This window comes from Vipera berus (genome assembly GCF_964194415.1).
Source record: "Vipera berus genome assembly, chromosome: 7".
NCBI classification, from domain to species: domain Eukaryota; kingdom Metazoa; phylum Chordata; class Lepidosauria; order Squamata; family Viperidae; genus Vipera; species Vipera berus.
The window spans coordinates 69119592-69234706 of record NC_138209.1 but is presented as its reverse complement, the minus strand read 5'-3'; the positions used below and the strand labels follow the sequence as shown (position 1 = coordinate 69234706).

The 115115-nt window shown below is 40.7% G+C and overlaps 3 protein-coding genes and 1 long non-coding RNA gene across 7 annotated transcripts; 3 read left to right on the top strand and 1 right to left on the bottom strand.

Annotated features, from left to right (window-relative positions):
• Nucleotides 1-4545: 4545 nt before the first annotated feature.
• SRD5A3 (steroid 5 alpha-reductase 3) lies at nucleotides 4546-16658 on the top strand. Of its 2 annotated transcripts, XM_081333251.1 has the most exons (5): nucleotides 4546-4781; nucleotides 7000-7166; nucleotides 9755-9949; nucleotides 13979-14101; nucleotides 16309-16658. In XM_081333251.1, the coding sequence occupies exons 1-5, from the start codon at nucleotides 4579-4581 to the stop codon at nucleotides 16566-16568; spliced, it is 948 nt and encodes a 315-aa protein (XP_081189377.1). In that variant the 5' UTR covers nucleotides 4546-4578; the 3' UTR covers nucleotides 16569-16658. The 2 variants fall into 2 exon arrangements, with proteins under 2 accessions (XP_081189377.1, XP_081189378.1); XM_081333252.1 differs by lacking the exon at nucleotides 9755-9949.
• A 4292-nt stretch (nucleotides 16659-20950) lies between these two features.
• Nucleotides 20951-35386, top strand: TMEM165 (transmembrane protein 165). Of its 3 annotated transcripts, none has more exons than XM_081332997.1 (6): nucleotides 20951-21254; nucleotides 28563-28788; nucleotides 29574-29749; nucleotides 30840-31022; nucleotides 32572-32677; nucleotides 34745-35386. In XM_081332997.1, the coding sequence occupies exons 1-6, from the start codon at nucleotides 21078-21080 to the stop codon at nucleotides 34819-34821; spliced, it is 945 nt and encodes a 314-aa protein (XP_081189123.1). In that variant the 5' UTR covers nucleotides 20951-21077; the 3' UTR covers nucleotides 34822-35386. The 3 variants fall into 3 exon arrangements, with proteins under 3 accessions (XP_081189123.1, XP_081189125.1, XP_081189124.1); XM_081332998.1 differs by lacking the exon at nucleotides 20951-21254 and adding an exon at nucleotides 27730-27862; XM_081332999.1 differs by lacking the exon at nucleotides 32572-32677 and having other exon boundaries at nucleotides 20952-21254.
• A 7920-nt stretch (nucleotides 35387-43306) lies between these two features.
• On the bottom strand, nucleotides 43307-107229 carry CLOCK (clock circadian regulator). The gene is made up of 23 exons (XM_081332985.1): nucleotides 107003-107229; nucleotides 86536-86779; nucleotides 85591-85719; nucleotides 82532-82623; nucleotides 81859-81918; nucleotides 79094-79242; nucleotides 72557-72648; nucleotides 71487-71576; nucleotides 68359-68479; nucleotides 65164-65277; nucleotides 62234-62352; nucleotides 61306-61388; nucleotides 60987-61093; nucleotides 60090-60237; nucleotides 59735-59810; nucleotides 59243-59384; nucleotides 58119-58219; nucleotides 57249-57338; nucleotides 55377-55535; nucleotides 52975-53181; nucleotides 51969-52174; nucleotides 49866-50166; nucleotides 43307-47812 (listed from the first exon to the last, which is right to left on the bottom strand). The coding sequence occupies exons 4-23, from the start codon at nucleotides 82576-82578 to the stop codon at nucleotides 47624-47626; spliced, it is 2601 nt and encodes an 866-aa protein (XP_081189111.1). The 5' UTR covers nucleotides 82579-82623; nucleotides 85591-85719; nucleotides 86536-86779; nucleotides 107003-107229; the 3' UTR covers nucleotides 43307-47623.
• Nucleotides 57039-59262, top strand: LOC308671050. Its single transcript, XR_014027136.1, has 3 exons — nucleotides 57039-57081; nucleotides 58312-58529; nucleotides 59163-59262. It is a non-coding gene; the product is annotated as an uncharacterized lncRNA (long non-coding RNA).
• Nucleotides 107230-115115: the final 7886 nt, after the last annotated feature.

Here is a 115115-nt window from a genome sequence, read left to right as displayed (position 1 = left end):
TGGCCCTTTTATGACTTGTGGACTTCAGCTCCCAGAATTCCTCAGCCAGACACACTGGCTGAGGAATTCTGGGAGTTGAAGTCCACAAGTCATAAAAGGGCCAAGTTTGAAGACCCCCTGATTTATCCCCTGCATTCATTCATTCATTCATTCGTTACTTGCCATCGAGCTGTCTTCGACTAATACAAACCACATAAATCTGCATCGTGGGCTCCCTAATTGCAAAAATGCCGTCCTACCTTTTATGTGAAAATAGAAAGAATAGAGAATAGAAATAGAAATTAGAATAGAATAGGAATAGAAATTAGAATAGAATCGGAACAGAATACTCTCCCAAGTATTTTGGAGAGTCAGGGAGAAATGCCAAATCATGCGTCTTGCTCTTTTTAAAATTACACAATGTTCGGTTAGCTTTTATTTCAAACGTGGCTCTTTATATCAGCCTATTTCAGAGAAAGATTTAAGTAGCCAGGTTTTCGTTTTGGGCAAAACAAGCCAATGATCTGCAATTTTGGGCTGCCTTTGCACAATTTCTTGAACTCGGATCTCCGTAGTCCACATTTCCTAAGAGAGATTATAAATTTTTAAAAAGACTAATTCTCATTCTCCCCACCCCCCACAAATTGGTTTGTGGTCCTGGGCTTCACATGCTGCCCAAGTTTGGACAAAGAGGCATTTAAAGTGAATTAATCTTTTTTTCTGGCATGTTAAAGCAGCCTAGTAAAAACAATGTTTTAGTTGTCTTATCCATTTTCTTTCACAAGTACATTTCACACGTTTTTTTAACATCTACATGAAGCAGCTGGAGAAGGCTATCCAAAGACACAGGGCTGGGTATCATCGTTATGCTGATCTTACTCTGCTGTATGTCTCATCTCTGGTCAATAGTGATGTGGTCAAGGTTGAAATTCAGTGTCTGGAGGCTGAGAGCGTCTGGATGGGAGAAAAACAAGCTCATCCATAGCGAAATTGAATGGCTGTGGGTTCTGGGATCGCTAGCTCCTGGGAGATTGTCCACCTTTGTGAAGGAGGCTGTGTTTGTCCCTGTTAGAACTGCACACAATTTCCAGGTCTCCGTACACTTGCACCAGCCTCAATGCACACGTGACAGCTATGGCCAGGTGGGCCTTTTCACAAATTCATCTTGTGCTCCAGCTGTGGCCATTCCTGGGTCAGAAAAACTTGCTCTCAATCCCTGATTCTTAATGATCTGCAGTATATTTAGATAGAGTTGCCCACGAAGACCCCTTGGAAGCCACAGCTGCTACAATACAACAATGTGGGAATGGGCATACTTTAGTAAGCCCATGCATCAGTACTACTGGTTACCGGTAGGCATCTGGTTGCAACTCAGGATGTTGGTTGTCATCTACAAAGCGCTTCATGGCACAAGGCTTGGATATTGGAGGAACTAGCTAGCTCTGATTATCTTTGCCTGCCCAACAAAATCAGTTAGGCTTGGCGCACTGCAGTTCCTATTACACCAGTGCCCTCTGGTGGGACCGAGGGAGTATCTCCAGTGAGATCTGGATGGTTTATCTCTGATGACCTATAAAAATAAATACGGGTGTGAAGTACAAATTTGGGGTCAGGTCAAAAAGCTCCTTACACAAATGTCTTCCCAGGCAGAAAGAAAATGTCAGCGATGTTTCATGTTTCACTTCAGATTTTTTTTTAAACTGTTACATAAAGGACTCACATCCTGTAGTAGGTGGCTGCTCTTCAGCTAGTTTTTTCTTGGGGTGCTAGTTGCTTTGGGCTGGATCACTGGGTAAGTAATCTAGCAGCGGCTTATGCTAAATATGGCTATTATGCAAATAAGCTATATATTATGTGAATCTGACCAGTATGCTTAGTTTATGATTCAGTTCTTGTTGTTGTTGTTGTTGTTGTTAGCTGCGAAGTCGTGTCCGACCCATCGCGACCCTATGGACAACATTCCTCCAGGCCTTTCTGTCCTCTACCATCTTCTGGAGTCCATTTAAGCTCACGCCTACTGCTTCAGTGACTCCATCCAGCCACCTCATTCTCTGTCGTCCCCTTCTTCTATTGCCCTCGATCTTTCCCAGCATTAGGCTTTTCTCCAGTGAGTCCTTCCTTCTCATTAGGTGGCCAAAGTATTTGAGTTTTAGCTTCAGGATCTGGCCTTCTAAAGAGCAGTCAGGATTGATCTCCTCTAGGACTGACCGGTTTGATCGCCTTGCAGTCCAAGGGACTCGCAGGAGTCTTCTCCAGCACCATAGTTCAAAGGCCTCAATTCTTTGGCGCTCAGCCTTTCTTATGGTCCAACTTTCACTGCCATACATTGCAACTGGGAAGACCATAGCCTTGATTCAGTTCTATATCTTTATTATATTTTGTGCCTTCAACTCAGTGTTGACTCCTGGCAGCCGAATCTTGTCCTGCATAGTTTGTTCATCGGTGTTGTGTCATGCATTCCTGAAATGGTTGTTTAGTCCCCTTAATGCCTTGGTGGAGCAGTGGGCTAATGCCTCCTTAAGTAACACCAGCTGCCTGCAATCAGTGCAGGTTCGCATCCCACCAGGCTCAAGGTTGACTCGGCCTTCCATCCTTCCGAGGTAGGTAAAATGAGGACCCAGATTGTTGGGGGCAATTAAGCTGACTTTGTAATAATGCCGCTTGGGGGGGGTGTGAAAAAGCCCTAATAAGCAGGCATATACATAGAATGAAGGCTACTGCTAAGTTTGTAAGCCGCCCTGAGTCTTCAGAGAAGGGCGGGATATAAATGGAATTAAAATAAATAAAAATAAATAATAATGTGCAGGTCTGTCACGTCTGCAAACCTCACGAAAAGCACCACCACCACCACAGGACACAGAAGAGCAATGCAATTCAAGATAGGCCAGGGGATGATCCGAAGATGCCTATCCGCTTCAGACCAGTTCAAATCGGCAGAAGTAAATGGGCTACTTCCGAGTCCTGAAGGAGCTCGCAGAATTGATCTTGAGAGACCCGGAACGTAATATTTCACTGTCCTTACACACCGAAACCACCAGAGGACTGGGAAAGAGCTGTGGTGCTGCAGATTATGGCCTCCTTTGACAAAATGCAGATACTTGGATGTATAAGTAGCATGTATTAAACTTCTAGCGTGTTTTTTCCCCTCCAATCTTCTATAGCCTAGAGCAGGGGTAGGCAACCTCGGCTCTTTTATGTATTGCGACACGTAATGTAGCAAGTTTGACACCCATGCTCTAGGCCATGGGTAGGCAACCTCGGCTCTTTTTGAGTCATAAAAGAGCCGAGGTTGCCTACCCATGGCCTAGAGCATGGGTGTCAAACTTGCCACATTACGTGTCGCAATACATCGCAACTCTTTTTGCATTTGCCAGCAATGGGGTGGGCGCGGCTTTGGTATGATGAAACCGGCCCACGGGCCAGCAGTTTGACACCCCTGGCCTAGAGCCTAGGCCAGGGGTAGGCAACCTTGGCTCTTTTATGACTCGTGGGCTTCAACTCCCAGAATTCCTGAGCCAGTATGGCTGGCACAGGAATTCTGGGAGTTGAAGTCCGCGAGTCATAATAGAGCCAAGGTTGCCTACCCGTCGGCTTTCTCCCATCCAAATAAACCATATCCAAGACTGCTTAGCTTTTCTGAGATTACTGTGCTCTGATCCTATTTACAACTATCTATTTGCAAATTCTGTTCAGCATCCAGAATCACCAAACCTTTATGTTTAGTGACGACCCTTTTTGCAGATTAGCAGGTCTGGAAATTATCACCGGATTGACCAAAGGGCATCTTATTCGTTCTTCTCCTTGCAGAAGGAATTGGTTTGAAGTTTTGTCCATCGTCCAGACTCCACGGGAGTCGCGAAGCCGATAAAATTTAAATAATACATAGAAGGCTTATACATAGAATGAAGGCTACTGCTAAGCTTGTAAGCCGCCCTGAGTCTTCGGAGAAGGGCGGGATATAAATGGAATTAAAATAAATAAATAAATAAAATAAACGCATCCGAAACACTAAAAAAAACCAGCCACCGGAGCCATTCCAGAACCAGCATCGCACACACAAATCTGCATCAAAATCGGACGGTCGGCGAAGCTCTGCAATTATTCTTGTCTTCGTTTCTCCTGGGCGCGCACTTTTTAAACAGCAAACCTTTCAAAACGCGTCAAATCGGGTACGGCAGGAGGTCGCGGGCTGTCCCGCTCTTGCACCACCGACGCCGCTTGCTTTTTTGCTCCGTCTCCGAAACCGCAAGGACGCAACCCATCGGAGGAAGGGCTCAAAAACGACCCGAAAAAGCACAAAAAGCACACAAATTGGGCACTTGGTCCAAAAGCCGCACCACCGAGTTCACGCCGGCACAGAGCGGTCGAGTTTAGAGGCGGTCTTACTCTCAGGTGGGTAGGACGGTCCTTGTCTTCCGGTTCTGATAGGGCCCCCGCAGCTCCACCCCTGTCCTTCCATTGGCTGGCGGAATGGACTCCCTGCTCCCCGCCCCGCCCCCCGCGACTGCTTCCTCAGATTGCTCTGGCATACGGTAATTGAGCGGGGAAGGGAGGGGGGCAAAATAAACGGCGAGTTCTGCGTCTGCGCAGTAGGGGGAAATGCTGGCTGCGGTGTGGCTGGCGTTGGCCGCTTGTTTCTTCGCCGCGCTGCTGGCTCTGCGAGCTCCGCCGCTGAAAGCCTCCCGCGGGGCTCTCTCGCTGAACCTCGTCGGGATCTTTCAAGACCTGATCCGTTACGGGAAGACCAAGGCAGCCCGTGGGCAGCGTCCTGCCCTTCTGCAGACCTTTGATGTTCCCAAGAGGTAAACCCAAACAGGTCGGCAGTTACTTAGGAGCGGAGTGCAATCAGAATAGAGCTGGGAGGGACCTTTGGAGGTCATCTAGTCCAACCCCCTCCTGCTCAAGCAGGAGACCCTGTACCGTTTCAGACAAGTCCAGTCTCTTCTTCAAAAATTCCAATGTTGGAGCATTCGCAAGGTCTGAAGGCAGGTTGTTCCACTGGTTAATTGTCCTCACTGTTAGGAAGTTTCTTCTCAGTCCTAGGTCGGGGGGGGGGGTAGGCAACCTTGGCTCTTTTATGACACGTGGACTTCAACTCCCAGAATTCCTGAGCTAGCATGGCTGGCTCAGGAATTCTGGGAGTTGAAGTCCACGCATCATTAAAGAGCCAAGGTTGCCTACCCCGTGTCCTAGGTTGCTTCTCTTCCTTCATTAGTTTCCATCCGTTGTTTCTTGTCTTGCCTTCAGGTGCTTTGGAGAATCAGTTGATCCTTTCTTCTTTCTGGCAGCCCCGCACATATTGGAATACTGCTATCACGTCACCTCTGGTCCTTCTTTTCTCTGGACCAGCCATACCAGTTCCTGCAACCGTTCTTCATATGTCTTCGTCTCTTAGCCCTTTAATCATCTTAGTTGCTCTTCTCTGCATTTTTCCCCCCAAAGTCTCAACATCTTTTTTGTAATGTGGTGACCAAAACTGGATGAAGCAGAAATAATAATAATAATAATAATAATAATAATAATAATAATAATAATAATAATAATAATAATAATAATAATAATAATAATAATAATAATAAAGTTGGAAGGGACCTTGGAGGTCATCTAGTCCAACCCCCTGCTCAGGCAGGAAACCTTATACCATTTCAGGCAAATGGCTGTGCAGTCTCTTCTTAAAAACCTCCAGTGTTGGAGCATTCACCACCTCTGGAGGCAGGTTGTTCCACTGGTTAATTGTTCTAACTGTCAGGAAGTTTCTCCTTAGTTCTAGGTTGCTTCTCTCCTTGACTAGTTTCCATCTGTTGCTTCTTGTCCTGCTTTCAGGTGCTTTGGAGAATAGCTTGACTCCCTCTTCTTTGGGGCAGCTCCTGAGATACTGGAGCACTGCTATCATGTCCCTCCTTGTCCTTCTCTTCATTAAACTACACATACCCAATTCCAGCAACCGTTCCCTATATGTTTTAGCCTCCAGCCCCCTAATCATCTTCCGGGCCACCGCTACGGGTCCTGTTCCATGCTGGGATTGGTATAAATCCGCATTCTGAAATGCATCCAAGCGTGAGCAGAATGGTTTTCCCGTCTGCCCACTCGCGTCTGATTTTCTAGGGTTTACTAACCCTTGCTCGGGTTAAGTTCTCCCTCTCCTGGAACAAAAAATGTTGGCCCCTCCAACACAAGAGTTAGGTTGGGAACTGGTACATTTGCTTAATTACTAACTCTAAAAGCAAACCAACAACACGGTAGTTCAATGCAGTGTGCAGACTAATCCTAAACTAGGGCTTTTCAACTTTTTCACCCATTGTACCACTTTTAGGATATGGCAACATCCGAGTACCACCAGTCGCCTAGCAAGGTGTCAAAAACCTGATGACCCCCCCAAAAAGAAAGAAAAAAGTGGTGAAGTACAGGTAGTCCTCGACTTACAACAGTTCGCTTAGTGATTGTTCGAAGTTACAATGGCAGTGAAAAAAGTGGCCCCCAAGCCACAGCTGAGCAAGACACCTGCCTGCCCGCCCGGCAGCGCTCTTCCTCCTGTCCAAGATTTTCATTGTTGTGAGCATTTCTGTTGAGGATTGGCAGCGGGGGTTTATTCCCCCTCTCTCTGCTGGGTGGTTGCAGCAGGTTTTGGTCACCTCACATGACCCTGGGACACTGTGACCGTCATAAATATGAATCAGTTGGCAAGCAACTGAATGTCAAGCACAGGACCCTGGAGATGCTGCAACATTCCAGCTGATCGGCGCTTCTTCTGAGCTCAGAAGTGCCAGGATCAGTGCCGAGCTCCAGCTGGAGCCTGGCACTGATCCTGGTGCTTCCACTGAGCCCTCACAGCCCTGCAGCTCCAGCCGTCTCTCGCTCAGGCTTGTGCGGTGCTGCCACCGGTTCAGCTCACTCCCCTCCCCCGCTACCACTTTTCTAGGATGGTCGCGTACCACCTGCCGGGTGCCCATGTACCACAGGTGGTACGCGTACCACTGGTTGAAAAGCCCTGTCCTAAACTGTCCCTGTTTCCTTCTACAGGTGGTTCTACCATTTTTATATTGTGTCCGTGACCTGGAATGGCTTCTTGCTACTGCTGTTTATGCAATGTGTGCTCTTCTCTCGGCCGTTTCCCTTTTGGATTCAGGATTTGCTCGACATTCTTGATGAGGCAAAGGCAGACAGGAGTGTCCACCACTTAGAAAATGGTATGAATTCTTTCAGATCTATGTCTATTATTTGGTGGAGGGGGGGTCCCAATATATTGTGGACTTTGCAGAATAGCTTCTCCACTAAAGCTGAAATTATTTATTTTGTGCATAAAATCGGTGGACAAGCACAATAATTTTCACTACAGATTTTTCAAATATATGTACCCCACCTTCAGTTGGGGTTGGGCAGGGGAAAAAGAATAGGGCTACAGGATATGGAGAGATCCAGAAAACTGAAGTAAAGAGTAGAAAAGAGGTATGATAGTAATAATAGTTATACTCAAAATAATACTGGAGGTTGAAAGGCACATTTTAGTGTATTTTAATATATTGGATACAGGTAGCGCTCAACAGTTCATTTAATGACCATTTGAAGTTACAACAGCACTGAAAACAGTGACTTATGACCATTTTTCACACTTATGACCCTTACAGCAGAGGTCTTCAAACTTGGCAACTTTAAGACTTGTGGACTTCAACTCCCAGAATTCCTCAGCCAGGGCTGAGGAATTCTGGGAATTGAAGTCCACAAGTCTTACAGTTGCCAAGTTTGAAGACCCCTGTGTTACAGCATCCCCATGGTCACAGGATCACAATTCAGACACTCGGCAACTGATTCATATTTATGACGGTTGCATATTTATGACAAGCAAAAGTAATGGGGAAGCCAGGTTCACTGAAAACAACCGTGCTACTAGCTTAACAACTGCAGTGATTCACTTAACAACAGTGTCAAGAAAGGTCGTAAAATGGGGCAAAATTCTCTTGACAAATGTCTGACTCACTTAGCAACAGAAATTTGGGGGCTCAGTTATGGCCATAAGTCGAGGACTACCTGTATTGAGCAGATGCCTTCCCCACAGCTCTGCTGAAAAGAATTGAGATATCTAAACCGGAGAAGCTTCCTAATCTCTTGACTCCTGTTTGAAAAAGCCAGGAGAGGTTTTGACAAATGCCAGAAGCTATGGGAACTTCTCAATTGTTGTTAATTGCGAAGTGGTGTCCGATCCATCGAGACCCCATGGACAACATTCCTCCAGGCCTTCCTGTCTTCTACCATCTTCTGGAGTCCATTTAAGCTCACAAAAAAATCAGTCTTGTCATCTCTTGTTTGACCACGTCCAGCTTTCCTTGATTCATGGATCTTACATTCCAGGTTCCTATGGAGAATAAATCTTTACAGCATCGGACTTTCCTTTCACCACCAGACACATTCACAGCTGAGCGTCCTTTCGGCTTTGGCCCAGTCGCTTCTTTCTGGCGCTACTAGTACTAGCCCTCTGCTCTTCCCCAGTAGCGTATTGGACGCCTTCCAACCTGAGGGGCTCATCTTCCAGCGTCATATCTTTTTGCCTTTTGGTACTCTCCAAAGGGTTTTCATGGCAAAGATAACTCGAGTGGGTTGCCATTTCCTTCTCCAGTGGATCACGTTTTGTCAGAACTCTCTGCTATGACCTGTCCGTCTTGGGTGGCCCTGCACGGCATAGCTCATAGCTTCGTTGAATTACGCAAGCCCCTTCGCCACGACAAGGCAGTAATCCGTAAAGGGGACCGTGTCAATATGCTCCCATTAACACGGCTAGGAAATAAGGTGCACTGCTTACCTGTGGGCCCTCCAGGTGGAATTCAAGATGCTGGTGGTCACCCATAAAAGCCTTCAGAGCACAGAGCTTGGAGAGTGTGAAGCCAGCTCTGCTTCTCTAACACAATTGGACAAATCACCATTGTCTCTCCAAGGGGGTCAGCAAGATTGGCATGATCTGGGTCCTATCAATTCATCCATGTCGACTGACAGGAGCCAGGACCTTCTTTTCACTATGTCTGTACTACAGCACCCGTCCTCTGGATTCAGATGGCCCTGACTCTGCTGGCATTCAGAAAGACCTCAAGGACCTGTTTTTTTTCTCCAGGCAGATAGCCAAGATGCTATGTGAGCCTGTTTTAATGCGTAACATGTGAGTGGCTTCTTCCGGTCTGGTATTTGTTTGTTTTTTTAATCGATGTCTGTCATATAAGTACAACCAAGCCCCAAATTTTTGTTGCTAAGTGAAACATTTGTTAAATGAATTTTGCCCCAGTTTGCAACTTTTCTTGCCACAGTTGTTAAGTGAATATCACTGTACTTGTAACGTAGTAACGCAGCTGTTAAATGAACATGCCTTCCCCATTGATCTAGCTTGTCAGAAGGTCGCAAAAGGGGATCACATGATCCCAGGACATTGCAACCGTCGCAAATATGAGCCAGTTGGGGATGCTGTAATGGTTGTTAAGTGTGAAAAACGGTCATCCGCCACTTTTTCAGTGATGTAAGTTTGAACAGTCACTAAACAAACAGTTGTAAGACGAGGGCTACCTGCATTTTGACATCCAAAGTCATTTGGAGCTTGACGTCTTTTATCTGAGGTGGAAAAAAATGTAGAGGCTGGTCCCATATTTTTTTTTCCCCACCAACAGAACTCTATATGTTAACATGGGTAATATCTCTGAGGATTTCTTGCCTATCTTGTGATTCGTTTGGGCTGAATTTGACACAACTAAGACAAGGAAGCGGTTGTTTATACACACTGTCTTTGTTGGATTTCTAGGTGCCGAATTCCTGTCAGCCTTCCTGGTCTGTTTTTTGGTCTGGGTAAATAGCTGTAGACGGCTAAAGGAATGTCTCCACATTAGCATCTATTCTGGAGGTGTCATTCATTTTGTACACTACTGCTTTGGCCTTTTTTACTATGTATTGGTGGGGTTCACAGTGTTGTGTCAAGTGCCAGCAAAGAGTAGAAAAGGTAAGCATCTTCTTTTGCACTCTTGCAATACACTGTAGGAGGAGGACTGGCAGAGCCAGGGGGAGGAGTAAAAAGAGGGGTTAGCCTAAAATTGTTAGGTAGCCAGAAATGAAGTAAGTTCATTTCTGAACTTACTTTGAGTAAGTTTTGAGTCCTGGTGGAGCAGTGGTTACAATGCAGTATTGCAGGTTAATTCTGCTGAGTGCCAGCAGTTTGATCCTTACCAGCTTAAGGTTGACTCAGCCTTCCATCCTTTCGAGTTTGGTAAAATGAGGGCCCCGATTGTTGGAGGCAATACAGGTGGTCCTCGACTTGCAACAGTTCATTTAATGACCATTCAAAGTTAAAACGGCACTGGAAAAGGACTTATATGACCATTTTTCACTTTTATGACAATTGCAGCTCCCCATGGTCACATGATCAAAATTCAGATGCTTGGCAACTGATTCATACTGATGACGATTCCAGGTATCCTGAGATCATGTGATCCCCCTTTTGCAAACTTCTGACAAGCAAAGTCAGTGGGGAAGCCGCATTCACTTCACAACCGGGCTACTAACTTAACAATTGGAGGGACTCACTTAAAAGCTGTGGCAAGGAAAGACGTAAACTGGGGCAAAATTCAACTTAGCAAATGTCTCACTTAGCAACAGAAATTTTGGGCTCCATTCTGGTCGTAAATTGAGGACTACCTCAATGCTGACTCTGTAAGCCGCTTAGCAAGAGCTGTAAAGCACTGTGAAGCAGTATATAAATCTAAGTGCTATTGTTATTGATTGTCATTACTCTTTTTTTAATGTTTTTAATGATTTTTCAATGTTACAATAGTATCTTTGAAAAGCAACATGGTGTCTGGGTTACAATAGTTCCATTTCATACAAATACATATTATTACAAATCTAATTAATATACTTGGATATAAGGATGCACTAAATGTTAAAGTGGAAGAAATTTTGGCTAATTTTCAATATGTGGAAATCATAATGAAAATAAGAATATTATATTGTACTACTAACTTATTGATATGGAAATCAGGTAGATAAGAAGTGTACTTATTTAAACCAGGTATTGGAGAGAATTGTGTAAAGGGAAGGGAGGTCACCCAGAAATATAAAAATGAGAAACTTCAAACATTTAACTTTAATATCAATGCAAAACTAAAGCTGGAAAAATATATAAGGTGTTAGATGTTTTAAAGATGGAATGTTAAAATATAACGTATACAAAAGTATTGACAAATGTAAGAAAACTACTAAATAACTGATGGATAACAATAAGAAGCATGTTAATTTAGATAAGAGATAATATGTATTTAAGGAAAAAAGAGAGGAAATACTGGTCACAATAAATTGGAGACTGGTAATGATTGTCATTACTCTTATTTAACTATAACCAGGTGCTGATCATGAGTTGAGAAAATTGCTCTGCATAGGCTTTCAGCAATAGTAGTCATTAAAATACCAATTGCAAGGAGGAGAAAGAAGAGGAGGACAATATAATATTCTTGTTTCTCATTTATAGTTTCCACATATTAAAAAATAACCAAAATTTCTTCATTTCAACATTTAATACATCCTCTCATGTCTCTACATCCAAGTATATTAGTTACATTCTATCATTTTAGCATATATACATCTTAACCCATATCATTTAAAGAACTTAATATTTCAATGTTAGTATTCATACATCTGTATTTTATTTTCATTTTATTTTTATTTTTTTAAGTTAGTATTTTTGTCTACTTATCAAAACAATCTCTCATAATCCCAATACAATCCTGTCTATTTTGGTATTATCTATTTCAGGCCTCTTAAAAATGTTCATATTTCTTTAATCTTATTCTTGCTTTCTTCCTTTGCCATGTCATTTTTCGCTTCTTTGCCTCAGGGTCATCAAAGCATTCTTGTGTTGCCATATCATATTGAAGTGGCCCTCCAGTCTCCACTCTTAAGGACCGAAGAGTCTGCCAACACCACCAAATCTTCTCATCATCTTCACCTCTTGACATAATTGTCCTGGTCTAAATAAATCTTTTTCCATCTGTTCTCCTTTACAATCTTCAAAAACCTGTTGAATATTTAATTCTTCTGCCAATGTATTTGACCGTTCAATCTCTTCTGTTAAGTTCTGTCCCAATAAAATACTAGTTGCAGTCACAGTTTGAGTTTGATTCATCGAGATGCTTTCTAATTCTTTTCCAAAAGCTCTTATTTCATCGCCAGCTGTAGAAAGGAACTGATAAGTTTGGTAAGATATTTCCCACATAGCATGGATTTGTTTTTGAAACTCTTCCATATTGAAGTTTCACATCTGGTGTTCAAGGTTACTCTTTATCTTGTTTTTCTTAAATATTTTCTTGGTTTTTTTTAAAGAGAAAGTCATATTGCAATTTCAAGTTTAGCCACTGGGTGTCCCCCAAGTACTTTGGAAATTCTTTTCTTTTAGTCCATTTCTTCAACTTTTTTTTAAAAAAACACTCCTGGGCTTGCTCCCCGCTTACTTGAAGGGAGGGTTGAATTTCCCCCTCCCTCTCCACAGGGGGGAAAGTACTTAGCAGCTTATTTAGGTGAAAAGAAGAAGATTAATGTATAAGAGAGGAATCTTACCCCCGTCTCTTCCACGCTGCTTTAAAGTTGCCTGATGGTAAGTTTGTCTTCGGCTGTCTACAGCCTAGTAACTGGCCATATTCCTATGGCCAGTCTTTCGTCCGCTGGTACAAAGGGAATGCAGGCACTAACGGGGGGGGTTGCGGCTCCCCCACATTTCTGCAAAAGCCCCTTCTGTCTGGTCACCCCTCCAGGGCGATACTTTGGTCCTTTTAGGACATCCCCCCCCAGCGATGCGAATCTGGACGTGGAAGATGAGAGCCGTCCTCCAGACGTCCATAACGGCTGACTTGGCAAACCGGAAGCCCTAGGTTCAGCATTGTTATGTCTAGCTAAACTCTCATGCACATTCCTCCCCCTAGCATCATCTGACTCTAAAAGCAAAAGAAGAAAATGGTTGCATCTCCATCTGTTGTCAATGCAAAAACATCCAATGTTAGCAGCGTTGACAGACGCTGCTATTGGTTTCTCTCGTTTGAAATTGTTCCACTGATAGCTAGTTCTGCAAGTTTTTCCAGATGCAGAAATGCCCAAAGCCATATCTAGGGCTACTGAATGCAAGATCAGATTTGCTACCATAGAACTATGGTCATTCGCTTCCAAATCATTCGGTGGAATCAGGCACAGCTTGAAATACGGCGTACGTGTCTCATGCCCTTCCATAGAAAACAGATCAAAGTTCCCTTGAAGCAGAAAATTATTGTGTCAGGAAAAGTATTACAGTCCATTTGCATGTTTTGGGATTGCACCCAAGGCATGTCTTATTATTGGTACCATCTTTGCTTTCTTTTTCCACAGTCGTTCCACTTCTATTTGCACGTCTTTTTATGTTGTCATTTTCACCAGCTCTTTCTCTTCTCTTCTGATGTCTCCATGGTCTGCAAAGTCCACTATTCAGACTTGAATTTTGTCTTTCTTATTGACAGTTGTTAAGTCTGGCCTGTTATGTGGCAGATGCCTGTTTGAATTCTAAAATCCCAGAGCATTTCTTCCATTTCTTCTCCTTTGTCTATTTTCCACCTGTTCCTGGCTTGCAGGCAAATGGTTTCTTGCAGATCTTCCAGTGCACCATTGTTGCACTTTGTCATGCCATTGTGGGTAGTCAATCTGCGCAATTTTCTTGCTGCAGTTAATCAGGTGATCCACTGTTTCTTCAGCTTCTTTGCAATCTCAGCATTTATTGTCTGTTGCTGTCTTCTGACTTCCGGCTTTATATACATTTTTTGTTGTTATATAGTGTTTCTGAATAGCATTTTAAAAATTCATGGATGATATTTTGCTTCACATGTGTTAAAATTCAGGGTGGTGTAGAATAAATAACAGTAATATCAGTTTACTATAGACCACATTGAAATCTAATTTAATAAAGCAGATGTTCAAAATATTTTAAATGAATAAATACATTCTGTTTCTCTCCATTTAGGCAAAGATCACTCACTGATAGTCTGCTGGTACCATGTTCTGGGACTTGTGATGTTCTGTTGGGCTTCTGTTCATCAACACAGATGCCATGTTATTCTTGCTAACCTTCGAAAAGATAAATCAGGTAAAAGAATTGCTATTACAGACAACATTTTTCAATTTTCCCCTGGTCAAATATATTAGCCTTGCTCTTATTGCAACCCTTTATTTATTGTTCAAAGAACATTGGTGATATTTAGGTAGAAAGCATTCAGAACAAACAACTTAGGTCTTTAAATCCAGATTAGGGATATTAGTGCTTCAAATGAAGAGCCTTGGTGGAGCAGTGGGCTAATGCCTCCTTAAGTAACACCAGCTGCCTGCAATTAGTGCAGGTTCGAGTCCCACCAGGCTCAAGGTTGACTCAGCCTTCCATCCTTCCGAGGTAGGTAAAATGAGGACCCAGATTGTTGGGGGCAATAAGCTGACTTTGTAATAATGCCGCTGGGGGGGGCGAAAGCCCTAATAAGCAGGCATATACATAGAATGAAGGCTATTGCTAAGCACATTGATTTGTGCTTCTTAGATTGTAAGCCGCCCTGAGTCTTCGGAGAAGGGCGGGATATAAATGGGATTTAAAAAAAATGCCAAGTCAAAAAGGTCCTTCAGAGTGAGTGGATATCTCCTTAAAACATTGGTTATTATTCTGAGATTGTATGGTAACAAACAATCCCAGGAAAAGTTGAGCTTGAGTTAATAACACGCCAACAATCATGAACCCATAGCACCTTCTTGAACTCTGTTGGTATTTCTTTTAACTCAAAACAGTATCTCCCTGTGCCTGAGTAGGTTCCATATGAGCCCAGAAGACACAGCTTCTCCTAAGAAGGCTCCAAGTATGGTACACTTATTTATTCCATCCAAACCATCTTTCTTGGCTTGGGTTCCAAAATGCTGCACATCCCTAATACATGAATATTCTGATCTTGTATGCAAAGAGCAGGGGTTCAATGTAAGGAACCAAACTTTTGTGCGATTGAGGATTGTTGAACCCAATCACTCCAAACTCTGCTGCCTTGTGGCCCTTCTTAGCATTTCCCCTCAAGGTGGAGACTTAGACTGAGGCTGAAAGAAGAGTGTTGTTGGGAGGCAAATGGTAGAAACACGTGTTTTGAATTGAGGGATTTCTTTCACTAGCATCCTGGTTTTGCTCTATGTCAAAGGCCACTTGGACAAGATCCAGTATTAGCAACAAAGGCCTAGGGCAGGGGTCTTCAAACTCGCCCCCTTTGTGACTTGTGGACTTCAACTCCCAGAATTCCTCAGCCAGCGTGCCAGGCTGAGGAATTCTGGGAGCTGAAGTCCACAAGTCATAAAAGGGCCGAGTTTGAAGACCCCTGGCCTAGGGAGTTTGGGTTGTAGCTAAAGGGTTACAGCAAATTTCATTCATTGGCTATGCTACCTGGGATGATCACTATTGATGTTGAGCACAATTTGAAGCCAGATGATGGCAAGATTAAGCTAAAATATCTACTTGGGAAAAATTTTTAAATGTAGTTATATAAACACAGCCTGTAACATGTGAGACAGGAACATATTTTGGATGTATCCAGAGACACAATTGTATAATCCAGGAAAACAGGTTCTTTGGCCTAGCTGGATGTCCTGTCACTCACATTAACCAAGGAGTAGAGAAAACTTGTTGCTGAAAAAAAAAATAATAATGAACAGATCTGATCAGAGTGAAGGTGATCCTTCCAACTGATCAAAAATAAGCACGTAGTTTTGTCTTGGAAAGCAAATACATTCACTTGTTGATTAGCAACCACCATGGTTAGTAACAATTCCCAAATACGGCGGTATTTATAAACAATTTATGAACAGGAATAAAGTCAGAATCAAACAAAATATTGACATTTCGGTATGTGCATTTATGACCGAATTTCCCGCAAACGACAGCAAAAGCCTTCGATGTGAAACTGATTAAGGTCTGGTCAGGTTCAGGCAGCAACTAAAAAAAGGGGGGGGAAATCAGGTCAGGCACATGACACTGTACAGAGAACTTTAACTGAATGATGGAGCAACAATTGAGGATCTTCACAGGATCCCTCCGTTGCTCTCTCAGACACATATTCACTTAGCAACTATTTTGCTGAATGACAAAGTCGCTGGACCAGATTACAGTCACTAAACGGAAAAAAGGTGTGGTTGAGAAAAGGGCCAAATAGAGGCAATGGATTTATTAAAGTTGCAGCCTGACTGCTTCCTCCCCCCGCCCCCCACGTCACTATCTAATTACACTACTAGTTCTGCTCACCTTTCTAAATTCAGCTATTTTTTATTTTATTTTAGGAAAGGTCTTCAGTTTGGACCATAGCATTCCTTTTGGTGACTGGTTTGAAATGGTATCCTGTCCTCATTATTTTGCAGAATTTCTCATATATACATCAAAGGCTGTCACTTTTGGATTTTATAATTTAACTTGGTGGCTAGTGGTGACATATGTCTTTTTTAATCAGGCACTAAGTGCTGTTTTGTGCCACGAATATTACTTAAACAAATTTAAGCACTATCCAAAATATCGGAAAGCATATGTACCCTTTATTTTTTAAACTTATTTATATTAAACGGAGTATGATTCTACATTTGAAGCAATTAAAAGATCTTGAGATCTTCTGGGATGAATTGATTATTATAATCAAATAAATTTTGTTGAAATTGAATTGCTGCTTATCGTTCTGTAGGTCATTTTCTAGACTCAGCTGTGTGTATGAAAACGTGCCCCTGTTCTATCGAGATAACCAGAGCACTTTTATGTAATATACTTAGAAGAAAGTTCAGTTGAGTTTAATATGCCTTATCCCAAAAAGAATGCTCCCTAAAATAATATCATAGCCATAGGCAATTACACTATATATGCTTGTTTGGCAAAAGGCCTCACTAATCGTGGGACTTGCTCCTGAGGAAACAGCAAAGAAATGCACTTTTAATTACCAAATACTGATGAAAGAGGGGTTGTTGGTTTTTTTCCTTTGCACAATTTTCTCGCTTTGGATGAGTATAAAGGTAAAGGTTCCCCCGCACATGCGTGCTAGTCGTTTCCGACTCTAGGGGCCGGTGCTCATCTCCGTTTCAAAGCCGAAGAGCCAGCGCTTGTCCGAGGACGTCTCCGTGGCTGGCATGACTAGACGCCAAAGGCGCACGGAACGCTGTTACCTTCCCACCGTAGTGGTCCCTATTTTCCTACTTACATTTTTTACGTGCTTTCGAACTGCTAGGTTGGCAGAAGCTGGGACGCGTAACAGGCACTCACTCTGTTACGTGGCACTCGGGATTCGACCCGCCAAACTGCCAACCTTCTGATCGACAAGCTCAGCGTCCTAACCCACTGAGCCACCGCGTCCGCTTAAAAGTAAAGCTTCCCTCACACATGCATGCTAGTCGTTTCTAACTCTAGGGGCCGGTGCTCATCTCCGCTTCAAAGCCGAAGAGCCAGCGCTTGTCCAAGGACGTCTCTGTGGTCATGTGGCCGGCATGACTAGACGCCAAAGGCGCACGGAACACTGTTACCTTCCCACCGTAGTGGTCCCTATTTTTCTACTTACATTTTTATAATATAGTATAGAACATTTTTATAATGTAGTATAATAATATATAATATATAATATAGTATTTTATAACATTTTTATAATATAGTATAGAACAGAACAAAAGAAGCTCTATAACGTTTGTCGGATTCACACAAGGTCTGCATGAATGATGAAATGAAACGTTCAAACTTGACTGGCTTGTACCTGTGCGATCGGAAATATGCAAAGCTTGGATGATCTCAAAAAAAAAACCTCAAGGCTGAACTTGTCTAGTATTTGCCTAGAAAAGCACCAGATAATTCCAGGATTCTAGAAAAGCCAGGCTAACCATTTAGAAGAAGGAAATGCAATAATAAGTCCAGGAGTGCAGGTCCTGGGGCAGATGACGCAATGTTATAATCTGCAATATTTCTGCTATAGAAATGCCAGGCTTCCTCCAACAAAGGACCACCAAATGTGTTGGCTTGAAGCTAGCTGGGAATACTGGAAGCATCAACCAACAAATCTGGAGGGGAGATTTGGGGGAAATTATCAATATAATCTCTCTTTCATAGCTACAATGGGAACCAGGTGCCTAAATTACCTGGAGATGGAAATTTTGCAGATGTATTCTCTGTAGTGCCTGTGGGTGGGTCAAGAACCAATGGGTGGAAGCTTACAGAGAGAGAGCAAAACTGAAAATGCATAACTTTATGACCACGGGAGCCACGAAGCAGTGGAACAATCATACGTGCTCCGTTCCTGGGGATTTTCAAGCCAAGGTTGGAGAGGTGTTTGACTGGGATGGTCTGATTATTTCCAAGATCCCCATTATGATGTCATGACACAAATCCTGATCTTTCATATGACACACAGGTATGCCAGTTCTACGGTTTATGTCACAACACTGTGTGCAATGCATATGCACAATGCATATTTCATTATCTGTGCCCCTCTACTGGAAGGAAGGAAGGAAGGCTAAACCTTCAGCAAGATGTTTCACAACTATTGCAGCTATCATTTGCTAAAATAGGGCTAAGTACGGATGTACTTATAAATGAGTATACAGAAAATACGGGTGCTTTAAGGAACTATTGTATATATTCTCAGATGAATCCATCCCCATATAAACTGAACTGGGGGAACCAGTTTTATATTTGGGCACTTAAACCTCTTGGCTTACACCTGGTAAGTAAAGAATTTGTAGGGCCCTTTTAGATGCTATCCAATGGATTGCATTTTTCTTATGTGTTGGCGTGATAAGGAACTGATTTCCTTAGAACTGAAACTTGGAATGAAGAACATGTTATTTTTCTTTTCAGAAAGGACCTACCCTTGTTGTTCCCATCCATTCTGTTAGCGAAGATTCTTCAGATAAAACTAACCTAGGATTTATCCATGCATTTGTGGCTGACTTGATGGGAAGCGTTGGAACACTTTTGTTTTGAATTTGAAATATTTTGCATTTCTTTAGGGGAGCCCCTTCTGACAATAGAAAATCACTGGAGCCCACACTTTTTTAGCAACAAAATCTTGAAGGTTTTGAATAGCTATGTGGCTTTGGGTTTTTTTAGATTAGCTTTGTTTTTTTTTTACTTGTATGTCACCTAAAGTCTGTATCATCTGAGCTCATCTTCCAGCGTCATCTCTTTGTCCTTTTGGTACTGTCCCATGGGGTTTTCACGGCAAAGATACTGGAGTGGGTTGCCATTTCCTTCTCCAGTGGATCACGTTTTGTCAGAACTCTCTGCTACGACCTGTCGGTCTTGGGTGGCCCTGCACGGCATAGCTCATAGCTTCATTGAATTACGCAAGCCCCTTCGCCACGACAAGGCAGTAATCCATGAAGGGGACCGTGTCAATATTGCAGATTTATGACCACAACTGAAGTCCAAATTTCTGTTGCTAAGTGAGAGAGTTAAATGAGTTTTGCCTCATTTTACCAGTTCTCTTGCTACAGTTGTTAAGTAAATAATAATAATAATAATAATAATAATAATAATAATAATAATAATAATAATAATAATAATAATAATATAAAGTTGGAAGGGACCTTGGAGGTCATTTAGTCCAACTCCCTGCTCAGGCAGGAAACCCTATACCATTTCAGGCAAATGGCTGTGCAGTCTCTTCTTAAAAACCTCCAGTGTTGTAGCATTCACCACCTCTGGAGGCAGGTTGTTCCACTGGTTAATTGTTCTAACTGTCAGGAAGTTTCTCCTTAGTTCTAGGTTGCTTCTCTCCTTGACTAGTTTCCATCCGTTGCTTTTTGTCCTGCTTTCAGGTGCTTTGGAGAATAGCTTGACTCCCTCTTCTTTGTGGCAGCCCCTGAGATATTGGAACACGGCTATCATGTCACCCCTCACCCTTCTCTTCATTAAACTACACATACCCAATTCCAGCAACCGTTCCCTATATGTTTTAGCCTCCAGCCCCCTAATCATCTTGGTTGCTCTTCTCTGTACCCTTTCTAGAGTCTTGACATCTTTTTTACATCGTGGTGACCAAAACTGGATGCAGTATTCCAGGTGTGGCCTTACCAAAGCATTGTAAAGTGGTATTAGTACTTCACGTGATCTTGATTGTATCCCTCTGTTAATGCAGCCTAGCACTGTGTTGGCTTTTTTGGCAGCTGCAGCACACAGCTGGCTCATATTGAAGTGATTGTCTACTAAGACTCTGAGATCCCTCTCACAGTTACTACTATTGAGCAAGGTACCACCCATACTATACCTGTGCATTTGATTTTTCCTGCCTAAATGTAGAACCTTACTTTTTTCACCATTGAATTTCATTTTGTTAGATAGCGCCCAGTGTTCGAGTCTGTCCAGATCCTCCTGTATCTTAAGCCTATCTTCTGGAGTATTGGCTATTCCTGCCAGCTTGGTGTCATCTGCAAATTTGATGAGTTCCCCATCTAACCCCTCATCCAAATCATTAATGAAGATATTGAAGAGCACTGGGCCCAGAACAGAGCCCTATAATAATAATAATAATAAAATCACTGCAGCTATTCAGTTAGTCACACAGCTGTTAAAATGAATTTGGCTTCCCCGTTTACTTTGCTCGTCAGAAGGTCACAAAAGGACTATAATTTTGGGCATCAGTTGCCTTGCCCGGATTATTGCAAATCCCACAACGTTCCCCTTTTTTCTCTCTTCCTTGCCAAGAAAAACTACAAGTGGGAGGGGCTTCGTCCTGCCAGAACAGCATCACGTGATTTCCTGGCTCGCTCACCCCCTCCGCAGGCCTCCTTAGTTCAGTTCCTTCCTCTTCGAAGACGGGGCAACCGAACATGATGGCTTGATTTAGTCTCCGACGCGAATCCTAGAGCGAGCGGGGAATTAACCAATCAAGTCAAGGGGATCGGGGGGTGAGGGCGGGACGTCGCCGAAAGCTTCGTGCTTGGCACGGACGGAAGGAGGAGACGAGAGGCTGGGTTTGGTTGCACGATCGGCCCGGAGGAAGCGGCCATGGCGGCGGGGCAGCGGCCACTCACTTCCGCCCGGGGCGGCCGCTCGTGAGGGAAAACGGCCGGGCTGAGGGAGGGGAATGGCGGCGGTCCCGTGGCTCTGGCCGCTGCTCTGGCTATTGCTGGCCGCGGCCTTGGCTGCCCCCGAGCAAGAAGTCGGCGGCGAGCGAGACTTCCCACCTCACCAGGAGCAGCAGAGGCCGCCGCCGCCTCACCAGCAGCCCGGGCTGCAAGGGCCGGAGCTGCCCCGGGCTGAGGTGAGCTGAGGGAGGGCGGGCGGAGAGCGGGAGAAATTTAAATTTATGTGCCTAAGCGAGACGTTATTATTATTATTTTTTTTGCTTTATTGATTTTTTTTTAAAAAAACGTCAGTCACGTAATAATTGGGTTAACAGTGCGTTTGCTAGGTTTACGTTTATTTATTTATTTTATTTTATTTTATTGGATTTGTATACCGCCCTATTCCCGTAAGACTCAGGGCGGTTTACAGGGCAGTTAAAACCATGAATACAAAAAATTAAAAACAAATAAAACAATTAAATTAAATTCAAGCCCCAAGAGTAAATCTAAAACCCAGTTAAATTAACAACCCCACAGTCTGGACCAAACAGATGAAGAGCCAAGTTTTCAGGTCCTGGCGAAATAAAGAGAAATCATTAACGGTTGGTTCCTATCATTCACGATCCCCATATTCAAACAAATACGTTTTCTCTTTTTTCGATATTCTTTCTGGTAGGTCCCATCATCTATATTCTTAATTTTTCACTTGTTAAGATTTTCCCTTTGACCCCTATCTTTCTTCATATGTTTTTGCTAAACCCGAAAGTTTTTCCATATATTTGGGGTTTTTTTTCCCCCCCAACCAATTATACAATTTATTCCAGATTTCATAATAAATCTGTTTGAGTTCTAAACGTCAACCTGGCCATTTCAGCACAGGATGAAATTTCATTTATTCCCTCTTCTTCTGAGGGTGTCTCCTTATCTTTCCATCTCCATTAGACAATTTATTCCAGATTTCATAATGGTTTCACTCTTATCCTGGAGTTCTAACGTTAACCTGTCCATTTCAGCACAGGATAAAATTTGATTTATTCCCTCTTCTTCTGAGGGTGTCTCCTTATCTTTCCATCTCCGTTAGACAATTTATTCCAGATTTCATAATTGTTTCACTCTTATCCTTGAGTCTAACATTAACCTGTCCATTTCAGCACAGGATAAAATTTGATTTATTCCCTCTTCTTCTGAAGGTGTCTCCTTATCTTTCCATCTCTGTGCAAAGACTAATCTTGCGGCTGTTAGCATGTGTAACAATAGGTATAGGGAATCCTTTATTGTATTTGTCCTCGGTAATGCCCAACAGAAAGAGTTCTGGCTTTAACTCGATATTCTGCATTAGTGTCTCTTCTAGCCACTGCTTTATCAAATGCCAACATTTTGGTGCTTTTGAGCATTTCTCGCCAGATTTGTTAAGTGAATCCCTGCAGTTGTTAAATGGGTGACAGGGTGGTTAAGTGTGAACCTGCTCTCCCCACTGACTGCTTGTCAGAAGGTCACAAGAGGGGATCAACATAACCCCGGGACACTGCAACCTTTATAAATATGTTAACCAGCTGTCAAGCATCTGAATGTAAATCACATGACCGTGGGGATGCTGCGATGCTCGTACGTGTGAAAAATGGTCCTATGGTAAGTCAAGGGCTACCTGAACACACTTTTTTCCCGCTCCACAAGTTTACTCTGCCGAGTTCTGTTTTCCCTTTGGTTGCACAGGTAGTCCTGGACTTACAACAGTTTAGTTTCTTTACTGACCGTTCCAAGTTACAGCATCCCTGAAAATGACGTGATTGTTTTTCACGCAACCGTCGCAGCATCCCCATGGTCGCCTGATCAAAATTCGGGTGCTTGGCAACTGACTCACATTTATGACGGTTGCAGCGGCCCAGGATCATTGATCCCCTTTTGCGACCTTCTGAACAGCAAAGTTAATGAGGAAGACGGGCTCGTTTTAGTCACTTGAACAATCGTGACGATTAAACAGCTGTGGCAAGAAAGGTTGTTAAAGGGGGCGAAGCTCACTTAACAAATGTTTCGCTTAGCAACGGAAATTTTGGGCTCAGTTGTCACAAGTCGACTAACTGTAATGGCCACATTTCATTTACTTAAAAGTCTCACCTCGTAGAAATCGTAGACACTGCAAAGAAGAGAGTCCTGTTGGATCTCGGAAAGGGGAGAAAAATCAGAAATCTGGTAGTGTATCCAACCAACAGCATTTTATTAAAAAGCCTCAGCTTTCCTGAGCTGTAAGCTCGCTACATGCTTAGCTCGTTTTAGTAATAATAAACCTTTATTTTAGTAATAATAAACCTTTATTGTCAAACTACAACATGTGTACATTGAGACTAGCTGAGCCTCCCCCCGTGCTCTCTCCCCCCAACACACAGTGACAACAAACCCTCCATCCTACCACACCATGTGAACCAACTACACCACACACCGGCCTCCCAAGTCAATTCTGCATAAGATTATGTCCCATTTAAAAGCCTAACAGCCCACGGATAAAAGCTATTTTTCAGCCTGTTGGTACGGCTGGCTATATTCCTATATCTCCTACCGGATGGTAGGAGAGTAAAGAGATACCGTCCAGGGTGTGAGTCATCCCTGAGAATCTTCCTCACTCTTCCAAGGCAGCGGGCCCTGGCGAGGTCATCCAGTGGTGTCAGGGAACAGCCTACAATGTCTTGTGCTGTGCTCACCACCCTCTGTAATACTTTCCTGTCATACTCATCTGATCAATGTGCTATTGGAGAGCTGCAGACAACAGTAGTATTAGTAATTTATGGTTCACGTCTTCCTAAAACAACTCCTTAAAAAAAATTTTTTTACACCTTTTCTATTGGAAGAACGTGATACAGTCCCGCTAGGTTACAGTTACACAATCTACTATGTAACTTGCCGTTATTACTTTAATTAGGTTGATTTGGAAATAGTGATGTTGGCAGATTGCACAGTCAGGTTAGCTCACATGTTAGAGATCATAGTGACCTTTCAGCAAGATCTTTTCAAGGTCTTGAAAAGTAACTACATTTTGGTGATTTGATTTGATTGTTGCAATTTGATAATGACAGTTCAAATCGTGTTGCAACAGAATGTGTTTTTTTTCCAAGTTAGGGTTAGAAAGTCTTGAACCTGCATGATAAGTTTCTGAGTGTGAAATAACAATAATTTGTCATTTTATGAATATGCCAGCCCGTTAGTGTAACCCAGGGCTCTTCAAACATGTCCCTTTTATGACTTGTGGACTTCAACTCCCGTATATCTAATTGTTTTGCTAAACAGGCTATAAATATACTGTTATGTATCAATTTTCTAATTCTTTCAATTGTGCTGAATTAAGCATCTTGTCATAATGCCTACATAGTGTTAATTGTTCAGCACTTCTTAGAACCCAATTTTGTATTCATAGTCAGATAGAAAACCTTTCTGTTCATTCTTGCATTCTTTAGTCAGAGATATTATGAGAAGTTCTAAACTATAAAAAAGTGACTACCCTCATATATCCTTGCTATAAATTATAAGTTGAGATTTACTATTACTTAAACAAATAACAAATTTTAATTTTAATATTGACTAGATAACCTATGACTCCTTGGCTTATCATTTCAGAGGTATTTCCTTACCAGATGCCTTCAACAATGGCAGAGCTTGTAATGTAATTGAAAAGTTCTTAAAAATTGGGGGACATGTTCAGAGATGCATCCACCTTAAAAGTAGCCAAGTAGAATTGTACAGCACAGACATCAAGAGTTGACCATAGGAAATATTTTATTACATTTTGTTTTGTCATAAAATACTTTATGATAATTGTTACCTTATAAACTGGTCTATAAAACTTGCCAAATTTCGGTTCCATGGGAGTCAAGGGTCCCAGACACATTCTGTAAATTCGCCCATTTGAGATATCTTGGTTGGAAAAGTTTTGCCCTATAATGGACCAAAAAAAAATACTGATTTTTTAGTCCCAGGATAATTTTTGTCTTCAAAAATAAAATGTGATTTGAAGTTTCATGCACTTTCATCCACAAGCTAGTATTTCATGATACTCCAGTTCTTCACCTTTACTGTTTGTTGACAAAGAGCAGACAAGGTGAAACATGTTGGATATATTTGTGTGATAAAATCAGCCTTTATTCCTGAATTGCTACAGCACCTGGTTGGAAAGATTTGAGACAAACAAGAACTAGCTTTCTTTGTGATCTAGCACAATATAACTATGTTTTTAATAAAAGAAAAACACTTAGATCAGGGGTGTCAAACTGCCGGACCGCGGGCTGGATGCAACATCCGGAAGCCACGTCCACCCCATTGCCGGAATGGCAAAGCCGTCCCGATACGTTGCGCGACGTCACGTGACGTCACGAGTTTGACATGTCTGACTTAGATTGTACAACTGCAAAAACCTATTTCACTTATTAAAAGTAGAACTTGCAGCTACTTTACTTTTCTTAGAATTTATTTCTAGAATAGTATTCTAGAAACTGGTGTTTTCTAGAATAATATTCTAAAAATACAATAGAATTGTAATCTCTGTGTTAGGATATGTCTTTAGCAGATATGCTCAAAAAGAACATTCAGGTAGCCCTCAGCTTACGACCATTTGTTTAGTGAACGTTCAAAATTAAAGTGGCACTGAAAAAAGTGACTTACGACCATTTTCCACAGTACCCTTGCAGCATCCCCATGGTCACGTGATCAAAATTCGGACACTTGTCAAATGGCATGTATTTATGACGGTTTCAGTGTCCTGGGGTCATGTCATCATTTTTTGCGATCTTCTGAGAAACAAAGTCAATGGGGAAGACAAATTCACTTAACAACCTTGTTAGTAACGCAACAACTGCATTGATGTACGTAATAGCTGTGGCAAGAAAGGTTGTGGCCAAAACTCACTTAACAACTGTCTTGCTTAGCAGTGGAAATTTTGGGCTCAATCGTGGTCATAAGTCAAGGACTATCTGTATACACTACCTTTAAGCAATGAAATGATAAAATAATTCGTAATTAGAAGGTCAGCAGATAGAAAAATAGTAGTATATTGAACTCAGTTCTGGTGACAGTTTAGAAACGATTTTGCATTAGAATTCCAGGTATCTGGGAAGAGTATTTGGCTTGAAATCCAAAGATCATTCTATTCATTCATTGGTCCAGTCTGCCATTGCTCTTTTTGAAGCAGTGTCTGGGAAAATGTGTTTTTGATTGGGGGATTTTATTTTATTTATTTATTATATTTATATACCGCCCTTTCCCGAAGGACTCAGGGCAGTTTACAGGGTGATTAAAACAAAAAATACAAAAGTTAAAAACAGTTAAAAAAATTATATCCGTCCCTGAACAAATAAAACCCCAGTTAAAATTAAAATTAAAATTAAAATTCTCAGATTTGACTGTGAAGCTTCTTTAAGGAGATACATCGAACGCCACTTGCTTAGTTCTCTTTATTTAAACAAGTTCATTTTATCAAACTGCTTTTTTGAAACCTTTACTGTCTTTCTTATATTCATTTGTGAAATTTTATATTTGATCTTTTATGCATTTGTAAAAAATAATGTTGCTTGTTATGGATGTTAATATTGTATTGTCACAAATCAAGTATTGTCTAGGACAGGTGATCATAATATTATAACAGCTAGAAATGGCCATTTAAGGCATATAAGTCCTGATCAGTATAGTACTGAAATTAAAGTCAATCTTGGCATATAGTTCCACTGATGAACTACTCTTACTGCTAGGAATTTTGTTTCTTGATTAAGTCCTGTATTTTGAGACAATATAGTTTGAAGAAATTCTGTGTGACATAGACTCAAGAACCTGAAAACAACTATTGTATTTGCTTTATGTATTTTTTTTGTCAAGACTACATATAGTTAATTCCTTCGAATATACCATCTTAATAAGGTATAGTTAATATGATGAATTAAAGATAAGTAGAAAATTGTTGGAGTGACTATAATTTATCGTTGAAGAAATGCAGATAAATGACAGCTATGGGCAAAGTGCCATAACAATAAAATGAAAAATAGAATGCCAATGAGTCAACATCTAAAGTTCAAATCATTTGCATATTTTTGTTTCAGCAGGGATAAATAAAAACCTCGATGAAACAGTTTGTGTTAAATACGCAGGAGAATATGTGATCATGAGATGATCATTTTATATTATGTTAAATTTGTATGCTTGCTTGCCTGACACTCTCCGCGACTTCGAGCAGCACACAGGTTTGTGCTTAGAGAAGTCTTAAAACACAAAACAACATTGTAAGAAGTACTCTTAAGTTTGTGGTTTCTAAGAGTTGATGATACCAACTTGAGGCTTATAATAAAACTTTCTAAATTTAAAGGTAGCCATTACTCAGATACCGTATATACTTGCGCATGAGCGCATCCACGGATAAAGTGACCCTCAAATTTTTAACAAAAGCACCATGAGAAAAACGTGCCACCTGTGGATATGTACTTTACCTGGGGGCTGCCCCTAACGTGCATTCGGAAGCTACATTTGGTGCAGAAAGTAGCAATCTGGGCGGTCTTTGGGCTCCGCATATTTCGCTGCTGCTCCGTGAGCCATATTGGCTGCTGTTTCGCTTCTGGGTGGAATTTGAGGTGTTGGTTATTACTTCCAGAGCCCCGTATGGGCTGGTCCAGTCTACTGGAGGAACTGTCACACCTCATCGGGATTGGCCGATCCCACCTGTTCTGGTAGAGCAGGCATGCTGAGAACCCGTTCAGCTGAGAAATTCTGGCAGACAGGCTCCAGGAGAAGAATCTTCTCTGCCATGGCCCCTGCCCTTTGGACCATACCCTCTGAGGTGGGATCCGCATTGACCCCCCTGACTGTCCTTAAGGGCCTGAAGACCAGACTTTGCCAGCAGGCCTAAGGTGCCAATGGTTGTGTGTGTGTGTGTGTTTGTGTGTGTGTGTATCATTCTGATGTGGTTAGAAGATTAAGAGACGACCCTATCTCCCCCCTGTGGTCTTCGTACTTTCTCCCCCCTTTTAATGGTTTAATAAAGAAATTATAATTTTTTAAATCTAAATTTTAACTGTGATTATCACAGTCTTGTCTTTTTAGTGTTTTTGGTTTTAATGTTTTATCAGCTGGCCAAAGTTGTCTCCAGATGAGATGGGTGGCATATAAAACCAATAAATAACATAACATAAAAAATAAAATAACACAAAATCAAATAAAAGCTTTCCCATATGGTATTTTGACATTCTGCTGATCCACGGATGTACGTATAAATGAGTGTATACAGAAAATACGGGTGCTTTAAGGAAGTATTGTATATATTCTCAGATGAGTCCATCCCCATATAAGCTGAACTGGGGGAACCAGTTTTATATTTGGGCACTTAAACCTCTTGGCTTACACCTGGTAAGTAAAGAATTTGTAGGGCCCTTTTAGACGCTCTCCAATGGATTGCATTTTTCTTATGTGTTGGCGTGATAAGGAACTGATTTCCTTAGAACTGAAACTTGGAATGAAGAACATGTTATTTTTCTTTTCAGAAAGGACCTACCCTTCTTGTTCCCGTCCATTCTGTTAGCGAAGATTCTTCAGATAAAACTAACCTAGGATTTATCCATGCATTTGTGGCTGCAATTTCTGTCATCATCGTTTCAGAACTGGGCGATAAAACTTTCTTCATTGCTGCTATTATGGCAATGCGTTACAATCGCTTAACAGTGTTGGCTGGTGCAATGCTGGCCTTAGGGCTGATGACGTGTCTATCTGGTTAGTGCTTTGTCTTCTATTTCCTGGTCTGAAAACGTTGGTATAATGTAATGTATGTGGGAGAGAATAGGGATATGTGAAACATTTCAGTTGTGAAAACGTCCGGTTTAAACTAGGTTGTTTAATTTTATCAGAAGTGGCCCAGCGCCATTCTGACTTGATCGGAAGCGTTGGAACACTTTTGTTTTGAATTTGAAATATTTTGCATTTCTTTAGGGGAGCCCCTTCTGACAATAGAAAATCACTGGAGCCCACACTTTTTTAGCGATAAAATCTTGAAGGCTTTGAATAGCTATGTGGCTTTTGGGGTTTTTTTTAGATTTGCTTTAATTGTCTTCTTTTTACTTGTACGTCACGTAAAGTCTGTATCATTTGAGCAATCTAAAAAATTTATGCAATAAAAAACCTACCCTCCCTATGGCCTATTCATAGAGTTATTGTAAATTGGGATTACTGCAAAATATCATGTAGGAATATTTTGACTATTATAAAGAGCCAAAATTCTTGTAATTTTGTCTTAATTTTTATAAAGTGATTTTTTTTCTTGGAAAAAATTATCTGGATTTCAGCTAGGTAGAAATGTGGGAAATAATATTGTATATTAATGTTATATTACTGCATTATTTGGGACATAATATTGTATGTAACAATATAGTAATGTACATTAATTCCAAGGGATTAATTAATATATAAGGACTTCCTGAATTTAAAACATTGCTTAGACAGTAGAAATAAACCAAGTCTGCTTCATGGAAAACCTAAACTATTTGCTTTTCTGTTTTTAGTTTTATTTGGTTATGCTACCACAGTAATTCCCAGAATATATACCTACTATGTGTCAACAGCGCTCTTTGCAATTTTTGGCATCCGAATGCTTCGAGAAGGCTTGAAAATGAGCGCAGATGAAGGTCAGGAAGAATTAGAGGAAGTTCAAGCAGAACTCAAAAAGAAAGATGAAGAAGTAAGTTAAAGTTTATAGCAATCTTTCCCAACTTTGGCGATTTTAAGATTCCTGGACTTCAACTCCCAGAATTCCCAAGCAGCATGCTTGGTTAGGTTGTTATTTGGTTAGTGCTTCTAAAATGATATTCTTAACAAGGACCTGTTTAATACTTAATGATATTAAGGCCGTGCAAAGAGCCAGATTGAAAAAGGAAAGATAAGTCAAAGGGCACCAATTCACTACTACCTCCTTAAAATCAAATGTGCATTGTGCCATGTTGGTCCAGAAAAAAAAAATCCCTACCAACAAATGAAACAAATCCCTACCAACATATGAAATTCTGGTTTCCTTGCACATTTGGAATCCCTTTTTCTCCCTTGAATCCAAATTGCTGCATAGGATCACTAAATCAAGGATGGGAAATGAATTACCAGATACCACTGAGTTACAACTCCAAGCACCCCTAGGTATCTAAACTAGTGCCAGGAGTTATTGGATCCTGTGGTTAGGTAACTTCAGGAGACCCACATATTTTTCCTCATAGGATTACCTGGATGGATGTCCAAAATTAGCAGTGGATCAGACTTATTAAGACACCCATTTATGGACATTTTTGTTAGTATTTTTTTATTGTCGATATGTGCCAATCTGTTACCATAAGATTCGATATGATATATTATTACTATAATGTTGTAGCAGTTCAGTGTCAGAATTGTTTCCATTTGTGATTTATTTCTGAAATCAGAATGGTAGACCAGAATTGCCATTCCATTTTAAAATCAGATTACCCCTTCCTTTGTAATCTTTGAATATTCTGTTTCCAACCAAGGATTGATTACAAAGGGAGAAATCTTTGTAGCCCGCAAAAACCTCAGGATGCAGCCACAGTTGCAAACCTAGATTAGTTGCAGCAACTGTCTGATTCCTGCGTTAATCACTCTTTGCGATGGAAGTATTAATTATTTAATTGGTAGTTTGTACCAATTTAGATTGGTACATTTTGCAGATTTACATGTTAAGTCTGATCACTGCCGTACATCGCTGGTGTTCAGTCTTTGGATCTGACTCTAGTTCCCCAAGTTTTCTAACAGCTGCTTCTTTTTCCTAGTTCCAGAGAATGAAACTCTTAAATGGGCCTGGAGATCTGGAAGCGGGTACGGGCCCTGCAATACCTCAGAAGAAGTGTCTGCATTTCATTTCTCCATTTTTTGTGCAAGCATTCACTTTAACATTCCTAGCTGAATGGGGTGACCGTTCTCAGTTGACCACCATCGTTCTGGCCGCAAGAGAGGTGAGATAATTGTATAAGAAATGATCAGAAGTTACAACAAAATGCTCAGGGACTAATTAAGTTATAGATAGATTGATATTTGAGCCTGAAGCAGGATAACAAATCATTTTCCCTCGGGACCTGTCCATTTTAAAAGGCATAGATACAATGCATGCTCCATGCAATGCACTCAATATAGTTGGCGTATCTGAGAAAGGATGTTCACTTGCTTATGTCTGGGCAGAGAAGTGATGGGACCTGCAGTCACGAGACTGCTTTAAAGCAGGGCTTTTCAACCTTTTCACCCATTGTACCACTTTTAGGATATGGCAACATCCGAGTACCACCAGTCGCCTGGTAAGGTGTCAAAAACTTGATGACCAAAAAAAAAGGAAAAAAGTGATGAAGTACAGGTAGTCCTCGACTTACAACAATTCACTTAGTGACTGTTCGAAGTTACAATGGCACTGAAAAAAGTGCCCCCCAAGCCACAGCCAAGCAAGACACCTGCCTGCCCACCCGGCCGCGCTCTTCCTCCTGTCCAAGATTTTCATTGTTGTGAGCATTTCTGTTGAGGATTGGCAGTGGGGTTGGGGTGTGTTTGGTTTTTATATCCCCCATCTGCTGGGTGGTTGCTTTGGTCACTTCACATGACCCTTGAACACTGTGACTGTCATAAATATGAATCAGTTGCCAAGCATCTGAATGTAAATCACAAGACCCTGGAGATGCTGCAACATTCCAGCTGATCGGTGCTTCTTCTGGGCTCAGCAGAAGTGCCAGGATCAGTGCCGAGCTCCAGCTGGAGCCTGGTACTGATCCTGGCGCTTCCGCTGAGCCCTGACAGCCCCAAAGAAGCACCGATCCTGGCGCTTCCGCTGAGCCCTGACAGCCCTGCCGCTCCAGCCGTCTCTCGCTCAGGCTTGTGCAATGCTGCCACCAGTTCAGCTCATTCCCCTCCTCCGCTACCACTTTTCTAGGATGGTCGCGTACCATGGGTGGTACCCGTACCACTGGTTGAAAAGCCCTGCTTTAGAGACCCATGTTGTTTTGATTTAATATTACGTATGTCAAATTGTTGCTTCCATGGAAGTTCCCATGCACAGTGGCATGGTGATGAATTGGGCCGAGGAGCAACTGTAATTCCATTTACATAGTAACCTCTGAAGATCTGGAAGTACATGTCTTGGTGTGTAATTAGTTGAGTTTCTTTGGTTGAACGTTCACACGTTTTTAATTCATTGCACTTTTATTCTCTCCAATTGGTTAAGGCATATTAAGGGGGGGAAATATGGTTTCCCTCCCGGTGCTGAGGTTAGCGTTTAAAACTGAGTAGCATTTTTTGTTTCTAGTTTTCTCATTTTTTAAAAAGTGGTTGTGGTACTTTCGGTTATCCCAGGAACGACGCTCCGGTGCATTCTCTCTGGCCATTAACTCAGGCTGGACGTGGCTGACGGCATTCTCTGTGTGGTTTTTATCTGTTTGTGGCCTTTGAAAGTATTAATGGACCCTTTGTAAGCAACTGCAGTAAAAGAAAAATCTGTGGCTTTTCAAATGCTTTTTTTCACAGAACCCCTATGGTGTGGCAGTGGGTGGAACAGTTGGGCATAGTTTGTGTACTGGCTTAGCCGTGATTGGAGGAAGAATGATAGCACAAAAAATCTCAGTTCGGACTGGTAAGTTCTTGGCAGGAAAAGAAAGCCTTCAAGTTGCAAAAGGGAAAATGAGATGTTTTCTAACCAAGAAGAGTGTCAAGTTTCCCGACGTATGAGCTTTTCAAGTGACTCTTGAGGCATTGTTTACCTGAAAAGTCCTTTATTTAGCCTAATACACCGGCAAATGCTTGCTCGAAGGAAGCTGGAATCTGAAATCTCCGCCCCCTTGCACAATATATTAAACACAAGTCTCCACCTTTCTATTTTTGTCGTGAATCACATTCTCCAATTAATTTGAAGAATCAGTTTCTCTTCCGTTAGACAACCCACCAAGTTCTTATCTTCTTTTTTCCTCCGACGGGCCTTGAGGTACAATCTTCCTCCTCCCAGCCATAATCCTAGGTCTTAAAGCAATACACCAGTTTAACATATGAAATAGCTGCTTCTTCCATCTCTTGTCAAGCAAGAACATTCGACTTCAGCAGCATTGACAAAGCGATTAAAAAGCCAGTTTGGTCTAGCGATGAAGGCGCCAGGCTTCAAAGCAGGAGAGTGTGACCTCTGATCCCTCCTTGGGCACGAAAGTCATCTGGATGGCTTTGGGCCAGTCACACTCAGCCTAACTAGCCTCACAGGCTTGTCGTTGTGGGGGAAATGGGAGGAAGGAGCGTTGGATATGAGTTTACTTATAAAATTAATCAAAGGGACCGCCTGGAAGCATTTTAAACTAAATTGATAGAAATTCCTGCCCCAGTTACTGTGACAAGTCAAGGACTATGTCAACGCTGCAAACATTGGATGTTTTTGCTCTGACAGTACAAGAGACAGCCTTCTTCTTTTAAACTGTGTGCTCTGATTAAAATGAAGGCTAACCCAGTATGGCGCGCTACAGATAGGAAGTGAAACGTGGCAGGTTAAACTACTTGTAGAACGTGATTGATGACGTGCAGTTAAGGGAGGGATTTGTGTATGATACGATTGTGTTCAGGCGAACTCAGATTCTGGCATCCATCCATGAGTGTCGATGCTTCGTTCTCATTATTATAGACTTTTAAGAAAAACAAGGCCTGAATGTTCTTTGATCTGTCGGAACCATGACAGACTATCTATAATGATACACTTTTAGCCTCCCTCTTTCCTCTGGAAAGATTAATATCACTGGCAATTCTGATCCATGGGACATAAACACCTGCTCACATGCTTCGGTTTAGGCATGCCCAAAGTGGCCAATGCATTAAAACCGAGCCACGTCTTACTGTTTTGTTTTTACTTAGTGGATAATTGGTTTAATAAAAGTGAAATTGGTCAAATCTGTCCATTTGCTATATGCTTTTTACGTTCATGCTGGTTATTTAGAATGGGAGTTGCTTAGATGGGGCGGGGAATTGTCTTTAATCAAACTGGCCATTCAGTGTGAACAGGCCTGAGCAAATACAGACCCATAATTGGTCACGAAACGTCCTATACTATAGTCTAATTTCCCAGTTGGTTCAAAATCAGTTTTTCAAATTTATTTGCTGAAAATGTTTTATTATTTAGTCTTTCCTGGCAGGAGTATAGAGCAGGCAAAAATGTCTTCCCCCCCCCATTTATTAATTGGTTGAAATTATACAACCACCCATATCACACACATGACTGGGTGGCTTACAGGATTAAAACACACACACACACACACAAACGCAAAAATAACCAGAATCATAACAAAAGACAAAACTTTAAAACTATAAAAGCAATTAAAACATTTAAAAAAAACATGAATGGAAAAAGTACATGTTTCCTCTGAAACTCCTCCAAAGAGATGAGGTCTTTTGTGGTTCAAATTTTGCCGAATTGCCCAAAAGTCATTTGATGTGGGTTATTTCTTACAGTATATAAACGCTAACTAAGCTTGCTATTTGTAACTTCTCGACTCTGACCATGTTGCAAATATATAGGATGAGTATCTTCATTGATTCGATGCCGGTAAGAAGTAGAAGCATGAAAGTAAATTCATAAATACAAAAAAAAAAGCCTTGTGAAATTTTGTCTTTTTATTAGGGTCTAACCACTCTGTCATTCCCCCCCCTTTTTTTTCTTTTCTTTTTACAGTGACAATCATAGGAGGCATTGTTTTCTTAGCATTCGCGTTCTCTGCACTATTTATAAGCCCAGGTGTTGGATTTTAGCAGGAGTATTTTTTCCCCCTTTTCCTTGGAATACAAGAATTAGAACCAGTGACTGCAATTTGGCTTCCTGTATATAATGTACAGCTACTTATTCAAACAAGCACTTGAAGGTGGGATGCTGTAATTTTTATAGTAACAATTAGTTTGATATGTTTTGTAGATACAGTCTCTGCTGGACAATAACATGATCTATATATTTGGGATATGAATAATGTACATTTGCTTACTTTACCGGCTCAGATAACCTGAAGTTCAGCTCCTGAAATTTTGCGGAGTTATTTTACTGGCAGATGTCCAAAAAAACACTGCTTGACAACCCCCTTTGATTTTATTTCTCAAATACATGGTTCCACAATCAGAAATGGAAGAGCTTTGCCAACAATTAAGTCATCTACTCAAAACAATGAACGTGTGGACTTGTGGAAAAATCAGGATACTTTGATACAGAACGTGCTAATTCAGAAACGGTCTCAAAATACACAATCCATCTAGATATTTACAGATCAGTTTTTGTATTTTACTGAACATTTGATGCATTTTCAGATTAAAATATTCTTAAAAGCGATCATTGTTTTCTTTTTTAGCAAATAAGATAATATGGGAGAGCATGGGTAACAACTAGGCATCTCCTATTACAGAATTGCAATTAAAATGAGTTCCGGTTTCATTCAGAGGGAAATAATGTGTATTGTTCAATATTTTATATTTTTAGTGGTTGCGCCCATTTCTTTTTACTCCAGTACCTTTGATGGACAAATATTTCATTGATTGCTGTTGTTTTTAATTTTAAGTCATGCTGCTTGTCAGTTATTGAAAACAATAATTTGACATTGATTCAGTTGCCATGCGTTGTTCTAAGCTGTGCCATGATTTCGCTTTAGTACCCTGTGTGGACTCAGCCATTTGGTACATAAGCTCTGGTCTTTAACTTGGTGTTATGCAAACCCAGTTAGATGTAATATTTAACAAATTGTTGGCTTAATGTAAACAGAGGATCTAGCCATCGTATCTCAGACACCAAGTTATGCTGCTAAATACGTTTTACATAAAGTATGGCATTGCAGCAATATGAGGCAACCTCTTCCCAAATTAAAGCTTTATTCCTAGTCAAACTAATACTGCAATATGAAGGCTGAGATAAGTTTGATCAAGTGGGAGAGTTCCAGACTCTCCTTTTTGTCCCTATGATGGGTTGTTGTTTTTTACCATGATCTAGAAATTCAGAAGCCATCCAAAGGAACCTGCGGTCCAAACCATTTCCCATGTTTATATTATGTGCCTGGTCTAGGAGAGAAATTAGATCAAGCTATTTGCTGGTCTAAAGCAATATCTTCCCATTTCTTGGAATGGACTTAGTTTCTTGAAAATAGTGAGTTCAGTTAACGCTGTACTTATTTTTGGTCTATCAGCAGGAATTTGGATTTGCCAATTGCTGTCACTGAGCTATATATTTGTCCATTTTGTAGCCAAAAGGGGAAAAAAAAGAAAGAAAAAGAATCCAGTTTGTAAAAGATGGGTATCAAGCTGGAAAGATTGCTTTAAAATAAACTCTTGTAAAGATGTTCTTTTTTACTGCTTTTATTATTATTATTTTATCTTTCCCAAGTGTGAGATTCTTGCAGTTAAGCTTACAGGTATAATTTGTGGATGATTTTTTAAAGAGGGGCTGACCTTCCTGGAGTAATAATCTGGTTTTTCACTGTTTTCCAGTATAAGTGCTATTCCTGAAAGAGGGGGGGGAAAAACCCCACTGTTTTTCAGGAGTTTAATCTTTTTTTATTGTCATTTTCCTGAGACTTTAAAAGCATTCTTCTGTCTGATGGCCTTCCCTACCGTGCAAACATGCCTCGTGCAGTGGTATTTGCTTCTGCGTCTGTATGTCACTATTTGTAGATCATCCCTTCCACGGGCTCTTCAATCTTTCCCCCCTTAAAGCTGACAGCATCTAGTGGAGTTGCAAAGTGTGTAAAACCTGAGGCCCACTCCACTGATATTATAGTCAGATGACCTGCACGCTCCCGCTGACTTGGGACAGTGAAGCCTACAGTCATGGGAGGAAAAGTACCAGCTGAGGCTCCTTTAATGACTACCTGGTGCTTTTTTTTTTTTTTTGCTGGTGATAACAGCTTGGTGCCATAGAGTCAACAGACTGTTCAGCACCCGGTACACGTGGGCAGATTGCATGCTTTTCTTGTCCCTTCACAGGACACATTTTCACGCTCCGCCTTTTGGTCTCAGCCCTTATTCTTGTCATTCCCTTCTAGAACCGCGACTGCTGATCTTCCTTCCCGTACAATATAATCATTGCGCACCTAGCTCTGTTGCAGAAAAAGCTACTTTCTGACTCCTTTCTCTGGATAGCTCGGCAAACGGACCGATGTTAAAAAAATCGGAAGTATACAGTACGGTTATCGATCAGGCTATGCAAGATTTTTTTAATTTTTTTTTTAAATGGAGCTGTATCGTTGCAGCGCCATGCACATATTCTTACACCGTTGAAAGAGAATAATTTAAGCGAATACGAGGGCAATTCGGAAATAAACCTCCGTTTGGTTCACTCGCAGATACAGAACTTTTATTATACACGTTAGAAAACTGCAACATTACATTAGGTGGTACCTTGCTCAATAGTAGCAACTGTGAGAAGGATCTCGGAGTCCTAACGGACAATCACTTTAAATATGAGCCAGCAGTGCGCTGCAGCTGCCAAAAAAGCCAACACAGTGCTAGGCTGCATTAACAGAGGGATAGAATCAAGGTCACGTGAAGTATTAATACCACTTTACAATGCCTTGGTAAGGCCACACTTGGAATACTGCATCCAGTTTTGGTCACGATGTAAAAAAGATGTTGAGACACAGAGAAGAGCAACAAAGATGATTAGGGGACTGGAGGCTAAAACATACAAGGAACGGTTGCTGGAATTGGGTGTGTGTAGTTTAATGAAGAGAAGGGTGAGGGGTGACATGATAGCAGTGTTCCAATATCTCAGGGGCTGCCACAAAGAAGAGGGAATCAAGCTATTCTCCAAAGCACCTGAAGGTAGGACATTGATTGTTGGCAACCGGTATTTGTTAGATGTGTGACTATAATGAGAATTTACAGAAAATACAGTAGGTTTCCTTGAAGATAGATTCATCCCTCCTAAAAAAACATGGCACATAGATTTATTTTCAAAGTATGAGACTCATTCTACCGTTGGGTCCATGACCTCACATTATTTTAACAGTGGCATGTCTAATGAAAATGGCAGTAAAGAAAAGCTTTTTAATTTAGAGATCAGTATGTTGTTTTCATGAATTAGAAAATCTCTTTTAGACTTCTTTCACATGAAAACCTCTAAATGCACAGCTGTAATGTTATGAACTTTCTTTAGCATACGGTATTTCACAAAGAAGGATGTGGGGATGGCCAGTGGGATATGTATAGAATTAAAGGACAAACTGTCAGAATCCATTTATATCACATTCATAAATGTATGTTTAAAACATTATCCCCCCCCCTGGATTCTGCCATCTCCCAAGGAAGGAGGAGCGGATGTGGATTCAGCCTGCCTTAGGTTATTTCAAAGACCAAGGTAAATCTTTTGAACTGGGGGAACAAAGGGGAGGGTTAGGGAAGAAGGCATCTGGCCTGTGTCTCCATTTGAATCTGTAAAGGAAGAAGGTAATAACCGTAAAGATCCGAAGTTCCCTTTTTCCCATGAAAGGGATGACACAAAGTAAATGATGGGGGGCTGACCAAATGGGGTTGAGGGAAGGGGGGTTGAACCGGGAACCCTTTATAAAGTTTCAATCTGTAAAGCAATGCCAGGTCCTGTCTTGTATTTCCACAACCAAACATGTCCTAGTAAAAATTCCTTTTGGACTAGAACTGACTCCAAGAGTTTTTGTTTTCCTAAGACGTGGTTTAGGGTGGGTGCTGACACAAATATTTGGCACAGACAACCCCCCCCCCAAAGTTACTTGTCAATGGGAAAGATTTGAATAAATTTAAATTTCTGTGACCTGTACTACTAGAACAATATGGTAGTTTTTGAGGTGAGGGGGGGAAAACCATGTTATGACAAAGATAGAGTGATTCAACATAGAATCGTAGGGTTGAAAGGGCCCAACCCCCTGCCCAAATCAGACCTTATTGCATCCCCAACAAATGGCTATCTAATCTCGAAGACCTCTGGTTGATGGACCACCCACAATTCTGGTGAGCAATCCTGTCCCATTGATTAATTGTTCTCACTGTCCAGAAATTTCTTAGTTCCAGATTGGATCTCTCTTTAATAAGCTTCCACCCGTTGCTTCTTGTCCTGCCCTCAGGGGCTTTGGAGATTTAGTTGATTCCCCTTATGACTGCTCCTCAAGTACTGGAGGACAGCTATCCTATCCACCCTCAGCCTTCTCTTTGACAGGGTGGATATACCTAGTTCCTTTAAGCATTCCTCATATGAGTTAGTCTCTAGCCCTCTTACCATCTCTGTTGGTCTTCTCTGCACTCTTTATAGGGTCATAACACCTTTTTCGTTTTGTGGTGACTAGAATTGGACCCTGTACTCCAAGGGTGCATCACTAGTACAGTACAGAGTGGTACTGTCACTTCCCATAATCTTGATGCCAACCTTGATGCTTGTGACCTCCCGTTTAGACTACTGCAACGCTCTCTACATGGGCCTGCCCTTAAGGACCACTCGGAGGCTTCAGCTGGTGTAGAATGCGGCCGCGCGAGTTGTGATGGGGGTTCCCCGATACTCCCATGTAACACCTCTACTCCGCGACCTGCACTGGCTTCCGGTTGCCCTCCGGGTGAGATTCAAGGTGCTGGTGATGACCTATAAAGCCCTAAATGGCTTGGGTCCGGGACATCTGGGGGAACACCTGCTGCCGGCATCAAGCTCCCTTCGTCCTGTGCGCTCCCACAGGGAGGGCCTTCTCAGGGTGCCACCGGCAAAAGATTGCCGGCGGGTAACACCCAAGGGGAGGGCCTTCTCTGTGGGTGCGCCTGCCCTCTGGAACCAGCTGCCCGTGGAGCTTAGGACTGCCCCCGACCTTCGTTCATTTTGCCGGGACCTGAAGACCTGGCTCTTTGAGCTTTCCGGCCCAGGCTGAGAGTTTTAACTGGGGTTTTTTATTTCTTCAGGGATTTAATTTAATCTTTTTAATTGTTTTTAATTTTTGTATTGTTGTTTTAAGTACCCTGTAAACCACCCTGAGTCCTACGGGAAAGGGTGGTATATAAATTCAATAAAATTCAAATTCAAATTCAATTCCATTCGTCCAGCCCAGGACTGCAATGGCTCAAACTTAAGTTACCGTAGCAGTGATCCAACTGGACACCTAGATCCCTCTCTACTGTTGAACCAGGTTCCACCTATTCTGTAACTCTGCATTTGATTTTTCCTAATCCTAACAATACTTGAGACCTGTTCAAGTATTATTAAAGTAAATTCCTGAAGTATTACAATTTTAGGAAGAGGCAACTGGGTCTTACAGTACATTCAATTATAGTTTAAAATAAAAGCAAAATCATATGTGTGAAATTTTATGGGACGTGATTTTTATTCAAGGCAGGAAAGAAATCACACCGACTGCAATCCTACAGCCGCTGAGGCGGCACAGACTCGATAGACCGGTATTTGTTTCCCCCATCAAAGTCAATAGGGAGACCTGTAGTAGAGAATCTTGAAGGATTCCAAATCTAGGTCAGTTCTGATCCTGGGACCTTCCAAGAGAGCTATGTGGCAATCCTCCTCAGCCTTTCTAGTTTGCCCTGTCATCCTTGAAAATAAAAACTAAGTGGCAGTTAGCCTAATTATGTTTCTTCCTATCCACTCACTGTGGATTTAAATGTTTGTCAGAAACATGAGCATTGAAAAAGAATAGTGTCTGTCTACAAATGTAGGGACGCGGTGGCTCAGTGGGTTAGGACGCTGAGCTTGTCGATCAGAAGGTCGGCAGTTTGGCGGGTCGAATCCCGAGTGCCGCGTAACAGAGTGAGCGCCTGTTACTCGTCCCAGCTACTGCCAACCTAGCAGTTCGAAAGCACGTAAAAATGCAAGTAGAAAAATAGGGACCACTACGGTGGGAAGGTAACAGCCTTCCGTGCGCCTTTGGCGTCTAGTCATGCCGGCCACATGACCACGGAGATGTCCTCGGACAAGCGCTGGCTCTTCGGCTTTGAAACGGAGATGAGCACCGGCCCCTAGAGTTGGAAACAACTAGCACGCATGTGTAGGGGAACCTTTACCTTTTTTACAAATGTAAGGGACTGCTGTTCAGTGTTTGTGAGAGACAAGATATCTAAGGCTGGAGACGGCTCTCTTTTCCTAGATCAGTGTTTCTCAACCTGGGCAACTTAAAGACAGATGGACTTAAAAGTTGGCTGGAGGATTTTGGGAGTTGGAAGTCCACACATCTTAAAAGTTGCCCAGGTTGAAAAACTCTCCTAGATCAGGGGTAAGCAACCTTGGCTCTTTTATGACTTGTGGACTTCGAGACCCACAATTCCTGAACCAGCCATGCGGACTTCAGGAATTTTGGCAGTTGAAGTCCACAAGTCATAAAAGAGCCAAGGTTGCCCTCACCCTGTACCTAGATCATTAGCAGGATGACTGTAACGCAAGAAGAGCCACAATTAGCACCAGCCCAATCCTGGGTGCCGCTTGTATTGGCAATTTCTTCATTTCTCTCCACCCCACTGGATTCTTTCTCACTGATGTTATTGTTGTTGAAGAAAAAGTTAACCGTGTGGATACCAAGTCAGCAAGAAGTACTCAAGCCGGAAACGTTATCAAAACCTTAAGGCTACAAGCAGAAATTTCAAATGTTATGTTTATTCAGTTAAAAACTGACACTTAGCAATGATCACATGAACACTTAAGGATTCATATCTACAGTTCCTGATGTCAGATCATGAAAAAAATCACACAGGTTTCCTACATATACAAATCTAATGCCAAATTTTAAAAATGCAAAACCAAGACAATGTGAAATCAACACTGAAAAGTATCCAATTAGACAATTTAAAAAATAAATACTTTTTAAGAATAAAAAACACTTTCCAAGCAGCTGTATCTTTAAGAACATCCCACCCCCACCCCCACCCCAAAGTCTTCCATTGATTTTGATTGTCTACTAGTGCAGCACCTCAGTTAAGAGCTGGGATCTTGTATATCAGGCAACACAGTATTTTGTTCATACACAGTGTTTCATTTTGCTTTTGTTTTGTGTGTTACTGGCAGGTGCAATATCTTTTAAGCAATACGACCTATCATGCTGCTGGCAATACCCATGCAGGTGAGAAAGCATGAAGCGTAGCAACACAGACTGTAAAGTATTTGTTTATTATTAAAGACAAGAGGAATGTAGTGTTAAAAATATCAATAAACTCAGTTTCACAAAACAACCCAATTATGTTTTTTAAAAATGTCTCTCAAAGCTTGTCTCACTCACTGACTGTTCAACTTCATTCACCTTCAAACAATTGTGTACATTTGAAAACATCTCCAATTTTTTTTAACTTCGGGGAAAAACCAACAGGTCCTCTTCCAAATCATATCGGCTCCCTCTGGGCCTCCTTGCTTATCACATACACATCTCAGCTATACATTTCCGACAATCGATTTATGAGTTTGACATGCATGCTGACATCACATGACACAGTAACATTTTTTTTTAAAAAAATCACACATACCTACATACATACACAACAAAAATGGGTGTTCACTAAAAAAATACAAACTATACTTGTGACTGAAGCAGTCTGCTTAAAGGCCACATCTGTAAACCCTCTACACATTTAATCCTAAGGACCGCTTAGAATTATATGAAAGCCTCCTGTTGATAATTCTCCGGCAATTGTGCAACGTTTATTTTTTTTAAAAAAAAATCAGTTCGGAAAAAGCTTAGGTATTTTATCTATATCCATATAAAGCCAACCAATACAACATGTCGCGTATTTAGACTTAAGCCTAAATGTTAAGAAACATTTTCCAGCAATGCCTCTTTTTTGACAATAGTCTACATTCTGACCCCACCCCTTTCTTCTCTGAACAGTCCCATTGCCTAAATAAATTGTATTTCAAATGTGATTTCCCCCCCCCCACTCGCAATAAAGTGCTTATATTTGCGCACATTTTAGCCTACCTAATTCAATATCATACTCAAGTATTACAGGAGAGTGATCACCGCTTGCAGAAACAAGTGTGGCATATATATATATATATATATATATATATATATATATATATATATATATATATATATATATATATATATATATATATATATATATATATATATATATATATATATATATATATATATATATATATATATATATATATATATATATATTCTCACGGGTGCAGGTATGTAGGTCTTGGTGTATTTGGGTCTTTTCCCGTGTAGGATTGAAGGTGTCTTGGCGATGTTTTGGTGAGGTCACACTCGTCATCTTCAGGCTGGTGTCTTCGCACAAGCACGAAGCCGAAGACACCAGCCTGAAGATGACGAGTGTGACCTCGCTGAAACGTCGCCAAGACACCTTCAATCCTACACGGGAAAAGACCCGAATACACCAAGGCCTACATATATATTTAGGTGCTGGTCTCTTGGCAAGACTCTTTCCACTTAAAAATATTGTATTATTTCATATCCCACCCTAAGTGTGGCTACCCCATCTCTTCATAATCCCAGTGACTCGAGCCACAGTGGTTAACAGGATTACGTTTTCAAAAAGACCCTTAAGCAACTAACACAGTTTTAACTGAGAGCTTTGGACTTGCGTGGACGTTCAGTCATTTTTTTATTCTTATCAGCTGGCAGCAGGCAGGAAGCCTGACAGACTGGAATAATTCATTGCACCAGCAAGTAAACTTCTACATAAAAATAATGGAAGGCATATGGAGAGCTCCGACTATATTCTCTTAATGTGTGTAGAAATATAGCATATATGTATATATATATATTAAATATAATATCAAAAATATTTATACGATTCCCTCTAGAATTCCCAGAAGCTCACCTTGGAGTCTTCTTTCCCCCCCCCCACAAATATAATCAAACCTAAACTACTCTTCTCCTTTTCAGCAGCGTTTTTGTCAGGCTTCCTGCCGCTGGTTCAACTCTTGCTTCCGCACAGTGGTCGGCATCTTGCCACTCCCAGGATCTCATCTGAAACCTCCCAGCACCTTGCAATTGCACTGCTAAGGTTCAATGGCAAGCGTGTCTGGATTTTGCCAAAAACAAGTTTTCCTTTCTCCCCCCCCCCAAAAAGAAGTAAAGAATGGGAATGGAAGCAAAACATTCCCGTTCGCACCCTTCACGCTCCCCGACCAACCCTGACAAATGGGCCAAAATTTACACGGCCAGAAACTGGCCGCAAAATGAATTGTCTTTTGGCACGGTCTCAAGAGTTTGAGCGTGGGAATCGGGGTGGGCCTGCCTCCCGGGGGGGGTGTCTCCTGTTCCCACTTCCCACTCAAACGCTCCCTCTCCCAAAGGCCCAACGCGTTTCTCCAAGTCGACGGAAGGCCTCCTGCAGCTCTCCAGAGGCCAGGAAGCTGTACTGTGATCCCTGACTCTATCCAGGTTGCCCACCCCTGCTTTAGGTTAAGTGCAATACCCACAACATGAACTCCTGCCTCTCCGTGCCCCACCCACCCTGCCTTGCCCCCCCCCCCCGCAGAGACATTTGGCCATACTAAATTACAGAAGGTGGAATACTCAACGCTTACAAATGATTTCTTGAGATTCAAAACTAGCCTCGAGAAACATCGGAACTATCACCAAGAGCAAAAGCTGAATCTTTTCGCTAGTTAGGGCACGCTGACGCTCCACAGAAGCAAAAGACCTTCAGACAAAATCTGTCAGCTACAAAATAAAACATAAATGCCAACATACTTTCTAGAAAATATTTTTGTTTCGCTGAAAAGTATGTCTGGAGTGCTGTAGACCAAAAAAAAAACCCTTTAGTAATTTTTTTTTACTTTCTCACTACCTTTTACATGGCCTCCCCAAATACATGTCACATCTACTGACAGTTGTGTTCTTTCTCAATAAAAATTGCAAAGAAAATCTGTATCGAATAAACAGCCCACGACTGTTGCTCTGCATTCTTAGACTAAAAACCTGATCTACAAGGAGGATTCCAAAGCCCTCCAAATGTTCTTATTTAATGCTATAATATTCTAAATAGCCTCGAGCCCAACTAGACAATCATTTACTACATGCAAAGATGTTTGTTCAACACAGCCAGGCCTGGCATTATAACAAACAGGTTACAGCAGAACAGAGTCATTTGCAATTAAATTCATAGAACTGTTTCCACGTTTCTTATGTAGGTAGGTAATAGTGCTACGTACATAGTTTCCTAAGCAAACTACCTACTGTTTTCCAGTATTTGCCAAGAGAGAATAGGGTTAATCCAATTCTTTGGTTCTCTGATTCTTTGAAAATAAATCTTAAAAAATTGATTATGGTACGAGCTATTAAACTGTTGAGTAATGCATGTTGGGGGGGGTTGGGTTTGGAACCATGGAAGGCTAAAGCAATGAAAAGAACTTGAAGGAGCCATTCACGTATCATATTCAACCATCTGCCTGGCTTAGTAACAAACATGTTCAAGCATATCCACTGGTGCAGTCACCCAGCCTAGCGTGTTGCCCAGAAAAGCCGAGAAATGAAGCCGCAAATGGCGTTTAAACAAATTATGGCTTCATTCTCCGATTTCCTCAAGACAGGTGAAAGCAGAACTTCACATTTAAATGTTATGCTCTAAATGTTTATATACCACTTAGAAAGTAGCCAGATTACATGGGCACATTTACAACTAAGATAAGCTGATAGTTTGCGTGATACCTGAACAGCATCCAAATTAACCTTAGGGTAACATTTGGCATTTTCTACCAAGATGTTGCTTTGTCCAACCAGCACTTACATTCTTTGCGCCTCTCACTATAACTTTGGTTACATTAATAAAGCTCCTCTTTATTATCCAATCTTTCTTGACTCAGGCATTGCAATATTTTTTTTTCTTTTAGACAACCAATTTATAAGTCTTTTCAAACTTATTTTTGCTCTGCAGACGTGGATTTTAAAACTAGTACCATAAAATATACTAAAACATTTTTTTAAAATCTGTACAGAATTTCAGTTGGATCTTTTTATTATCTTTATGAAGTGAATTTGTCATCTGAAGCCCTAATGCAATGTTATCTCTTTATATCTTATTTATGTATTCTGTCTCATTTCAGGTAGCTCAATTTAAACTGCTTCACAGGTCAGTTGTATTGTTACTCACATACATGTTTTGGCATAAATGTAGAAAACATCAGATGCAACAACATTTCAAATTGTGAAATGAGAGTAATTACACTGCAGCTACCCTTACTGAATGGTTGAGAAGGAGCGCGCAGCATTTTAAAAACATTGCAATTCTCAATTTGTACAGTTTTCAAAATACCTATATGTACAATAGAGACTTAGCTAGGAAGCCTGTTTTGTCAGTGAACTAAAATTTATGGTCATAAATTCAAGATAATGTAATTCAGTATGATTAGCACTATTACCTGAATCAAAATCAAGGCACTGTGGAGGTTTTGTTATTTGTTCTGCTTCAAATGACCCTGAATCATCTCTGATTAAATGAAGGTTAACATTTTACAGGAGAATAAAAAGATTCCAACAAATTCCGAAAACACATTTCCCACTGCAGAGGAGTTAAAAAGTGCCTACAATTATTAAAATTTAAATAGATTTTGTGCAAATTATTCCTATATTTGAGTCATTTGTGAAAATTATGTTCATATTTTAAACCATATGTTTTACATAAATATCTGCAACTATGTATTATATCAAAAGACAGCTTTGGGGAATCAAAATTCCAAACCATCAAAAACAGAGCAGTGCAAATTCCTATTTTTTTTCAAAGAAAAAAATATTCATGAAATGATACATGACAAATGGAATTTATGAAATTGAATGCCTTGAACCCCTGCAGTTCAAAGAGTTTCATCAATAATTTAACTTGCAAAAATTCCACAAACCAGAACACACTATCACCTCATGGAACAAACTGGACATTACACATAAACTAGAAACAGGAGATTGTGCCCACATTACAGATGAGAAGAAATGATCGTGCAGGTTAGATTCCACAATGGAGAAGACAGACAGGTATAAACAGATGAAAACAGTAGTTTGAACATTGGTGAAATTTTGGGGAAAAACATTCAAACCAAGTTCCATGCATCATATAAAATATCCTGCTTTCTTGCTTTTTACCAGACATATACACAGTATTTTACAGTATCTGTACAATGAAGATAGATTTCATTCAGTATTTTGAAAATATTTACTGTCCTGTAATACGAAAAAAAATTAACTTTACTTTGGAGCATAATTGCAGGCATACTTAAAATAGCTGTGGCAACAGCATGTCCATCGTAACACTTAATCTGAGCAAACGTAATTGTAAGTATCTTGCTTAGTCCGCTGAACATTTTGACTTTGATCTTGGACAAATTAATTCATGGCCTCTGAAGAAAAGCCAAACATAGAAACCAGAGCAATTAAATTCCTGGCAAAAGTCAGCGTGTCCCTGTCCCATCATCTTTCCCAGCTTTACACCTACTGAAACTCCAACCGCACTTGGTACCATTTTCTTCGGCAGATACATTCCAACAGTTAAAAGAATTTCAATACTGTGCATTGCAAGAATCTGTCGACTCCCATCTCACTGTCTCCAGTGCAATTACAAGCTGAGCAGTTCTCCTACCAGTCTTGCTCCCGGTAACCAAAGCCCCACACTATTGTGGCGGCACTTTCGAAGCCTCCGTCATGCTGTCAGCTCTGTGTCGTGGCATCTGGGGTGGCTGTGGCTGTGGCTGAGCTTGATGCTGCTGGTGATGTGACTGGGCAAAAGTGCTTTGTTGTAGTGGGAAAGCAGCAGAGAGAATAAGTTGCGTCGACTGATTTCCATGAAGTAATCTGGAGGTCTACAAGTATACAAATGAGAGGGGGTTAAGCGTCTCTGCCGTCATAACCTAAGCATGTTACCTAACAACATCACGTTACGATCCCATATGATAACTTCAACATTATTTATTATAAAGAGAGAGAAAAAAGGGATTCGTGCGGATGCATCCCTTTTTCCTATGTGTTCAATTAAGTGTATATCCTAGAACAGACATGTCAAACACAAGGCCCGGGGGCCAGATCCGGCCCGTGAAGTGGTTTCATGCGGCCCGCGAAGCCATCCTGGAAACAGTGAAGTAACGGCCCCCACTGCCTTGGCCCTGGCCCAGAGACCCTCCTCCTGCCAGAGACCCTCAGATCTGTCCCACTCCTGCGCAGGCCCCCATAGGCACCCCTTGATGCGAACGATGTAGAGCTGGCCATGCCCACCCAGTAGGCCATACGCACTTTAGCCACGCCCACCCAGGCCACACCCACCCGGCCCCCTGAGGGCAACCGCAATGCTGATGCGGCCCTCCATGAAATTGAGTTTGACACCCCTGTCCTAGAATATCTATATATAATGGGAACTAGTTTGGTCTAGGGCAGGGGTAGGCAACCTTGGCTCTTTTATGACTCGTGGACTTCAACTCCCAGAATTCCTCAGCCAGCATGGCTCAGCTTGGAAACCTCTCCTTTTCCCCTCAGCGTGGCTGGCTCAGGAATTCTGGGAGTTGAAGTCCACGAGTCATAAAAGAGCCAAGGTTGCCTACCCCTGGTCTAGTGGTTAAGGCACCAAGTTTCTAGTCCTGCTTTAAGCGTGAAAACCAGCTGGATGACTTTGGGCTAGTCCCATTTTCTCAGTCCAACCCACCTCACAGGGTTATTGTGGGGGAAATAGGAGGAAATATTGCCTGTGTTCAACACACACACACACACACACACTTGTATCAAACACTCAGCAAAAAAAAGAGATACAATTCTGAGCACTAACTAGATGAGTTACATGCCATGTCACAAGCCCTTTTTAAAACACTTTTTAACTTTAAAATCAAGGTTGCAGATTTTCCTGAAACTTTATATTTTTTTTGCTTTCTTCCTACTGCTATTAACAAGAAGGTGCACACGCCAATTCTGGATTTTTCTTACCTTTTTATGTGATAATTGGACCATAAATAAACAAACGTGAACTCATGCCTCTTACTAGCAAAGGGCAGCGTATGTAGCATATAGTGATTTCATATTGGCAAAAACAAAAAAGATTTTTAAAAGATTTTTTTTAAAAAAAGCAACAGTTCTAGCTGTAGTTCAGAAGAATGCCTGAGAGGCGCTCACTGCGGGCTTTTAGTGGACAAATGCAATATATAAACCTCTCCTGAACAGCTGAACTTAAACCATTTAAAAATTCACCCTTTTGAGAACAGAACCAGCTCTTTTTGGCAATTCACCAACATATGCCCCGCATTCTTGCCCTTCAGAGGATACGTACTGTACACCCAGATGCATACACAAGCAAGCACCAAAGTTGTAAAGCATTATTTGTCTGCAAGAGATGGTTCTACAAAGCTCTTTGAAGATATCTCTATTTGGTGTTTTTCAATCTTGGCCTCTCTAGCATCTATGGACTTCCAACCGATGGCTGGGGAATTCTGGGAGTTGAAGTCCACACATCGCATCTTACTAAGGCTCTACTACAGACATGTCAAACACAAGGCCCGGGGGGCCGGATCCGGCCCGCGAAGTGGTTTCATGCGGCCCGCGAAGCCATCCTGGAAACAGTGAGGGAACGGCCCCCACTGCCTTGGCCCTGGCCCAGAGACCCTCCTTCTGCCAGAGATCCTCAGATCTGTCCCACTCCTGCCCAGGCCCCCATAGGCACCCTTGATGCCAACGATGCAGAGCTGGCCACGCCCACCCAGTAGGCCATATGAACTCTAGCCACGCCCATCCAGTAGGCCACGCCCACCCTGGCCATACCCAGCCGGCCCCCTGAGGGCAACCGCAATGCTGATGCGGCCCTCCATGAAATTGAGTTTGACACTAGTTTAACTGAACTGGCTGTTCAAAGAGCTTTTTTTCCCCTGCTGCTTTCACCTGTAAGAACTGTTGAGGATGCTGAGTCAATTGAGCCTGAGCTGGAGGTTGAACGGCAGGAAGCTGCTGCGGCAACTGCTCCTGTTGGCTTTGTTGCTGCTGTTCTTGTTGTTGCTGCTGCTGCTGCTGTTGCTGCGGCATTGACAGTGTCTGTGGCGGCGGCGGCTGTTGCTGTTGTGCAGCAAAAGTCGGATAAGCAGTCACCACCTGTCCCATAAACATGGTACTTGGTACCATTACTGCTCCGCAGGCTACAGGCGCAGTCACTAATTTTGTCACAAGCTGTTGGCCTTGGGAAAATCTGTGAAAGCAAAAGAAGGATCAGTTGCCCGTCCCGGGGTATTCTAAACAGAATAAAGGTGAACAATGTTGGTTTGGACTGCCAGTAGGTTTCGTATAAAATGGCAGCCCCGTTGGGACAGAACAAATGTCCCAACGGATCCGGCATTTTGAGCCGGATACCGCCAGACGGGGTTCTCTTTTATTCGCAACCTTTTAGTACAATTAGCGTCACCTGGATACAATTCGACTCAGCTAACTAAATGTTAAAAAAGTTTATCTGCTGAATAGGTATGTTGGTGGAACTACAAATCAATTATGTTCACTAGCCAAGAGACCTAGGCATAGTCCCCCCCCCACCCCCCGTTGGGAAGCACAGTTTAAAAGGATGGCTTCACAATCGAAAGAGGCTTCTCCCCCCAGCTTTATAGCCAAATAATTTCAAGAAAGTCAAGTCGGGCATGAAGGCAATAGGTTGCCATCACCAAATACGTTCAGGAAATGGCAGCCAGTTAGTTGGCTTTTAACAGATCAGGAAAAGCCAACCTGAAGCCACAGAGCCTCCAATATTCTGCCCCCAGAATGATCGTTTCTCAGATTCCTCTGACCACAATTGTTGAAAACTGGCAGCATGGGAGAGGGGTGTGTGCGTTTGTTTGTTGTTGTTTTTTGACGAGGCGCAGCATTTTGAGGCTGACAATACAAAAACTGCGTAGGGAACCTTAAAAATGAGCTTAATGTAGTTTAAAAAGACCCCAAATTTAATGAAAGACAAAAAAACCCAAGAAAAAAATATCCAGAAAATTTTTATCTTTGCCTCACGTGTGACCCTAATCCACCTGAGGCACCATCACTCCATCCCTGCTAGCTCTCCCTTTCCCAAGTAACGTTAAGTGCTGCCGCAGTCACCAGAAGATTGCTCCCACGCATAGTAGATCACGTATCAAAATATTTATTTTATTTATTTTATTTTAATTCCATTTACTGTATATCCCGCCCTTCTCCGAAGACTCAGGGCGGCTTACAAGCTTAGCAGTAGCCTTCATTCTATGTATATGCCTGCTTGTTAGGGCTTTCACACCCCTCCACAAGCGGCATTATTACAAAGTCAGCTTATTGCCCCCAACAATCTGGGTCCTCATTTTACCTACCTCGGAAGGATGGAAGGCTGAGTCAACCTTGAGCCTGGTGGGATGCGAACCTGCACTAATTGCAGGCAGCTGGTGTTACTTAAGGAGGCATTAGCCCACTGCTCCACCAAGGCTCTTTTTGTTAAGTTGGTCTCTTTCTTGTTTCCTAATTTATTAAACTTGTTTCCTAATTTAATCCTGAGAGAGAGAGAGAGAGGGAGGGAGGGAGGAAGGGAGGGAGGGAGGGAGACGGAGAGAGAGAGAGGAAGAGAGAGGGAGGGAGGGAGAGAGAGGGAGAGGGAGCGAGAGAGAGGAAGAGAGAGAGAGGGAGCGAGAGAGAGAGAGGAAGAGAGAGGGAGGGAGAGAGAGAGGGAGGGAGAGAGAGGGAGGGGGGAGGGAGAGGGAGTGGGAGAGAAGAGAGAGAGGAAGAGAGAGGGGGGGAGAGAGGGAGGGAGAGGGAGAGGGAGGGGGAGAGAGAAGAAGAGAGGAAGAGAGAGGGAGAGGGAGAGAGGGAGGGGGAGAGAGAGGAAGAGAGAGAGTGAGGGAGGGAGAGAAGGAGGGAGAGAGACATTTTGGGAAGTAGGAAGTCAGCAGACAATTATGAAGAAGGAGAAAAGGCATGGTTGGCTGCTGCAGAAGCATTTCATATGGCAAAATTCAATCGCCAGGCTTCCTCGTGTCATTTTACGCTCACCTGATTTGCCTATCCTGGGCAAATGTGGTAATGGCAGCATTCTGGTTATTGGTCTGCTGCAGAGTAGAAGGAAGCTGGACTACATTTCCTGCAGCCGGCTGAGAAATTACCATAGTGTTGTATAATGGGGCCGATAGCGTGTTCTGGCCTTGAGGGCTTAGAGACGTCTGTTGACTATGCCCACTGAGAATGCTTTGTTGATTATGCTGCAGAAATAAAACATTTTGTCAGCCCAATTCTTCAGCTTCATGCAATAGATCTGAACTATCACTATTCCAATGGTAAAAAACAACAAAAACAGTAGTCTAAATTAAATAAAAATGGCAACTATGAGCCAATTATAGTACTTAAACAATACCTTTTTCTGAGCTTAGCTGTGACCTGTAAGCATTTCCTTATGCAAAGAAGTCAGTTTCTTCTTGAAGACATGTGCTAACAAAATAAGTGCTGGTGACATCACACAGATGCAAGAGACGGTTGTGACACATAATTAGGGTATGAAGTACTTTGATTTCATTCCCAGAAAGTTGCTTCAGAACATACAGAGACCCAAAGAGGATCAAATCCCATAATGGCAGATTTTCAGGGGGGAAAAACCTGGGCTGTTCAAAAGAATTGCACAGATATGCCAAATTTATGTCACCCCCTATACTTCAAATCACTATTTTGGAACTGAATCTGAAACATTACACCTGGGGGTCTTCAAACTTGGCCCTTTTATGGCTTGTGGACTTCAACTCCTAGAATTCCTCAGCCAGCTATGCTGAGTTGAAGTCCACAAGTCATAAAAGGGCCAAGGTTGAAGACTCCGGCATTACACCAATGTTTCTCAACCTTGGTGAATTTTAAATGGGTGGACTTCAATTCCCAGAATCCCCCAGCCAACGCGGCTGGCTGGAGAATTCTGGGTGTTGAAGTCCACCCATCTAAATGTCACCAAGGTTGAGAAAGGAAGCATTACACAACTCTGCAAAACATCACCATATGGCTGAATCTTATCTACTACCTGTGCTGTGGTACTTTGCAGAGATTGTTGCTGCATCATGTGGTGAGAACCAATATGTCCGCTGTTCATGCCACCTTGGATCTGGTTAGTCTGAACGACCTGGCCTTGCATGCTTATTGGCGCGATCTGTTGAATGGTTGATGCGTTTCCAGAAGCTAGCTGTACAGAACCAAAGTTCAACCCCGGAGCTGATTGTTGCAAGAACATCTTTTGGAAGAAACATAGTTCATATCAATGCTTAAAATACTACTAACAATTAAATGATTATTGCATGATTATGGTAACATTGTTTATGGGAAATTAAATGTATCCAATCAAGACTCTCAGAAATAAGAGCCATTCAGCAGAAAGCTCTGATAATTATTAGAACATATAATAATGTAACTTGGAAGGAAGTCAATATTTGATAACCCCTACAAGTAGTCCTGGTTTAGCAACTGGTTGATGTAGAGCAGGGGTGTCAAACTGGCGGCCCACGGGCCAGATGCCTCCCACGCAGGCCACGCTCACCCCGGCTCCACAAAGGCAAAAAACGTTGCGATACATCACGTGACGCAATCGAGTTTGACACCCATGAGGTAGAGACTAATCGTAGTCACACCGGTAATGAAAATTAACTTTATGAGTATTCCTGGCTTTTATGACCTTTGGAGGTCTACAGAGCGAAGAAAAGCTGAAATAAAACTGAAGACTTTCAGAGGAAGAAACGTCAGACTGAAAACGGTTCTGTGAAAAGCATGGTAAAGAACAAAAAGACAGTAAACAGAACAGCTCTTTGGACAAAGGGATGGTATGAAATTATCCAGAACTACTCTGGAAGTTGCTCCTCACAATTAAGACCACAAAGCAGGGGTCTCTTGGATTTTGAGCAGTGGGATGTGAGTGAATAGTTATTTCGCTCAGATTGAACTTGGAGCTTTCAAAAGGACACTAGTTTCCTATACTTCACTTTCTAATCACATTTGGAAATTGCTTATTGACTTATTTTTCAGCTATTTAGAAATCTTTGACTTAATGAATAAGAAAACACTGGATGAGTCTGCCATTAATTCTTTAATGAAAGAATACTTTAACTACAAGCCTAAGTACTTAAAAAATTGAAATAAACAGAAAAAGACTGATTAAGATTTTCATTTTAGACATTTATAAACAGACTAAGAATCTAGATAAATCTGAAATAAGATTTTGGAATTAATTATAAGGATCCTTCCTATGGAAAAGTCAACTTGTTTTGAACATAAAAGAGATAAAGAATTTCAAACTTTGGACACTGGAGGGAGCTAAAGGTTTTGATTAAAGAATATATAAAATATTACAACATTGGAAATATTGAAAGCTACTGTTGAAAAATGTACCTAATATTGTTAATATTGACAATGTAAATAGCAATGTTTGCTTCTATGGATAGATTGTGTCCAGAAGTTCTTTTGGAGTTAAAAATGGATTTACAAATGACAGGCTACAAGAAAGACATGGGGAAAGATGGACAAATTGGCTGATGCTTTAACAATAAAAAAGAAATTACAAATAATAAACCAAGGGAGGGGTCTGAATAATTATTTTATACTGACTTTACAAAAGAAATTTACTAAAGCTTGAAAGAATCTAGTGAGAAAGAGTTAAAATGAAAGAAAAAGAAATTAAGTTCTACAAGATTACTTGAATGGACTAAAAATTAAGACTGTTGTTACCAGTAGAAGTAGAAGGAAGAAATATAAAGATTGTTTCTTTGATGGTTAAAATAGTTATGTTGTTATTTCTGACAAACCTTAATGGACTGTAACTGATACCACGACTGAAATGATGATGCTTTATGGATTTGTTTATAGATAAGAGATGGGACATTGGATGAACAGATCCAATCGCTTGTAAATTAAGAGATGACAAGTTAGTAACATTGTATATACTTGTGATGAAGATTGGAAATTACTTCCTTAGATATTACTTTTCTTTTTCTTTAACAAATTCTTACATTACTTTCTTTTTCTTTTTTCATCTGTTTTCTTTTCTATTTTTTCGTTATTTTACTTTGCATTTTTAACTGTTTAATACATTTTTTTTAAAAAAGGAAATCTGAACCGAAGTCATAAAATTATGATCCTTCACAAATGATCAAGCTGTAGGTCCCAATTGTCGTCGCTCAATGAGGACTATCTTTAATATTAATTATCCAATTAATTAATATAAATAGAATTGACTGTTATGTTTGCGAACATTTTTCTGAAGAAATGAATTACCAAAATATAGATAGCTGTCTTTATCGTGAAATTTTGTAGATAAAATACTACAGTTTATTCTAGCCAATAGAAATATAAATACAATTTTCATTGGTTGAAATCAAATCTCATTTTTACATAGGTGGAAACGCTACCTACTGTCCTAACTAATTAGTTCAAACTAACCTGGAGACCTTGCCCATGGACCATCTGGAGTTGTTCCTGAATCTTTCGCAGTTCTTCTTGCTGGCGATGGATGTTTGCTTCTATCATTCGTGTTCTTTGTTCCAATTGGTCCTTTAAGTGTTGCATAGCTCCTAATTGAGCAGAAAACTGAAGCATTGGCTACAAAGCAGAATTTTTTATAAAAGAGCTGAATCAGTAATCAATATGTTATAAGAAAAGTATCCGACTATATTTATTTATTTATTTTTGGGGACTTATATGCCGCCCTATCTCCCGAAGGACTCAGAGCGGCTAACAACAATAAAAATACAATAATACAAAAGTTTAAAAAAAAGAATTAAACTAGCAGCCCCAATAATAAGTTAAAAACATTTTTTAAAATCCCTATTGTCAGTCCAGGTCAGCCTGATGGAAAAGAAATGTTTTAAGGCCACGGTGAAAGGACCGGAGATCCGGGGCCATCCGGAGCTCAAGGGGGAGTTGGTTCCACAGGGCTGGCGCTCCCACAGAGAAGGCCCTCCCCCTGGGGGTCGCCAGCCGACATTGTCTAGCCAACGGCACCCTGAGGAGGCCATCCCTGTGTGAGCGCACAGGGCGATGGGAAGTCGTTCCCGGCAGTAGACGGTCCTGCAAATATCCTGGGCCTAGGCCATGTAGGGCTTTAAAGGTAAGTACCAACATAACATAACATAACATAAGCACCCTTCTGTTAGCTATATATACACTGAAATCAATTTAATCGGCTAAAGTATTTATCAATGAATCCAGCCTAAAACAAAAAAAAATCCAACTTAGAGAACACTGAGCTTTTAGAGAAACCTTAAAAGCAAAAAAAAAAGAGAGAAATGGGAACCAGCTGAACCAAGGGAAAAGCAGCCAGATAAACAGGAGCTATAGATTCCAAATAAAAGCTCCGGTGTAAGACTTACTTATGTGACAGAACAGTAGAAAACTATAGCGTGCAATGCAGCCGTCTGTTATTTATAGAATGCTGATTTAACTAGGAAGATAAGCTGATGAATTTGGCACAGGATTGCAAAAATGAAAACTATTAAAGGTTTGCGACTGAAATGACCTCTATCAAACACACTGTCTCTCAATCGTATTTGATACCCAAATGATCGTTTAAAGGTGGTTTAAATACCTTTTTTTAATTGTTTGCTCTTTGCAGTTCTTAAATTTGGCTACTGGGGCACAATTGAAAAGCAAACTGAAAAGCAGAATTACCATTTCGACTGCTAATTCAAAACTAGCTTTAGGAAATGATGAATTCCACAATCCAGCCAAAATAATAGTATTCCAACTGAAACCAACAGCACTACCAGTGTCATGTTACTCAGATCCCCAAATCAATTAATGAGTCACTGGTATCCTTCCAAATATTTTACTAGTTCTGGTAAAAAACCTTTAAGGGGGGGGGGGGAAACGTATAGAAATAGCCAGAGTAAGTACTTAAATTTTATATTGTCTTGGCAGCTGACGGATCCTGGCCAAGCTTATCTGGACTGGGGAGCTGAGTAGGATCAGACAAGGTTAGTAGTTGGGGGAAGAAGCCTGTCAAGACTTTAGATCACACTGGACACTAAAAAAAATATTCTTATTTGTCTCCAGGGCTTTTTTTCTCATACAAGGCTCAGAACGGAGTTCCGGCACCTTTTTTGGATGGAACCTTGTAGGGTAGGGCAAGGCGGACTGTATGACATGTGTGAGTTCCGGCACCTTTTTCTTTTACAAAAAAAGCCCTGTTTGTCTCTAAGAATTGAGTCTGATCCAGCTACGATCTTTTAAATTCCGTCTTAAATTTTGCATTGTATTTTTGGTACCCTGCAAAAAGTATCACTGTTTGCTTTAACGTTCAGATTGCATTGCTACCTGAGACATGCCTTGCTGAAGTTGCAAAGTTGCCGGCTGGGTCATCATTGCCTGTGCCAGAGGCTGCCCAATAGGTTGTGAATTTAAAGACTGAAATTTGAAAAAAAAATATACGCATGTAATTATTCAGTTACATTTCTTTCACGTCTGATGAAGATCAAGCAAAACTCTATTTGAATGGCAAAGGATATCAGGAAAATATTTTGTGTTAGTTGCTTCTACTAACCTAGCTGAATAAAAACAAATCCTGTCATAGGATAACGGGAATGAATTTGGGCCATGTAAAATCATTTAATGAAGTCAGCTTGCTGCTTCTGATCTGCCTTAGTATAAATTCTCGTAAAAATTGTCAAGGGTACAGTCTCGCTGAGGCCGATGGAGAACAAACAGTCAAAGAAGAAACCTCAGAGATTTACCCCTGTGTTGCTTTCAGGGAATATAACAATTTTCTATAAACATCTTTGTCTTTGCACCTCATGGTTACCTGACATGAAAGAGATGCAAATAGAAAAGTAATTCTAAAGAACACGAACATCGCGACATTTATAACCGGACGGTTCAGCTGAAAGACATCACCTTCAACCCACCACATTGAAATGTATTAAAATCGAATTTCCATTCGAATAGGCGTTACCTCCCGTATGACTTGAACAGCTAGATGTACTGGGTGACAGAAACAAAAAGGTGCTATAAAAATGTGTCTATAGATCACAGGGCAAAACCCCCTTAGATATCTGAACGTTTCCAAAACGATTAAGCGTAAACTGGATGATGAGGTAATCATCTAGCTGGTTTATTTGATGTTCTCCTTAAGGAAGGCAAGTAACACTTCTTAACTTTGGAGAAGGGACGCTACTTCTAAAGAATTACCTGGTTACCAAGCGAAGCTCTCCTATGGACAGGCTTTTCGTGTGCAGATAAATTTTGCCTTGGAGGAGTGCTGGTATCCACTGTCATCTTTGTCGGGGTTGCTAAAGCCGTAGCCAATGAATATTGAAAGATAATTTCATTAACCACCTCGAACAGGGCTTTTCAACCTTTCCCACCATTGTACCACTTTTAGGATATGGCAACATCCGAGGACCACCAGTCGCCTAGCAAGGTGTCAAAAACTTGATGACCCAAAAAAAAAAGGAAAAAAGTGATGGAGTACAGGTAGTCCTCGACTTACAACAGTTCGCTTAGTGACTGTTCGAAGTTACAATGGCACTGAAAAAAGTGTCCCCCAAGCCACAGCCGAGCAAGACACCTGACTGCCCGCCCGGCCGCGTTCTTCCTCCTGTACGAGGTTTTCATTGTTGTGAGCATTTCTGTTGAGGATTGGCAGCGGGGGTGGGGTGGGCGGGGTGTTTGGTTTTTATTTTCCCCCCACTCTGCTGGGTGGTTGCAGCAGGTTTTGGTCACTTCACATGACCCTGGGACACTGTGACCGTCATAAATATGAATCAGTTGCCAAGCATCTGAATGTAAATCACAAGACCCTGGAGATGCTGCAACATTCCAGCTGATCGGCGCTTCTTCTGGGCTCGGTAGAAGTACCAGGATCAGCGCCGAGCTCCAGCTGGCGCTGATCCTGGCGTTTCCGTTGAGCCCTGACAGCCCCGAAGAAGCGCTGATCCTGGCGCTTCCGCTGAGCCCTGACAGCCCTGCAGCTCCAGCCGTCTCTCGCTCAGGCTTGTGCGGTGCTGCCAACTGTTCAGCTCACTCCCCTCCCCCGCTACCACTTTTCTAGGATGGTTGCGTACCACCTGCCAGGTGCCAATGTACCACAGGTGGTAACCGTACCACTGGTTGAAAAGCCCTGCGCTAGAACATATACGCTTAGACAAATGCTTAGTCTTTCACTGGAAAATTATAAAGCTTTTAAGATTGAAAACAGGCTCCCATGTAATCACTTGTCCTTTGTTTTTTAAGTCTCTTAGCTTCAAACAGAATGTATCAGAAACGGACTATAGTCAACCAAAGGAAAAGGTGTTTCAATTCTTGACACTCACATGAAGGATCCGAAACTGCCGTACGAGAAGATTTCCTGGAACTCCTAGAAGAGGCGGAAAGTGTGGGACTGTGATCAAATCTCTCCAATGCTTCTTTGAGGCTCACTGTATTTATATGATTGTCAGAACCAGAATCCTGACTCTGGAGGGGGAGGAAAAAAAAAAGGTTTTGCTATCTTGCCCAAAACAAAACAATAAGGAAAAATCAAGTTACGTTTTTAAATGGTGCAGGGGGGAAAAAAAACTTCGCGAGGGCCACCACTTTCAAATGGCATTCGTCTCCATCTACCTTGTCTTGTAACGCCAAGCACATATCTTTCCAGGCTCTTTGCGCCACGTACTCGTATATAATTTTTATGTGAATGTATTTTTGGAGATCCAGTTCACTTTATAGATGCAAATTAATTTTAATCTATTTAAATCATTCACCAGGTGAAAAGAACAATATACTTAGTAAAAAGAACAAATATAAAGAAAGAGCAGAAAACATACTTTCTCTGCTATAATCTCTGGCAGAGATTCTTCTATGCCAAGTTCACGCCGCCTTTCTGCTCGAACCTCAGCATAACTACAGATAAAAAAAAGTGAAAATATCAGGATATTATCAAAACACAAAAGCATTAGCACCATTCGAGATATTACACTTTTAGTTCTGCAGAGTTCTCTGCTAAAGCAAAACATAATTATAATGCAATCATTAATGTAATCATACAATGTTTGTCTTGACTAACTCCGATATTTTTCACTAGCCATTTCCCTGAAGCTTAGTTGAAATAGCAAAAAGTAAAATAGACGTAGAAAATGGCTTTAACCAATTAAAGTAAAAAGTGATGCAGAGTTATGTTACCTTACTACTGTGTGTGTACACACGATGAATTCTGGTCTAGAATTCCACTGATGGTAGGTGATATAGTAATGAGTCTGCAACCAAATCCACTGCTGGCCTTTTGTGAGGAATCGGTAATAGCAGGATTTCCCTTTGCCATACTGCATTACTACAATATGAAACAACAAAGGGGGGCTTCACAAGATGCTAAAGAGTTGCACATAAAAGAGTTTAAATCTATAGTCATTTTATATGAGCTAGAGTGCGATAGACTTAATAGTTTATTGTTGTTAACATATGGTTGTTTATGATTGTTTTTACCTTTATACCTTGTATTTAGCTCTGGGAAGTCGGGGAGGGGGGAGGGGGGAAGGGGTGGGGGGAGGGTTAGGGAGGGTTAGGAAGGGTTGGGTGGGGGGAGGGGGGGAGGGATTGTTAAAGATAAAATGTATTGAAAAACTTTTCAATAAAAAAAAAGAGTTTAAATCTGCTGGAGACAAGATATCCAAATGACAAGAAAGAATCAATGCTGAACAGGCTACATAAAACCCGTTGGTTTTAAAAAAAGTAGGCAATAAAGGTACTTCAACACAACTTTTAAAATTTGTGAAGATGTGCCAAATCAAAGTGAGCTAATAATGAAAAAGAAAAAAAAGGAAGCCTTACTTAAAAATAAGGAAAAGAGTTCTATGAACTTTATTTGTAATGACTGCACCCTTGGTACATTCTTTCTAAGCAAGTTGCATTTCCTAAGCTTTAATTACAGGGGGAAAAAATAGGAATATGTTTACCATTTGACATATTAATGGTGTTGCATTGGGTTCCTTACCCTGGGCAAAGGTTAAACTAGATTACCTCCAAGATCCCTTTCAACTCTTATATTCTGTGATAATGTAGGATGATTATGTTATTACTTACAATGCTCATGACATTTTGCCAAATTTTCCAGGTCATCCACATGATAATAATCATAGCCTGATGTCCCCAACACTTCAAATGGTAAATAGCCTATAATTGGTGGTGCCCTAGATAATGATACAAGGATTATTTCTTTGGTTTTCAGAAATGAGAAAAAAATGCTATTTTTTTTTTGAAAAATGCATGGTTGGAATTAAATAAAAATATTCACCAACCACAACAGTATTCATTGTTTGCTATATACAGATAAGGCCAAATAATGCCCACTTATGATAATAAAATGCTACTACTTGGGTACTATATTTCTAAGAAATGGCACCTGTGATCCAAGAAAAGGAATTTCCATTCTAAGCTATGCCTGGAGGTGAACTCTTCGTTAGGTTCTTCTACTGTGCTCATTTCCTAGGAAAAAAAATATTTTAAAAATGTAAGATTCTCAGAATTCCTCGGATCTAATTTAAAGACTCTTTGTAATACAGTTGTCCAGATAATGTATCTGATTAATTTAATGAAACTAGCTGCACATGCGTTACTATCAATTTTATAGGGTGAACATTTCATCACCGCAGGAATTTTGTTCACGGGTTCAACAGAAGGAACCACAGGGATCCCCAGCATATCCACCTATTTCTCTTCAGAGCTGGGAATAAGCCTGCCGATGTAGCTGGTCACTGTACTATTTCCAATTGATAATTCATGTGATGTATTCTTTTTGAAAGAGGACAGTCTTTAGAAATAATTTCAAGCAATTTAATTTTGCATGATGAATGACTCACCACACAGATATCAGCATTTCTATAGGGAAGATATATCTACTTTGGTTCCAGTACCAAACAGTTGAGACATATAAGGTTAAGGTAAGACTTGGGCTTAATCCACTAGATCGGGGGTGTCAAACTGCCAGCCCACGGGCCGGATGCGTCATCCAGAAGCCGCACCCAGCCCATTGCCGGCAATGGCAAAACAGTTCCAATACATCTCGTGTGTTTGACATGTCTGCACTAGATGTTACTAAAATGCACCAAACAGAAGCTGGATGTAAATGCTTTCACATCTCCAGTACTTCATAAAAGCCCTTTGTCTAGAGCAAATACCATTATTAGTTTGTTATTTTAACAACTAAATATCCTCTCCAGTCTGGAAACTGTTGCTTAATATTTAAATAACTATTAAATAAGAATAAATCAGATTAAGTTAAATGCAAAGAGCTAGCCAAAAAAGATTTTGATGAAACAATTTTAACAAACCTTAATAAACTGAGGTGTAGCTAACCTAACTGTAGCTACAAGGCAAATTCTGTCTTCATACGAAGGCTTATGAGGTCGCTGAATGGTTTCTTCATAACCATTATGTGCAGAGTTAGGCACTATACAGAAAAGAAAGAGTTTAAAATTGCAATAACTTCAAAGCATCAGCACACACACACATAAATAAGCAATAGTTCGAAATATAACATACCGTCCGTCACCTGAAAAGTAAGAGTTCACTTTTTAAATGAGAATTTAAATTATCACTTTAAATTAAACTTTAATTGCACTAAAGTGATATTAATCCAAAATCTGTTGAGTTAGTGAAACTAATTCATTAGAATAACCACTTGATTTTAATCAACAGCAAATTTTAATTCCCCCCCACACTTCGGACTAAAATCCAAAATATTCTACAACATTTCATAGATTGCCACTGAACTGCAGAAAGAGAATGTGAAAAAGAGAATGCTAATGAATATAGATTTTTTTCATTCACACAGAGCTTGTAATTAAAAGGTTTTAATTATTACTGGCCATCCACAAAGGGAAGGGAAGATCACAGGTAACAGAAGTGTGATGGATCATGTCAATGGCTTCCTCCATTTGATGAAAAAACCCTCAATTCTTCTTCCTAACCAACCCTAGCTATTTGGTCCAGGGATGTCATCATTTACTATTACTGCACACAAGGAAAACCAGTTCCTGCTTGCCATTTGTTCTGCTTACGAGTCTTTTCAGCAATTCTCATCACCATAGTATTGTTAGTGCTGGTAAATGCCCTTTATTGTTACTATCAGCTGCAACCTACCCATTGGTGCCTTTCTCTAAAGAAAAAAAGCCTGGCCTGTCACATGAAGCTACTATGTGCTTTCTCTGTTTTCACATCCAGTCACTAACAGAAAACAGCAGAAACCAAGAGAAAAGAATGACTATGCTAGTGAACACTGTCAAAATAAAAATAAATATGATCAAAATGAGCTATAAATAGAATTTCTGAAGTTGCTGCCGGAGAATATCTCTCAGCATGTAAAATAGAGGAAAATAAATAGTATGTTTTATGCATCCAAACACAAGTAAAATAAGGGTTATATTATGAGACCCAAATCTGCATATTTTTTTGCTCCAGTGTTACAAATATGAATAAAACTAGATTTGTTCAAAGGGCTATTGAGGTTTTCTGTCCATTCTGACAAAAAAAATATTCATTGCATTATAATACAGGTAGTCCTCGACTTACAATCACAACTGAACCCAAAACGTTTGTTGCTAAGCAAGACAGTTATATGAATTTTGTCCCATTTTACCACTTTCCTTGCCACGGTTATTAAGCGAATCACTGCAGCTATTAAGTTAGTGACGTAGTTGTTAAGTGAATCTGGCTTCCCCATTGACTTTCGATTGTCTGAAATTCGTAAAAGGTGATCATGTGATCCCAGGACACTGCAACCATTATAAATATGAGTCAGTGGCCAAGTGTCTGAATTTTGATGCCATGACCACGTGAAAAATGGCCACCTTTTTCAGTGCCCCTGCAACTTTGAATGGTCACTAAACAAACTGTTGCAAGTCGAGGACTCCCTGTATTTCTTCCGTTGCATTGCAACCATTGGAAGGGAAATGGATGTAGGTTACATATAAACTAAGATAATATATAAACCATTTCCATTGTATGGAACTGAACCACCCCACTAATTCTGAGCTATTTGGAAAAGTGTGTCAAGCAAGCACATCAGCGGTTACAGCAGGGGTGTCAAACTCAATTTCATAGAGGGCCGCATCAGCATTGCGGTTGCCCTCAAGGGGCCGGGTGGGTATGGCCAGGGTGGGCGTGGCCTACTGGGTGGGCGTGGCTAGAGTGCGTATGGCCTACTGGGTGGGAATGGCCAGCTCTACATCATTGGCATCAAGGGTGCCTGTGGGGGCCTGGGCAGGAGTGGGACAGATCTGAGGGTCTCTGGCAGAAGGAGGGTCTCTGGGCCAGGGTCAAGGCAGTGGGGGCCGTTCCCTCACTGTTTCCACGATGGCTTCGCGGGCCACATGAAACCACTTCGCGGGCCGGATCCGGCCCCCGGGCCTTGTGTTTGACATGTCTGGGTTACAGGAATGTAAGCGGGAAGAACTAATTACGAAGAGTAACTGGCTTTTTAGCCCACAGTCTGACCAGACCTATAGGCTAAGTAAGCTGTGCAGATGGTCCTCAACTTACAACAGTTCACTTAGTGACTCTTCAAAATTACAGTGGCACCAAAAAAAGTGACGACGACTATTTTTCACACTTACGACCGTTGCAGCATCCCCATCATCATCGGATCAAAATTCAGATGATGGTTATGATGGTCACAATATCAGCCTTCTGAGAACCAAAGTTAATGGGGAAGCCAGATTCCCTTAACAACTGTGTTACTAACTTACAGACTGCAATGATTCACTTAACAACTGTGGCAAGAAAGGTCATAAAATGGAGCAAAACTCATTTAAGCAAATGTCTCACTTAACCACAGAAATTTTGGGTTCAGTTGTGGTCATAAATCGAGGGCTACTTGTATAATTCTACTTCCATGTAAATGGGACGTGAGGTTGCAAGCTTGAACTCAGAAAAAAAAGCTCTTTAATATTCAGCTTTCTTCAAGGCTCATTATACATTCCCATTTACAGCTCAATAATAATTATGACGAATGTAATGCAGTGTCTCTAAAATAATCAGCAGTTCAGGAAACAAACTAAATTGTTAATATCAATCTTTCATTGCCTGATGTTTTCACGCTCATACCCTTGTAACACTATCATTATCAATTTGGCATTATGCCTATTCATTGTAAAAAAAAAAGCAAATAACTTTTCTTATTTGTTTTACCATTTCACAGATTGTCAAAACTGTGAAAAAATATTGCTTGTTAAAACGTAACTATGTGCTTTCATTAACTTACGGTTACTCAAGGATTTGAAGTTTCCTATGCATTTTACATATTCATATGTAGGTGGCTCTTTAGGGTCTATTGTCCCTCGAAGCATATGGCAACAGAACTCCAGTTGATTTTTTGCTGCAACAATAAATTCAATAAGTAACGAAATACTGAGGTTAAATTAAAAGCTGATATATTTGAGTAACGTGGGACACAAAATGAGAACCAATGGAAGAAGCTGCTTTTTGTATGGCGTAACATTATCTTAGCCATCTAAGTTTATTTTGAGTATCTTTGCACAATGTCTAGATGAGGGGTAGGCAACCTTGGCTCTTTTATGACTCGTGGACTTCAACTCCCAGAATTCCTGAGCCAGCCATGCTGAGGGGAAAGGGAGAGGTTTCCAAGCTGAGCCAAGCTGGCTCAGGAATTCTGGGAGTTGAAGTCCATGAGTCATTAAAAGAGCCAAGGTTGCCTACCCCTGGTCTAGATCTTTCACATTTATAAAATAATGTCTGTGCAAATGTACTGCATGTCTCTCCACATTCACATAGCTTTACGCCCAGACTAATATCACTATAACTGCAGTTTTTTAACTTACTTTCTTAGCTCAAATTAACAGTTTTTATCTATAGAACTATTGGCACTGCAAAATACTATTACTTATAATAGTCTTTTTTTTAATCGGCTACATTGTGAGTGACCAACTTTTATGAAACTCAGACAAATCACTGATAGAAATAGGCAGAAACCACTCGTTTCAGTCCGTGGACTACTGTAAAAATAGCTCTATCTTTTTTGAGTTTCCCCAAAGATAAATATCCAGTATTCACATTGGAAGTAAGATTTTGAATATAGCTCTGTTGTCCACTGATAAGAGAATGAGGAAAAACAAAATTAGCTGTAAGAGGTGGTGTGCTGGAGCTGGCATAATACTGGCTTGTGGGAGCTAATTGTTAAAGTTTTCTAGAATTCTGAAAGCTGGCTGGCAAAGGAGTTGAATCCCAACACCTAGTGTGCCAATCAGCTGTTTGGCAAGGTAGTGATAATGGAGCTGGCAGAGTCAGTTGCTAAATATTGATCAGTTGTTAAATATTTCCTCTGGAAGGCACCTCAGAGGTCTTCTAGTCCACCTTACTGCTCAAGGCAGGAGACTTTACCATCCAGGTTATAAATGGTTGCCCAGTATATTTTTAAAACCTCCAGTGATGAAGTATCACAATGTTCTCACTGTCAGAAAATTTATCCTCGCTTCTAAGTTGGATCTTCCTTTAACCAATTTTTCACCTATTACTTCTTTCCTGCCCTCTGATCCTTTGGAGAATAAATCAATTTCCTCTTCTCTGTGACAGTGTAGTAGCTATATGTGGGGGTTTTTTTCCAGCTAAAGTTGAGGAAAGATTATGTGTGCCAAATAAAAGAAATAGGAGCAGGGGCTTTCAACCTGCATCTCTATTAAACTTGAAAAATGTTCCAGTAAGCTATGCGCTTTTTTTTTGGGGGGGGGGGAAAGGACATTTGCAGCAATGATAATTTATTCTACAAATAATACATATAAACACATCAAACATGTTGAAATGTTTTTGTGCCAAGGGTGTACATAAAGAACAATTATGCTTTTTCCTAAGGTAGTTATTGGGATTGAGAAGAAATTAGCTGATTGACATTTTCCACAAAATATGTCAAGTCTGCTAATTGATTCAGCTCAGAAATGATTGCCACAAAAACTCCAAAGAATGCAACACTAGAGAAAAGTGTAAAGAAATAATAAAAGGATCCCTTCCCCCTCAAAAATACACTGTAATTGGTTAGGGAAATAAAATTATTTCCAAATCATTCTGCTTTATCTTGAAATCTCTTATTTGGCTAAACCTAACACATTCAGTCTCGACTACTGTCCCAGTTTCAGATAATCCAACAGAGTTTAGACAATGTTATAGCTCTGAATGATAAAGAAGCTACCGTATTTTCTGGCGTATAAGACGACTGGGCGTATAAGATGACCCCTGACTTTTAAGAAGATTTTTAAGATTTTTCATCTTATATGCCGGAAAATACTTACATGCCAGTTGCCAAGTGTCCGACAAAAGCCCGATTCAGCCCTGTCTGATGCAGATGGTGCAAAGCCGCCCTTTTGAAGCCCAAAGGGGCTTTTCCTTCCACCTACCCTTTGGAATACACGCAAAAGCTGCGTTCACACGACACGCTCTTCCAGGCCAGACTCTGCAAACGGCACGCCAAAAGCCGCAACCACCGTGGGAACTCTGAGTCCCTGCCTTTCGGCAGCCTGCACGGCCGAGTGCAATCCGGCTTTGAGATAGCATTTGCAGACGAAGCAGCCGCTGCGTCTGGAGCCAAGCCCCGCCCGGGAGGCGGTCGGCCAGGCGGGCCCGGAAGACGCGCTAGAGAGCCGGGCTTGGGGCGGCCATGCCGAGGCCAGCTGGCGAGGGCCGCTGCATGGTCTGCGGGTGAGAGGGGCGCCAAGTACCGCTGTCCAGGCTGCCGGGAGAGATAGTGGGTAGCAGGGCGTGCTCTGCTTATGCTCAGATGCCGCTTGGGCGAGGGGGAGGGGCTTCCTGCCGCTCCCAGGGTCTGGCGTTTGCAAGGGGGAGGGGAAGGGGCTTAGAGGCTCTTGGGGGTGGGAAGGGAGGGTCACATTGGAGGGGGGACTGGACTAAGGAGGCTTGAATTGCTTTGCAAGAACGGAAGCGCTCGATTGATTTATGTGCTATTTTCCGGCGTATAAGACGACGGCGTATAAGACGACCCCCGACTTTTGAGAAGATTTTCATGGGTTAAAAAGTCGTCTTATACGCCGGAAAATACGGTAGTGTACAAATACCGTTTCCTGTCATTCCCTGCATTTCTGAAATTCAGAGTGTGTAATCTTTTATATAGCAAAAATAGTTCTGGATTAAGAAAACTCTACTGTTTGGAGAAGCACAAAAGTACCAAAGACAATGAGACTGAAGAAACAGCTAAAGAGGCATAAAAAAACCTGTTAGGAAAAGAAAATAGTATCTGATGATAGGAATACACTTTAGTTGTTGGCGGTGTCATTTGTTTTGCATCATACTCTCCTTTTCATTTACTCAACAAGTGAATTACTTCAGTGAATTCTTTCCCCAACAGATAAATAATTGTCTGTATATTTGTAAACATGCAGGGTTTTTAGGATATTTCCTTGTAACTATAAAATAATTCAAAATTTCAACTTACATTTTAAATATTCCGGGGTCAATGAATCACTTTCCAAAAGATGTGTGGATAGTATTTTATAAACCTCTGAATGTTCCCCCTCAGGGACAAAATTAAATATACTCTGATCCACAAGGTCAGACTAAATGAGGAAAAAAAACAGATTGAAAACTAAAATGCAGTATTAATGAATCTCACTTTTTAATATAAAATCGAGCTGTCGAAGAGGAAAAAAAGTATACATTCTGTAGCACATGATCAGGTATGCTACCTCAGTATTAATTTAGATGTGGCTAATAAAGGTTACTATATTCCCATTATTAGTTGTGTTTTAGTCCCATGAATATGGAAAGCACTGAACTCTTCAGTGGAGGAATTATAGTATCCAACTTTAAAGTAGCAGTTGTGCAACCTCTGTGAAGAAGCTATCTGTCTGCTGGACGGGTGACTTTGGGCAGGTCACCTCCTCAGATTCATGACAAACTACTTTTAAAAATTGCCTTGTTGTCGCTAGGAATCAAAAGTGACTTAAAAAAAAACAGTTTTCTACCTCATTGTCTGCTTTATTACAGAAGCCTTTTTTTGTAATTTCTGTATGGATATATAGCATAGAATAACCTCCTTTGACTTTTGGACTTCAAGTAATGAAATATTGTTTCAGAGTATTGATTTTCAAGTGTTCTGAAAAAATACACGTATAGTCAATAGGATTTTCTACTCGTTTTCTTGCAGGGGCAAAACTTCATGCCACAAGTACAAATATTTTTAGCTTCATAATGTATGAATGTGGGACAAGCTCTTCAGACTGCCTGTCTGGTTAGATGAAACTACTGGTACAAAGTTTGGACCTGGATCAGTAAGTGTAGAGAAGTACATACTGTATTTGCCAGCATATTTCAATTCACACATACAAGCAACTATCCTTCCATTCTATTATTATCGTTTGTTTATCCACTCTTCCAATCTTTAGTATATAAAAAAACTGCAACAAATTTTATGTCAGGTTTATTTTTTTGGCAAATAACACTCCATATCTTAATATACTTCTTTTGAAGCTAGTTTGTGCTACTGCATGAAATTCTATTCAATGAGAAAAAATGTTTTCAAAAACCAGAAGCCGTATCTTGAGATAATTGCATTGGTTCTAGCCATAAATATTGATGAAAGTCAGCATTTAAAGCCTTAAAGAGAATGCATGCTTATATAAACTGCATTTTATTCTTCAATGTCCAAAATGAAAGCATAGGGCACGGGTCAGCAACCCACAGCTCCGGAGCCGCATGCAGCTCTTTGAGCCGTCTCCTGCGGCTCCCAGCCGCCCGGTGCACGCGCACCTCTTTGAACGGGCAGTGGTGCGCACGCACCTCTCCAAATGGAGAGTGGCACCGCCCATTCCGAGAGGTGCGCGCGCACCTCTCCAAGCCGCCGCTGTCCCGTCCGGAGACCTGCCGCGTTCGTCAAACATTGACGAACACGGCAGCTGTGCAAACGGGATGGCGGCGGTTTGGAGAGTGCGCGCGCACCTCTCCCAAGCCGCCGCCGTCCGGAGACCTGCCGATGTTTGGGGAGGTTTGGGGAGGTGCGCACGCACCTACGGTCGTTCGGAGAGGTGCGCGCACACCTCTCGGAATGGGTAGCGGCGCCGCTTCTTGGGAAAGCTGCCGCGGCCCGTCTGCAAAGCTGCCGCTTTCGGCAGCTTTGCAGATGGGCCGCAGCAGCTTTCCCAAGAAGCGGCGCCGCTGCCCGTTCGCGCAGAGGTACGGAGACCTGATGGAACCGGTTCCATCACACATAAAAAAAAAGGCAACTGCGCGCGTCCGCGCATGCACAAGAAAAACCCGTTTTGCGCATGCGCAAAACTTTTTTGCGCATGCACGTGCATGGATGCACGCACACGGCTCCCACTTTTTTTTATGTGTGATGGAACTGGTTCCCAGTGGCTCTTTTCCTTTTTCAGGTTGCCGACCCCTGGCATAGGGCAAGTTTTGAAGATGGCCAGCCTAACTAGTATAGTGGAATGGTAGGTTAAAGATCTTCAACTGTGTATCTTCCTTTCATGATGCCAACCAGAGATATTCCTAGTAGCCTACATGGGGAGGATACATGCATGTGGATTATTATATGCCATCATACTCCACCTGATCCTTCAATAATTTATTAATAATCTGTTAGTAATTGCAAAAAATGTATTACTTTCTCTACCCAGAGGCGGATTCAGGAACATGAAGAACTTGCTGGATTTACACAGGCATTCCTGCATGCTCCTTGCAGCATGCGTTTGCATATATTAAGCAGCAATATAGGTTTAAAACTTTTATTGTCCTTTTCCTATTTATGTATGTATGTATGTAGTTTGCCAGCGGAGTTGTAATGGGTTCTAGGTAACATAAAATTGTATAGTTAAAAAAATCAAGATGATTACTTTAAACAACATATATAACCCAATTAGCCAAATGAATATTAAAAGTGACAGGCTGGAACTGTTTAGCATGGCATCACTGATAATAATTCATCTCTTAAGACCTTCTGGGAAATCTATGGGTTTTTTTAAGGAATGGGATGAGTTTGGGGGGGTCTTCAAACAGAGGGCAGCTACTACAGAGAATGACCATGTCTGGCTTCCTATAAGGATCTTTAACAAATAGTCCCTAGTCAGTTAAGGGAGACCAAGTCTGTAGAGGTAGCCATATTATGGTGACCTCACAACGCTAATACTGCCAAGTGCCACAGTTGCTTAAAATACCGCAATACCGGACAAACACTTGGGAATGGAGCAAGACCTGGTTTTAGGCCTGACAGAACTGAGGTGTATCTCCAGAAACTTTCCTTTCACAGCACTGACCTTAGAGAAACTATAGTACAAGACAGACCAGGCTTTCCTAAGCTGGTGCCCTCCTGGTGCAATGAATTTCAACTCACATAATTCACAGGAAGCCTGGCCTGAGAGGAAATCCAACGCATCGAGAGGGCACCAGGGCTGTGGAGAGCTGAGAGTAACACAGGAGAAATTCCACTTGAGGAAAAACAAGAAAATCTTTTTTAAAAAAGATGAGGATGCTGTTTAAATTCCAGATTCTTAAATGGCAGATGGTAAATTGCCCATCAAATGACTTTAGAAGTTTGGTATCTCTCTGAAAGTGCGTACTTACTGGCAAATGTTCAAGTAAGGGGGTTACACTTTCTGATACATATATTATACTTCCATCTGTCATGATTGCTAGAAAAAAACCATCAAGAGCCTGAAATTAAACAAAAGAAACAGTTAGAGATAAACTGGTCTCTAACTGTTAATTTAGTTAACATTCAGTAAAAGGAAATAACTTAATTGAACGTAAAAGTAAACCTGCTTTCCATGGTGAATAAATATATAGTTGGCAATGCTGAACATTATCTAAATAGAAGATCCTGGGTTAGGTTGGGAAAATGTACAGTACCTTATCGCTGAGATTATTTTTTATCTTATTTTTCAGTCTAAAAGACTCTCAACAGGACTAGAGTTCATTTTAGATTAAAAATTAAGAAGGCTGAAATTCAAATAACTTAAATAAAATATTGGCAAAAATATTATTTCAAAAAAACCAGAAGAAACAAAAACAGTAGAAATCAGATATATATATATATATATATATATATATATATATATATATATATATATATATATATATATATATATATATATATATATATATATATATATATATATATATATATATATATATATATATATATATATATATATATATATATATATATATATATATATATATATATATATATATATATATATATATATATATATGACTAATTCTGCATGCCTTCTCAGACAATGGTGAAACAATAGTAAGCGTTTCAAAAGTCAGCCAAGTCATGGAAAAATGGAAAGCATTTTCTATAAGCTAGACCCAATCTTCTGGGCTTTGAAAAGTGATAAGATACATTAAAGCAGGAGTCCAACATTAGTCCAAGAGCCAATTTAATCTTACAAATATGCAAATATGATATTCCAAATAATAAACAAGGCATCTTCCCTCCCATTTCCCCTGAATAGCATTCTGCATAAGTGACATTTCTTGGGAACATATTTTAACGTACTATTAATAAAAATGCACTTTAAGGATAAAGGTAAAGCTAAAACGTTATGTTCAACTATGCCAATATAATATAAAAAAGCAACAACAATAATAGTCTAATCACATATTTTAAAATAAAAACACATTACCTCTAACATTAACTGAGTGAATTCTTCATTAGTAAGGAATGTGGGCTTCCAGTCCTGTCGAATCTCACTGGCATCTGACTGGGCACTGATTTCTACAAAAGAATAGAAATTTTCTGTCTATAAAGACGATCTACTGTACCTGTCCACCTTTGTATGCTGCTAACAACCTAGTCATTCTAGATGGGGAGAAGGCAATAAGCTATGTGTAAAGACTAAAAATGAGAGTACCGAGTCAGTCAAACAGATGAAAAACAAAAGGTTCATTTCGCAAGATAGCTCAGTTTGCATTTTGCTTCGAAGTGTCTGGCCAGGATCCTACAAGACTATTATTTTCCAACAGCAAATGTCCATTCTCCATGCAAATGAAGTGAGTTGTTAATCCTTTGTTAAGGTCCAAAATTCCATCCAGCTGACTAACACAATATCTTACTTACTTGACCTTAAATTGGAGAATACTTTATTTGCAGCTACCAAAAATATAACTAAAATTCACTTTAAAATCTGGCTGCAGCCAAAGCATTCTTATTTTTTATCAGTAATGTGCTACAAATCAACGAAGCTCACAAACGTTAAGATAAACTTAAAATCTTATTTAATTAACTTGCATGGGATGGAAGTTCTATAGCACAGGGCTTTTCAACCTTTTCACCCATTGTACCACTTTTAGGATATGGCAACATCCGAGGACCACCAGTCGCCTAGCAAGGAGTCAAAAACTTGATGACCAAAAAAAAAAAAAGGAAAAAAGTGATGGAGTACAGGTAGTCCTCGACTTACAACAGTTCACTTAGTGACTGTTCGAAGTTACAATGGCACTGAAAAAAGTGCCCCCCAAGCCACAGCCGAGCAAGACCCCTGCCTGCCCTCCCGGCCGCGTTCTTCCTCCTGTCCGAGGTTTTCACTGTTGTGAGCATTTCTGTTGAGGATTGGCAGTGGGGGGTGGGGTGGGCGGGGTGTTTGGTTTTTATTCCCCCCCATCTGCTGGGTGGTTGCAGCAGGTTTTGGTCACTTCACATGATTCTGGGACACTGTGACTGTCATAAGTATGAATCAGTTGCCAAGCATCTGAATGTAAATCACAAGACCCTGGAGATGCTGCAACATTCCAGCTGATCGCCGCTTCTTTTGGGCTCAGCAGAAGCACCAGGATCAGTACCGAGCTCCAGCTGGAGCCTGGCGCTGATCCTGGCGCTTCCGCTGAGCCCTGACAGCCCTGCAGCTCCAGCCGTCTCTCGCTCAGGCTTGTGCTGTGCTGCCACCGGTTCAGTTCATTCCTCTCCCCAGCTACCACTTTTCTAAGATGGTCGCGTACCACCTGCCAGGTGCCCATGTACCACAGGTGGTACCCGTACCCCTGGTTGAAAAGCCCTGCTATAGCAGACATGTCAAACTCGTGACATCACGTGACGTCGCGCGACAGTTTTGCCATTGCCGGCAATGGGGTGGGTGCGGCTTCCACGTGTCGCTTCTGGCCCACGGGCCAGCAGTTTGACACCCCTGTTCTACAGAGAATGGGAACAAATTTCATTCTAAGAAGCTCAAGCATGAAAGGGACAAGGGAACACTTGCATCTGATCTGTCAATCAAACCTAAACCAATCAATCCAAACGGTGAGCAGAAGAATCAGTTAAGGCCAAGAAAAGGTGGGCTTTAAAAAGAGGACCGGGAAATTCTATTTTGCCTTTGGCGTAACTTCTTTTTTAAGGGGCAGAGTAGAGCAGCTTTCCAGTTGGCACACAGCCCAGTGAGCAAGACTCTTAATTCTCAGGGAATTGGAAAATGGAGAGACAGGAAATATTTAGCAATTTAAGAACTAGTGGAAGGAAAGAATTGGAGAATGAAATTAGGGAAAAAGAAAAGGCCCTAATTTTGAACCCATTGGATGTGAAGATTAAGGAGGTTATTAACCTATTAAGAGGACAATTTGATAAGTTGATGGCTGATCAAGTGGCAACCAATTTACGGTTTGCTAGGCATAATACTTTTTGCAATGCTAATAAGCCAGGTAGATGGCTAGCCTACAGGTTAAGGAAAAAGCAAAGGGCTTCTAATATAGATAAAATTGAATATAAGGGAAAGGTTGTGTTTCAACAGGATCTTATTAAGGAAGCCTTTGTGGATTTTTATTCTAAACTATATGCTAAGGAGAAGATTAATGAAAAAGACATTGATGTATATCTGAAGAATGCTAGCATCCCGGTTCTTACGCAAGAACAAAAGGAGGAGATTAATCAATTGATAACAGAAGAAGAAATTCTTGTAGCAATTAAGGAACTGAAGGTGGATAAAGCGCCAGGTACGGATGGTCTGACTGCGGTTTATTACAAAAATCTACAATTGGAGCTGATAAAGCCGTTAAAGGAATTGTTTCAGACAATTCAGAGGGGGGGAAAGGTGCCTCCGTCTTGGAGAACTGCTTTTATTTCTTTGATTCCGAAGGAAGATCAAGATGCTACTCAAGTAAAAAACTATAGACCGATATCACTTTTAAATACAGATTATAAGATATTTGCTAAGGTGTTAGCTAATAGATTGATGAGGGTTCTGCAACAGGTGATTCATGGGGATCAAACCGGGTTTATTACTGGTAGACAAATGAAAAATAATGTGAGGCATATAGTTGATGTGGTGGAGTTTTTGGAAAGGAACAACCAGATCCCTGCGGCGCTAATTTTTCTAGATGCTGAAAAAGCTTTTGATCAATTGAATTGGCAATTTTTGATGAAAGTTTTAGAAAAAATGAATTTTGGGGATAAATTTTTGCAACCAATTAGGGCATTATATCAAAAACAAACTGCCCGAATAATAGTTAACAATAGTCTGACTGAAGTATGCAATATTGAGAAGGGCACAAGACAAGGGTGTCCGTTATCACCTTTATTATTTGTTTTAACATTGGAGATATTATTGGTAAAAATACGGAATTCGGAAAGAATTAAGGGTATTCAAATTAGAGATCAGGATTATAGACTGAGGGCGTTTGCAGACGATCTGGTTGTTACGGTGACCCAGCCAGAAAACTCTGTTGTGGACCTGATGGAGATAATAATGCAATATGGGAAGGTTTCTGGATTCAAGGTTAATGCACAAAAAACTAAAATTCTGGCCAAAAATATGACAGTATCGCAAAAGGCCCTTTTAGAAGGATTAACTGGATTTGAGATTGTTAAAAGGGTCAAATATTTGGGGGTGTTTTTGTCACCCTCTAATACAAAGTTATATAAAAATAACTATGAAAAGTTATGGGGAAAAATTCAAAAAGAATTGGAGAGCTGGGAAAAACTGCAATTGTCTTTGCTGGGAAGAATTGCAGCAGTGAAAATGAATGTCCTGCCTAAATTTCTATTTTTATTTCAAATGATACCGGTCCTTAAAAAAGATTCTAATTTGGAAGAATGGCAACGGGGTATCAATAAATTTGTTTGGGCAGGGAAAAGGCCACGAGTTAAACTTAAGATTATGCAGGATACTCGTGAAAGAGGTGGTCTTAAAATGCCTAATCTTAAATTATATTATGAAGCTGCTGCGTTATCAGGAATAAGTGATTGGATTAATTTGACACAAGAGAGATTATTAAATCTTGAGGGCCATGACTTGTTATTTGGCTGGCATGCATATTTGTTGTATGATAAGAAGGTAGATAATGTGTTTAAAGTGCATATTTTAAGACAGGCATTGTTGAGAGTTTGGAAGAAGTATAGAAATAAGTTAGATTACAAGATGCCGTTGTGGGCAATCCCAAAACACGCAATAGAAAACATAAATGTTGGCTTCAAACATGATGTGACTACGTATAAGGAGATTTTAAGCTTGGAAAGAAATGTCTGGTGTTTGAAGCCGTACAACCTCTTGCGAGATGAGAAGATTGTTCAAACTTGGTTTCAATATACTCAGTTACGGGCCAGGTGGAAAGAAGATCAGAAAACTGGTTTTGCAATGACCGATGAAAATTTGATAAAGCAAATTAGAAACCAGGGTCCAGCACATATTAAACGGATATATCTTGCATTGATAGAAATTGATTCAGAAACAGAACTTGTTAAAGACTGTATGATAAAGTGGGCTCAGAATATTCAAGAAGTTATTTCAATGGACACGTGGGAAAAGATCTGGGTGAGGAACGTAAAATTCACGCAAGCCCAAAACCTAAGAGAGAACTTTTATAAAATGTTTTATAGATGGCATCTAGACCCTAAAAAGCTTGCAAGTATGTATCCGAACTATCAACCTAAATGTTGGAGATGTGGTGGAGAAGATGCAACGTATTTTCATATATGGTGGACCTGTAAAAAGGTTAAGGCTTTTTGGATAAAAATTTGGTGGAATATGCAGAAGATCTTTAAGCAAAGGATAAAGTTTTGTCCGCAACTGTTTTTGTTGGGCATAATTACAGATGCTACTGTGGTGGACGTTAAGTTGATGCTGAACTTAATCACAGCAGCAAGACTTTTAATAGGTCAATATTGGAAAAAGGAGGAACTGCCGACTATAGAAGAATGGACTCTAAAAGTTTCTGACCTGGCGGAAATGGCAAAGATTTCGGCTTACCTGAAAGATCATTCGCAAGAACGTTATATTATGGAGTGGAAAAAGTGGATTGATTATATCCAGAACAAATATGGGACTAAGAAATTTCATTTAGCATTTGAGTAAGTTTCCTTTTCTGTTTTCTTTTCTTTTTATATGTAATATTAATATTGATTGTAATCATATTATATGAGCTAGAGGGTGATAGAATTAATAGTTTATTGTTGTTAGCATATGGATGCTTATGATTGTTCTTTGTTCTTATACCCTGTATTTAGCTCTGGGAAGTCAGGGGGGGAGGGGGGAATGGGTGGGAGGGATAGGGAGGGTTAGGGAGGGGTGGAGGGAGGGGGGGATTGTTAAAGATAAAATGCACTGTAAAACTTTTCAATAAAAAAAAAAGAACTAGTGGAAGTACAAGTGAATTAGAATCTACTTTTTGTTTGTTGTAAACCACTCTCCTGCTTTTATGCAAAAATTGGTTTTAAGGAAGTCCTTGGCCTCCAATTTTCTGTATTAGTTCTGCGTGCATGTTTATTTATTTATTTATTATTTATTTATTTATTTTTGGGACTTATATGCCGCCCTATCTCCCGAAGGACTCAGGGCGGCTAACAACAATAAAAGCAACAATACAAAAGTTAAAAGAAATTAAATAAACAGCCCCAAAATAAATTAACTAAACAATTCTTTAGGCTAAAAATAAACAGCCCTTTCGCTTAATTCCTTCCTATATTTGCCTTTCACATGTATCACTATAACTTAAGTGGATTTTTTTTTAACTTTTTCCCAAAATCAGTCCACCCATTCTGGGAAGAACTTCAATTATAACACACACATTCTTGCTGGGCCAAGGAAATGGATAGGAGATCTGTCTTTTGACTCCCTTCAAGTAAAAGTCCACAGAGAAGGGTTTTGTCTGGAATGAAGTGGACAACAACGTTTACTATCTAAGCTTTCACAAGAAGAGGTGAGAATTATAGATCTAAAACATTCCTCATGAGAATCATGGGGCCAATTCACCTGTTTGCATATGTGCATATATGGTGTTTGTTTTTTTGTGGCCGTGTTTATATAACTCTAATAAATTCAGTAATTTCACTAAAGAAAGACTTTTAGAAATAAGTCACTGTTAATAGCAATAGCACTTAAGACTTATATACCACGCCACAGTGCTTTACTGCCCTCTCTAAGTGATTTACAGACTCAGCATATGGTTCCCCCAACAATCTGGGCCCTCATTTTACTGACCTTGGAAGGATGGAAGGCTGAATCAAACTTCAGCCGGTCAGGATCGAACTGCGCAGAGTTAGCCTGCAATACTGCATTCTAACCACTGCACCACCAGGGCTCAAAGTAAAGAAAAGTTGAACTTATTGTCGAAACATTTCTTGTTTGCTATAATGTAACCAGTTACCTTCAAAAGCACAGATAACTTTCAGAAAATTTTTGTGTTCTTTTCTAGAGTTGTAAAATCCCTTGAAATGAAGTGGTTTGCAAGGCATGGAAACCCCATAAAACACAATCATTTAAAGCCTGTATCTGCACGTATATAGTTTTGACTGGGGAAAAAAAATGAAGCAAAGAGGCTATATGTACACATCTATGTGGAGACAGCCAGAAACTACTTACAAAGCAGCTATGCAAGCTTGAAAAAGATGTGGCTGCTTTAAAAATTCAAAGAGGAGTGCTCTTTATTGTTAACAAAGCACCTCTTTCAAAGGATTTGCTTAATCTTACTATTTTTCATCTTCGAAATGTTATATTTTGCGGTGGTGGTGGTTGCTTATGGTCTATCCATTTAAACTATTGGTTCCAGTGATTTCTCAATAACTCATCTGCCAACGTCTCTAAAATGTTCTATACTGGGATAGGGGGGAACTGAGCATGTATTTATACATTTTGTACCATTATTTCAGAAGATTTTCCCCTGGAGCTGCACAAAGGACGATAATATATTTATCAATTTCAAAAAATTCACAACTTTTGTGTAACATCCAAAAAAATTACCTTTGTGCTTCCTTAAAAAGTCAATACTCTTCTGCAATACAGTGGATTTATCCATCTTTCGAGCATTGCCTGGAAGCATGGATCCCAGTTCTTTGATGAGTACATTAAATTGATCTCTGCGTTTCTTTTCAGACTTGTTTCTTGATACTCTATTAAAAAAATAATTATAACTAACATAAGAGAGAATGGCATTATATAAATTCTTGATGGGTCTGAATCCTGATGAAGACATGTTATAGCCAGATTGAAGTCATAACATTTAACTCTTATCACAACTAAGAGAAGAATCCAAGGTCTTGCAAAGTCTAGAGCAGGGGTAGGCAACCTCGGCTCTTTTATGACTCATGGACTTCAACTCCCAGAATCTGACTCAGGAATTCTGGGAGTTGAAGTCCATGAGTCATAAAAGAGTCATAAAAGAACCTGCAATTAGTGCAGGTTCGCATCCCACCAGGCTCAAGGTTGACTCAGCCTTCCATCCTTCCCAGGTAGGTAAAATGAGGACCCAGATTGTTGGGGGCAATTAAGCTGACTTTGTAATAATGCCGCTTGGGGGGTGTATGAAAGCCCTAATAAGCAGGCATATACATAGAATGAAGGCTACTGCTAAGCTTGTAAGCCGCCCTGAGTCTTCGGAGAAGGGCGGGATATAAATGGAATTAAAATAAAAAAAAATAAAAGAGCCGAGGTTGCCTACCCCTGGTCTAGAGGAATGCTGGATCTAGTAGAGAGGAGTCAGGCTGGTCAGATGGATGTCCCACAATAAATCTCAAAGGAAGTTTTATGGGTAAAAAAAGTAGGCAATCCTATCACTAACAGGACCGGAAATTGAATATTTTAGGCAGTCATGAATCGGAAGCCTCCTTAGTTTCTTTAGCTATCTGCCCATTTTCCAAAGTACATAACCACCAATTGACATAGTACCTTTCCCAACCATTTACTTGGTAAGAAAGAAAAAAGAAAGTATAAATTTTCACCAGAAAATCCTACATCACTGTTTCAGAGGTTATTACAAAGCATTCCAATCCCATCACCCTCATCACCAAAAAGCTCCTCCTACTGATTTCATATATATATATATATATATATATATATATATATATATATATATATATATATATATATATATATATATATATATATATATATATATATATATATATATATATATATATATATATATATATATATATATATATATATATATATATATATATATATATATATATACAAATTGATAAATAGAATATGACTAAGTCTAGATTCAGGGACGCGGTGGCTCAGTGGGTTAGGACGCTGAGCTTGTCGATCAGAAGGTCGGCAGTTTGGCGGGTCGAATCCCCAGTGCCGCGTAACAGAGTGAGCGCCTGTTACTTGTCCCAGCTTCTGCCAACCTAGCAGTTCGAAAGCACGTAAAAATGCAAATAGAAAAATAGGGACCACTACAGTGGGAAGGTAACAGCGTTCCGTGCGCCTTTGGCGTCTGGTCATGCCGGCCACATGACCACAGAGATGTCCTTGGACAAGCGCTGGCTCTTCGGCTTTCCCTAGAGTTGGAAACGACTAGCATGCATGTGCGGGTGAACCTTTACCTTTACCTTTAAGTCTAGATTCAGCAAACCCATTTTCCCCCTTAATTTTTTAATCTTGTGTCAATTACCGTAATTATTTTAAAATATATAGAAATTATCCAGGAAAAAAATACAGGACTATTCATCAAAATATGGTATTTTGGAATTAAGAATACATATGTCACCTTCTCCACTGTTGCTATGAGAAACTTGGTTGGAGATTCATCTCCTTTTTCAAAGCCGTGATCAGGACTACTAGTCAAAATAATTATGTGAAAACTTTAGCCGTGTAATTTTTTTCAACGAAGCTGAAATATTCACTTTAGACACACTAATTGTCTTGATGTGTCCACTTTAACTTTTTTTTTAAAGAAACAGTTTCTAAATAGTTGCACATATGGAAATACAAGATTTTTTTTTAAAATGTAGAAGTCTGGAATCTCCTTAGAATAAAATGGAAAAAAGTTATTTGCTCAGCACTTTTCTTACAGTAATTAGTAAATAAATTACTACTCAATGTTTAATGTAAGACAGATACTGTCACTTCCACACTGACGACAATGGGAATGGAAGAAGAAAAGAATATTTCCAGTCAATATTTCATTTACTTTCCATATCTCTCCACCTTATGGAGATTGTTTCAAAATGCTATCTTTGAATTGTTGTTGTTGTTGTTAGTTGCGAAGTCGTGTCCGACCCATCGCAATCCCATGGACAACGTTCCTCCTGGCCTTCCTGTCCTCTGCCATCTTCTGGAGTCCCTTTAAGCTCACGCCTACTGCTTCAGTGACTCCATCCAGCCACCTCATTCTCTGTCGTCCCCTTCTTCTCTTGCCCTCAATCTTTCCCAGCATTAGGCTCTTCTCCAGTGAGTCCTTCCTTCTCATTAGGTGGCCAAAGTATTTGAGTTTCAGCTTCAGGATCTGGCCTTCCAAAGAACGGTCCGGGTTGATCTCCTCTAGGACTGACCGGTTTGATCGCCTTGCAGTCCAAGGGACTCGCAGGAGTCTTCTCCAGCACCATAGTTCAAAGGCTTCAATTCTTTGGCGCTCAACCTTTCTCATGGTCCAACTTTCACATCCATACATTGCAACTGGGAAGACCATAGCCTTGACAGAATGCCATTTCAATGCCTAAATACACCTCTTGGCCACAAATAAAGAGGTTTCATGCTAGCTCTTCCGCAAAACAAACCTCTTTGCTTTATCCTTGTCATCTTCTTCCGCAAGCCCATCGAAAATGCTGCCATCATCTCTGCCAAAAAAAGAAAAAAAGAAGGGTTTTAGAGCAGAGTTCCCCAACCCCAACCCCTGGCCCACAGCCCACTACTGGGACATGAGCTGTTCAAAACAGGGCCACCCGAAGTGGCAGGCGAGAGCACACGTGTGCACATGCTGTCTATTTGCACTACTGGCAGGCATGTGTGCCCACTGCTCGCACAAATGGAGCTGAGCACACACACCACTCACACAGAACCATCCCCTCCCACCCTACGCCAGTCGGCAAAGCCGGAAAGGTTGAGAACCAATTGCAGAGTAGTGTTGATCACGAAGACATAACCAGAAGCAGAGATACTTCAGTTATCTATTTATTTATTTATTTTGTCCCCCATTTTGTCCTGCATTTCACGCAAATGATGCTGTATGTATCTCAAAAAGAGATACATACAGCACATTCCTACCAAGCTTTTTTTTTTACTCCACACCCACGTCTCAATCATATTTTGGGATAATGTGAAAGGTTAATTCTAATTTGTAACAAATAGAAGGTCAATATTTCACCTACTCTTCTTTGAAATTCTCATTTAGAACATGGGTAACTTTCAAGAATATAAACTTAAAATGAACAAAACTAAGCAATAACTTACCTGTCTGCAATGGAGCTCATTTTATGGGTGCTTATGGTAAGGAACATAACATATCACACTTTAGTCTTGTGGTAGACATTTGTAATTCTGATCTGCAGGTAAATAAAAGGAAATAGAATTCACCATTTTTATTTATTTATTTATTTATTTATTTGTTTTTATAAACCGCCCTTCTCCCGAGGGACTCGGGGCGGTGTACAGAATAAGGTGGGCATACAGAATGAACAATAGTGGGGGAAAAAACAATAGTAAAATACAAACTGGGACCCCAATTAGAGCTATCAGGCCAGGCCGGACTGCTGGAACAGGTAAGTTTTTAATTCGCGTCGGAAGGTGCGGAGGTCCGGGGCCATCCGGATTTCGGTTGGTAAGCTGTTCCAGAGGGCTGGCGCACCCACTGAGAATGCCCTCCCCCTGGGGGCCACCAGCCGACATTCCTTGAGCGGTGGCACCCTGAGGAGGCCCTCTCTGTGGGAGCGCACAGGACGGTGGGGTGCTGACATTGGCAGAAGGTGCTCCCGTAGGTAGTCCGGACCCATGCCATGTAGGGCTTTGTATGTCATTGTTAGCACCTTGAACTTCACACGGAAGGCAACCGGAAGCCAGTGCAGCGCACGGAGGAGAGGTGTGATATGGGAGTATCGGGAGGCTCCCAAGAGTGTCCGTGCCGCTGCACTTTGCACCAGTTGAAGCTTCCGAGTGGATCTCAAGGGCAGCCCCTTCTTTCCTTCTATTTTCTAATGAATTCCAACAAACCACCCAAACACTGAAGTCTCTTGGAATCAGTATCTTCAATATAGCTCCTTTTCTCATCAGATCATGCCAAATCACGTGCCACCATAAAAACCAAGAAGAAATCAAGTTCTTAAAAAAATATCAAACTTTGCTATTTAAAAAAAGGCTCAAAAATCCCATTAATGATGCCTTGGCATACCTAATCTAGATTCCTACATTCAGTCTCTAGCCTTACATACACACACATACATATATATATATATACACATACATATATATATACATACACATACATATACAGTATACACATACACACACACACACACATACACACACATGTAAAAAAAATTTGGATATGAGCTGTCACTACTGTGACCACTGCCTGTGGATGGCCTTGGGTTAGGCTGAAACAGGAAATAAGATTTGGGACCTAGCAAGGTAATCTAAAATACTTAACATTTTACATATACATACATTACATATACATATACATATACATATACATATACATATACATATACATATAAAGGTAAAGGTAAAGGTTCCCCCGCACATGCGTGCTAGTCGTTTCCGATTCTAGGGGCCGGTGCTCATCTCCGTTTCAAAGCCGAAGAGCCAGCGTTTGTCCGAGGACGTCTCCGTGGTCATGTGGCCAGCATGACTAGACGCCAAAGGCACACGGAACGCTGTTACCTTCCCACCGTAGTGGTCCCTATTTTTCTACTTGCATTTTTACGTGCTTTCGAACTGCTAGGTTGGCAGAAGCTGGGACAAGTAACAGGCGCTCACTCTGTTACGCGGCACTCGGGATTCGACCCGCCAAACTGCCGACCTTCTGATCGACAAGCTCAGCGTCCTAACCCACTGAGCCACCACGTCCCACATATACATATACACATATACATATACATATACATATACATATACATATACATATACATATACATATACATATACATATACATATACATATATATATATATATATATATATATATATATATATATATATATACACACACACACACACACACACAAATTTCAAGTTTATTTATTTATTTATTTATTTATTAGTTTTTATAAACCGCCCTTCTCCCGAGGGACTCGGGGCGGTGTACAGAGGAAGGAAGGTATACAGACCGAACAATAAAATAATAAGAAACACTAATGAACACAAACTGGGACCCCAATTAACGTTATCATGCCAGGCCAGCCTGCTGGAATAGGAAAGTTTTTAAGTCGCGACGGAAGGTACGGAGGTCAGGGGCCATCCGGATTTCGGTTGGTAAGGTGTTCCAGAGGGCTGGCGCACCCACTGAGAATGCTCTCCCCCTGGGGGCCATCAGCCGACATTCCTTGAGCGGTGGCACCCTGAGGAGGCCCTCTCTGTGGGAGCGCACAGGACGGTGGGGTGCTGACATTGGCAGAAGGTGCTCCCGTAGGTAGTCCGGACCCATGCCATGTAGGGCTTTGAATGTCATTGTTAGCACCTTGAACTTCACACGGAAGGCAACCGGAAGCCAGTGCAGCGCACGGAGGAGAGGTGTGATATGGGAGTATCGGGAGGCTCCCAAGAGTGTCCGTGCCGCCGCACTTTGCACCAGTTGAAGCTTCCGAGTGGATCTCAAGGGCAGCCCCATGTAGAGAGCGTTACAATAGTCTAGGCGAGATGTCACAAGGGCATGGGTGACTGTACGTAAGGAATCCAGGTCCAGATAAGGCCGTAGTTGGCGAACTAGCCGAACCCGGGAGAAGGCCCCCTTGGTCACAGCTCCAATGTGGTCTTCCAGGGAGAGCTGCGAGTCTAGGAGGACACCCAGGTTGCGGGCCCTATCAACAGGGGGAAGTAACTTGTCCCCAATGTTAAGCAGTGGGACGTTCTGAATCTCCTGGCTTGCCGGTACGTACAGCCATTCAGTCTTGTCCGGGTTCAGTTGAAGCCTGTTTCTCCCCATCCATTCCCGGACCGCTTTCAGGCAGCGGGACATCACGTCTAGGGCATCACTGATATTGTTAGGAGTTGAGATAAAAAGCTGGGTGTCATCAGCATACTGATGGTACCCTACTCCAAAACTGCGAATGATCTCACCCAGCGGTTTCATGTAGATGTTGAACAGGAGAGGCGAGAGGACCGACCCCTGAGGGACTCCGCAAGCGAGAGGCCTCGGGGTCGACCTCTGTCCTCCTGTCAGCACCGACTGCGAGCGACCCTGGAGAAAGGAGGAGAACCAACGCAGAACCGTGCCTCCCACTCCCAGTCCCCTGAGGCGTCGCAGCAAGATACCATGGTCGATGGTATCGAAAGCAATATTTGCAATATTTTACCGTGTATTCCTTTCTGGATGACGAATGGCGATATTCTACAAAGACTGAGTTCAGAAGGGCCAATTTTTGAAAGAACAGTTTCTTCAGAATGTATTGCCCATAGAGGTTCTTTTACATTCTAGCTTATTACTGTTTAAAAGAAAAAAAATAATGTTTTAATTCAAAGGAGGAACACCCAATATTAATCATAATACTGGCAATAATAACAGTATCAAAACAATATGTTTAATAACATAAGAAATGCTTGTTGGAGACCAATAAAACTATTTAATCCAGTATTTCGTGCCTATAGTGACTAATTAGATGCAAAGGTACCACTTATGTTCTCCCAGCAACTGGTGTTCACTTTCAATCTTGATATCACTTTAAAAATATAAAAGTTGCCAAAGGTGACAGCCATAACTAAACCTCATGAAGGGGAACTCCACGGCTTAACTGTGTAGTCTGCGTAGAAATGTTTTCCTTTGCCTCTAAGTTTCTTAATTTAATCTCATATTCTAAAATGGAGAGAAATTATCTATTATTTCCATACTATGAAGAATTATGTACATGTACAGTTCCATACAAACCCATCCCATTTATTATCCTTCTACATATAAAAACTCTCAACTATTTCTCCCCCATAGAGAAATTATAGCAATCTCATGACCATTTTAATTTATCTTGTTTCTTAAACTAACGGCATGAAAGGCCTACCTAACAAATTGAAATTTCTTTAGAAATTCACTTTGTAGCAGCTATATCAGTTCTTATATGTATCGGCCCACTAGCTAAACAATTGTCTTTAATATGGTGCTTGGGTAGATGATATAGTTTATCTAATTAATCAGAGTGCATTTTCTTGGACCTTTTTGATTTTTTTGCATCACTGAACACCACTGATCTTACTGACTTTTACAACAACTGGAACTCAGGGGCACCATTTTACAGCGGTTCCACTCCTACCTGAAACAGCAGTTGCAGTCAATAATTATAGAGGAGCAGAAGTTGAATCCTTGGTTGCTCCTGTGTAGGATGCCACAAGACTAGGGATCTCTTCTATATTATTTAACATCTATTTGAGGTCGCCGGGAGAGACCGTCTGTCGTCTTGAAGTGAAATGTCCTTAGTGTGCTGATGATATCCATATGCTAAACTGGGCCAGACATGCTGTAGAAAGCCTGAATTGGCATCCGGAAGCTGTCAGATTCTGGATAGGATGAAACAAACTAAAATCAGCCCGCAAAAATATTGATTAGGTTTTTTTTAGCAATAAACACAAAGCAGTTTAATAATACCAGTCCTGATAGTTATATAGATTGGGTGTATTCCAGAGTCCTCCTAGATCAGGGGTAGGAAACCTTGGCTCTTTTATGACTCATGGACTTCAACTCCCAGAATTCCTGAGCCAGCTAGCTCAGGAATTCTGGGAGTTGAAGTCCATGAGTCATAAAAGAGCCAAGGTTGCCTACCCCTGTCCTAGATACAAGGGTCTTATTTAAAGTGGGTGTGGCCAGCTTTGCCCAGCTTTGGGCAGTATTTCAACAGTGATCCTACGTTGTCCAGATGTGGTTGGATAGATGACCTAATTGCTATGTTGCTGGATCAGAAAAATGCATTCTAGGCAGAGCAGTCTTTGGCAATCCCTTGGCAGCTGCACTTGTTCCACAATGCAGTGGCCAGACTGTTAGCAAGGCAGCCTAATCACTCTATAATAATGCTGCTCTTGAGACTGCTGCCCAATTTAAAATACTCATTACCTTCCAGACCCCACAGGGCACCGCAACTGGTTACATCGGGTGTTGCCTTGCCAAAACTGATTCTGTCTGGAAGGAAATAGGTTTTCGTGGAGTGGACGTGTCTTTCTGTGAAAAGGCAGGCTCTGGAATATGCTTCTACAAAGGTACTTGTAGCATCCTCTTTACCTTGCACTTTACAAGGCGGTTAAAATTTTTGTTTCCATTGTAACGTTGGCTCTAATTGACTGATTGTGGGCATTCCATCTTGCTATGTATTTTTTGTTCTGTTATGACTATTTAATTTTCTCCACTTACTTGTGCCCTTTGGAAAGGGGTGTACTATAAGTATTTTCAGTTAAAGTAAATAAGGGTTTGATCTTGAGTAATTCCTTCTTATACAGTTAAGGCTATTCAACAAGGCTACAATCTCAAAAAGCTGCAACGATTCGATCTGATTTATTAATGTTCGGCGATATCACTTAATTTATCTATAATTTTATATATATTATGTAACTCTGCACATATATATGTACACACACACATATGCACACATGCTAGTTGCACTATTTTTGGCTTGGAAAAAGCAGATGCTCACTGTTCAGTCCTGATATTGTAAACCTAATCAACACAGACAATTTAGAAAAAAACAATAATTCCCGAGTGGCTATAAATCATTTGATATGCTTATACAACTAGTTCAGTTTGGAAAGCATTGTTAGGTGATATGTGAATATGGTTCCCATTAGTATACATTTTTAGACAACATCTTCAGGAATCCAAATTCTTTACTACTACTGGATACATGCTGAGGTACTCATGCAACCAACCTTTGAATTTCACTTTATCAATATGTGAATAGAATCGTAAAACTGAACACAGATAGAATTATCCTAATGATGATGAATTTGTTTACAAAATACAGGTAGTCCTTGACTTGCAGCTGCTCATTTAGTGACCCTTCAAAGTTTCAAATGTGACTAATGACTGTTTTTCAAAGTGACAACTTTGCAGTATCCCTAAGATCATGTGATCAAAATTCAGATGTTTGGCAACTGATTCATATTTATGACCGCTATGTCCCAAGACATACATATATACATACATACATGTGTGCGTGCATGTGTATGTATCCAATAGTTTGTGTCCTATTTGACTTACAGGTAGTCCTTTACTTATAACTGGTCACTTAGCGATTGTTGGAAGATACAGCAGACTTGAAAAACTGGACTTGGGCCCCCAAAATTTCAATGATTGGAGTCCCTGCACTCACATGGCCATACTTTGGGTTTTTGTCAACAAGGCTACAGCTGTTGGCAGCATCCTGCAGTCCTATGACCACGCTTTATGACGATTTTAACGAAAACCAGCCGTTGTTTCTAATTTGCAGGAAAATAGTGCCCGTAGCAAACCACTGGTTTGCTTAACAACTGTGGATTCACCTCACAACCACGGTGATTTGCTTGGAGACCACCACAAAAAAGCCATTTTATGAATAATGGGCAGGTTTCGATATGGTTATAACTCAAGGACCACCTGTATTTTTTCCTGAAATTATTGGACTGGTCCACCCTGGTGACAGAAGTGTTTCAGAGGGAGCTAGGGGCTTGTCCTGTTTGGTCTGCTGCATAGTACATCTAAAGCAGAATAACAGAGTGACAGAGTAAGAAGTGACCTTGGAGGTCTTCTAGTAATCTAGTTCAACCCCTTGCTTAGGCAGGAAGCCCTATGCCGTTCAAGACAAATGGCTGTCCAATCTCCTCTTAAAAACTTCGTGTTGGAGCATTCACAACTTCTGGAGGCAAGTTGCTGCACTGATTGTTTTTGTTGCTGTTAGTTGCGAAGTCGTGTCCGACCCATCGCGACCCCATGGACAACGTTCCTCCTGTCCTTCCTGTCCTCTGCCATCTTCTGGAATCCATTTAAGCTTCAGTGACTCCATCCAGCCACCTCATTCTCTGTTGTCCCAAAGTATTTGAGTTTCAACTTCAGGATCTGGCCTTCTAAAGAGCAGTCAGGGTTGATCTCCTCTAGGACTGACCAGTTTGATCGCCTTGCAGTCCAAGGGACTCGCTGGAGTCTTCTCCAGCACCATAGTTCAAAGGCCTCAATTCTTTGACGCTCAGCCTTTCTTATGGTCCAACTTTCACAGCCATACATTGCAAATGGGAAGACCATAGCCTTGACTATACACACTTTTGCTGGCAGGGTGATCTCTCTGCTTTTTAGTGTGCCGTCTTAGATTTGCCATGGCTTTCCTCCCCAGGAGCAAGTGTCTTTTAATTTCTTGGCTGCAGTCCCCATCTTGGAGCCCAGGAAAATAAAATCTGTCACTACCTCTGTTTCTTCCCCATCTACTTGCCAGGAATTGAGAGGGCCGGATGCAATGATCTTGGTTTTCTTAATGTTAAGAAACATTACTGATTAATTGTTCTAATTGTCAGGAAATTTCTCCTTAGTTCCAGGTGGCTTTTCTCCTTAACTACTTTCCATCCATTGCTTCCGTGGTTGCTGCCTGGAATAAGGGGATGGCTAAGGCCTTGGATTAGATTGCGCCTATAACCCTCTCTCCTCTCGTGGATCCTATCAACCCTGGTGGTTAACAGAGGTGCTGAGGGAGAAGAGATAGGAGGAAGAGATGTCTACAGCATTGACAGCGCTCAACAAAGGAGAAATTTGACTAAATGCAGGTTAGAGCCACTATTAAGACCTATCTGTCCACTTCTTTGTTCCTATTCATACTACCAATATTTTGAATTCTGGCAGAAAATAAAACGGCACACCCTACTTTAGAGTTATGTTTAGCTCTTATGATGCTTACACCGATGTCATGCTTAGAACTAGACTATTACTAGATAACCTGTGACTTGTTGGGTCATCATTTCAGAGACATTTCTTTACCTAAACAGAGAAGCAAAATGGTCACAGGTAGGCAAAAAAACTGGGCTTCCTGCCAACTTCCTCACTGACTTTCCTTGTCAGTGAAAATTATAATCACATGACCACTACTTACCGTGGCAGTGGAGCAACATGGTAGGGCAGCAACGCTAAAGCAACCACAATTTTGCCAAATTTCAATGCAATGGGAGTCATGGTCCAGGATTTTCGACACATTATGTTAAGTTAGCCCATTTGAGGTACATTGATTAAAAAAAACCTGTTATTTTATATGCACTGTTTCTCCCAATTGAAGGTTACAATCGAACAGACGCAAGAGTTTTAGTAATACACAGTAGATGGCATGTATGCTTATTGGCTTCTGCTGTCACATAGCATTTTTCTGCTGCATAATAGCAGATGCTTCTTGACTCTCAATGGTTTGAAAAGAGGTTTTCCAAAAGTTTTAAGAATTGGGGAGAAACAGATATTAGGGAAACACAAATCAAAAGCTAATTTGAGTATCCTCCATTTTGGAGGATCTATGGATGCTGGCCTGTAAACACTAAAGAATAAGAAATACAATAGGTGTCACTACAGCAAAATGGGAATAAAGAATTAAAATTAGCAACTGATTAATATGAAAATATGTAATTGTAGAGGTTAGTGAGAAACAAGTAATAAGGCTGTGGCAGTATACTAGTAAAGGTAAAGGTTCCCCCGCACATGCGTGCTAGTCGTTTCCAACTCTAGGGGCCGGTGCTCATCTCCATTTCAAAGCCGAAGAGTCAGCGCTTGTCCGAGGACGTCTCTGTGGTCATGTGGCCGGCATGACTAGACGCCAAAGGTGCACAGAACGCTGTTACCTTCCCACCGTAGTGGTCCCTATTTTTCTACTTGCATTTTTTACGTGCTTTCGAACTGCTAGGTTGGCAGAAGCTGGGACGAGTAACAGGCGCTCACTCTGTTACGCGGCACTCGGGATTCGACCCGCCAAACTGCTGACCAGTATACTACAGACCTGCAATTTGGCAAACTTGGTTGATGCTTTCTTAAGCAGCATTCTTATACTGTATGATGAGCATTCTTGTTTCACAACCACATGAAATAAAATAAACAGGAGTTAACCAGGTTGTAAGTCTAATATTATACTACTGAGATGAAGTAAAATGTTCTGATTGTAACCATGGATAGGAGCAGAGGCACTGTATGGGACTCCTTAAAAAGGAAAATACATAATTGAATTGTGGTGACAGCTGTTATTATTCATACAAGTTACATTTTCCTTTCTGCCCAGAGCAGGGGTAGGCAACTAACAATATAACATGAACAACTACAATCTGATATAAACAATTAAAATCACTACTAAATAATTGAAGCTGTAGAAAGAAGAAGGTCTTGTCTCCTTTCCTATAAGCAGAGATAGAGGAAGGACTGAGTACAATTCCCAATGGGAGTGCATTCCTTTACTTACCTGGGAAAGCTTTTCACTTTGATCTGTCAGTTTGCTTAATTTTTAAATAAGAAATTGATCTGCCCCGTTTCTTGATTTTTTAATGCTGAGATGAAGGTCTTGCTACCTATGAATGTCTAGTCTCCTCAATGCCTACCTGCTTGCTTTATTCACTGGGTTTATTATCTTTGCTCCTTAACAGTCAAGAGACTGCAAGCTTTCTGCCTCTAATTCACTCTCTTTTCTGCTCATTCAATCCACTGATGCCACAAGCCACAACTTTATGCCCTCATTTGACTTTTTTCTCCTCCTCTCACCATGATGGGACTTATGACTTGCAGAATATAAAACATCCCAAAACTCTGCTCCCATCCTAACATTATCGTCCCTCTTTCTCACTCTCCACCTCATGAGAGCATCTCTTCTTGACAGAATGGGAGTGCCTTAACTACAGTGTCATATATATATATATATTGGATGGGGTAAACGTGAAGGATGCCAGTTACCTAGATTATTATTTCAATTTTGAGACCGTACAACTTCATATTGATTATAGGTGGCACCATTAAAAAGTCAGAGAAAACAACGCATGTCAAAAAAAAGACAATACGGCCTCATCAGAAGATAGGACCAAAAAACCAAAAAACCAACAAAAAAAGGATTCAACCATCATCCTAACCCAAGGCTTGGAAGAAAAGCTCTTTTAAAAAAGTGTGAAAAATCAAAAGGGGTGAGAATGACACACTTCTCTGGGGGATATCATTTTACTTGAAGTAATGAAGTAAATGTGGAACCCAATGGCCTAAGGAACAAACCTGTTCTTTATCAGCTTTCCTAGGATAGCCAAAGGGTGGATTCCCACTTCCCATGTGCCTTCTTCCCCCGTGGTTTTTCATGCTAGAAACCACAGATCTATGAATGAATGAACCTTTATTGTCAAAGTACAACCAGGTATACATTGAGATTGGCTGAGCCTCCCTTCGTGCCCCCCCATCTTGTTACACCATGTGAGCTAATTGCACAACACACTGGCCTCGCAAGTCAATCATACATAAAATTATAAAATTATTTCCCGTTCAAGAGCCTAACAGCCCATGGATAAAAATGAGTTCTCTCCCAAGAAGTGCTCTTTTACATTTTGTTTAATTATCTATCTATCTATCTATCTATCTATCTATCTATCTATCTATCTATCTATCTATGTATCTATCTCCATCCATCCATCGTCTTCAATTTAGCAATACCAGCTGTGTGTATTTACACATGCATATGAAATATATAAGGGTGTTAAAAATTATTTAGCAAAAATTCTGTCATTTTGTAACCTACTAATTAATCATATACTTTGTTCTCATTTAATACCAAACACCACTGACTCTTAAATTGTAGGTTAGATCTCCCAGGAAGGGAGCATAAAGAGCTGAGGATACCTGCACAGCTAAAAGGGGAGTCAAAACTTGCTCTTGCTTTGGCCTAGGCAACTCTGCAGTGGGAGTAATCTCAAAACTTACTAGGCGCTTTATTGCCCTGCTTTGTTCCTCTTTGCCTGGATAACCTGGCAACGGGTTTGCACAAACAAAACACAAAGAAAGGCCCAGTCCCGAGTGTTGACAGCAGACCCGCTTTGTCTAAGCATACCTGCAGGAATCCTGTCAACTTATATATGACTGGATCAAAACGGTGCTCTGCAGGTTTGCATAGGCAAAGCGGAAGTGTTGTTAAAAAATATATATATATCCTCCCTTGCTTTGCCTGTGCGGGCTTGTGCAGACAGAGCAGCACACAACAACATCCAGAACGAATTGTGAAAGATGACGAGCGGATCTAGCAGTCTATAAAACCATCTGCCACCATCATTTATATATTTTTAAATAAATAAAATTATTTTAAAATAATATTTCAACTATCAACTACAAAAGTATTTTAGATTTATTCGTGGAGAAATTTATTCGTTATTTTGCCTGTGTATTTTCTAGCCTCTGCACCAACCTTGGCACATCATTCTTAGATGGGACGTACTCCTTAAAATGTTGCCCCTGTTTTAAAGGGAGATTTTATTCTTTGACATCATTGTGTAGGAGACTCTCTTCTTCTTTTACAGTTTTGGCAGCCATTTTATTTCTTCCAAGAAAAAAAAGAGCTGCTACTAGGAAACTACACAACTGTCTCTCCAGAAACCTCATTACAAAGCAAACGTCACGTAAATTCTCAATACTGTACAGAATTTAAATAGCTTCTGAGGTCACAATTATATCTGACAATAGTATGTAGTTTTATACAGTTTCTTTTAAATATGTTGTCCATAACATTATATTTTCTTCTTCAATATGCATATACTGTACATGTTTTAGTAAAGAATATTATGCTGGGCTATGACCATAAAAAGACTTGATTGATTGAAGAATGAAGTTAAAAATGAATAATAAAAACTCACAGGAACTGAACGGTACATACAATAGAGTGGGCCTTGATGTTCTCTAACCTTGATTGTTTTCTTGCAGACACTTCATTACCTAAACTATAAAATATCATCAGATAAAGACTCATGATGTTACCTAGTTTGGGTAATGAAATGTCTACAAGAAAACAACCAAGCTCAGAGGCCAGCAAAGTCCCTTCATTTCAACCATGAACTAAAAATATGCTCCGGTATTAGTACATACAGACACTGAACATTACAAATTATTATATTGTTTTATTGCCTGCAAATAATCAAATGGCATATGATAAACAATTTTAAAAGTCTCTGTTTGCTTAAACTTTATCTCTATTATCCAAATATTTGTCTTTATTTGTTTGTATGTCTTTCAACTTGGTTTTAAACAATTGACAATATGAGATTTAAATCATAACTAATATTATCTGGAATGCCTCTTTCTTGAAAGAAGACTTATTGACCAGGGATAGGTCATTTTGACAGAGGAACCTATATTCTGAGTGGATTCTGAGGGATGTTCACTTTGATCTCTAACGTCAGCTAAAAAAAAAAATCCCAGGATTTTAAGGGATGCTATTAAATCTCCCCTAGAACATTCTTCTGCTTGAGGTTGTTTTTTTTTCTTTTTCAGTTTTGGAAAACCAGATTTCAAAGTTTAATTTTATTTTTTTGTTCTGAAGTTAAGTTTTCTGTTGGCATTATTGTTATGAACTTTGTGAGCAGTCTCAGAATGGATGAAACTAAACGACAACAAATGTTGATAGCAAATATTCTAACAAAGATCAGCAAACTGCAAGCAATGGTATTCTCTGTGACACCCTATGGCAGGGGTAGGCAACCTCGGCTCTTTTATGACTCATGGACTTCAACTCCCAGAATTCCTGAGCCAGCTGGCTCAGGAATTCTGGGAGTTGAAGTCCATGAGTCATAAAAGAGCCGAGGTTGCCTACCCCTGCCCTATGGAAACAAAAATGGGGCCTTGAAGAAGCAGGAGAGAGAGAATGTTGATGCTTTTGGTGTTTGAGATGGCTCTAGCAAATACCATGGACAGCTAAGAGAACAGACAAATAGATGATTAAACAAATAAATCAACCCAGTTTTCTCACTCAGAGACAAATGTTAAGGCTCAAACATACTTTAGACAAAATACCTAGCTCTTTGGAGAAGGCTGTAATCAATCAATATTCTAAAATATTTCTAATTCTAAAAATAGAATGAAATGAAATTATTTATTTTTTGTGCACACTAGAAGAATGTATCTTAACACAATGGCCAGCTAGAAATGTGATAGTTAGCATCCTTATTCTAATTATGGTAATATAAATCAAACTACAAGTAACAAGATTCCAAATTCTAGTTGAACCTACTATAACATTATACATATGGTTGTATTAGTAAACAAACATACAGCCTTTATCAAACACTATATGTTTGTCTGGAGATATTTTAAAAGTCTCATTAACAAGGGAAATTATTTTTAAGGATTATGCTAGTAGGACATCAGAAATATATTTTCATTTCCATTGATCTGCACATCTAAGCCCAAACCCATTTTTTTCACAATTCATACTCATTAATTCTAAACCATGTTTCCAAAGTCAGAATCATTCCAAAACAGGTTCTTTGAAAATTACTACCATTTTTCCCATTGCATTTGAGAAATAACAGACAATCTCAACTAAACCTGGAACTGGTTCCAAATAATAAATAATTTTTGTGTTTAATGTGCATGTTTGCTTTATAATTTAAAATTAAAGTTAAATATTAAAATTAAAATATTTAAAACAATATCTGTATAAAATCTTCAAAAATACAATCCATAGTCTGGAGTGACAAATTTAACATAACATTATAATTAAAAACATGTCAATGATTCCTTGTCAAAGTGAAGAATTGTTCCATTTCTTAGAAATATGTAATGATGAAAGTTTTTATTTTTGAATGTTTGTACTGAACTCCTAATAAATTCCTGGAATGCTTTAGATTTATATTATTGATCAACTTACTAAGTAAAATACAATGGCACATTTTAAATGTTTTAGTGGGATTTTCACTAATACAGTCTCAAAAGAGCAAGAAAATGTCTCATTTTTCAGGAATTTAACAGCTGTTTCAAAATAAATATTTTCAACTCTTATCAACAACATACATTTGATCTGCTTGGTACCTGAAACAAATGTATTTTGCACAATAACTTTAACCAAGAATAACATATATTAACTATATTAACATATTAACTACCACGTGACACAGTATTTCCATTTGTTTTCTTGTTTGTTTTATAAGTCTGTAGAATAAAGTAATTCCTTTAACTGATCTTGATACCCGTTATACCACAAAATTAACTAAGCCAGGGGTCCCCAATCCCCGGTCCGTGGACCAGTACCGGGCCGAGACATGCCAGCAACCGGGCCACACAAACAAGCAAAGTCCCATCTGCGAGATGCAGGTAGCACACAAAACCACACACCCTCCAGTCCGTGGAAAAATGTCTCACCATGAAACCGGTTCCTGGTGCCCAAAAGGTTGGGGACTTCTGAACTAGACAGTTTTGTCCGCAAAAATTACCAAAATTTGAAGTGATTTCCTGTTGCCTTCTTCCAGGATATTTTTTCAACTTCACAGATTTCCTGGTTATTTTTCACTTAAGTATTAACCAGGTCTCATCCAGCTTATCTTTTTTCAGACTAAACAAATTAACCAAAAATATGTATATGTAGAAAAACTGACAGCTTGAGTCTTGGGTAGACTAATATTCTTCAGTTCACCTTCCAGACTTAGGTGTAGAAAAAACAGTAACAAGTGAAAAGAATTAAAAACTAAAACTAATAGATACAGATTAGAGGTACTGATACTGATTCTAAAGAATCTATACAAACAGCTGCCAAAAACATTTACAGTATTATTTATCAATGTACATATTGTTAAAAATATGGAGAATCAAAATAAAGAATCTGGAGAATACAACATATTTTTCTTTGAAAATAAAGTGCAGTCTCAAAAAAAATGTCAGGTTTGTGGGCATTTTGCAGTTTTTTATTGTATGCCACCCAAAGTCACAAATCTGTGAGATAGAATAGAATAAAAATAGAATAATAACTTTATTGTCACTTTGAATGTACACTAATCGGCATACATTAAAATGAAATTTCATTGCATACAGCTCTCAAAGGGTCACCACCTCCAATATACACTACATAAATATGACAAAAATAAATGCAGAATTATGCATATACCCACATATATTATATGACACAGAGAAGCAACAGAGTCTAGTTCGGATTATGTATACATGTACATGGCGAGAAAAAGGAATCTTGCAAGTTTACCAAACGGATGGCATAGCAACAAAGCTATTACAGAATTGGATGGTCTTGCTAGAAATACTTCAAAACCTCTTCCCAGAGGGAACAACAGGGGAGCCCTAGCCATATAAATATTATGTATCACTAAATAAGTAATTAAATAAAATCTAATTTCCTAATTAAAAATTATGTCCTACTTAGCATCTTTACTTTTTCTCTCCTACTTTACTACATTGTACCCATATTTATTCTATATACAACTCAAACTTCAACTGTTTACATTTTGTTGTTCTAAATGTTATTCATTAGTACATTCCAAAATGTGCTAGAGAAAAATATACACGAAGCAGATACAGATATCTCATCCAGCGCCGCTTAATGCAATCACCTGATCTTTTAACTGTAATCGGGACAAACCATTCCTGGTCTGAATCTTTCCTTGCTTACTTATTGGTTTATATATTCCAAATATTTAATAGTTAATTTGGGGGAACAAGTCTCACTGATCAACATCAATGAATGTGAGCAGTAGCCCAGCTATGAAACTACTGCTCCATCCACCTTACATCATTACCCCATCAACCTCAAGTTTCAGGATCCTATAAACTTAAAAGGTAACCAATGGCCATCAAAACATTGATAATCCCAGTTGTAAATATTTTAAAAAATAGATGATTTCTATTTTTATTTATTTATAACTCGCCTTTATTATTTTCATTAAAAACTCAAGGTGGCAAATATATCAATACACCTTCCTTGTCCTATTTTCACCACCACCACCACAACCTTGTGAGCTGGGTAGGGCTGAGAGAGAGTGACTGGCCAAAGTTATTGACTTCGACTTTCATATCTCTGACGCGACTTGAATTCATGGTCTCTTGCTTTCTAGTCTGGTGCCTTAATTAAAGTGGCTCTCTATTAATATGCCTTTTCCTTTAAACATAATTTAACACCTCAGATTTAAAAATGGGATCCAATTTGATGTTTCATTGACTATAAAATTGAATGGACATGATAATTACTCAAAATAGATATGGCTTAATGGGCAACATGTAATAGAGGAATAGATGATTACTGTGCAAGGATATCATATAGGAAATGAGGAAGGAAGCTTCATCTGTTTACATATACTGCATAATATTGCACCAAATATACATTTCTCCCTTGCATTTTAATAAAATAAATAATCTCATCTCCCAAGCATGAAATCTATTCAACTTCAGAGATTTGCAGCTTTTCTATTTGTGTTTTGCCAGTAGCTTTAGTTCTCAAATTTCTATTTGGTAAGAGTAGAATTTCACAAACTGATGTGACCATAGCAACAAACTAATTTGCTACATCTAAAAATTTACTGAGTTCTTGTAAATGGAAAGACAGCCTGGACATGTATTTTAAGATGTTCAAAGAAATGAAGAAGTCAAATTATACTTCTTATAAGAAATGAATGGCTGTAGAAACAGCTCATGGGCATGTACAGTTGCAAGAAAAAGTATGTGAACATTTTGGGATTACGTGGAGTTTTGCATGAATTGGCCATAAAATGCGCTCTAAACGGCATGTAAGTCACAACAATAGAAAAACACAGTCTGCTTAAAATAATACTACACAAACATTAATTTAATTTAATTTAATAATTTGATTTCTATACCGCCCTTCTCCCGAAGGACATTAGCTGTTGTCATGTTTTAATTGAACATAAGATAGAAACATTCACAGTGCAAGGTGGAAAAAGTATGTGAACCCCTAGCCCAGGGGTAGGCAACCTCGGCTCTTTTATGACTCATGGACTTCAACTCCCAGAAATCCTGAGCCAGCATAGCTGCCAGAGCATAGCTGGCTCAGGAATTCTGGGAGTTGAAGTCCATGAGTCATAAAAGAGCCGAGGTTGCCTACCCCTGCCCTAGCCCAGGGGTCAGCAACCTGAAACAGTGAAAGAGCCACTCAGAACCGGTTCCCTCACAAAAGGAAAAACTGGGAGCCGCAAAAAATATGTGCGCATGCACGTACATGCGCACATGCGCAGAACAGGGCTTGACTGAAGAGTGGAGCCAAGGCGAGATATGCACCTACCCTGCATATTTGAATTGATTGGTTGAACTTTTTTAGTCCCATTTTTTTTTTGGACTGCACATGGCAGAGGACCGGGAGCCGCAGGAGACAGCTGAAAGAGCCGCATGCGGCTCCAGAGCCACGGGTTGCAGACCTGTGCCCTAGCCTAATGACTTCTCCAAGAGCTAATTGGAGCCAGGAGTGAGCCAACCTTGACTCCAACCAGTGTGATGATATTGGATGTGTTGCTGACAGCCGTCCTGCCCTTTAAAAACACACACCTCTTTTGGGTTTACTGGTCTCAAGAAGCACTGTCTGATGTGAACCATGCCTCACAGAAAAGAGCTCTCAGAAGACCTACGATCAAGAATTGTTGACTTGCATGAAGCTGGAAAGGGTTACAAAAGTATCTCCAAAAGCCTTGATGTTCATGTGTCCATGGTAAGACAGTCTGTCTACAAATGGAGAAAGTTCAGCACTGTTGCTACTCTCTCTAGGCGTGGTCGTCCTGTAAAAATGACTGCAAGAGCACAGCGCATAATGCTTAATGAGGTAAAGAAGAATCCTAGAGTGTCAGCTAAAAACCTACAGAAATCTCTGGCACATGCTAACATTTTTGTTGACACATCTACAATAAGGAAAACATTAAACAAGAATGGAGTACATGGGAGGACACCACGGAGGAAGCCATTGCTGTCCAAAAAAAATATTGCAGCACGTTTGAAGTTTGCAAAAGAGCACCTGGATGTTCCACAGCACTACTGGCAAAATATACTGTGGACAGATGAAACCAAAATTGAGTTGTTTGGGAAAAACACACAACACTATGGGTGGAGAAAAAAAGGCACAGCACACCAACATCAAAACCTCATCCCCATTGTAAAACATGGCAGAGGGAGCATCATGGTTTGGGGCTGCTTTGCTGCCTCAGGGCCTGGACGGATTGTTGTCATTGATGGGAAAATGAATTCCAGAGTTTATCAGGACATTTTGCAGGAAAACGTACGACCATCTGTCCGCCAACCGAAGCTCCGCAGAGGATGGGTGATGCAACAGGACAATGACCCAAAGCATACAAGTAATTCAACAAAACAATGGCTTCAACAGAACAGAATACGCCTTCTGGAGTGGCCCAGTCAGAGTCCTGACCTCAACCCGATTGAAATGCTGTGGCATGACCTTAAGAGAGCAATTCACACCAGACATCCCAAGAATATTGCTACACTGAAACAGTTTTGTGCAGAGGAGTGGTCCAAAATTACTCCAGATCGTTGTGCAGGTCTGATCTGCAACTACAGGAAACGTTTGGTTGAGGTTATTGCTGCCAAAGGAGGGTCAACCAGTTATTAAGTCCAAAGGTTCACATACTTTTTCCACCCTGCACTGTGAATGTTTCCATCTTATGTTCAATTAAAACATGACAACAGCTAATGTTTGTGTAGTATTATTTTACTGTGTTTTTCTATTGTTGTGACTTACATGACGTTTAGAGCGTATTTTATGGCCAATTCATGCAAAACTCCACATAATCCCAAAGGGTTCACATACTTTTTCTTGCAACTGTACATTAATCTTTAATTGAATATAAACCTAATTCTAATGCTATTGTTCTTAACTTAATTTGTCCACCTGAAAGATCCTCTAACCTTATCCTGTAAAGGAATGCGCCAAGGAGTAGGCTGACTTCCTATACAGAGTATGGAAAAGATACTCAAAACTTTTATCCCAGCATCTATCTGAAAGGGGGGGGGGAAACTACAGTAAAATAAAAGGAGCCATACATACATCATCATTACAGTACAAATAAAGACTAATAGTTCAGTGTTGGAAGATGAATGCTTTGTTCCAGACATCTAGTTATCCCTTCATAATGCTATATTTATGATGATCTCAGAATAGTATTAAAATATGTAGTAGTATTAAAATAATATGTAATAATAGCCATCTTGCAGATAGAGCCATGACTTAGTCCACAAAAAGTTCCAATACTGCATTAAATGATTATTTAATTAGATTAAAAACAATTCCAGTGGGTTTAATTAAAAATAGTAGATAAAGCCAAGATTATGAGAACAAACCAACTCAATTTGTTTTGCTTTTATTTTTATTTTTATGAAGAAAACCACAGAACCTGATGGGATGTATAAATTATGAGTGGGATAAAAATAATATAAAAGAAATCTGTACATATGTTCCAAATATAAAAGTGTTGTACAATTCAACTAAAATAGAAAATGGCAGAACTAATACATTTTTAAATAATATATACGTATAAAGTCCTAAATGGCCAAGCTGAATATTTTTAGAGGTAAGTCCCTTTGGATTTAATGATAGTTTTTCCTTGGTAAATAAGACTGCTATTTAAAAACCTGCAGATGAATACATAGGAAAACTAATAAGTCAATAATAATATTTAAGATCCTCAATTTTATAATCTGCATGCACAAGAAGCTGGAGATTAATACTAAAGAATATTGCTATTATGCTCCAATGGTGTGTTTTGTTTTTGGCCATGTACAATACATATTCAGCTGATAATCTAACAATTTTTATCTAATGGAACCATTGTTCTGGCCTAGCCTAATGCTTATTTTTTATAATCCTTGAATTATATTCATTGATTTTCACTATTATATTCATACATTGTTTATTATACTTGAGAATATTATATTCATTTATTATACTTGAGAATGACATTGAACATTTCTGCTGCCCAGTTTTCAACGAAAATATACTTTAAAATTTGCAGTGCTAAGTACAGAACAGTTTAGCAACCTAAACAAAAGATAGCAGGAAATAATGCAGTCATATTGCTTTTAATAATTCATCTCATTAAAAGATATAAAAATATTTTCAAAATTTTGACAGAAACATGTAAGCAGTTGTAATGATACACAGTAGCAATGCTGTTAAATAAAAACCTTGACATAAATTCTGAACCATCTCCAGGAACTTTGAACATAATATAGTACATTCAGAATTTTTCCTCTTCTCCTCCCCGCTTTCAGCAAACACACTCACAATAAATAAATAGCCCCAGTAAATAAAACAGCCACATTACACAGCTTAAAGTTCCTAGCATCTTCTACTTAACTACAGTCAATTTTACTTTTTATCCTGGTCTTATAATTTTTCAAAACGTTGCCTCCAATATAACAAATAGTAAGTGTGGCTGTTGATGCAGGAAAAAATAGGGCACCTAACTTTTAATCATCTTTAAACAATATTATTCATTCAAAACAATATGAAGATTTGTAATATGACCAAGCTTGCAATTTCACCAAGGCTTAACGTCCAACAGAGTATACAGAAGAGAAATAATGGGATCAGATTTAAGGAAGCTGAGAGAAATAAGAGTATTTCTGTTCTTGTTCTTACTTGCACTGCTTGAAAATTTCTTTTAATCCTGACTACAGTTAGTCCTCAGCTTACGACCACAACTGAGCCCAAACCTTATGCTGCTGAGAAATTTAAGTGAGTTTTGCCCCATTTGTTAAGTGAATCACTGCAGTTGTTAAATTAGTAACACTGTTATTAAGTGAACCTGGTTTCCCATTGACTTCACTTGTCAAAAGGTTGCAAAAGGTGATCACATGATCCTGGGACATTGCAATGGTCATAAATGTGAGTCAGTTGTCAGGCATCTGAATGTAAATCACATGACCATGCGGAATGCTGCAAAGGTCATAAGTGTGAAAAATGGTCAAGTGCTGTTGTAACTTTGAACAGTCACTAAACGAACGGTTGTAAGTCAAGGACTACCTGTATTATGTCTTATAACTCAAAATACTAGGCACCAGAATTCATTGTAAAGTGTACAATTTTGCTTTCTGAGATATAAAAACATTTTAATGTATACTGACATTGGTGTCCAGTAATTCGTTATCATGCTCTTCAAGGCTTGAAATTAGCCTGTTATGAACCTGGTTATACCTTGATAGGAGACCACTGGAACACACATATAAATGGCACAAAGCCTCGGCTCTGGAATGTACAGAAAGCAAAAGTATTTATGTATTTTTTACTTTATTTGTATCCCATATTATTTTTAAAATAATTCAAGGTGGTGAATATATACAGCACGCCTTCCTCCTCCTATTTCTGGCACAACAACAACTCTGTGAGGTGAGCTGGACTGAGAGAAAGTCACCATATAAACCATATAAGTTACACTTTATTAATCGTCAAGCTATCCTCATCCTAAAGATTTTTGAAAGCATACATAGAACTGCAAATGAAAATTCAAGACAAACAAAACTGCACACTCAAATACAGATAGTCCTTGACTTACAACAGTTCATTTAGTGACCTTCCAAAGTTACAACGGCACTGAAAAATGTGACTTTTGCACCATCTCCATGATCAGGTGATCAAAATTCAACTACTTGGCAACAGGTAATTGCTGTGTCCCAAGATCACATGATCACCTTTTGTGACCTTCTTACAAGCAAAGTCAATGGGGCAGCTAGGTTCATTTAACAATTGGATTACTAACAACTGGACTACTAACTACTGGATTACTAATCAACTGCAGTGATTCACTTAACAACTGTGGCAAGAAAAGTCGTAAAATTGGGCAAAACTCACTTCACAAATGTTTCACTTAACAGAAGTTCTGGGCTCAATTGTGGTCGTGAGCTGAGGACTACCCCCACAAATAAATTATTGCTTAAGCTGGAACACTTAAAAGACACTTTTAAGCAAAAGATACAGCGCTATGTAATAACTGATTCTCTATGAACCCACTTATTGTCAAGGGTAACACATATATAGCTGAATTCCATAGCATTTACTTAAGGTGTTCCCAGCTTGCTACAAGAGACGAGTCAGTTATTCTACACCAGGTTTCCATTGTAGGGAAATTTAGACACATGCACATAAGAGCGCAGTAAGATTACAGGACTAGCAGGATTAGGGCAAAACATCAGGACTTATTATTGCTGACAGTACCCATATCAAGCCTTGAAGGAGAGATGGCAGGCAATAAATCAATTCATGGTGATCCAATGCCCTAGATCAGTAGTTCTCAACAATTTTGCTCTCGGTACCATTTTACAACGGTAACACTCATAACAATTCGCTTAGTTACTGTTCAAAGTTACAGTAGCAGTGAAAACAAGTGACCTATGACCATTTTTTTTCACACTACCGTTGCAGCATCCCCAGCGTCACGTGATTTACATTCAGATGCTCGATAACTGACTCACATTTATGACCGGTTGTAATGTCCCAGGGTCCTCTGATCCCCTTTTGCAAACTTCTGACAAGCAAAGCCAATAGGGATAAAATAGGATCGGGTTAGGGATTAGGCTTTAGGGCGGGGTTAGGGTTTCACTTAACGACCCTGCGTCAGCAATTTAACAACCCCAGCGATTCATTTAACAAACCTGGCAAGAAAGGTCGCAAAACGGGGCAAAACTCACTTAACCAAATATCTCGCTTTAGCAATTTAAAATTTGGGGGCTCGGTTGTGGTCGTAAATCGAGAACTACCTGCATTTAAAAAATGACCCAGAACTCCCCAAAAGCTTCGGTTTACGTGGGTTATATACCCATTGGGTTAGAAATGAAAGCAAAAAATTTCAGAAGAGGCGTCGGTTGCCCTGGGGGTCCTCAGGCTCCCCTTGGGGAGAACTCAGCCACCCCTCAACAAGCAGGGAAGACGAGAAAACCCCTCCCAGCCTGCCTCCCTGGGACACCATCAAAGAACAAAAAAAGGGGGGCGCGACCGGACTTGGGAGGGCGTGTTGGGGGAATCAAAATCACGTGAAGTATTAATACCACTTTACAATGCCTTGGTAAGGCCACACTTGGAATACTGCATCCAGTTTTGGTCACCACGATGTAAGAAAGATGTTGAGACTCTAGAAAGAGTACAGAGAAGAGCAGCAAAGACAATTGGGGGGACTGGAGGCTAAAACTTAAAAGGAACGGCTGCTGGAATTGGGTATGTCTAGTTTAATGAAGAGAAGGGTGAGGGGTGACATGATAGCAGTGTTCCAGTATCTCAGGGGCTGCCCCAAAGAAGAGGGAGTCAAGCTATCCTCCAAAGCACCCGAAGGCAGGACAAGAAGCAACGGATGGAAACTAACCAAGGAGAGAAGCAACCTAGAACTAAGGAGAAACTTCCTGACAAGTTAGAACAATTAACCAGCGGAACAAACTGCCTCCAGAAGCTGCGAATGATACAACACTGGAAGTTTTCAAGAAGAGACCGGACAGCTGTATGTCTGAAATGGTATAGGGCAGGGGTAAGCGACCTCGGCTCTTTTATGACTCGTGGACTTCAACTCCCAGAATTCCTGAATCAGCTATGCTGACTCAGGAATTCTGGGAGTTGAAGTCCACGAGTCATAAAAGAGCCGTGGCTGCCTACCCTTGGTATAGGGCAGGGGTAGGCGACCTCGGCTCTTTTATGACTCGTGGACTTCAACTCCCAGAATTCCTCAGCCAGCATGGCTGGCTCAAGAATTCTGGGAGTTGAAGTCCACGAGTCATAAACGAGCAGAGGTTGCCTACCCCTGGTATAGGGTTTCCTGCCTGAGCAGGGGGTTGGACTAGATGACCTCCAAGTCCTTTCCAACTTTTATTATTATTATTATTATTATTATTATTATTATTATTATTATTATTATTATTATTATTATTATTAATTATTATTATTATTAATATAATAATAATAATAATAATAATAATAATAATAATAATAATAATAATTTTTTTAATTTTTTTTATTTTAATTCCATTTATATCCCGCCCTTCTCCGAAGACACAGGGCGGCTTACAAGCTTAGCAGTAGCCTTCATTCTATGTATCTGCCTGCTTATTAGGGCTTTCACACACACCCCAAGCGGCATTAATAATAATTAATAATAATAATTAATAATAATTAATAATAATTAATAATAATTAATAATAATAATAATAATAATAATAATAATAATAATAATAATAATAATAATAATAATAATAATAATAATAATAATAATTAATAATAATAATCCCCAGCGCGCCGCAAGGGAGGGCGAGAGAAGGGAAGCGGCCGGGATCCCCCCTCGCGCTCCTGCGACCAGCGTGGGAAGCGCGGCGGCGGCGGCGGCAGCAAGTGGGCCCCCTTAGCAGCCCCAGCCCAGGGAAGAGGCAGGGAAGGAAAGGCTGCCACCGCCGCCGCCGCCGGCTTGGGTCTCCCGTTATGAAACCGCGGCGCTGCCCGTCCCCGTCTCGCTATGGAGCCCAAGCGGCGAGGCCGGGAGTGGCCGGGCCGGGTAGCGAAGGGAAGGGCTCCCCCCAGAGGGCCTGAGCGGCGGACGCTGCGGGTCATCTGAGGCCTTCGGAGCGAGCGAGGGAGCGAGCGGGCGGACGGGCGGGGAGGGGGGCGCCGCCTGAGATCATAGCCCTGCGCCAACCCGCCTGTCAAAAGTTTACCTCAGCCCGCTCGCCGCGCAAACCCGTCCTCCCGCCCTCGTCCTGGGAGGCTGAGGATGCTGCGGGTCTTAGAGGGGTGTCGGCGGCAGCAGCTGTTTCGACCCCCACACCTTGCCCCCCCCCGTCCCCTGACCGCGCCTGGGTCTCCTCACTCTGCCTTCCGTTCCTCAGGCCGCGGGGCTGCAGAGCCCAGCCTCCCGCCCTCCACGAGGCGACTTGCCCTCGTTTCCTCAGAAGCAGCAGCAGCAGCAGCAGCAGCAGCAGCGACGACGGCGGCGGCGGCGGCAGAGTCTCCCAGGCCTCAGCAGCAAGCTGCCACTTAACCGCGCATGCGCCACCCTGGCACTTACCGGCAAAACAGTAGCTGCTGCTGCCGCCGCCGCCGCCGCCGCCGCCAAGCCTGGGAAAAGCTTTCCCCCTGGTGCGCGTGCGCTTCTGGCAACCCGCAACGAGAGCGAGCGCGGTCTCCGATCGGGCGAGCCCCCCCCTTTTTTCCCCCTCCCCCACTTCCCCCTGAATGTCCCTTGGAAGGCTACTAAGCATGCGCGATGGGCGCATACTCCAAGCCGGGCTGCCGAGGGGTGATTCCCGTTCGTCAGAAGGCGAGTTAAGGACATGGGGTGCCGTGCGCGTGCGCCGCCAAAAAAAAAGCTCCTTGGAGAGGACCTTTTGCGCAGGCGTCCTAGCCGGGCTCGCCTGACCTCAGATTACCTCGCTGGAACAAGAAGGCTAGGGAGGAGCTAAGGCGAAATAAATAACTAAGGGCGCTGCGAGGAGATCTCGGTGCGCATGCGCGTGATGGAGCGCGGGGAAAAAAATGGATTGAATTTATCCCAAGGAAGAGCCGCTTTAGCATGTGCGACTATTTGTGCCGGCATGCAGGTGCCTTTTAAAAAGCAGGGGAGTTTCCGTCTGAGGAACGCGCTAAGGTAGGGGTCTCCGACCAACCATGCCTGGCTGGGGAATTCTGGGAGTTGAAGTCCACAAGTCTTAAACTTGCCACTTAAAGAAAGAAGGTGACGAGGTGCCTATGGCACCTTGAAACCATAGAGCGCTCAAGAAGGCATCTGGGAGCAGGAAGGGCAAAAAAAAGAAAAACAGTTCATTTCTCTTTCTCTAAAATTTTACTGCCTAATCGTGAGTCACAGGGTTGTTTTTTGAATTAATAGTTTACATTTTTTAATTAAATCTAATTAAATAATTTTTTTAAAAAAATGAAAAGCATTGCTCTAGAACAGGTTTTGCTCAACTTTTTGCCGTCACACCTCTTTTTACTGTATAATTTAATTTATAAGGTAAAGGTTCCCCCGCACATGCGTGCTAGTTGTTTCCGACTCTAGGGGCCGGTGCTCATCTCCGTTTCAAAGCCGAAGAGCCAGCGCTTGTCCGAGGACGTCTCCGTGGTCATGTGGCCGGCATGACTAGACGCCAAAGGCGCACGGAACGCTGTTACCTTCCCACCGTAGTGGTCCCTATTTTTCTACTTGCATTTTTACGTGCTTTCGAACTGCTAGGTTGGCAGAAGCTGGGACGCGTAACAGGTGCTCACTCTGTTACGTGGCACTCGGGATTTGACCCGCCAAACTGCCGACCTTCTGATCGACAAGCTCAGCGTTCTAACCCACTGAGCCACCGCGTCCCTTGTAATTTAATTTATACTCCTCCTCTAAAGACCTCCCCTAAAAAACACCAAAACGAACACAAATGAACAGTGGAGAGATGATGCAATGACATTTAGAAAAAGGCGGATTTTTTCATAGCATCGTAACTGAAGAATTCTTCGCATCTCACTGGATACTTGTGTCCCAAGATGGGTACCTCACAGTTTGTGAAACCCTGCTCTAAAATGTTTATTATTCTTTGCATTTTCCTCTTATGAGAATGAACAACACTGAGAAATGAAGCCCCTTCTTCAAACATTTAATCAATTATTTGTGAGAGAGATCTCGGAGTCCTAGTGGACAATCACTTCAATATGAGCCAGCAGTGTGCTGCAGCTGCCAAAAAAGCCAACACAGTGCTAGGCTGTATTAACAGAGGGATAGAATCAAGATCACGTGAAGTACTAATACCACTTTACAATGCCTTGGTAAGGCCACACCTGGAATACTGCATCCAGTTTTGGTCACCACGATGTAAAAAAGATGTCGAGACTAGAAAGAGTACAGAGAAGAGCAACAAAGATGATTGGGGGACTGGAGGCTAAAACATATAGGGAACGGTTGCTGGAATTGGGTATCTGTAGTTTAATGAAGAGAAGGGTGAGGAGTGACATGATAGCAGTGTTCCAATATCTCAGGGGCTGCCCCAAAGAAGAGGGAGTCAAGCTATTCTCCAAAGCGCCTGAAGGCAGGACAAGAAGCAACTGATGGAAACTAGTCAAGGAGAGAAGCAACCTAGAACTAAGGAGAAACTTCCTGACAGTTAGAACAATTAATCAGTGGAACAACCTGCCTCCAGTAGTTGTGAATGCTCCAAAACTGGAAGTTTTTAAGAAGAGACTGGCCAACCATTTGTCTGAAATGGTATAGGGTTTCCTGCCTGAGTAGGGGGTTGGCCTAGATGACCTCCAAGGTCCCTTCCAACTACTACTACTACTACTACTACTACTACTTATTGTTGTTATTATTATTATTATTATTATTATTATTATTATTATTATTATTATTATTATTATTTGCCATCAAGTTGATGCCAACTCAGTGACCACATAGGTAGATTTTCTTCATGATAATCTGTCCCTAACCTGGTCCTTCAGCTCTTCCAATGGTGCGCCCATCATCACTGTCACAGTGTCCACCCACCTTGCTTGTTCTCCTTCTCACTTGCCTTCCATCTTTCATAGTATTAAAGCCTTTTCCAAGAAGCTAAATCTTTGCATAATGTGTGAAGTATCTTAATTTGAGCCGAGTCATATGTGCCTTGAGTAAGACTTCTGGGTTGAATTGTTTGAGGATCCATTGGTTGATTTTCTTGGCTATCCATCTCAAAGAGTTTTCTCTAACACCAAAGTTCATAAATGTCAATACTCTATCCTGCTTTGTCAAACATTAGGATTTGTTTATAGTCTGGAAATAGGTTGGCTAGAATTTACACCTTGGAGAACTTGTGACTATTGCCATGTGCATGACTCAATATCATTAAAGCTTGGTTTATTCCTTTTAGTTTGTTTGTTCATAAGTAATATGACACTTGGCTTCCCACATATTTTTTTCCAAATATATAAACTGTATAAACACATGTTCCAAATTTAAAAATAAACTGGTTCCCTTCATCCTTGCCATTCTGGAAAGTTATGATCCAAATCACCTATAGGTTTCATCATGCTGATTCAAAGTGGTTGAATTATAGATTGCTTATTCTATACGGATAGTCTTTGACTTACGACTACAATTAAGCCCAAAATTTCTGTTGCTAAGTGAGGCATTTGTTAAGTGAGTTTTGCCTCATTTTACAATCTTTCTTGCCACAGTTGTTGAGTGAATCACAGCTGTCTGTGAAGTTAATAACCTGGTTGTTAAGTGAATCTGGCTTCCCCATTGACTTGGCTTGTCAGAAGGCTGCAAAAGGTGATCACAAAACCCAAGACACCACAATTGTCATAGATATGAGTCAGTTGCCAAGTGTCTGAATTTTGATCTCATGGGTGGCCACATTGGTCGTAAGTGTGAAAAATGGTCATAAGTCACTTTTTCCAGTGCTGTTGCAACTTCAAACAATCACTAAACAAAACGTTGTATGTCAATGACTACCAGTACTTTTTTGTGACCCATCCAAAGTCAATTAATTGGGGCGGTATAAAAATTTTGCAAATATATAAAGATAGAGGAAAAATAACTACAGGCAACTCAGACATTGCTTGCGTCTTTATTTCATCTAGAGAAATCCCTTTATTTATATTGGCAAAGAGAAATACTGAAGTTAAGAATTAAAATTAGTATCCTGTATTTTTTAAAAAAAATCTTCAGTAATTAGAACAAATGCCACATTTAGTAACCAAAAAAATCAGAGCCAAATGAGGCGAAGGAATTGTAGAGATCTAGTATATTACAGGTAAGAGACTATAAATATCCTTAAGGGCCGAATAGGGAAACAACATTTTAAGTCTTCCCCAGTTCATTTGTCTGGAGGGTAGAACAAAAATAGCAGGTGAAGTTTCTCACTCTGAGTAAATGCCAAATGTGGTTGTGTTGTCAGGAAAAACTGCAAGTGCTGATTCTAATGAGAGATCCTATGAAACCTAGAAGTAATGCTCTTTGTAGAAACGTGAAAATATGGTTTCCTGCAGCCAAATCATTTGCCAAGGAAGATTCATAGAAGTTTTTGGGTTAGCTATATTTTTACCGAAAGGAATAGATCGGCTTGATGGCAGCTAAGGGTTTTTGTAGCAGAGTCAATGGTTTGTTTTTTTAAAAATGAACTCATAGTTAACTGGAACCATTTAATGAACCACCCAAGAACTTAATTTTGTTTATTTGCATGTGGCATTCTTAATGAGAGCTTGCTCCTTTGATGGCTTGCCCTAGGCCTAGCTCCAGTTCTTTGCTTTTGTTTTAATTTTTCTATTTAGCAGAGTAAGTTCTGTATTTCGAACAGAGTCCTATTCAAAAGAAGCAGAATCCCAATCAAGTATTTACAGGGGCTAAAGTGCTGTGCCACCTTCAGGTATGCAAATTCAGCAAGGCTTACTTCATGCATAGGATTATGCAGGAGCCCTTCAACACTCAACTGCTTCCCTTTCAAGTGTCAGTGAAATTTAATTTATTTAATTTATTTTAATTCCATTTATATCCCTCCCTTCTCCGAAGACTCAATGTTGTTTCCTTACAAAAGGCGTGTCCCCATTTCATTGAGTTTGAATTGCTTATCGGAAATAATGATTCCTTTGAGGAAAAAAGGCTGAAACAAGTATGTACAGAGGGAACAGATGCAAGCCTCTGGTTGCATTCAGTATTAATTCGTCCGTATGCCTTTCTGCCATCATAATTCCAGAGCTTTCTGCCATCAGCCAGCATCTTTATTAATAGCTTCAGTGTAATCGGCTTCAATTTTAAATAAGGTCTTTGCTGATTCAAATGGTTAATTGCTTCTTTTGTGAATAGGCATTAGAAGCGATGCTTCATTTCATCCATCGTTCACACAGGGAAAATCATATTGTTTAAAACTGACTCAAATCCTCTGCTGCAATGAAAACTTAGCTCGGCTGTATCCAATTCAGGCAAATTAACGTGTCTTGTGAATGAATGAAAGATACTCCCATGTTGCACCACTCCTCTGCGAGCTGCATTGGCTTCCAGTTACCCTCCGGGTGCGATTCAAGGTGCTGGTAATAACCTTTAAAGCCCTACATGGCTTAGGCCTGGGGTACTTGCGAGACCACCTGCTGCCATTATCAACCTCCCATCACCCGGTTCGCTCCCACAGAGTCGGCCTCCTCAGGGTGCCGTCGGCTAGGCAATGCCGTCTGGCAACCCCCAGGGGGAGAGCCTACTCTGTGGGTGCGCCGACCCTCTGGAATGAACTGCCTCTGGAGCTGCGGACGGCCCCTGACCTTCGGTCTTTCCGCCGTGACCTGAAGACTTGGTTATTCCAACAAGCGGGTCTGGACTGACTATGTTTTTTAAATTTGGCTTTTATTGAGTTAAATTGTCATGTATCTATTACATTTATTGTTTAATTCTTTTTTAAATTTTGTATTCCATGTTTCTTAACTTTTTTGTTGTGAGCCGCCCTGAGTCCTTAGGGAGAAGGGCGGCATATAAATTCAATAAATCTAATCTAATCTAATCTATTTTGCCCTTGACTTACGACCAGAACTGTGCCCAGGTTTTCCCATTTTACCACCTTTCTTGGCACAGTTGTTAATTTAATCGCTGCAGTTGTTAAATTTGTAACAAAGTTCTTAAGTGAATCTGGCTTCCCCATTGGCACTGCTTGTCAGAAGGTCATCAAAAGTAATCACATGATCCTGGGACATTGCAACTGTCATAAATATGAACCAGTTGCCACGTGTCTGAATTTTGGTCACTTGACCATGAGGAATGCTGCAATGGTCGTAAGTGTGAAAAAACGGTCATAAGTCAACTTTTAAAGTGCCATTGCAACTTTGAATGGTCACAAAATAAACTGTTGTAAGCTGAGGATTACCTGTACAAAGAAATCACTAGTGAGATAATTTCACCACACAGGATAGCCATTTGCTTATTTAACCATTAGTTCATCAGTCCACTGTGAGAATGGAAGCAATGGGTCTCTAGTCCAGAAAGATAGTCCTTCAAAATCATATCTTAGAATTTAAGATAATGCTCTACATCATGGGTGTCAAACTTGCCGCATCACATGGTGTGTCGCGACGTATCGTGTCTTTTTTCGCATTGCGAGAGCTGGGGTGGGCGTGGCCTCCGCATGATGCAGCCCGCGGGCCAGCAGTTTGACCCCACCGCTCTACATGGGGCTATGTTTGAAGAGCATTCGGAAGCTTCAACTGATGGCCCGGGCCAAGGGTAGACAACCTTGGCTCTTTTATGACTTGTGGACTTCAACTCCCAGAAATCCTGAGCCAGCATGGCTGGCTCAGGAATTCTGGGAGTTGAAGTCCACGGGTCATAAAAGAGCCAAGGTTGTCTACCCCTGGCCCAGGCAATCTTTGGGGGGCCCTGCAGTGGTCCATGTTACACCACTGCTCCACAAGTTCCACTGGCCAATTTTGCTTCCAGGTGCAATTGAAGATCATTACCCATAAGCCTCTGCATGGCATGGGTCCACATTACTTGAGGAACCATCTCATCCCAATGGAACAGGCCTACTCCACCTGGGCCAAGAGGGATGCTACGGATCCTGTTAGTCAAGGAATTCCAGCTGGCGAGGTCCAGGAGAAGAATCACCTCTGCTCTATAATCTAATCCAGGGGTAGGCAACCTTGGCTCTTTTATGACTCGTGGACTTCAACTCCCAGAATTCCTGAGTCAGCCATGCCGAGGGGAAAGGGAGAGTTTCCAAGCTGAGCCGTGTTGGCTCAGGAATTCTGGGAGTTGAAGTCCACGAGTCATAAAAGAGCCAAGGTTGCCTAGCCCTGTTCTAGTCCCAAAGATGCTTTTTCAAAAGGCAACTGGACTTTCTTTGTTTTTCCTTGAAGACGTTTCACTTCTCATCCAAGAAGCTTCTTTAGTTCTGACTAATTGGTGGAGAACTGAAGAAGCTTCTTAGATGAGAAGCAAAACGTCTTCAAGGAAAAACAAAGAAAGTCCAGTTGCCTTTTGAAAAAGCATCTTTGGGACAACCATGACCTGGATGACTGAGAATCTCCATAGACATTATATAATCTAATTTGCTCCCTCAGTTATTCTTATGAAATGTTTATTGTACAACTTTATAGAAATATGTCTGTGAATATATGCCGTTATGTTTTTGTTTTGTTTTTAGCTTCCTTTTTTCCCTTGTATAATTTTTCTATATTCTTTTTCTTTGGGGTTTTTTTGTATTTAGTTATTTTTTTAATAAGTGGGGGAAATTGTTCATCGTTCATATATTTGGTTGAGCGCTTCACTATGTAACAGAATTTTGCTCAGCATATGATCAGGCAAAGAAATACCGAAAAAAGCTTTTAATTGGGGCTAAAATATGCCTAGTTTTTTTGAAGCTATTTGGATGGATAAGAATTTAGTTAATAGACAAGCCAAATCATCTGGCTTAATGTTTATTCTACAGAAATATTTTTCTCAGCATTGGATACTCTAGGTCAGGGGTAGGCAACCTTGGCTCTTTTAGGACTCGTGGACTTCAACTCCCAGAATTCCTCAGCCAGCATGGGTGGCTCAGGAATTCTGGGAGTTGAAGTCCACGAGTCCTAAAAGAGCCACGGTTACCTACCCCTGCTCTAGGTATCTGTTTTAATGCTATCGGTTTGGAATGCAAAAGCTATACATTGTTTATTTGTAGATTTGTGGATTTATATTTCACTTTTCCTCCAGGAGTCCAAAGCAGCTTACATACCACTCTTTTCTCTTGTTTTTCCCATAATAAATTGAGAATGTTTTTTCCCAATGCGATCGGTTAAACTGAGAGACCATGGCCATCCTAAAGTCAGCAACTGACTTCCATGAGTGAAGACAGACTAAAACCTGGGGCCATCCACTCCTAGTCAAACAACTTAATAGCACCTTGATGGTGTACTCTTTCTTGATCTGACCTGAAGACCATTTCTTATGATCAAAAAAAAAAATCCTCTGAAACAACAATTTACAATTAAATGGAGAAGCAGAGAAG

Bases quoted from the DNA above. Each gene is read 5' to 3' on its own strand.
- CLOCK (XM_081332985.1), bottom strand. From the start codon at position 82,578: ATGTTCCTTACCATAAGCACCCATAAAATGAGCTCCATTGCAGACAG. The intron at 79,243-81,858 runs GTTTGTTTTGCG...TTTTTTTAATAG, and splicing joins GACAAGGATAAAGCAAAGAG to AGTATCAAGAAACAAGTCTG. The intron at 57,339-58,118 runs GTAATTCTTTAG...TTCAAATTTCAG, and splicing joins GAGCTTCGCTTGGTAACCAG to TCTTTAAATTCACAACCTAT.
- TMEM165 (XM_081332997.1), top strand. From the start codon at position 21,078: ATGGCGGCGGTCCCGTGGCTCTGGCCGCTGCTCTGGCTATTGCTGGCC. The intron at 29,750-30,839 runs GTAAGTTAAAGT...TCTTTTTCCTAG, and splicing joins TCAAAAAGAAAGATGAAGAA to TTCCAGAGAATGAAACTCTT. The intron at 31,023-32,571 runs GTGAGATAATTG...TTTTTTTCACAG, and splicing joins TCGTTCTGGCCGCAAGAGAG to AACCCCTATGGTGTGGCAGT.
- SRD5A3 (XM_081333251.1), top strand. From the start codon at position 4,579: ATGCTGGCTGCGGTGTGGCTGGCGTTGGCCGCTTGTTTCTTCGCCGCG. The intron at 4,782-6,999 runs GTAAACCCAAAC...TTCCTTCTACAG, and splicing joins ACCTTTGATGTTCCCAAGAG to GTGGTTCTACCATTTTTATA. The intron at 14,102-16,308 runs GTAAAAGAATTG...ATTTTATTTTAG, and splicing joins CCTTCGAAAAGATAAATCAG to GAAAGGTCTTCAGTTTGGAC.